At 34.7% G+C, this 121058-nt stretch overlaps 2 protein-coding genes, 1 long non-coding RNA gene and 1 pseudogene across 7 annotated transcripts; all 4 read left to right on the forward strand.

Moving 5' to 3' along the window:
* Window positions 1-8412: 8412 nt before the first annotated feature.
* Window positions 8413-102096, forward strand: LOC103098397 (neurabin-1-like). Of its 5 annotated transcripts, XM_056793269.1 has the most exons (9): window positions 59961-60285; window positions 60381-60507; window positions 71366-71525; window positions 72117-72263; window positions 85009-85129; window positions 87146-87253; window positions 87702-87807; window positions 91245-91327; window positions 98761-102096. In XM_056793269.1, the coding sequence occupies exons 4-9, from the start codon at window positions 72209-72211 to the stop codon at window positions 98849-98851; spliced, it is 564 nt and encodes a 187-aa protein (XP_056649247.1). In that variant the 5' UTR covers window positions 59961-60285; window positions 60381-60507; window positions 71366-71525; window positions 72117-72208; the 3' UTR covers window positions 98852-102096. The 5 variants fall into 5 exon arrangements, with proteins under 5 accessions (XP_056649248.1, XP_056649249.1, XP_056649247.1 ...); XM_056793270.1 differs by lacking the exons at window positions 59961-60285; window positions 60381-60507 and adding an exon at window positions 8413-8480; XM_056793267.1 differs by having other exon boundaries at window positions 59961-60507.
* Window positions 24291-25332, forward strand: LOC100032970 (CBY1-interacting BAR domain-containing protein 1-like; annotated as a pseudogene).
* Window positions 27009-51091, forward strand: LOC103096020 (uncharacterized). The gene is made up of 11 exons (XM_056793263.1): window positions 27009-28875; window positions 30607-30714; window positions 31176-31281; window positions 33078-33160; window positions 36415-36502; window positions 38526-38736; window positions 41929-42018; window positions 42154-42265; window positions 43068-43164; window positions 45954-46133; window positions 50446-51091. The coding sequence occupies exons 2-11, from the start codon at window positions 30695-30697 to the stop codon at window positions 50545-50547; spliced, it is 1089 nt and encodes a 362-aa protein (XP_056649241.1). The 5' UTR covers window positions 27009-28875; window positions 30607-30694; the 3' UTR covers window positions 50548-51091.
* A 10821-nt stretch (window positions 102097-112917) lies between the features above and the next one.
* Window positions 112918-117964, forward strand: LOC103093025 (uncharacterized). The gene is made up of 3 exons (XR_008911063.1): window positions 112918-113752; window positions 113967-114104; window positions 115347-117964. It is a non-coding gene; the product is annotated as an uncharacterized LOC103093025 (long non-coding RNA).
* Window positions 117965-121058: the final 3094 nt, after the last annotated feature.

The following is a 121058-nucleotide window of genomic DNA, read 5'->3' on the forward strand; positions in this document are numbered from 1 at the left end:
TGTTTTGATGACTGCTGCTTTGTAATATAGTTTGAGGTCTGGGACTGCAAGGCCCCCATCATATGTGTTTTTTTTCATTATTTCCCTGGATATCCTTGATCTTTTGTTCTTCCAAATGAACTTTGTTATGGTTTTTTCTAAATCAGTGAAGAAGTATTTTGGTAGTTCAATGGGTATGGCACTAAATAGATAAATAAGTTTGGGTAGGATGGTCATTTTTATTATATTGGCTCGTCCTATCCATGAGCAGTTAATGTTTTTCCAATTGTTCAAGTCTAGTTTTAGTTGTGTGGCGAGTGTTTTGTAGTTGTGTTCATATAGTTCCTGTGTTTGTCTTGGGAGATAGATTCCTAGGTATTTTATTTTGTCTAAGGTGATTTTGAATGGGATTTCTCTTTCTAGTTCTTGCTGCTGAGCTGTGTTGGAGATATATAGAAAAGCTGATGATTTATGTGGGTTTATTTTGTATCCTGCAACTTTGCTAAAGTTGTTGATTATTTCAATTAGCTTTTTGGTTGAATCTCTAGGATTCTTTAAGTAGACCATCATGTCATCCACAAAGAGTGATAACTTGGTCTCCTCCTTGCCTATTCTGATGCCTTCAATTTCTTTATCTTCTCTAATTGCTACTGCTAGTGTTTCTAGTACAATGTCAAATAGTAGAGGTGATAATGGGCATCCTTGTTTCACTCCTGATCTTATTGGGAATGCATCTAGTTTATCCCCATTGCAGATGATATTAGCTGTTGGTTTTAGATATATACTGTTTATTATTTTTAGGAATGACCCTTCTATTCCTATGCTTTCTAGTGTTTTTAATAGGAATGGGTGTTGTATTTTATCAAAGGCTTTTTCTGCATCTATTGAGATAATCATGTGGTTCTTGCTAGTTTGCTTGTTGATGTGGTCAATTATGTGGATGGTTTTCCTAATGTTGAACCAGCCCTGCATCCCTGGTATGAATCCTACTTGATCATGGTGAATGATCCTTCTGATCACTTGCTGGAGTCTTTTTGCTAGTATCCTATTTAAAATTTTTGCATCTATATTCATTAGGGAGATTGGTCTATAGTTTTCTTTCTGTTTTTGACCTGCCTGGTTTTGGAATCAGTACCATGTTTGTGTCGTAAAAGGAGTTTGGTAGAACTCCCTCTTTGCTTATTATGTCAAATAGTTTGTATAGTATTGGGGTTAACTGTTCTCTGAATGTTTGATAGAATTCACAGGTGAATCCATCAGGCCCTGGGGATTTTTTCTTAGGAAGTTCTTTGATGGCTTGATGGATTTCAATTTCTGATATGGGATTATTTAAGAATTCTATTTCCTCTTCTGTTAGTCTAGGCAGTTTGTATTTTTGTAAATATTCATCCATTTCTCCTAAATTGGTGTATTTATTGCCATATAATTGGGCAAAGTAATTTCTAATGATTGCCTTAATTTCCTCCTCATTGGAGGTGCTGTCCCCCTTTTCATCTTTAATGCTGTGAATTTGCTTTTCTTCCTTCCTTTTTTTAATTAGATTGACCAGTACTTTGTCTATTTTGTTTGTTTTTTCAAAGTACCAGCTTCTTGTCTTATTTATTAAATCAATAGTTCTATCACTTTCGATTTTATTAATTTCTCCCATAATTTTTAGGATTTCTAATTTGGTTTTCTGCTGGGGGTTTTTAATTTGATCGCTTTCGAGTTTTTTCAATTGCATTTCCAATTGATTGATCTCTGCTCTCCCTTGTTTGTTAATATGAGCTTTCAGGGATATGAATTTGCCTCTGATTACCGCTTTGGCTGCATCCCAAAAGGTTTGAAAGGATGTTTCGCCATTGTCATTTTCCTTGATGAAATTATTAATTGTTTCTATGATTTCTTCTTTAGCTAAACGGTTTTGGAGTATCATATTGTTTAATTTCCAATTGGTTTTAGATTTGGTTTTCCATGTACCATTACTAATCATTATTTTTATTGCCTTGTGATCTGAGAAGGCTGCATTCATTATTTCTGCTTTTTTGCATTTGTGTGCTATGTTTCTGTGACCTAATGTATGGTCAATTTTTGTGAATGTGCCATGTGGTGCTGAGAAGAAGGTGTATTCCTTTTTATCCCTATTTATTTTTCTCCATATGTCTATTAATTCTAATTTTTCTAAGATTTCATTCACTTCTTTTACCTCTTTCTTATTTATTTTTTGATTTGATTTATCTAAATTTGATAATGGTTGGTTTAAGTCTCCCACTAGTATGGTTTTATTGTCTATTTCTTCCTTCAATTCTCCTAGTTTCTCCATTAGAAATTTGGGTGCTATATTATTTGGTGCATACATGTTGATTAATGATATTTCCTCATTGTCTAGAGTCCCTTTTAACAAAATATAATTACCTTCCCTATCCCTTTTGATCAGGTCTATTTTTGCATTGGCTTTATCAGATATCATGATCACCACTCCTGCCTTCTTTCTATCAGTTGAGGCCCAGAAGGTCTTACTCCATCCTTCAATTCTGACCTTGTGGGTGTCAAACCGCCTCATGTGTGTTGAAGACAACATATGGTAGGGTTTTGGATTCTAATCCATTCTGCTATTCGTCTACGTTTTATGGGTGAGTTCATCCCATTCACGTTCAAAGTTATGATTGTCATTTGTGGACTCCCTGGCATTTTGATTGCCTTCCCTAATTCTAACCTTTTCTTCTTCGGCTCTACCTTTTAGTCCAGTGATTTACTTTGAATCAGTCCCCCTTGTCCCCTCCCTTGATGTTTCCCTTTTTAGTCCCTCCCTTTTTGTTCCCTCCCCCTCCCCCCTCTCTTTCCCTCCCTTTTTGTTCTCCCTCTCCCCCTCCCTTGGGAATTTTTTAAGGTTTTTAAGGTTTTTTAAGGTTTACAATCCTAACCTTATGAAGTAGGTTCTGAGAATTTCTAAGGTTTACAGCACCGAGCGGGCAACCTGGACAGAGCTACAAACACTCCACATATTGCTCTAGCCTTCCAGGAGGTTTTGGCCTCAGGACATATCCAGTAGAACCCAGCTGAATTTAATCCCATCAAAAGTCTTCAGAGGTCAGGGAAGTCCAAACTCCAAGATCCCTTCCTCACAGACTTCGGGACTTTAATATAAAGAGGGAAACAATAAGTAAATTAGGTGAACACAGAATAGTATACCTGGTAGACCTTTTGGAAGGGAAAGATTTTAAAACCAAGCAGGACATAGAAAGAGTCACAAAATATAAAATAAATAATTTTGTCTACATCAAATTAAAAAGTTTTTGTACAAACAAAACCAATGTAACTAAAATCAGAAGGGTAACAACAAATTGGGAAACAATCTTCATAAAAACTCTGACAAAGGTTTAATTACTCAAATTTACAAAGAGCTAAATCAATTGTACAAAAAACCAAGCCATTCTCCAATTGATGAATGGGCAAGGGACATGAACAGGCAGTTCTCAGCCAAAGAAATCAAAACTATTAATAAGCACATGAAAAAGTGTTCTACATCTCTTATAATCAGAGAGATGCAAATCAAAACAACTCTGAGGTATCACCTCACAGCTAGAAGATTGGCTAACATGACAGCTATGGAAAGTAATGAATGCCGGAGGGGATGTGGCAAAGTAGGGACACTAATGCATTGCTGGTGGAGTTGAGAATTAATCCAACCATTCTGGAGGGCAATTTGGAACTATGCCCAAAGGGCAATAAAAGAATGTCTGCCCTTTGATCCAGCCATAGCACTACTGGGCTTGTACCCCAAAGAGATAATAAGGGAAAAGACTTGTACAAGAATATTCATAGCTGCACTCTTTGTGGTGGCCAAAAATTGGAAAATGAAGGGATGCCCTTCAATTGGGGAATGGCTGAACAAATTGTGGTATATGTTGGTGATGGAATACTATTGTGCTAAAAGGAATAATACAGTGGAGGAATTCCATAGAGACTGGAACAACCTCCAGGAAGTGATGCAGAAGGAAAGGAGCAGAACCAGGAAAACATTGTACACAGAGACTGATACATTGTGGTACAATCGAAAGTAATGGACTTCTCCATTAGTGGAGATGCAATGTCCCTGAACAATCTGCAGGGATCTAAAAAACACTATCCACAAGCAGAAGATAAACTGTGGGTGTAAAAATACCGATGAAAAGCAACTGCTTGGCTACAGGGGTGGAGCGGATATGACTGAGGAGAGACTCTAAATGAACACTCTAATGCAAATACCAACCACATGGAAATTGGTTTGAATCAAGAACACATGTGATACCCAGTGGAATTGCGTGTTGGCTGTGGGAGAGGTGGTGGGAGTGGGGGAGGGAAGAAAAGAAAATGATCTTTGTTTCCAATGAATAATGTTTGGAAATGACCAAATAAAAATTAAAAAATAAATAAAAATAAAACCCTTTTCTCTCCCTACTCAAGTTTGGGGGAACTCAAGCTTTGGCATCCTGAGTCCCTTGCTAGTCAAGTTGACTGACCCTGGGTTTGGCCCCTTGGCCACAGTTCAGAAACAGGGCAACAGGAGCTGAGGTAAAGCCTGACAGAATCAAAATGCCTTTTTTCAGGTTTCTCTTCCCTCAGTCCCTTCAATTGAGAAGTGTTGGGGGGAAATTTTCTGTCACAAGCAGGAAAAAGTGGGTAACCCTCAGGATAAAGTCTTATTCCACCTTCTCTCTTCAGCTTCTCCCCACTGAAAGACCAATTGCTCTTCTGAAGATAACCTTCTCTTCCTCAAGATTCCAACCTCCTGCTCCTGGCGCCCCTTCCCCAATGAAGTGATCAGATCCACACACTCTTCAGCCTGGCACTTTTTGTTTAGTGCCTGCCTCTGTCACAAGATCTAATGTTGGGCATTTTAAGTGAAAAATTCAATTATTTAGTTTTTTATTTAAAATTATTCATCTAGTGTGTCATAGAATGATTGAAAATATTTCTTTATTCTGAACTTATGCATTACATAAAGTGAGCATGTCTCAAAGTAGAAAAGTGGTTTGTATATAGAATTAAGAATCTCTACCATATGGAGCTAGAATTATTTTTATTGGTATATAATACATTCAAAATGTTTCTTTCAAATTTATCCTGTTTCTATGGTTTATAAAAAGGTTAATTCTAGGCTTCCTTCTGTTATCTTTTATGGAGATCCTAGGTTTTTTTTTTATAAGAACCCAATATTTGATCAATTACCCCAAATCTATACCACTGAGTCTCCAATGTCTCTTAGACAGTACCATAATGTTTAGATGATCACTGCTTTATAGTACAGTTTAAGATCTCGTACTGGTAGGCTCCCACCATTCACATTTTTCCCCCATTAGTCCCCTTGATATTCCTTTGTACTTCCAGATGAATTTTGTAATTATTTTTTCGAGTTCAATAAAATAGTTTTTTTGGTAGTTTTATTAATATGGTACTGAAAAAGTAAATTAATTTTTACGTAGGAAGTATCATTTTATTATGTTAATTCATCCTAGCCATGAGTCATTGTACTTTCCCAATTATTTAGATCTAGTTTTAATTGTGTGTTTTGTAATTGGGTTCATATAATTCCTGCTTGTCTTGGCAAGTAGATTGCTAAATATTTTATATTGTCTAGGGCAATTAAAATGAAATTTCTTTTTCTAAGTCTTGCTGCTGAATTGTTGTTGGAAATATGGCTGGCAGAGGGTTTCTCCCACTCCCATCTTCTGTGCTAGTTTTGTTGATTTCAGAATCTTAGCAGTAGATAGAAAGCAAACAAGAACAGTTCTAACTTTCAGAAACTGGTTGGGCCTGTGTCTTTGGGCTGAATTGAGAAGAGGCACTAGGAATCAGGACTGGGAAGCCAACACTCCTCCCACCTCCAACACCAGGAAGGAAGTAACAACCAGGCAGGAATAAGGGCTAGTCACAAGACCCAACTGCAACTCCCAGTTGCCCCTTCCCCCACCAACTATCAGTCTTGTTTCCTTTCCAAATAGCCTTCTTACCCTTCCCCCTAACTTTTTGATTTTAGTCAGTCTCTCTCTTTTCCCCTCCCTAATGTTACTCCCTTTCCAATGTCCTCCCCTCTTATTTATTCCCCTCTTACTATAGTGCCTTTTAAATGACCCCCCAACCTCTCCCTCTCTTGTGTAGCTCCCCTCCCCACATGCCCATTTATTATCCTTCTACTTCTCCATAAGAAACAATACAATTCTCTGCCCCAATGGATCTGATTGTTCTCTCTCTGAGTCAATTTCAGTGTGTATAAGATTTAAGTATTACATGTTGCCAAACTCTTCCATTCTTCCATTGAATTGATCTTCTCCCCCTCCCCCATGAGCTTCTTTATGAAAAATATATTTACCCCATTTTATCTCTTTTCCAATTTCTCTTAGTATTAACCTATGTTTACACCTAGTTTTTTAAATACATTTTGACATATCATCCTATACAGTTTGTCACTGTACCCTCTTTCTAGCTAACCTGATGAAAATAACATTTTTTAAGTGTTATCAATATCTTTTCTTATAGAAATACAAATCATTTTTACCTCATTGGGTCCCTTAAAAAGTTTGGTTTTCTTTCTTTTTTCTTTCTTACCTTTTGGTGATTCTCTTGAGTTCTGTTTTGGGGTATGACATTTTCTGTATAAGTCAGGTCTTTCCTTTAGGAATGCTTGGAAGTCTTTTTAAAATTAAATTACCAAAATTTCCAGTGCATGACTATAATCAATATTGCTGGGTAGTTGATTCTTGGTTGTAGACCCAGTTTCTTCATATTCTGTAATATCATATTTTTTGCCTTGCAGTCCATCAGAGTGGATGCAGCCAGTTCCTGTGTTATCCTAACTGTGCATCCATGATATCTGAATGGTTTCTTTGTAGCATCTTTTCCTTAATCTGGAAGTTCTTGAACTTGGCTATAACATTCCTTGGTGTTGTCAATTAGCTATTAAATGCAGCAGGTGGTCTGTGGATTCTTTCAATCTCTACTTTATCCTCTTGTTCAAGAATGCCTGAGCAGTTTTCTTGAATAATTTCCTGTAGAATGATATCCAGACTTTTTTCTTTGGTCATGATTTTCTGGTAGTCCAATGTTTCTTAAATTGTCTCTTCTGGATCTATTTTTTAGGTCTTTTTTTTCCAAGGATCCCTTTTTCTTCTGCAGAGAACTGGAATTAAAAAATGAAGAGATGGAATTGAAAAGAATAATAGAAGAAGAAGGTCAGAAATATAAAAAAGACCTCAAGGAAATTGATGAAAGTGTGAGAGTACAGTTCATATATATATATATATATATATATATATATATATATATATATATATATATATATATGAACTGTATCTATGATTAAAAACCCAGTGTCTGGCTCAAATATTTTCCCTCTTCTTTGTGAATAAAATCTAAATTCTGTGACTTCCAAACTGAAACCAGAGGGGTTCTACAATTAATATCCAGCGTACCTTGAAATAAATCTTATTATATATACATATATGCATATAAATCTCATATACTCACAGCTTAGCAAAGGACCAGACACATAAAAAGCATTTAATGAAGGTCATTTTTTTCTTTCTATATACACATGACAAGATGTATAAATATATACATACACACATTTATATATGTGTCTCTGTGTGTGTAACTTACATCTATATATACACCTCTATCAAAGAACAGGATACATTTTTATCAAAACTCTCCTAACATCATTCTAACTGCAAATGGTCTGGTCACTGTAATTTCCCAGTTCTTATGGCACTTTCACTAATTTTGTCTTTGAACATCTTTACTAGTCCATTCTACAAAATTATAATCTCCCTGGAGACAGAATCTGTCTTTTCCCTTTCATATACAATACTACACACAGAGAGTGGTTTCATTTTATAATATTAAGAAGGAAGACCTACAATGAAGTCCTCCTTCTAATGTCCAACCTGGATGTCTAAACCTCACCAAGTTGGTAACATCTTAGTGCTCTGGGAAACTCTCTGCAACTAGAGAGCAATGGAAGTGACACTTTCCTTCAAAAAGTTAATTCTTCACTGGGAGATCTTTTTGCCTTTGAATTCTATCCCTAACTTCATCTACTATGTCTATTCCTATCCCCTTTCCCTTTCCCATCCCCATTTCGACCTCTATAAGAATGTCTATCCCTATCCCTAACTTCATGTTAATCCTTAAATCTATTTTGATTATTATTCCCTGACAACCTATTCATGGAATTTGTGTATAAGTATTTTTCATGTATAGTATTAAGGGGTTAATTGGAGAGCAGAGAGGCCAGATAAGTGGCTAGCAGGTACAAATGAGTTATTTATGGAATAGTTATGAATGCTGGAGAAAAAAAGGATTGAATAATTTGAAATTAATAGAATTATTATGGTTGCACAAATTTCAGACTAACAACTTGATAGAGAAACTTAAAAAATACGTGAACATATCTGAAGTAAATATCGGAAATCAGCCTGAGGAGACAGTAAAAGAAGATATAACAACAGGGCAATTATTGGCCGCAGAGGATATCAGTTTAGGTAAGAGTTTGATTCTTGATTAGGCTGAAAGGAATCAATTAGTGTCAAGAAAAGAGGCAGCAGAGGTTATAATGTAAATATGGAATTTTAGCTGATAAACATTCTGTAGGTCTATTAACACAAATATTTTTAATTTTTTAATTGTACAATTTTAATTTTAAATTAAAAATTTTTTTTAAATTAAAAATATTTAAATGTTACATGGAGAAACAATTTTTGACAAGTTTTTTTTTTTTTACCGTTTTAAAATTCAGATTTGCTACTTACCCTCCTCCCGCTCCCAGACAAGATGATTAATAGGAGAGAGGAGGATATACCCATACTTTCATGTTATACATACTTCCATATTATTTCTGTCCATAGATGATAGAAGACACCTATCACTCTTACAATATAAATCTCATGAAGTTTATATTATAGGAGCAGATGTCAGGTTTTGATCTGTCCTTAGCTTCTAAAATTCTGTCTTTGGCTACAGACACTATTTTCTTCATGTTTTGTATTCTTATAAGTTTGACTTGGTTCTCTATATATTTGAGAAATGAGGCTTTAGTCAGATACTTTATATAACCCCCCCCATTGGTTGTTTCCTAGATTTGTTGTTTCCTTTCTCATTGGTTTTATTTCAGTAATATCTTTTAAATTTAATTAAATTAAAATACTTTTTAAAATTAAGTAAACCATGATTTATATATTTGATTTTTTTTCACAAAACCAAATTTTTTTCTTATTTGTTAGTTCTATAGTTTTATTTCAATTTATTCATATCTCCCTTGATTTTCAGGATTTCCAAATTGCCGTTTAATTATGGGCTTTTAATTTGTTCTTTTATAGTTTTTTTACTTGCCTAAGCAATTAATTGATGTTCTGTTTCTCTATTTTATTAATATAAGCTATGAGATATGAATTTCCTTCTATGTAGTACTTAGTTACATCCCATAAATTTTGTTTGCATTCCATAAATGTTGTTAATGAAATTGTTATTTGTTTCTATGATTTAATCTTTGATCCATTTGCTCTTTAGGAAAAGATTGTTTCTAATTCTAAAAATTAGTTTCTAATTTATTTTTAGTCTTCTGCATTTTGTGTCACTTTTCTAGCATTCTGGTCTGAAAAGTATGGATTTAATATTTCTGTTTCTATACATTTGGATGTGAGGCTTTTATGACCACTTATGTGGTTGATTTTTGTGAAAGTCACACATATTGCTGAGAAAAAGTGCTTTCCTTTCTATTTCCCTTCAGTTTTCTCCAGAGGTCTATCATGTCTGGGTTTTCTAAAGTTCTCTTTACCTTCTTAACTTCTTTCTTGTTTATTTTCTGATTGGATTTATCTACTTTTGACAGGGGAACGTTGAGATATTCCCCACTAGTAATATTTTTATTTTATTTTTCCTTCTGTAACTTCTTTAATTCTTCCTTTATGAATATGGATGCTATGCCATTTGATGCATAAATGTTTAATAATGATATTGTTTTCATTATCTATCAAACCTTTTATCATTATGTACTTTCTTTCCTTATTTCCTTTGATCAGATCAGTCTTTGCTTTTGATTTGTCTGAAATCAGATTTGCTATCCTGGCTTTTATTACTTTATTTGAGGCATAGTATATGCTACTCGAGCCTCTTTTATTCTGTGTGTGTTGTCTCCATGTTTTAAATGTGTTTCTTGTGGGCAGAATAATGTGGTGTTCTGGTTTTTTTAAACAACTCTGCTATCCTTTTCTGTTTCATGTGTAAATTCAGCCCATTCATAAATCCACATAATCATTACTAATTGTGTTTTCATGCATCTTATTTTCCCCCTTTATTTTTCTCTTTCTCTCTTCTTAGCCTTTCCATGTTCATAGATGTTTTGTTATTGACTATCACCTCCCCCAATTCAACCCTCCTTTTTTGTTCACCCTCAACCCCTTATTCTCTCTAACCTCCTACTTCCCTATAGGGTAAGATAAGTTTCTACAGATGAATATGGCTGTTATTTCCTTTTTGAGCTAGTTCTGATGAGAGTAAGGTCCAATCAGAGTTAAAGCACATCTCCTCCACTGGATTTGCTGTTTATGTGCCTGTTAAGGAGAAATAGTTTGCCTCCTTCTAGATCTCCTTTTCTCTCTTCTCCATTTATTCCTCTTTCCCATTCCCTCCCTTTTAATATCATCCCATCTTATTTAGCTTCCTTTCTTTGATGCATACCCCTTTTATTGCTCCAATATTAAGTATTTTAGATACTTTAATCTTAAGTATTATTTTCAATATTAAGTATTTTAGATTCTTAGCTTTAGCTTGCCTTTGAAATATTATAGATGTCTTAATTATTTCAATGATTATCTTGCCAGGTATGAATGAACTCAATTCAACTTTCGCAAAACTATCAAGTATTCTTCTTCTCTTGAGTTTTGAATTTAGTCATCAAATTTTGTTTTCAACTTTTTTGAATGAGAAAAGTCCAAATTTCTCTATTTCATTAAAGAGCAGTTGTTACCTTTTGGAAGTTTAATCTTGGTTTTACTCGGTGTATAATTCTAGGTTGCAGTCCTTTAAATCTTTGCTTTTCAGAATGTCATATTCTGTGCCTTCCAGTCCTTTCATGTAAAAACTGCTATGTCCTGGAGAATCCTGACTATGGCTCCTCAATATTTAAAATGTTTCCTTCTGGCAGCTTCTACTACTTTTTCTGTGGCCTGGGAGTTCTGGAATTTGGTTATAGTAGTACTGGGGTATTTTATTTTGGGTTCTCTTTCAGGAAGAGATTGGTGGATTCTCTCTATTTCTATTTCCCCCTCTTGTTTGAGGATATCGTAATATTCCCTGAGGACTTCTTAAAATATGGAATTCAGGATTTTCTATTGATCATGGTTTTCAGGTATTCTGATGATCTTCAGATGATTTCTCCTGGGTCTATTTTCTAGGCTGGTCATATTTACAATTCAAGTATTTCAGACTTTCTTCTATTTTTTTTTTAAATTTTGGATTTTGTTTCATTGTTTCTTGCTTGTATTTCAGACTTTCTTCTATTTTTTTTTTAAATTTTGGATTTTGTTTCATTGTTTCTTGCTTATGGTTTCATTAACTTCTATCAGTCCAATTCTAATTTTAAGGAGTTTTCTTTCTTGAGTTTTTGGGTTTCCTTTTCCACTTGACAGTCTTTTCTTTAAAGGGTTGTTTCCTTCAGGTTTTGTTTTGTTTGTTTTGGTTTGGGGTTTGTTTTTTTGTTTTGTTTTGTTTGTTTGTTTGTTGTTGTTGTTGTTTTTTTTTTGGTCTCTATTCCCATTTGATGGATTCAATTAATTAGGAAGTTTTTTTCTTCAATGATTTTTTTCCCCCAGCTGTTGAGTTTTTCAGTTAATTCCCTTATATTTTTTAACTTCTTACAGGGATTCTTTTTAAGATCTAAACTCCTTGCCCACTTTCTTTTCAGGCTTCACATGTTTCCTTTATAGCATTGTTGTCCTCTTCTGAGTCCATATATTGATCTTCCTTGTCACTAAAGTACATTTCCCAGGTCAGTTTTATCTTTTTTTACTTGTTTTTCCATTTTTTTCTTTCCTTTGTAACCATATTTATCTTTTGAGATCCTTCTCTGTTCCTGGAGTAAAAGGGTATATTGTTCTAAGATTACAGAGTACTCTTCTCTGGTATTTGGTGTAGGACTAGCTGCCCTTGTTCCTCGTGGTTTGTCTGTCATGGAGACAGCAGTACTGGCATGTTCTGGGGTGGTTGGCAACTGTTTCATTCAACTATATTTAGCATTATGACTTACCAGTTCCCCCATTGTTTTGTGGGTTAGTCTGGTCCCCACTATGCTGCTTCACTGCCCCTACCAAGTAGCCTGTGTGGAAAAGGCTCCCTGCTTTGATTTCTACTGCCCCAGGCTTTCCCCCACCACATGTAAGTAAGTAAATTACTTCACTGTAGTTCTAGTTCCCCCTTCTTGCATCCCTGTAACCTCAAGATTCTTTTGCCATTTGGAAGTGGATAGTTCATTGTTAATTCTAGTTCCATCTTTACTCCTTTGGAGTCCCAAGGCTCTGATGTCACATGAGAGTTTGAAGGTTCCTTACCTTCTCTACCTGTATAGAGTGACTCCAGCTGGGATCCAAGATCTGCCAGTACTATCAGATTGCTCTCTTCTCGTACCTACAGTGAGATGCTGCTTCCAAGTAAAGGAGAAAATCCTACAAGAAGCCAAGAAGAAGAGCTTCAGATATAAGGGGGCTCCCATAAGGATCACACACGACTTAGCGGCTAACACACTAAGAGACCGCAAAGCATGGAACATGATATTTAGAAAGGCAAGAGAGCTGGGTCTCCAACCAAGAATCAACTACCCAGCAAAACTGACTATATACTTCCAGGGGAAAGTATGGGCATTCAACAAAATAGAAGATTTCCAAGCATTTGCTAAGAAAAGACCAGAGCTCTGTGGGAAAGTTCGATATCCAAGCACAGAAAGCAAGAGAAACATGAAAAGGTAAATAGGAAAGAAAGAGAAAAGGAGATAAATCTTATCTTTTTCTTTAAGTCAAACTCTCTTCTATAAGGACTACATTTACATCAAATTATATATATTAATATGTGGGGAAAATGTTTTGTGTAACTCATGAATTGTATCATCATAAGAGTAGTTAGAAGAAACATGCATAGGGAAAGATTGGGGCATTAAGAAGATTTGGGGAAAGTGGGGGCAAAGAAAGGAAAAGGGAGGGGGGAACCGTCGATAATACTAAGATTAACTTCAAGAAATGGGGGGAGGAATCAATAGAATAATCTTTCCCATATAAAGATACACGTGGGAAGGGGAGGGAAGAACTCTTATATGAGAAGGAGAGGAAGAGAGCATGAAGTGGAATTACTCAAACCTTACTTCTCAGTGAAATCAAACCTGAGAGGGAAGAAAATCTAGATCCAGTGGGATCCTGAATTCCTTCTTATCCATTAGGGCAAGAAAGAAAGGAAAATTAAGGAGGGGGAGGGGAGGGGGAGGGAGAGGGAGTACAAAAAGGGAGGGAAGGAGAGGGGGAAGGGGAAGGGAGCACAAAAAGGGAGGGGCTAGAAAGGGAAGCATCTCAAGGGAGGGGACTAGGGGGACTGACCTAAAGTAAATCACTTGTTCAAAAGGAGAAAGCTAAAGAAGAAAGGTCAGAACTAGGGGAAGATATCAAAATGCCAGCGAATCCACAAATGACAATCATAACTTTGAATGTGAATGGGATGAACTCACCCATAAAACGTAGACAAATAGCAGATTGGATTAGAACCCCAAACCCTACCATTTGTTGTCTTCAAGAAACACATATGAGGTGGGTTGACACTCACAAGGTTAGAATTAAAGGTTGGAGTAAGACCTTTTGGGCTTCAACTGATAGAAAGAAGGCAGGAGTTGTAATCATGATATCTGACAAAGCCAAGGCACAAATAGACCTGGTCCAAAGGGATAGGGAAGGTAAATATATTCTGCTAAAAGGGAGTATAGACAATGAGGAAATATCACTAAACAACATGTATGCACCAAATGGTATCGCATCCAAATTTTTAATAGATAAACTAGGAGAATTGAAGGAGGAAATAGACAGTAAAACCATATTAGTGGGAGACTTGAACCAACCACTATCAAATTTAGTCAAATCAAACCAAAAAATAAACAAGAAAGAGGTAAAAGAGGTGAATGAAATCTTAGAAAAATTAGAGTTAATAGACATATGGAGAAAAATAAATAGGGACAAAAAAGAATACACCTTCTTTTCAGCACCACATGGCACATTCACAAAAATAGATCATACACTAGGTCATAGAAACATGGCACTCAAATGCAGAAAAGCAGAAATAATAACTGCAGCCTTTTCAGATCACAAGGCAATTAAAATATTGATCGGCAAGGGTACATGGAGACCCAAATCAAAAATTAATTGGAAATTAAATAACATGATACTCCAAAATCGGATAGTTAGAGAAGAAATCATAGAAACAATTAACAATTTCGTTGAAGAAAATGAAAACGGCGAAACATCCTTTCAAACCTTATGTGATGCAGCCAAGGCAGTACTTAGAGGAAAATTCATATCACTGAGTGCATATATTAACAAATTAGGGAGGACAGAGACCACGGAATTGGAAATGCAAATCAAAAAACTTGTGAATGAACAAATTAAAAACCCCCAGAAGAAAACCATACTAGAGATCCTAAAAATTAAGGGAGAAATTAATAAAATCGAAAGTGACAGAACTATTAAGCTAATAAACAAGAGTAGAAGCTGGTACTTTGAAAAAACAGACAAAATAGACAAAGTACTGGTTAATCTAATTAAAAAAAGGAAAGAAGAAAGGCAAATTAACAGCATCAAGGATGAAAAGGGGGATCTCACCTCCAATGAAGAGGAAATTAAGGCAATCATTAAAAACTACTTTGCCCAACTATATGGTAATAAATACACCAACGTAGGTGATATGGATGAATATTTACAAAAATATAAATTGCCTAGACTAACAGAAGAAGAAATAGTTTTCTTAAATAATCCCATATCAGAAAAAGAAATCCAACAGGCCATCAAAGAACTTCCTAAGAAAAAATCCCCAGAGCCTGATGGATTCACCAGTGAATTCTATCAAACATTCAGAGAACAGTTAATCCCAATACTATACAAACTATTTGACATAATAAGCAAAGAGGGAGTTCTATGAAACTCCTTTTATGACACAAGCATGGTACTGATTCCAAAACCAGGCAGGCCAAAAACAGAGAAAGAAAATTATAGACCAATCTCCCTAATGAATATAGATGTAAAAATCTTAAATAGAATACTAGCAAAAAGACTCCAGCAAGTGACTAGAAGGGTCATCCACCATGATCAAGTAGGATTTATACCAGGGATGCAGGGCTGGTTCAACATTAGGAAAACTATCCACATAATTGAACACATCAACAAGCAAACCAACAAGAACCACATGATTATCTCAATAGATGCAGAAAAAGCCTTTGATAAAATATAACACCCATTCCTACTAAAAACACTAGTAAGCATAGGAATAGAAGGGTCATTCCTAAAAATAATAAACAGTATATATCTAAAACCATCAGCCAATATCATCTGCAATGGGGATAAACTAAATCCATTCCCATTAAGATCAGGAGTGAAACAAGAATGCCCATTATCACCTCTATTATTTGACATTGTATTAGAAACACTAGCAGTAGCAATTAGAGAAGAAAAAGAAATTGAAGGCATCAAAATAGGCAAGGAGGAGACCAAGTTATCACTTTTTGCAGATGACATGATGGTCTACTTAAAGAATCCTAGAGATTCAACCAAAAAGCTGATTGAAATAATCAACAACTTTAGCAAAGTTGCAGGATACAAAATAAACCCACATAAGTCATCAGCATTTCTATATAATTCCAACACAGCTCAGCAGCAAGAACTAGAAAGAGAAATCCCATTCAAAATTACCCTAGACAAAATAAAATACTTAGGAATCTATCTCCCGAGACAAACACAGGATCTATATGAACACAACTACAAAACACTTTCCACACAACTAAAACTAGACTTGAACAATTGGAAACACATTAACTGCTCATGGGTAGGATGAGCCAATATAATAAAAATGACCACCCTACCCAAACTCATCTATCTATTTAGTGCCATACCCATGGAAATTCCAAAAAAAATTTTTTTACTGATTTAGAAAAAACCATAACAAAGTTCATTTGGAAGAACAAAAGATCAAGGATATCCAGGGAAATAATGAAAAAAAAAACACACATATGATGGGGGCCTTGCAGTCCCTGACCTTAAACTATATTACAAAGCAGCAGTCATCAAAACAATTTGGTACTGGCTAAGAGACAGAAAGGAGGATCAGTGGAATAGAATGGGGGCAAGCAACCTCAGCAAGACAGTATATGACAAACCCAAAGATCCCAGCTTTTGGGACAAAAATCCACTATTTCATAAAAACTGCTGGGAAAATTGGAGGACAGTGTGGGAAAGATTAGGCTTAGATCAACACCTCACACCCTACACCAAGATAAATTCAAAATGGGTGAATGACTTGAACATAAAGAAACTATAAGAAAATTAGGTGAACACAGAATAGTATATATGTCAGACCTTTGGGAAGGGAAATACTTCAAAACCAAGCAAGAATTAGAAAGAGTTACAAAATGCAAAATAAATAATCTGGATTACATCAAATTAAAAAGTTTTTGTACAAACAAAACCAATGTAACCAAAATCAGAAGGGTAGCAACAAATTGGGAAACAATCTTCATAAAAACCTCTGACAAAGGTTTAATTACTCAAATTTATATAGAACTAAATCAATTGTACAAAAAATCAAGCCATTCTCGAATTGACAAATGGGCAAGGGACATGAACAGGCAGTTCGCAGCCAAAGAAATCAAAACTATTAACAAGCACATGAAAAAGTGCTCTACATCTCTTATAATCAGAGAGATGCAAATCAAAACAACTCTGAGGTATCACCTCACACCTAGCAGATTGGCTAACATGACAGCTATGGAAAGTAATGAATGCTGTAGGGGATGTGGCAAAGTGGGGACATTAATTCATAGCTGGTGGAGTTGTGAATTGATCCAACCATTCTGGAGGGCAATTTGGAACTATGCCCAAAGGGCGATAAAAGAATGTCTGCCCTTTGATCCAGCCATAGCACTGCTGGGTCTGTACCCCAAAGAGATAATGGACAAAAAGACTTGTACAAAAATATTCATAGCTGCGCTCTTTGTGGTGGCCAAAAATTGGAAAATGAGGGGATGCCCTTCAATTGGAGAATGGCTGAATAAATTGTGGTATATGTTGGTAATGGAATACTATTGTGCCAAAAGGAATAATAAAGTGGAGGAATTCCATGGAGACTGGAACAACCTCCAGGAAGTGATGCAGAGTGAAAGGAGCAGAACCAGGAAAACATTGTACACAGAGACTGATACATTGTGGTACAATCGAAGGTGATGGACTTCTCCATTAGTATCAATGCAATGTCCCTGAACAATCTGCAGGGATATAAAAAATACTACCCACAAGCAGAGGATAAATTGTGGGAGTAAAAACACCAATTAAAAGCAACTGCTTGACTACAGGGTTGGAGGAGAGAAGACTGAGGAGAGACTCTAAATGAACACTATAATGCAAATTCCAACAACAGGGAAATGGGTTTGAGTCAAGAACACATGTGATTACCAGTGGAATCATTTGTCGGCTATGGGAGAGGGAAAGGTGGGGGGGAGGGGAGGAAAATAAAATGATCTTTGTTTCCAGTGAATAATGTATGAAAACGACAAAATAAAATAATGTTTAAAAATTAAAAAAAAAAAAAGAAAAAGAGTATGATAAGAAATGGACCTCGTCAAGTGAACAAAACTGTTAAGTGAAATAAAAATGAATTGATGTTTCAGAGTTTTATGCTCAAAACAGTGAGAATTGAGCATCACCTCCACTCTGTCATCTGTGACTTAATCTTTAATATTTTAAATGGATTCAGTGAGTTTGAGTAAATATGTTTTTAGTGAATCACTAAACATTTATGAAGTGCCTCTAGTGTCCAAGGCAATTTTATACCTGCTGAGGCCAGGAAGGATGGTCAGAAACAATCTCTCTTCTCAGGAACTGGCGGTCTAGAAGAGGAGTCAACATGCTAACAATGATGCATGAAAAAGCAATCTACAATAGGATAAAAATGGAAATAATAAGAGAGAAAAGAAACCAAAAATGAAGGGATTCAAGAAAGGGTTTTCATCTTAGACTTGGAAGTAGCCAGAGGAGTGTATCACTAGAAACAAGAACAGAATGTTCTCTGAGAAATGGATTGTCTTATTTGGGAAGGATTTCAGATAGCATCGGGGTGGAGTTAGAAGGATCAAAATATCATATCAGAAGCCTAGAAAGGTGCAGCTTTGTGTCTGTGTTTGTGTGTGTGTGTGTGTGTGTGTGTGTGTGTGTGTGTGTTTTGAATCATTTTCAATTGCAAACAATATTTAATACTAAATCTAGGAGGAGATAGGAAATCTTTACAGACTACTGTGTAGAAAGACAGATATAAGGTGACATAGTTATACCTTTCTTTGAAAGCTCAATGCTGGAAGCACTGGATTAGGGAAGGATATGGCAGATTTTGCAGCAATAATGCAGGCTTCAGGGGAGAAAGACCTGCTAAGAAGTTTTGTGTGACAGAAGGGCAGGCCATGTTAGAGAGAAATGTTGGAAACGTCTCCACAGATAAGCTTTGGCAACTGGCTGGATGGAGGAGGAAAGATGGACTGAGCCTGTGAAGAAGACAATAGTTGGTGAGGCAGGGTGATGAAATAGTGAGAGAGAGAAGAGGAAGAGGGGAGATTTTCTGATTAGAAAATAAGAATTTCAGCTTTGGAAATACTGAATATCAGATGTTTATAGGACAATGGTATAATTTAGAGAGGCATCACCTACCAAAAATTCCAGACTGGGATCTGGAAAGCTTACCACAATCTCAACACCCAAAGATTAAAGTCCAAATATTTGGAGAATTAAAAAAAAACCCAGCCCAATATACTTCTTTTTCACTGTCCTCTGATCAGGACTGATCTTCCTTCACCACTCTGCCTACTGCTGCTGTCATAGAGCTAGAGAAAACATGCTTTATGATGTCAGCAATAATTCACATTAGCTGTTGGGAGTGGAGCTATGTGGCAACGTGAGAGTGGTTTGGGTTCCTGAGTTGATTACATTAAAAAATTCATTTAAAAATATTTTTTCTCAACACTTTTCACATTTACATAAAAGTTTTTTTTTTTTTAATTTTACATAGTTACAAGAGCCTTAGTTTAAAAGCCCTGGTTCACTTAAAAAAAAAAAAAAAAACCCTTGCCTTCTCACTTAGAATCAATGCTGTGTATAGTTTCCACAGCAGAAGAGTGGTAAGGGCTAGTCAATGGGGTTTAAGCGACTTGCCCAGGGTCACCAAGCTAGGAAGTGTCTGCGGACACATTTGAACCCAGGACTTGGCTCTCAATTCACCGAGTCACCCAACTGCCTCCAAAATGGTTCATTCTTGAAAGAAAATTGAAAAAAGTTACTTTTCTTTTGATGAGTTACATGAATGATTCAAGTCATCCAAGTATCCCTGAAACTCATAAATTCTTTTAGATGGTTTCTGAGGAACTGAAGCTAACATGAGAAAAATGTTCCCTAGAAACTTACCCAGTCACCTGTGGGGAAACAATAACAGCAGATTCTAAAGAATGCCAGAAAAAGGAGTCCATGAATTTGTAAGAACACATATTTCTATATATATGATATGTCTGAGGAAGCAGAGACAGTTCTGTACTTGCTACCTCTGGACTAAGCCATATTATCCTCCTTGAGGGCTGGTTGTTTCTCTCAAGCTCGGTGCCCACCATAAATACTTGTTGGCTAACTGGATTGATAAATGGAATTGTTTACACACTCGTTGCTAGGGGAGCTTGTTTTGAAACTTAGGAAGTAAAATTATGTAAGTCTCAAGAAAGAAAAAGAAGTCTAAATATTAAATGTTTAAAGGTGGTAAAATGAAAAGATTATAGGCCTAAGCTGAGGTATCTGTTAACTTTTACTGCTGCTTTTTGACTGCTGGCTGACCATTCTGAGTTTCAAGGCAACTGAAGAGTTGATTCAAAAGAAATGACTGGTGGTTCCCTTAAGAGGGCCAAACACTCAACAGCCAATAAGAGATCATAGAACATAGAACAACTGTCAGGTTACCAAGGAATCAGGAGGATTATAAATAAAGGGAGGAGACTGGGGAGGTCATTCCTGCAAAGGAAACCAAGGAGGTAGGATGTGTTAAGGATTGGAAGGGTGGCAGTTTGATAAATTGTGGAATTATTTGTTTTAGAGTAGTTGCTGGGGATTTCTTTTTGTTGTGGAATGTTTTGATATGGAATTGGTGATTTTTGATGTATACATTTTTAAAAAATATTGATAAACAGAATTCTAAAGGGGATCTCAGAGATTTTGTCTATTTTCAAAGGAATTGAAGATTATTGAGGAATCTATAAATATTTTAAAATACTATAGCAGGTTCCAGGGGGAAAATATATAATAACCAATATCTCCTAACGTGTTTTTTTTTTTATTTTAATTCTTTTTCTTTTTAACTTTTAACATCATTTCATGTTTTCTGTCTCATATGATTTTCACAATTTTGGTCAGTCATCTAGTGAACAAATCTATTAATATTGGGGAAAGAAGGAGTGGGATAAATCGTGGAAATTCATCTTTATATAAATATTTTGAAACATAAACCAATCTATATGTATGTACTACATTTAAATAAATATAAATGTCTGAATATAAAGATGAAATTCAATTAATATCAATTAGTAATTAATGATCATCAATTAGTAATTGTCACTAATGAATAATTGATTAATGATCACCAAGGAGTAATTATTATTAATTAATAATTGATTAATATTAGTTATTGATTATCAATCATTAAATTATTAAATTTTATTTTTATTTATATACATTTATTTAATTTATTTATTTTTAAACAATTTTATTTCATATTTATATATTTTTATTTATTAAATTATGTATTTTAATTTAATTTATTTACATTTAAAAGTATTTATTTTATATATTTTATTTAAGTAATTATATTTATTTATAAATTCATTTATAATTAATAGAATTTAAAAATTTATTAAATTATTAAAATATTGATTATTATTAATTATTGAAAATCACTAATTGATGATCAGTAATTGATCACTTATTAATTAGTGATAATTACTAATTGATGATCATTAATTAATAATAGACAATAATTATTATTTTAACCATCATTATTAATTACTATTAAACAATTATTAATTAATCTGCATTGATTAATAATTAATATTAATCAATTAATAATTATTGATCAGTAATGAATAAAGTCATGATAATTTATTAATAATTAAATTAAATTATTTTAATGGATTGTCATTAATTAATAATTGATAATGGTTATTATTTATAATAATTATTAATTAATATTAAGTAATTATTGATTAATGATAATTGACATTAATTATTTTATTCTCATTATTATTAATTACATCAAACAATTATTGATTTATTATCTTGAATTAATATTAACTGATTATTATTTGATGATAATTAATAATTAATATTAACATATAATTGATGAGCATCAAATAATCCTTAATTCAATTTGTTTGATATTAATTAATAATGATGGTTAAAATAATAATTAATGATGATCAATTAGTTATTGTCACTAATTAATAATTCATTATTTAATGAACCTCAATTGGTAATTATCCTTAATTAATAATTGATTAATATTAATTATTGATCATAAAATTATTGTGGTTTTGTTCATGTATATTTAATTAATTAATTTATTTTTAAATGGATTTTGTTGATATATAAATATATTTTATTTATTAAATTATTTATTTTTAAATTTAATTTTATGTATTTATAAATTAATTTAATTTAATTTTAAAATCAATTTAAATAATATTTTATTAAATTCTTAAATAATAAACCATTAGTTATTAAATATTGATTGATAATAATTATTAATTAGTGAAAATTACTAATTGATGATAATTAATCAATAATATTTTGGTATTGATTTTTAAGTAAGTAACAATTAACTGATTATGAATTAATGATAATTAATCAATAATTGCTTCATAATAATTAATGATTATAAGTAATCAATATCAACGATAAATTAATGATCATGAATTAATAGTCGATCAATGCCAATTATTAATACATAGCAATTGTTAATGATAATCAGTTAATAATTGATTATATAATAATTAAATTATTATAATACAATATATAATATAATATAATACAATATAATAATTATTATATTTTAAATACTGATTAAATTTCATTAATTAATATTAATATGTATTTAATATTAAAGGATTGTTTTAGAATATAAAGAAAAGAATGTTAGTCAATATGCCTTGTACCACTTACCATAAACATTTCTTAGGCTATAGCAAAATTGTATATAGCTTTAGAATTCCTCCCCTTCCATTAGATATAATGCTGAATTTTTCCCGTCAAATTTAATGAACATACAGGAGTAAATTTGAACATATGAGATACATTTTGAAATGAAATATTACTCTTGTGTATATTGGGGCTGAACACTTAGATAAAAGGAATTTTTAAGGGGGTATCATTTAATGTCAAGAGACTGATCAAGAAAACTAATTTTTACAAATAAAATTAATACACCACTGTACTTTGAAATTATTTATATTTTGTTGACCATGCACTTTAAAAATTATTTTTATTTTTATTCAAGTAAAGATCAGAATTTTCTTGTTCAAGAACCTTGTTTATAGCTTTTAATCTTCTCTGTGAAAAAATGATGCAAAGAAGAGTCCAGAACCTCGATTTATTTTCTTGTCAAATAGACAAAGGTAAGCTTTAACTATAAAATTGCTTATTTCATACATGTATGCCATTCTTCATCAGTTTTATTTTTATTAAGCTTGTTTTTCATATCAATAAATATCAAATATAGAGAATATTAAAATATTAGGAATAACTCCCAAATGAAGATTAAAGAGTGTAACTGATAAATATTTTTGATATCATATAAATAAATATTTTTGATATCATAACTTTTAAAATAGTGTCAGAAAGGTGAGTCATAGCAATAAGGCAAAAAATTTAAGGAATAATCTGTAAAATCATAGTAAGAATAAAATCGTTACCTTTTATAGACAATATAATAGTTTATTTAGAAAACCCAATCAAGCCAAATAAAATGAATTAAAATAACTCCAGGAAAATGCAGGATAATAAATAAATCTTCATAGAGCATTAGCATTTTTATATATTATTCCCTAAAGCCTTAGCAAGAACAAATAAAGACATTCTATTTAAAAATGATAGAGACTGTGAAATACCTGGAATTCTATTCATCAAAACAAAAGGGGGATGGAGGGAGGGCAGAACTAAGATGGTGGAGAAGCTACACAGACTCACCTGTTCTCTATCTACCAAATTAAAATATGATATAATGCCTAAAAAGAAATATTGGAGCACCATAATCTACAGAAAAATGGAGTGAAATAATTTTTCTATTTAAAACTACTTAGAAAGCCATTAGGAAAGTTCTATTCCACTCTGATGGAAGAGGAGTGCAAAAACAACAGAACGAGGCAGGTTCCGATAATTAAAGAGTCCTTGGACACACCTGAATCAGCAACAGGGGCTGCCAGAGCTCCCAGCTGCAGCCCTTTGCTGCCTTGACGGAGTGCCCATACACAGATCCAGGCAGCAGTTGTGGCGGACCTTATTGGGAGCACTTAGCACATCCCAATGCTTGCAACCTCAGAGGACAAGGGGATCCTGGTCACAGTTACCAGATGGAAAAGAATTCACATGGTTACTCACTGACCTGACCCCAGGCCAGGAGAGTATTAAACACACTTGTCATTACATTATACAATGTTGAAAGAATTTAAAAAAAAAAAAAAGATTGGTCACTAAGAACTCTCAATGAAGCTGCACAAAGAACTTGGAACATACTTCTTTCTACATAGTTACAGAAAATGAGCAAACAACAATACCAAAACACCCTAACCATAGAAAGATATTTTGGTGCCCGGGAAGACTTAAAATCAGAAGAAAATATTGCTGCATCCAAAGCTTAGAAGGAAGAAAAGATATTAGCTATTTCACGTCTCAAAATAGTCTACAAAGCAGAAATTGTCTAAATTATTTAGAGTAGTTTAAGAAACGTGTCTCTGGGGGCTTCCGTCCCGGCTCCTGCCGCGGCGGCTCCACCGCAGGCCCAGTTGCGGGCTCCAACCCAGGGTCCCGGGACGCTCTCGAGGGGACATGCTGAGGCGGACTCTGGAAAACCGGGACGCCCAGACCAAACAGCTGCAGGATGCGGTCTCCAACGTGGAGAAGCACTTTGGGGAGCTGTGCCAGATCTTCGCGGCGTACGTGCGTAAAACGGCCCGGCTTCCAGACAAGCCAACCTCCTGGTGAATGAAATCAATGCTTATGCTGCCACCGAGACGCCCAACCTGAAGCACGGCCTGAAGGACTTTGCTGATGAGTTTACCAAACTTCAGGATTATAGGCAAGCTGAGGTTGAAAGACTTGAAGCCAAAGTAGTTGAACTTTGAAAAGTTATGGAACTATTGTGAAAATGAAACGGGATGATCTCAAAGCAACTTTAACAGCAAAGAGTCGAGAAGCTAAGCAGTTAACTCAACTAGAAAGGACGCATCAACGGACTCCATCAGATCGGCATGTCATAGTATCCTTTCAATTTTGAAGAAAAAATTATTTTGTCATTTAGTTGATAAAAAGGCAGAAACAGAATTACAGAGAGCTACAATGGATGCCACCAGAACAAGTCGGCACCTGGAAGAAACAATTGACAATTTTGAAAAGCAAAAAATAAAGGACATAAAGAATATATTTTCAGAATTTATAACTATTGAAATGCTGTTCCATGGTAAAGCTTTAGAAGTCTACACTGCTGCCTACCAAAATATACAGAAGATTGATGAAGAAGAAGATCTAGAGATTTTTTGGAGCTCTCTCTATCCACCTGACTATTCAACTTGTTTAGATATTGTTCGAGCAAATTCAAAATCTCCTCTTCAGAAATCTATTTCTATCAAGTGTATATCCGGATCAGGACAGCAGATTCCTACCACTCGGATAAGAAAAGATCACCAAGATGACGATGAAGAGGATGATGAATTGGACGTTACAGAAGAAGAAAATTAATTTTATATGTGCTTTTAACAGTTCCCCTCAAAATCATCAACTTCAGCTTATTAAATGTGTCAATTGCCCAAAAAAAGCAATAAGAAATTAACATGTCTATATGTATACATATATGCACTATTAACAGGTATTTCAAAAGAATCTATTGGTTTTTTAAAGTAAATGGTTTTTGAGGAATTAACTTCAGAATGGAATGTGATTAAAGGAAATTTCTGTAGCCCCAAAATTAAGTAGCTAAAATGAAAAACATGCCATTAGCTTTGTTCTGTTACCAAGGTTATGGTATTTGTTTAAATATAAATTTCATTTTTAAAGAATTTCAAAATAATTATCGTGAGAGCTGTCTTTAAGCCATTGTCATATCACACAAATAAATGTGACAGTGGCCAAAAAAGAACTATTATCTTCTCTTGGTTCCCTATGTAAGCTAAGTTTCCATGCCTTCATTTCTTAAAAATCAGTTAAAATTCCTTCAAAATCATTGACAAGCATTGTTCCATAAAGTACTTAAATAAGGTTGTTTTACTTCCTTATCAATTTCAAAAATTGGGGAGTTTTATTTGCCAGGTCACATCTACCTAGTTAACGCCTTTAAATAGTCCAATGGGGCTAAATGAGCAAAAGAAATTAGAAGACCAAGGAAACTGGTCATATTTATATATTCCATTTTTAACAATGGAAGAAGGTAGTTAAAGGGTGAAAAAATGTAGTAGTCCTCATGAACTTAAAATCAAAATGTTGACAATGTGTGATGCAGACTTTGGAAAACCTATTTTGAGATGCTATTTTCCCATAGAGAAATGAGGCACAGGCTGCTAATAAAAGAAATTCTGAAATTGTATTAGAATTTCTAAACACTAAAATTTATTATTATTATTATTATTAATGACACATTCTTGTACCTGGAAATATCAAGTTGGAGACATTTGAATCATAGAATGTTAGCATGTCTGACATTTTTTTCATTTCCAGGATTTCCTTCTGGGAAAACATTTGTAATCTTATTTCATTGATCCAGACAAGCATATTTTACTAACTGTGAAATTTATTTCCTTTGGAATACTAGAAAAATTACTATTCACAACACATAAAAATAAAGACTTTACAGAAAAAAAAAAAGAAACGTGTCTCTGACACTTGCTAGTTGTGAAATGCTGGACAAGTCACTTAACCCTGTTTGCCCCAGTTTCCTCTTCTGTAATGAAGAGATAGCTGGAGAAGAAACTGGAACACTACTACATTAGCTTCACTAGGAAAATTCCAACTCAAGTCATAAAGAGTCAGATACAACTGACTGACAAAACAAGAAGGATCAATGGTCAATTAGAGGAACAGATTAGGTGTAGAAAATGCTGAATAAAAAAGGGCCTTGTAAAATGTACCTTTGATAAACTCAAAGTCCTTAGACTGTGCTAGAATTAGGAATTATTTTTTTAAACTGTTGGGAAAATTAGAAATGCTTTGAGACGACTTTTTATATAAGTTGTCTTTTATTGTGAATATATGAACCCACAAATGATCCATAAATAAACTTTGGGGTTCTGTGATCTTGGAAGAGAGAAAAAATGCATGTTTTTTAATAACATTTCATTCAAATTTAACAAATTCCATTAACAATTTTTATAATACACTTTGATATCTGGTATGGTTAGATCATCTTCCATCATATTATTTTTCATTATTTCCATTGATATTCTTGACCTTGTTTAGTGAAAAATAATATGATGGAAGATGATCTAACCATACCAGATATCAAAGTGTGTATTATTATAACGTACTTATCTTCAAACTAATCTATTATTGATGAAGAAAGAGTAGTGGATCTGTGGAATAGAGTAGGTACACACAATTTGCACAGTAGAAATGACTTTAGTAATGTTGTGTTTCTTACATGCAAAAATCCATATTTTAGGGTCAAGAACTCACTGGGTCAAAAACTGCTGGGAAAACCAGAAAGCATTTTGGCAGAAACTAGATGTAGACCAATGCCACACATCATGTATCAAAATAAGGTCAAAGTGGCATTTGATTTATGCATTCAGGGTAATGCCAGATTTAAATTAGGGGGAAAAGAATTATCAAATAAAGGACAGAGAACATTATAGGAGGTGCAATGGATCATATTCATTACCTTTAAAAGTTTTCCACACAAAACCAGAGAGAAAGAAGAAAAATGGGAAAAAATTTAAAGATCTGATTAAGGCCTCATTTCTCAAAGATATAGAGCACTGGATCAACTTTATAAAGAATACAGGTTGTTCCCCAATTCACAGATACTAAAATTATATGAATAATCAGTTTTCAGATGAAGAAATAAAAACTGTCCCTAGCCACATAAAAAAGCACTAAATCACTATGAAGAATACAAATTTAAACAACTCTTACTTACCTTTTCATGCCTATCAAATTTTCTTAACAAGACAGGAAAGGAAAATGAAAAACGTTGGAGGTGATGGGGGAATATTTGAGACACTAAGGTACAGATGGTGGAATTGTGAACTGATTCATCTATTCTAGAGAACATGGATATATGCTCAAAGAGCTATGCAATTGTGCATATTCTTTGACTTGGCAATATCACAACTAAAACAGTATCCCAAAGAGATTAGAAACTTTTAAAAAATGAAAAGAAAATGTCCCTATATGTACAAAATAATTTATGGCAGTAATTTTTCGTGTTGAAGAACTTAAAATTCCAGGGATAACATTCAATTGTGAAATGGCTGAAAAATTTATGGTATATGATTGTAATAATATTATTGTGCTACATGAAATGATGATTAAGATGCTTTCAAAAAACCTGGAAGACTTATATGAACTGATACATAATGAAGGGAGCAGAAGCAGAACATTGGGTGCATGAACAGCAATGCTATGCAATGATCAACTGTAAATGACTTTGCTATGCCCAGAAATACAAAGATTGAAAGACAGTTCTGAAAAACTGAAAAATGTTATCCACTTGCAGTGGAAAAGGTGATGGAATCTAAATGCAGAGCAAAACATATTTATTTTACTTTATTTTCCTTTCTTTCTGGTATGTTTTATTTCTCAACATGATGAATAAGGAAGGAAATATGTTTTACATGACTGCATATGTATAATCTTTATCAAATTGCTTACCTTTTTAATGAGGTTGGAGACCAGGGTGACTAGGAAAGAATTTGGAACTTAAAATAGATTTTATATGTCCTTAGAAAAAATTTTAATTATTAAAAATGTCTTAATGTGCTTATATGCTGAAAGGTAGAAAGTTCAGCAAAATCATTGATCTAGGGGAGACTGTAACAGAGTCAGATATATATATATATATATATATATATATATTGCTAATTATTAAGGAAAAGATACCGGTAAAGTATAAGTGGATGGCTTATAATTCCAGTGCAAAGCTAGAGTGACCAGGCCAACTGTACTGGGAGGAAATTTTATTCTTACTTTTGCTTCAGATGTTTTAGGCTTTCATTATTATTACTATTATTATTTTTGTATTTATAGGTGACAACGAACTGGGGCTTTGTACTTGTATCTTCTTTGATCCAGCAGATGAGGATGGAAAGGAACCAGGGGTTTTTATAACTGAAATTATTGAAGGAGGTGCAGTTCACAAACTTGGATGGTGAGTTTGGTTTTGTAATTTTATAAGAATTGACTTTGTAGGGAGAATTTAACATCATTCTAAAAAGGGTTAATATTGTAAACATGGAAAGTGACTACACAAATAAAATCTCTGAAAAATACAGAAATATCAACTTTAAAAATATTGTCATGACCAAGCTAGTAAGGAAATGGAATTGGCTTGGAAACAAAGATTCTATAATTCCACTCCAACTAGGTCTGTAAACTATGACTTTATTCTTGATCATTGAGAAGGTCTTTAATAATTGCCATAATGAGCCCATTGTAAACATGTGCCCAGCTATTTCCAAATCAGGTCAAATTAACAAGTATTTATAAATCTATACCATTCCAGAACCTGTGCTCTCCATGAAGGGATATAAAGAAAGTGGGAAAATAGTTCTTGATTTGGAGAAATGAAAAACTGAATTGACTAGGCAACAAACAAATTACTATTGTGTGCAGAAAAGATCTATACTAAATAAATGTGAGAAAATCTGGGTGTGGGGGATACTTTGGTTGTATTAGAAAAAATGGTATCCATGAGACACTGGCAACTATCTTCAGAGATTATTGAAATTTGACTATACAATAAAATAATTCCTGAATTGAGAGAGGGCTTCCTAGATATAGGAATGTAGGAATATACATTTAAAATATTACTATAAACTGCCCAAAGTGAATCCTTGAGAAAGGAAAAAAATAAGAAATGCAAATAGGTTGCCAAATCATAACTTTAACCTTGTAAGAATTTACTATGCAACTGAGGTCAAATGGTACCCTCTATGTCCTTGCTCATGATGTAATTTTGGACTTTAAAATGGAATTCTTCCTGAGATGACACTCTGTTACATAGAACTGAAAGCAAAAAACGCCATCAGGCTTTCTGTTTCTAAGCCTGAGGCTCATTACTTCTTCATCCCCAACTCACATAGCCCAGATGGTTTTAGAATTTTTTCCTGCTTCCTAGATTGTAACAGAATTGATTTCATTAGCTGCCCATCCTGAATATCCCAAATACATGGTGGAAATTTTCTCCTCTTACCCTCCCAAAGTTGTTTTCTTTTCCTCAGTTTCTATGATGACATTTATCTGTTTATTATCACCCAAGGTCTCTACAATAAAAGTATCAACTAGAAGTGTCCTTCTGAATTATCGTCTCCTTACTCAGTCTTCAGTCAGTGGGGCATTGTCTGATACCTCAGAAGAATCATTTGTTTTAGTTTCTGCAGATCCTATTGACTTTCTGAAGAATATTAAAATTGAAATAATACTCTGATAATTGTTTGGAGGAGGGCATCTGTGTTTGTGGATGATTTCTCTTGCATCCTTCTCACTGTGTTTTCCAAGATCTGCCAAAGTCCCTTCCTTTTTCAATCACATTTCATTATTGAGACTTAGCCAGCTGGAAAGGCTTGGAGTACAGACCCAGTTATGAACACTAATCATCCTTGAAGCCCACTTAAAAAAAATCCAGGGAAGAATCCCCAGGCAGGCTGCAGGGTAATGAAATTATTGAGACATACCAGCCCTCTAAGTCTTCTGATTAATTTGTAGAGAAGTGGTGACTGAAAAATTTGTAAGTGGCAGCCATTATACTAATGGTATGATGAGTCATTGAAGTCTATCTCTTAAATTAGTACCATATCTTCTAATCATACACATGCATTGGGCTTTTAGGTCATAAATATCTTCAATGTAATTTTAATTACTATGCAATTCTATTTTTCAGTATCCGTGTATTTGACCAGATTATTAAAATAGGTGACATCAATCTAATTGGATTGGATGAAGCAGAAATCATCTCTACTTTTAAAAAAATGGACGATTCTCCTTTCCAGTAAGTAAATTTTCCCATATTTCTTTTAAGATGCATAGATTGCTAGATCATTGTTTTTGACTTGGAAATTTCCTAAGCAATGTGTTCAAACAGAAAAATTGGGGAGAAAGAAAGCCTAATTAACATTTTTAAATAATTTCTCTTTTTGTCTTCTTTTGCTAGGAAATGACCCTCTTTTTTTCTGTTCAGCAGTTCACAAGACGTTTTAGGATTCATTTGCACCTTCCTTTCTGAATACTCTATCACATCTCAAGCAAACCCTTGATTTTCATTTGCATTCATTTTTAGTTAATGAATTTTTATTTTCTTGCCAAATAATGCTCCTTGAAGCTGAAGAGATTTTTTTGTTTTGTTTTGTTTTTGTAAGAATGAAAGCTTAGCTGAATTTCCCCATTCCATTTTTTGCATGGCTATGTCTTTATCCAAAGTACATAAATTAAATGTGGATGTTTTGTACCTAGGATTGAAATTGGCCGCGAACCACCTGAAGTCAAGTCAGAACTTATAGTACGCCTCAAGTTGTCAGAGGAAAGGAAGAAATATTTTATGAATTCACTCATAGTACAGGTATTATGTGAACCAAATAAAAAAATGCAGAAACTCAAAATTCTTTCTTTTTTATCATAACAATATTAAAATAAAAATTTTGTTCTTTAAAAAGTTTCCTTTCCTACTCTTGAGTAACTTCATCTTAATTTATTACATACTTTTTTATTGTTGCTCTTTTATGCAATTTTATCAATGTCTCTGAGATTTACATTCTAATCTTCTCTGATGCACTCCAACCTTCACCACTGAATTATCATTTGTAGTATAGAGAATGAATTAAGCAAAACTGAACAATAAATACACAACTGAATCTGATAGTTTTTGCTCCTTTCTGAACAAAGGAGATATATATGTGTGCATGTGTATGTATATTTTTATATCTCTAGCTTTTGTCCCAGACTAAGATTTTCCATTACAATTAGTCAGAGGATGGCAATCTTTTAATGCTGCTTTAATTTACCTTAGTTTTAAAGAGCCTTCTGTTTCTGCTTACTTTACATTATTTAATGTGGGGTTTTTTAATGTCTCATAGAATTCTTATTGTTAATTTCAAAAACTTAATAATATCTCATTATATAATATATCACAGCATTTGTTCAGGTCTTCCCAAATTAACAGACACTTTGTATTCAGACAAAGAATATGTGAGTGTATCCATATTCCCTTGATTTCCTGCCTTTGATGACTTTGGGGTTTCTCTTCTATTCTAGTTGCATTGATTTTGTTCATGTTAAATCTTTCTTAGTAGTGCAAAATTTCTATTTTTTCTTTTATTATGATCACTAACCCCCTAGTTTTTTACCATCAATATGCCTCACAAATAGAGGTCTAAGATGTCTCATTCCTGTTGTTTTTCTAATTTTGAATGCTGTATGGATATTGGTTGATATTAAGGTTGTATATGCAACTTGAATTCATGATGGTAAATTATATACTCTTTCATATTCAAACTTTCATCTGTATCACCTGACTTCCAGTTTTTCTCAGGCCTTCCAGAATACAGAATCCTTCCTCTCTCATTTTTGTTTTTGGGTTTTTGAACTCCTGGATTGCTGAGTTAATTATCTTCTGGGACTTACTTATGGTAGAATATTTTATGAACTTTTAATTATTGCCAAGTAATCTTGAATAATTTTATTATTTTTGAAGGTTCAGTTTGAGGACCTGTTAATTTTAGACCTCTTTTATTATTCTTGTTTTTAACATTTCCATTAAGATTCCTTTTCACAACAATCTCTGACCAACAATCTTTTATTTTATGTCTTTCTGTATCCTGTCTCTAAGGCTTTCCCCAAAATGCTGGTCTACCAATTTGTAAGCCCCTGGAGGTGAAGGAATGTTTTATCTTTATATCCCTAGGACAACACACGGGCTTGCAATTTTAAGATGCTTAAGAAGTTATGATTGAATTAGTTGCTCATGTTGTTATGCTGATGCATAAGCAGGCTCTAGCTTTTTATTCTGTACTATTTAGCTAGATGTTTTGGAAAACTCTTTAAAATGTTTTACTATAATTTTGAAATGACCATCTGTCCTCTAATAATGATAATGTCTTTGGAAGAAAGATCAAAGTATATATTTAATCTTTCAAAGTGTGTATATGGGTATATTGGTATATATTTCATTTTGCAAAAAGTATAAAAGTATTTACTACTGCCTCCTTAAAACCTCTTTCCTATCCAATTATGAAATCTTTAAACATTAGCACATTAGGAGAGTGGATTTTGTTTGTTTATTTTAAGCATGTTCTTGAGATTTCTTAGCTTTAGGCCTATATTGTAATTACACTTTCTAAACATTTTCTCCATTTAAAGGAAAAAATTGGAGATATCACTATTGTGAGAGGACAAGCAAGTATTTGTACAACTTCAAGAGAACCATGGTACTGGATGGCCAGGTATATATATATATATTATATATATATATATGTATATATATATAAGCTTTTATTGAGTATGTAAACTACTGGTTTTTTAGACAAAACTTAGTGAAAGATTAATAATAGAATAACAATATGCTTTTGCCTCTAGATTCCATTTACTGGGAAGATTTCCAAATTGGAGACTCAATTTTGAAAAAATATTTATATTCAGTGGGTTTTTTGGATAATATTTTCCTGATGAGGAATGGCCAAATCATTTCTGGCTCATAAATATATAGAATGAAATAATATAATGCATTAAAATAAGTAAATATCAGGAATAGAAGAAATCTGGAAACATCTTGATAAACTTTGATGTAAAGCAAATAGAACAGATTAAAAACAAAAACAAAAAGAATGTTTTTTTTAAACTTTAGCTTCTGTCCTATAATTGAAGCTAAGTGTCAGTTCCAAAGCATAAGAGCAGTAAGAGCTAGGCATTGGGGTCAAATGACCAGCCCAGGGTCACATAGCAAAGAAGTGCCTGAGGACAGATTTGAATGCAAGACCTCTCATCTCCAGGATCTCTCTGTCCACTCAGCCAATTAACTGTTCATGAGAATATATTTTTTGTGAATTAAGACAAAAAAGGTCTAGAGAGAGCAATGGATAAGCAAAAAAATGTTAGGCAGAATAATAGATTTAAAAATGTTATTTTAGAGTGTTTAACTGACTCCCTATTATGTAAATTCATGTTAATCTAATCAATATCTTTCTGATATACTGAATCATTTTAAGCTAATATTTTTGTCTTTTAGATATATTCTATTATATTGATTTTTGTATCTGTACCTTTCCCCTCTGACTGTACTGAAGAACATCATTGTGAAAGCCCATAAACACCTTTTTCAGTGGCAAAATCATAACTCATTAGGGGTGTGTACATTTGTCACATAGATAATGATGGATGGACTTCATCAAAACTGATTACAACTTGTATACAACCTTTAGAGAATTTAATGAGCTAAGAATTTCAATTTCAATTTTAAGAGGTCTTCAGAAATTACTTTAGATATCTAGTAGATTTCTGTAATGATTTTTAAAGTATATATGTATACATACTGTAAACCTTAACATTTCTTAGACTTATAAATGTTGCAAATTCCACCATTGGGAAATTTCATACTTGAAAAATTTCCCACTGATAGTCTATTGGAATGTGAATCCCCCTTGGCATGGGAGGGTCCTTCTCCTACCTACTTAAGATTACTTTAGGATAGAAACCTTTTGCTGAAGAATGGAAAGGGCTTTGACCTATGCTTAAGCATAGAACACAAAGTTCTTTGAGTCATGTTTGATTTTAGAATTGATACAATAGAGATACTTGGAATGACAGAACCAGGTCTTGGAACTTACAATCTCCACCCTACTCAGTCCTAACAGGATTTACAAAGGGCTGCAGCAAAGGATCAAAATTTAATTATTTGAGAATATGACCTTCAACAGATATGTGCAAAGGGGCAGACCTCTGGGTGGTCCTGGGTTAAGCTAGAGCCACCATTGGCACAGGGAAGACATGGACAGTGATTGGTAGATGTGAGAACTGAGGGGAGGGAAGTTGAATGGTTTCCTTAAAGATAGCAAGGTCTGAGGACTGGGAGAGGTTCGAGAAGTTTTGCTCTGAGAGGATGCTCTGAGAGGAGGGCTTGTTCTGAAGGAGGCTGGAGGTGGAGGCCTCTGAGACTGTTTCTCCATTTGGTCACATGAGTGATAGGGACTGATCTCTTTTCTTTGCCTTAGCTATCTAAGGGCTTGGGCCTTTTGGCTCAGCCTAAACAGAGGGGGTATTTAAGCCCTATTCCCTTCTCTCCCCTTTCTCTCTCTCTCTCTCTCTCTCTCTCTCTCTCTCTCTCTCTCTCTCTCTCTCTCTCTCTCTCTCTCTGCATCTCTCTCAATACCTTTCTTCCTCATGTTTGTAATTAAACTCCATAAAAGGTTGACTGCTGACTTGAGTTTTCATTTACGAATTACATAGCTGAATTCCTTGGCGACCTTAAGTTAATATATATCAGTCTTTTAAAGTGATTTCCTTGTCACACATACATATATATTTTTAAAAATGTTGAACTAAAAGGTAGAGAACCAAATATATGTTCCTACTTAAAGTATAAAGCAGGAAGCCAAAAAGAGCTTCTGTGCATGCATAATAAATTATACTCTGCAGTTTAATCTAATTCTACCAAAACAATAGAGATTTCTTGGTGATTTTCATCTGTATTTGTATTGTAATTTGTAGCATTGCTCATTTTATACCCTCTAAAATTGTGATTGATCATTAAATAATTAGAGTTTACTCTGGAATTGTGTCTGATTATCAGAGTTCTTAAATCTTTCAGATTTGTTTTTCTTCATGGTGTGAATATGAAAAAACCCTCATGATAGTGTCAAATTTCTTCATGCAAATATGATAATTTTTTTTCTGGTTCATAATAGTTTGGCTCTGTTCTCTTTGTATCAGTTCATAGAAGTCTGGCCAGGTTACTCTAGTTCCATTCTGGAAATTATTTCTTTTTGTGCATAATTTGTTCAGCCATTTCCCAGTAAAACCAATCCAAACCAAACCAAACCAAAACAAAACAAAACAAAAACAAAAACAAAACAAAACAAAACAAAACATCCTATTAATCCCCAGTTCCTTGCCTCTGCAGAATAAGAAAAGAAGTATCCAATAATTGTTTTGGTACCTTTGGGTCCTATCTTTTCATTTGCATTTTTTAATTTCTTTGGGATATTGCTCAAAGTTTAATGACAGTTTAATGAGGCCTAGGACCAAATTACTTTCTTGAATATCTAGAAAAACCTAAAGTTCCACAACCACGAATACTCTTGTTTCTCATACCCCAATAATTGTCATTTTAGTTGTAATCATCTTTGTCAATCTGGTATGAAGTAACAGCTTAGAACTGTTTAAATTTACATTTCTCGAGTTACTAGTGATTTTGGACCATTTAGGATTGATTTCCCCCCTTGAAAAAGGTGCATTAGTTTCCATAGCCTTTGACTTTTTTTTGACTGTCATTTAATTGGAAGATGCCTCATGGTTCAAGGTTTACATTTGATCAGTATAGTAAATGGAAGGTCAGAAAGGCTAAGTGACTTGCCCAAGTAAATACAACTAATTAGTAGAAACATACAACTAGGTTCTAGAACTAGAACTTGAGTCCAAATCTCTTTAATTCCAAGATGGTTTGATTGCCAGTTGTATGAAACTGCTACCTTTTCTTCCACAGTAACCTGAAATTTGTTATTGGGGCACTGAAAATATTAATAGAAGAAGATCAGGGATGTAGAAAAGACTTCCAAGCTATCTTTGAGCAGGTAAGACAGCACAGTTCCTCCCCATTAATCAAGTTTTATTGAATGTTAGTTGTGTTCACAGTGATAAAAGTGGTGGAAAGCAAAGCAGTCAGTGAGAATGGTGCCCATAATAATGCATGAAATAAATGCTTCCTATTTCATTCATCCATTCTTTTGATCAGTCCAAACAAAACTTTTCAATCTTACTAAAACTACTTGGCCTAAGAGGACTGCTTTATGAAAGGTGAATTGACCAAAACTCCCATATCACTACTCTCTGCCTAGTTCTACTTATCACTCTTTAGAAAATCCAGTATGGAAATCATTTGGGAACCCCAGCCTACTACTACTACTAATCCATGAATTGTGTCTACTTGATCAAGAGAAAGGATCATCGGCTGGGGTATCCTTCTTCCTTGCTTCCCTCACTTCATTGCAGCTATTAACTACTCTTAGGTCTTAAGATGTGAGTCAGTAACTTTCTTCGTCCTGAAGTGAAGAAGGCCCACCAGGCTTTTTTTATTATTATTTTCTCTGTGAATGTGCCTCTGAAGTCTGCTAGAATGTAGGCCTTACAATCGATTTCCCCTACTTTTATGCTATCATTGTAACTACTAATTGAAGTACCTCTGGATGTGTGCAAAATGCTGCTAAGCGCTGGAGACATAAAGAGAAAAAATGAAACATTTCCTGATCTTGAGACACTCTTACTCGATACTCTAAGTGGAAAGTACAACATTTAAAATAAGGTTCAGCTGAAGCACAAGATGGAATGCTTCAGAAGTCCTGGGGTCTCAGTGGTAGAATGGATGGAATGGATAGCAAGAGCCATTTGGCAATGATTTCACAAAGATTAGTTAGACTGGTTCTGCCATCTATCACATCAGTAAATTCTTTTGTATTTGAGGATTAAACCCAGTGTCTCGGTCACATATTATCAAGGCTTTCCTGTTTTTATTGGATAAAGTCTAAACCCAGTACCTTCCATACTCTGACACCAGAGGGTTCCATACTTAATTCCCAGAGTACCATGACATAAATTTTTTATTATATATATATATATATATGCATATATCTATATCTATATCTTTGTAGTCATATAAATCTTATATACCCAGAGCTTAGCTGAGGACCAGAAGACCAGACATGGAAGAAGCTCTTAGTAGTGAATATCATTTTTCCTTTTTTCTATACACATGTAAATCTGTGTGTCAGTATATACATATATATGCACATAAATGCATGCACACATTTATTTATATATGTGTATGTGTGTATGTGTCGATATCTATACCTCTATCTAAGGCCAGGTTACTTACTCATCAGACCTGCCCTAACATTCTTCTAGTTTGCAAAAGGGCTTGTCACTGTAATTTCTCAGCTATTATGGTATTTCCACTGACTGTTTTTGAACATCTCTTGGAGTCCATTTTACTAAATTTCAATCCTCCTAGAAGCAGAAACTGTCTTTCCCCCTGTATATACAGAACTATGCAGGAAGAGAGGCTTCATTTTGTAGTGTTAGGAAGTGATATGTATTGAAGTGGTCCCCCTGATGTCCATCCTGGATGTCTGAAGCTCACCAGGTCAGTAACATCTTACTGCTTTTGGCAGCTTCCTGCACCTAAATGGCAGTGAAGGTGTCACCTTGCCTTGAAAAACACAATTCTTAGCTGGGAGAGCTTTTAAGCTTTGGATTCTATCCCTAACCTCATTCCTATCTACATGCCTATCTCTTTCCCTCTTCCCATTCCCATCATGTCCCCATCTCAGTTCCCAAACCTATCCCTGTCTCTAATCTCATGTAAATCTCTCGTCCTATCCTGATTGGTTTTACACAATAGCTACTAGTCATGGAATTTGTGCATGTTTTTGAATGTAATAGATCTTAAGGGGTTCATTTGAGAATAAAGAAGTCAGATAAGTGGCTAGCAGGAATAAATGAGTTATAGATGAGATGGTTGTGACTCTTGGAGAGGAAAAGGATTGAATAACGTGTACTTAATATTAATAGATTTATTTTGGTTAATTTGGTAAATTTCAGGCTAACTTTTTTCAAGACAAATATAGAGACATGAACACATACAATGTGAATATGGAACAGAAACCTGATGAATCAGATAAAGAAGGCACATTTTTACCATTGGCCCCAGAAGAAGAATTATTACTAGGACAATTTAAAATAAAGCCTAAAGAGATAAAAAATGAAGATTTATCACCAGGGCAATTATTAGCCCAAGGGGATTTCAATTCAGGTAAGACAAATATCCCTGCTCAAAACATTTGACCCTAAAGTTTTCTGATAAGAGAAATTTGGAACAAATGTTTCCATCACTCACTGAATCTCTGGTCCCTATTTCCTTTCTCTTCATATCTCTAATAATGAGAATGCTAGCTGCTTTATAAGGCTTTCTCACCTATTAGTGATCCCTCTCTTGGTGATTGAACTATAAGGGACCTTGGAAATATTCTACTATAACTTTTTAATTGATATAGAAATCTATCCTATATGTATGTCAGAATGTCATTTAGCTTCTGCCTCAAAATATGCAGTGATAGGAAACTCATTTTCTCAACATCCAGGCCACACTATTGCTAAATTACTTAAGCTTTTAGACAAGATTACAGTAAAATTTTATTTTTCTCATGCTTTTTTTTATAATTTATTCGTTTTCCCTTCTTTTGAAATAATACAGAAAAAGATCTTGTTCCTCTTTCCCTATTACTATCCATCTGACATATAAAATCAACTTATTATCCACCTAAGTTTTTTTTTAATATCTATGATCATGTTTAGACTGAAAACAATCTTTATATGATTTCTTATTACATCCTTGGGACATGGTTTTGTTTAGAGTCTATTATCCATCCTACTTTAATTACATCCATTTTGGTTTATCAACATTCTGTTGGTCTCATTGCAACAAAACCTTTTTTTAATTCAATTACTTATAGGAATAATTTTGGCCATTTCTTTCAACATTTTAAAATTCAGATGCTCCCATCTCCCTTTCCCTGAGGTGGTGAAGAATCTGATATAGGTTACACTAATACTATCATGTAATACATATTTCCATATTGTTTCCATCATGATAAAGACATATAACATATATATTCAATCTCATGAAGATTTATAATATAACTTATAATTTATAATATAACTATTATAGTAGAAGATGTCAAGTTTTGATCTACACTCAGATTTTTTTTTGTAGCTTCCTTGACCATTGATAGTATGTTCTTCATGTGTTACCTTGGAAGCTTTATGATAATGGTTTAGTCTTCCACAATTGATCATTGTATAATATTTCTGTTATAGTCTCTAGTTATAGTGGCTCTGCTCACTTTTTCTGAATTCATCCTGTTCATTGTTCCTTATGGCATAATAGTAATCCATTACAACCATATTCCACAGCTTGATCATTCAACCACTAAATAATGGACAACCCCTCAGTTTCCAATTCTTTGCCTCTATAAAAAGAGCTGATAATAATATTTTGGCACAGTTAATTCCTTTTATTCTATCTTTGATCCATTTGGGATCCTGAACCTTTAGTGAGATTGTTATATAGACCTTTGGGTATTGTTTCATATAAGTCTGCAGAATGGTTGTATTGATTCACACTATTACGAATGAAGTTTATTAGTGTTACAATTTTCACACCTCCCCTTCAACATTTATCATTTTCCATTTTGGTCATGTTAGCTAATATGAAGGGTATGAGATCATTTTTCAGAGTTGTCTTAATTTTCATTTCTCTCATCAATAGTGATTTGGAATTTTTTAAAATATAGCTATGTATAATTTTAATCTCTTCTGAGAAATGCCTATTCAAATCCTTTGACCATTTCTCAATTGAGGAATGTTGTGTATTATAAATTTGACTCAGTTCTCTCTATATAAAGAAATGAGACTTTTGTCAAATACTTGTTATAAATTTTTCCTCAGAATTTGTTTTTTCATTTCTAATCTTAAGTACATTTGTTTTATTTGTGCAAAACCTTTTTAATTTAATGAAATCAAAATTCCCTTTTAATCAAGTATGCCGATGGTTTATTTATTTTATTTTTTCATAAAACAAACTATTTGTCTTATTTTATTAGTTCTATGGTTTTCTTACTTTCAATCTATTCATCCCTTGCTTGATTTTCATGATTTCCAATTTGGTGTTTAATTGAGGATTTTTAAATTTGTCCTTTTCTAGGATTTTTAGTTGTATAACCAATTCGCTTATGACCTGCTCTTTCTCTACTTTACCTGATATGAGCAATAAGAGATGTGAATTTTCCTCTAAGTACTGCTTTGGCTACATCCTATGAATTTTGATATGTTGTCTCCTTATAATCATTCTCTTTAATGAAATTATTGATTGTTTCTATGATTCATTCTTTGACCCATTTATTCTTTAGGCAAAAATTTGTTTATGTCTATCATCTATGTATATGCCATATACATATAAATTTATTTATTGGCAAATAGAGAAGGTTTCCTATTTTGGCTATAAATATCACTTGTATAAATGGTTCATTAGAAAACACCTTTTTCCTGGGTACCATCAATTACTTGCATTCCCCTTGCATTGTGAAACTGTGAACACTGGAGTATCACTGTCATTGCTAACAGAAGGAAATCTGGTTCAGCCTTATGAATCTGAGATCTGGAAGAATGAATACTGGTGAATTGAGCAACAGTTGGAAAATGAATGCTGTACTTCAGGGGCTGACTTTTTTTTGGCTGCCAAGTAGCAACAATTAATATGATTGTTGTTCAGAGAATATTAGAACCTCTAGTGTGAGGGGTTGCTGAACACTTTTCAGGGCTGCTTATCTGCCTTTGGTGTCTACTTGTCACTCAGCTCTCATCTGTGGTTCCATGAAGCTGTAGCATGTGGATCAGCCTGTTAAAACTGAACAGATGGGTTAAGTTAGGTTGATATCTACTCCAGGCTTGTGAAGACCTCCTCCTGGAATAGGTGGATGAGAAAATTTGCTTCAGTAGCCATGAATGTAGCTGAAGGTAAGCACTGTGGAGTGCGTAGAGTTTGGTTGGACATCTAAGACACTAAGGTCATTTAGGTTCAGTGTCAATCATCTAGGTTCAGTGTCAGTCATCCAGACTTTAGTCTTGCCACAGGATTTAGATGACTCTGGAAGAAAGAGTGAGGCTGACAATTTTTTGCAACTCACTTAAATCCAATTCATACACAAGTTAAAATATTACTCTGTGATGTCACTGGTACTTTTCAGACATAAGGATCACCACCACCGCTGCCAACTGATTAATCAACATTTTTGACTGTCTCATCCTTTTAAGTCTTCTTAAATCTAGCTTTATTTGTTTTTAACTGCCCTTGCAGCGGGACTAGTATTTTCTTGGTAGTTATCCTAGATCATCAGTCTTAGAAGGAACCTCAAAGACCACCCACTTTAATCCCTTCATTTTGTAGGTGTGAAAAATGAGGCACAGAGAAGATATTCAGATAGTTACCTTCCCAGCGGTGACTTCATGGCTTCTGGCTCTAAAAGCAATACTAAAGGTAGGTTCTTCACTTTATAAGATGTCAAAGCCTTGGTCAGCAATAGTAACCAATGAAAGATTGCTGTTGTCCCTTGCTAATCCTAGTAAAATATTTGTGTACTGTTGTACTCATTGAATTATTTATTTTTCTTAGAGACCCCAATAAAAAAAGAAAAAGAAGAAGATGAAATAGTAGTGGAGGAAGAGATTATTAGCACTGGAAAACCTACAGAGGGAAAGGCTAAAAAGGGATTTTCCTGGTTCCGGTAAGAGATGTACTTTTTATATATGGATAACAATATTATTAATAAACAAAACATTTTATTTCTCCTGTAATTTACCTCTTTGGCTACTGTTTGCTATGTTTTTTGCCCCTTTCTACAAAAGAACTTCATTATTTATATGAATTTTCTCAGTTGTTCACATCTTCCTCAAATGGGTGCTGGCATAGAGTAAAGGTGTCAAATTCACAGTTTATGGATGTGACCCAGAGAGATCCATTTCTTTTTGAGTCTGATAATAACAACTTAGTGGGAAAAGTATAGGACATGGAATCTGAGTTATCTGCATTCAGACTGGAGTTTTATCACCTAGTCATGTGTTCAAATTCAAGTATTTTCTGATCAATAGGTTACAGACTTCCCATCTATAAAATATTACAAGTTGACATCTAGAGTTACTTCAGATCTAAATCAGTGACCCCCTCGCTCCTTACAAGACAAATCATGTATTAGTTTTGGTTAATGTGGAGGAGGAAGAAGTAGAGAAATGATATTGTGCCATATGCACACATATTTAACTTAACTGGCTTCCATATCTAGTTTTATATTTTTACCTATAGCGCCAAATTTGATCTTGCCCCTTCTCTAATACATATGCTGACATAGCACGTATCCTACAAAAAGTGTAACTCCAAACTATTTTAACATGTAGCTTTGTCTTTTTTTCAGAATTGAAATTCATGAAATTTTTATAGTGTGCATCTATTTAAGATCCTTTTTTGTGTCATAGTAGAATGTATTTTGTGTTTTAATAATTATTTCCCTCTCAAATGTTGTATGATTCTAGCAATATCAAAGAACGCAAGCTGTGGAACTTCTTTCATTTTAAAAAACATGAGAAACAAGTAAAGAATGTGCACAAGTGGGAAGAAATTGATCAAGTGGTAAATTTTCATTATGTTAAATTTATCAAAGATTTAAGTTTGTTTCCCCATTTAAATTACTAGAGAGTGAGCTTTCTCTTGAATTAGAAAACTATAATTTACCTTGGATTGAGGAGTTAACATTCTGTCATAATTATTAATCAGTATGCATAGGAATAAAATTACCTGAGTAAGGATCAAAAGTACCATAGCGGCAACTGTTTGGCCTTGAAGTCTCTTTTTTGTTCCCAGAGATCATTCAAGAACCTCTCTCAAGAAAAGGGAATGATTAAGAACTCTAAAAACATTTGAATTCTCTGTATTTGGATGTTTTAAGGACAAAGGATAATTGATTCAACTTTTGGCCTCAGAATATTGTTGGCTGAAAATTTTCTAAAATGATGGCACAGAGTATTGAAATACACTTAACCTAGAGAAAAGTGCAAGTTGAATTGTTATGGGCTGATGCATGTAGGAAGTGATAACATATTACGATAATTTTCCCTCCATGCCAGAAGGGGTCTCTGAAGGGGCTGTACAATATTTAAAAAATAACAGGTAGGTAAAATGGTAAAAGTTTACCAAGAAATACCACTGTCGGTTGTTGCCAAAATAAGAGGAGAGATTGCATGTGTATGTCTTGATTGACTGTGCCTGTGTTACTGAGCAAAAAAAAGAACATGAGAGCCACAGATGGGCCAATATGACAATGAAGGAAAATAATAAATGTTGAAGGGGATATGGCAGAATTGGGACACTAATGCATTGCTAGTGGAGTTGTGAATTAATACAAGCATTCTGGAGGGAAATTTGGAATTATGAGCAAAGGGCTCTAAAAGAACACATTTGATCCTTTGATCCAGCAATACCATTGCTGCGTTTGTACTCCAAAGAGATAATAAGGAAAAATGCGTATACAAAATATTCATAGCTGAGTTCTTTGTGGTGGCAAAAATTGGAAAATGAGGGGATATTCCTCAGTTAGGGAATGACTAAACAAATTGTGGTATATATTGGTGATGGAATACTATTGTGTTATATGGAATGATGACCTACTTGATTTCTATATGAACTGGAAAGACCTCCATGAACTGAAGCAGAGTGAAATGAGCAGAACCAATCGAATGATATACACTGAAAGTGAAACATTGTAGAACTATCCAACATAATGAACTTTCCTACTCGCAGCATACAATAGTCCAGGAAATTCCTGAAGGACTTATGAGAAAGAATGCTATCTATATTGAGAGAGAGAACTATGGGAATAGAAATGAAAAAGAAAAACTTAAGACTTAACACCTAGAACTTGTTTATATGAATATATGATTTGGGGTTTGAGCTCTATGGTAAAAATGAATAATATAAAATTAGATATCAAGGGATAACATTTGTACAATCCAGTAGAATTGCTTATTGCTTCTGGGAGGGGAAAAGGGAAAGAAAATGAATCATATAAACTTGAAAAAATATTAAAAATAAAAAAAGAATATGAGGTATGAGGTCAATTGAGAAAATATCTATTGATCTTCACACACATATTTTTACACATACATAAATAAATAGATACACATGTACACATGAGTAAGTCCAACTAAAGATTTCATCACCCACCAGGCATTAGGAAGTATTTCTGACCCGCCCAATTTTGTTTGTGCTCTAGCTAGCAAGAATAAAATTCTGAATTGCCTCACATTAGGAATTCTTTTGAATCCTCCAAGGATGGTCCCATCTCTTAATAGATACTGAAAAAGGACCCCCACAACACTGTCTAATGGAGATGGGCATTTTTTTTCAATTTTCTTTTACTTATAAAATAATGAATGGCAATAAAATACAAGCTTTCCTCCAAACCTAAAGGTGACAACATCTAATATATTTAACATTTGTAATCATGATGGTCAACTTGGCAAAATCTTGTAAAAAAAAAGTAAGATTTGTTTCCATTTACTTTCTAGAAATATTACCCATCAGTAGAAATAGACAAAAAACTAGGATGCACTTTAATAGTTCCTGACCAGTTTCTCAACTGATATGGTAACCTCAATTGGAAAGTTATGGATATCAGACACTGGAAGATGGAATTGGGGACTTGAGGGTTCTTTGCCTTTATAAGAACCATCACTAGATTCTAAAGTTGGCTAACACCTAGCTAATCTAACTTCTAGTCTTAGAACCTGATGATGACCCTTCCTCTGCCTCCCATGACCCAGAAACCCCAGCAGCTCCCACCAGGCCAAGTTGCCTCAACTTCCTTCCTGGGTGGATATTGGGTAAAGTGGCCTGTGTTCCTGGCCAAAGAAGAGACAAAACTACCTGGGTAAAGGTAGATTTTAGTTCAATTTATTTTGGCCATGGAGAATAACTGAATACACTTTGGATGTAGATAATTTTCCTCTCATTTTGTCTTAACTTGGAGTAGGTGGAAACATTTTAGTATTAATACATTCCCTTACAAAGTCATCACTCCTTAAGGACAAATATATCAAGTATTTTGCCTGTTTTAGAATACTGCTATTTTTAAAAAGGCTCCAAAGTATTTTCATTGCAAAAAATAAAGTTTTTTCCTGGTTTACAAAACTCACTTCAGATCTCTTGTTGTTCTGTGAATTTTTGACATACAGATGAAAGAAAAGGGTGGTAGGGATAAGAAATACAGCAGCCTTGAAAAGAAAAATTTATAAAAAAACTGTGAAATGAGGGATGATTTTGGAACAAATGGTCTCTAAGGCTCCTTTGAGGTTTTGCTGTCTATGGTTATATTAACATATAGCCATGGAAGCTTTTTAAATATTGTGTCTCTTGACCTTCAGGTATTGGAAGATTACTGTCCTTATTCTACTGAAGCCCCTAAAACATTGCCAACAGAGTGGACAAATATTGAAGTTGGTAATTGGTTATGGAGCATTGGAATGGAGGAGTATGTTGTAAAATTTTATTGTAAAGGAATAACTGGTGAAAAACTCCTTACACTGGACAATCACTCGCTAAAAGTAAGTTCAAGAATTGACTTTTTTTTTTACAATACATTAGACAACATATATATATATATATATATATATATATATATATATATATAATCACTAATGTTATGGAGAGAGTATATAAAACATAATACAAAAATGGGAAATCCTATGTATGATCTATTTGCCAATCTTATGGTTTTAAGGAAATCATGTTAACCTCCTTTTGAATGTAGTATCAAGGGAGATTTCTTTTTGATTGTGATTTGTTAAATTCCCCCCTCCCCTTTTTAGTATTCCTAACATGTGGTCATTTCCTTTTATTTATATTTATTTATTTATTTTTAAAAACCTACCATTCCTTTTTGGAATCAATCCCCATGTATTAATTCCAAGGAAGAAGAGGAGTAGGATCTGGGCAAGGAGTGGGTAGTGAGTGACTTGCCGAGGGTCACACTGTTAGCAAGAGTATCAAGAGTATGTGAGGGGGGCACTGGGTAGCTCAGTGGATTGAAAGCCAGGCCTGTAGATGGGAGATCCTGGGTTCAAATTTGACATCAGACATTTCCCAGCTGTGTGTGACAAGGAAATCACTTTAAAAGACTGATATATATTAACTTAAGGTCGCCAAGGAATTCAGCTATGTAATTCCTAAATGAAAACTCAAGTCAGCAGTCAACCTTTTATGGAGTTTAATTACAAACAGGAGGAAGAAAGATATTAGAGATAGAGAGAGAGAGGGAGAGAGAAAGGGGAGAGAAGGGAATAGGGCTTAAATCCCTCTTCTGTTTAGGCTGGGCTAAAAGGCCCAAGCCCTTAGATAGCTGAGGCAAAGAAAAGAGATCAGTCCCTAACACTCACGTGACCAAAATGGAGAAACAGTCTCAGGGGCCTCCACCTCCAGCTTCCTTCAGAGCAAGCTTCTCAGAGCACCACCTCTCAGAGCAAAACCTCTCCAACCAACCCCGCCTAGTCCTCAGACCCCACTGTCTTTAAGGAAACCATCCAAGTTCCCTCCCCTCAGTTCTCACATCTACCAATCACTGTCCATGTCTTCCCTGTGCCAATGGTGGCTCTAGCTTAACCCAGGACCTCCCAAAGGTCTGTGGCTTTGCACATGTCTGTCTGTTGAAGGTCATATTCTCAAATAATTAAATCTTGATCCTTTGCTGCAGCCCTTCCTAAATCCTGTTACCCTGAGTAGAGTGGAGTTTGGAATAATTAAATTTTGATCTATGCTGCAGCCCTTCGTAAATCCTGTTAGGACTGAGTAGGGTGGAGATTGTAAGTTCCAAGACCTGGTTCTGTCATTCCAAGTATCTCTATTGTATCAATTCTAAAATCAAACATGACTCAAAGAACTTTGTGTTCTATGCTTAAGCATAGGTCAAAGCCCTTTCCATTGTTCAGCAAAAGGTTTCTATTCTAAAGTAATCTTAAGTAGGTAGGAGAAGGACCCTCCAATGCCAAGGGGGATTCACATTCCAATAGACTATCAGTGGGAAATTTCACTGAAACAGATTAAAAAACATTAATCATGGAAAATGGCAAAATTTCATTTCATTTATAGTAAATAGAATCTCATATTTTATAAGGCCTAAATTGCAAATCCTCGTTAGTATGATACCTTTGTCTTTGACTGGAGATACTTGATCCATGAAATATGATAACTTACTAGACAAAAAATAAATTCTACTTCGATTCATTTATTTCCTAAGAGAATAGAATTTTGAGGGTTTTTAAAGTATACTTTCTCTCATAACATGTTTCTAGGATTTTCCTAAAATATAGTATTTAATTTAAGTTCCTTTAAGCTGTAAATGTCTGATATTCTGACCCTTCAATTTTAATTTAATTTTTAATTTTAAAAATAAATTATTAATACATTTAAGTATTGATTGATTTTATTATTCATTCTTTTACTTAAGTAAACAGGAATGTTTTAATTAATTTAATTTTCCATTTAATTTTTTTTCAATTTGGGATTGTTTCAATAACACAAGTATCATTGGACTCCCATCTAGATAAATAACAATTAATGCATGAAGTCCCAAAATGTTTCACAATGGCAAACTATTACGGTAGTTCCTTAATGTATTTTAGGATTGTACGATGTAATTTTTTACTTCATCCAGACCTAGGGAATATTTTTCTATTGTTGGAAAATCTGTGTTCTTTAGAAATGATCCTATAGCAGCTTCATTTTCAGGTTCATTATGTAAAGAATTAGAAAATCTATTCATCTGAATAAGTAGATGGAAAATCAAATCAAAACAACTCACCTCATACCTAGAAGATTGGCTAACATGACAGCAAAAGAAAGTAATGAATGATGGGGAGAGGGGGTGTGGAAAAGTTGGGATATTTGCATTGCTGGTAGACTTGTGAATTGATCCAACCATTCTGGAGGGCCATTTGGAACTATGCCCAAAAGGGGCTAAAAGACTGTCTGCCCTTTGATCCAGCCATAACACTGCTGGGTTTTTACCTAAAAGAGATAATAAGGAAAAAGACATGTACACGAATATTCGTAGCTTCACTCTTTTTGGTGGCAAAAAAATTGGAAAATGAGGGGATGCCCTTCAGTTGGGGAATGGCTGAACAAATTATGGTATATGTTGGTGATGGACTTACTATTCTGCTCAAAGGAATAATAAAATAGAGGAATTCCATGGGAACTGGAAGAGCCTCCAAGAAGTAATGCAGAGTGAAAGGAGCAGAACCAGGAGAACATTGTACACAGAGACTGATACACTGTGGTACAATTGAATGTAATGGATTTTTCCATTAGTGGCAATGCAGTGATCCTGAAGAACCCAGAGGGATCTATGAGAAAGAACACTATTCGCATTCAGAAGAAAAACTGTGGGAGTAGAAACACCGAAGAAAAACAACTGCTTGATTACATGGGTCTAGGGGGATATGTTTGGGGATGTAGACCATAAAGGAACATCCTAGTGCAAACAACAGCAGCATGGAAACAGGTTATGATCAAGAACACATGTAATACCCAGTGGAATTGCGCATCAGCAATGGGAAAGGTGGGCAGGGTGAGGGGAGGGAGGGATAGTATATGATTTTTGTAACCAAGGATTAATGTTTGAAATTGACCAAATTAAAAAATAAATGAAATGAAATGAAATGAAAAAAAGAAAAAAGAGTATGTGAGGCCACATTTGAATTAAGGACTTTTTAAAAAATTTAATTTATTTAGTCAATTTTTAGAACATTATTCCTTGGTTACAAGAATTATATTCTTTCCCTCCCTGCCCTCTCCCTACCCTTCCTGAATCTGTTGCTCAATTTCATTGGGTATTACATGTATCCTTGATCAGAACCAATTTCTATGTTGTTGGTGTTTGCATTATGATGATCATTTAGAGTCTACCTCCCCAGCCATATCTGAGTTAAGGACCTCTTGTTTCTAGGCCTAGCTCTCAATTTGCTAAGCCACCTGTCATTCTTTTTTAGAACTCTGTGCATTAAAAAAAAAAAAAAAAAAACCCACTGGTAACCAGGAAAGCAGGTTTGTAGTTTTTGAACAATCAGATTAATTTCACTGAAACAGATTAAAAAACATTAATCATGGAAAATGGCAAAATTTCATTTCATTTATAGTAAATAGAATCTCATATTTTATAAGGCCTAAATTGCAAATCCTCGTTAGTATGATACCTTTGTCTTTGACTAGAGATACTTGATCCATGAAATATGATAACTTACTAGACAAAAAAAAATTCTACTTAGATTCATTTATTTCCAAAGAGAATAGAATTTTGAGGGTTTTTAAAGTCTACTTTCTCTCATAACATGTTTCTAGGATTTTCCTAAAATATAGTATTTGATTTAAGTTCCTTTAAGCTGTAAATGTCTGATATTCTAACCTTTCAATTTTTATTTAATTTTTAATTTTAAAAATAAATTAATAATACATTTAAGTATTGATTGATTTTATTATTCATTCTTTTACTTAAGTAAACAGGTATGTTTTAATTAATTTAATTTAGTTTTCCATTTAATTTTTTTTCAATTTGGGAATGTTTCAATAGCACAAGCATCATTGGACTCCCATCTAGATAAATAACAATTAATGCATGAAGTCCCAAAATGTTTCACAATGGCAAACTATTACGGTAGTTCCTTAATGTATTTTAGGATTGTACGATGTAATTTTTTACTTCATCCAGACCTAGGGAATATTTTTCTATTGTTGGAAAATCTGTGTTCTTTAGAAATGATCCTATAGCAGCATCATTTTCAGGTTCATTATGTAAAGAATTAGAAAATCTATTCATCTGAATAAGTAGATGCAAAATTACACTTTTAATTTTTCTTTCCAAAGGAAATCGAAGTCAACAAGAAGAAAGACCGCCGGAAAATACTTAAGGCTATTAAGAAAGTCAGAGATTTTTGGGAAAAAAATCATCATTTCGTCTTATTATAGAAATTGATGGAAAGAAGACACAGAACCAGAAAGATGGCAAAAATGGAAAATGCAATTACTTTTGTTATATTGAATTTTCATCATTTTACTTCTGTTACTTTTGCTATATGAACTTTTAAGGGATTTTACTTCCATGTTACTTTTGTTATATGAACTTTTAAGGGATTTTACTTCCATGTTACTTTTGTTATTATTAACTTTTAATCATTTCACTTCTATGTTACTTTTGTTATATGAACTTTTAAGAAATTTACTTCTATGTTACTTTTGTTATATGAACTTTTAAGGAATTTACTTCCATGTTACTTTTGTTATATGGACTTTTAATCATTTTATTACTGTTACTTTTGTTATTATTAACTTTTAATCATTTCACTTTCATGTTACATTTGTTATATGAACCTTTAAGGGATTTTACTTCCATGTTACTTTTGTTATATGAACTTTTAAGGGATTTTACTTCCATGTTATTTTTGTTATTGTTAACTTTTAATCATTTCAGTTCTATGTTACTTTTGTTATATGAACTTTTAAGGGATTTTACATCCATGTTACTTTTGTTATATGAACTTTTAAGGGATTTTACTTCCATGTTACTTTTGTTATATGAACTTTTAATCATTTTATTACTGTTACTTTTTTTTATTAATTTTTAATCATTTCACTTTCGTGTTACATTTGTTATATGAACCTTTAAGGGATTTTACTTCCATGTTACCTTTGTTATATGAACTTTTAAAGGATTTTACTTCCATGTTACTTTTGTTATATGAACTTTTAAGGGATTTTACTTCCATGTTACTTTTGTTATATGAACTTTTAATCATTTTATTACTGTTACTTTTGCTATAATTAACTTTTAATCATTTCATTTTCATGTTACTTTTGTTATATGAACCTTTAGGGATTTTACTTCCATTTTACTTTTGTTATGTGCACGTTACTTTTGTTATTATTAACTTTTAATCATTTCACTTCTATGCTACTTTTTTATATGAACTTTTAAGCATTTTATTACTGTTACTTTTGTTATTATTAACTTTTAATCATTTCACTTCTATGTTACTTTTGTTATATGAACTTTTAAGGGATTTTACATCCATGTTACTTTTGTTATATGAAGTTTTAAGGATTTTACGTCCATGTTACTTTTGTTATATGAACTTGTAAGGGATTTTACTTCCTTGTTACTTTTGTTACATGAACCTTTAGGGATTTTACTTCCATGTTACTTTTGTTATATGAACTTTTAAGGAATTTACTTCCATGTTTCTTTTGTTATATGAACTTTTAAGGGATTTTACTTCCATGTTACTTTTGTTATATGAACTTTTAAGGGATTTTACTTCCATGTTTCTTTTGTTATATGAACTTTTAAGGGATTTTTTATACATGTTACTTTTATTATATGATCTTTTAAGGAATTTACTTCTATGTTACTTTTGTTATATGAACTTTTAATCATTTTATTACTGTTACTTTTGCTATTATTAACTTTTAATCATTTCACTTTCATTTTACTTTTGTTATATGAACCTTTAGGGATTTTACTTCCATGTTACTTTTGTTATATGCACGTTACTTTTTTTGTTATTAACTTTTAATTGTTTCACTTCTATGTTACTTTTGTTATATGAACTTTTAAGGGATTTTACATCCATGTTACTTTTGTTATATGAACTTTTAAGGAATTTACTTCCATGTAACTTTTGTTATATGAACGTTTAAGGGATTTTACTTCCATATTACTTTTGTTATATGAACTTTTAAGGGATTTACTTCCATGTTTCTTTTGTTATATGAACTTTTAATCATTTTATTACTGTTGCTTTTGTTATTATTAACTTTTAATCATTTCACTTCTATGTTTCTTTTGTTTTATTATTAACTTTTAATTATTTCATTTTTAAGTAAGTATTATTTTGATAGAGGATAATTTTTGCACAGGTTAATAATTGTTAATATCATACATATAACATATGAAAAAATGGTTATAATATGCACGTATACTTTTTTATAAGAACCAATATGGAATTTCCTCCATATGACCATAATGTAAAAAGCAATCATTCTAATCTAACAAAATATTTAGTTATTTTTCCTTTTCAACTTTTCATTGCCACTGCCACCAGCTTTAAGTCTCAAGTACTCTTTATTGGTTCATAATCCCAGAGAACTCAATAGGCTTTAGTCAAGCCCTCATGATGCTCTCTTACTTTTGTTTCAGAATCTATTTAAACAAAAGAAATGCATATAAAAATCTGTACATATTATAGATTTCCTGTAAGTGTACATATTGTTCATGAGATCTCCTTATTTACCTTACTTTTTTTTGTCATAATCCTCTCCAAATCATATTTTAAGAGCTACAAAGTATAGTTTTATATTCATCACTCTCTTATAGAATTTAGTTTAAATTTCTATCAAAGTATTTTAAATAACAATGAAAATAACTTCATAAAACCTCCCCCTTAAAATTTCAGTTCATTCTCTCATAAAGGTATAAAAGCTCAGTGGAATAAGGATACCTCTTTAGGATTCATTCATAGGCACAGGCAGCACTTATGCTTTGGGACATGGGTGAACAGAACACGTTGGAGGGCAATGAAATTAGAGCTAAGAGATATCCCAAAACTATCCTCATTAAGGACATTGTAACATGTAAGGCATCCATTGATGTTAAGTGAGCAGCCTAGATGTAATCATAAAACTGACTGGACAGGACCCTTCCTCCTGATAGGGAATATTTTAATATAGATACTTGCACATACACATGTATTTCCATTTAAATGTGTATACACATATCTAAAATAATCTATACTAAAAAATAAGCATCATATGAAACTGAGAAACACTAGCAGCTATCCCAATAAATATAAGAGTAATGAAAAAATAACAACTCTCCCCAATACTATTTGAAAATTTTCCGGAAATACAATAGTAATAAGAAAGACAAATCCAGGACCTAAAGAGAGGAAAACAGGAGTATATTTGTTATTCTTATTTGCTTATAACTGACAGATGTCTTAGAAAATCCTAAAAAATCAGGAGATATTGTAACAGAGATGAGAATTTATAGCAAATTTACATTCTACTAAGTAAACCCTCAAAAATCAATACTATTTCTATATAATAGCCACAAAGATTCAATGGGTAGTAATTAGAGATAAAAATCACATTGTAAATAACTATAAGTAGCTGCAAATAACATATTAGGCTCAAACTACTGAAATATACAAACTAATTGTATAAACAACATTATAAATTGATCCTTGAGGAAGAAAACTATAAATAGCTGGAGGGAATATTCATTATTCATGACTGGTGATCATAATTTAGGGCAAGTGTCAGTGCTACTCTACTTAACCAATTTCTAGTGCTATGGCAATCAGATTTTTAAAGGTTACATTCTGAAATTCAATAGAATTATAACAACTCAATTAAAAAAACATATTTAAAGGGAAATAATGAATGAAGACTGGGAAATATAAAGTCTGTAAATTAAATACTGAGTCCAGACTTCATACTGTTATAAGCAAGCAATCACCAAAGCCATACTCTAATGATTAAAAAATTGAAAATTAATTTTGTATATATAGTCAGTGAAGGGTGGTTTAGCATAAATGTTTGTTGTATTGTGACAAAGACTTTTTTCTATATCAAAAAATTATGTGGTTTAGGTTGTTTTTCTTTTCTATATGATTGTCTTTACTCTTTTCCTTATGTTAAACTATCTTTTGTATTCCCCCCATAAATCTAATTTTTTTAATCACAGATTGGTTTTTGGCTTAATCACTGTATTTTGTTGACAGAATTTTACTAAAAATTGTTAAATTAAGTTTCATTAAAAGTCTGGACTTCTGTAATTTTTCCTTCCCTTGTTTAGGTGTTAGGATTATAATTATTCAGTGAAATTTAATAGTGCTTTCTCAATGTTTTGAAAATATTTTATGTGTATAGTAATACTATAATTATTCTTTGAAAGTTTGACTCAATTCAGGACTAGGAATTTTTCACCAATATCCCCTGAATTCCCACTTTGGCATGGCATTTCATTTATACTTTGATTTCTTTCTCTCAATTGGATTATTAAAGAACTTTATATGGGATTCTGTTAGTTTGGATATTTAACATGCTCGAAGATTTTTCTCTATTTTGTATTTTCAGTTTTATCATCATAAAATCATATAAAGTTGGAAATTATTTGATTCCAGTTTTGTGTTTTATTATATTTTCTAGATTCTTAATTGGATTTTCTTCCATCTTTCTAATCATGTTGATGATTTGTCAAATTTGTTCATCTTTTTCAAAAAATCAACTTGTAGTTTTATGCATTATTTTCATCATTTGCAAAGTGGATTTTTTACTTAGTTTTCTCTAATTTTTCATAGTTCATTTTTCTATATTTTCTATTTATTAGCTGCGTTTCAGATATTTTAGTATGTTATTTCATCCTTATAATTTCCAATTGCATTTCCTGTTTTACCTAAAAGTTTATCAATTAAAAAGTCATGTTGGTTTTCCAAGTTATTTCTCTTAAAATTGTTTTATATTATTTCGAATTTTTTAAATTGTCTTTTCTTTTTCCTATAAAATGTGGGAAATGAATAATAAACTCTTTTATGAATTTATATTGTCAATCAAATTTCTATATCGGCCATGTTGAAAAAATACGAATGTCTTATTCTGTACTCTTGAGTCTTTGATTTATCAGGAGACAAATAGTATACTTTTTCATTAAGTGTCTTGCATCATGGTTTGTCATTACACTGATTAGAATTCCTAATTTGTTCAATGTTTTTGTCATTACCATATTGTTCTCCTTGGCTCTGTTTACTTGTCTCTCCTTCACACTTTACAAGTCTTCCCATTATTTTCTCAAACCTTCTTCCATTATTTATTGAAATACAATACCATTCTATCATATTTCCATCACATAACTTTCAGCCATTCCCCAATTTGTGGGCTTGCCTTCAAATTTCTATCCCTAGCCACATTAAAAAGGTATATAATATATTTTAAAATATGTATGCAAATACATATATGTGATATATAAATATATTTATGTATATGACTATCACTCCCTTCCACTGGCCTCCCTCTAATTACCCCATTTTCCCACAGTAAGGCCAGCTACATCTCTCACTATGAGTGCTAAGGGGGTAGTATCCTTTTTTATACTTTTTAAACTTTTACTTTATGTCTTAGTACCAATACTAAGTAAAAAGTTCCAAGACAGAAGAACAGTAAGGGCTAGGCAAAGTTGCCAAATTTGAATGCAGGACCTGTCTGTAGGTCTGGCTCTCTAACCATTGAAAAACCCAGCTGTCCTGGTATGATCCCTTAATAATGAAGTCTTCAGCCATCATATCAGTGTGTTATGTTTACCCTATTAGGTGATTAGGAGCTGGTTACTTTAACACTATGAACATCAATTAGACTTTGGTAAGAGATATTTGCTTCAACAATATAGTAAGAAAAGAATTCCAAATATTATCCCAACACCTTTTCTCCTATTTCAACACAATCACAGGCAAGGATGAGATCATACTTAACTTGGATTTGATCCACCAAATTTACTTACAAATCTCTCACTGAACAATGGAAGACTCTCTCTCTCTCACTTTTTTTTTTTTTTTGCTTTTAAGCATAGCCCAGGCTGGACCCCAGGCCCCAGACTTCCTGTAAGTGGCTAGAGATTCTGAACTTTTAAAATGCACAAGGCCTGGCCATCTGCATTCTCTTTCACCTAAAAGAAGGCAAAAAAGACACAAAATGACAAAAGTCACAGCATGGCATGTACTCCCAACTTTAGCTCAAATCCAGGTAAGACATGATCTGAGAGCCCTATGGCAACTGGCCATCCTCACACACTCTACAGGAAGGAAAGGGCCTTGACCATGTTTCCCATTGGATACTTTTGAGTATACCCCAGTTCTACAGCCCATCAAAAAGGCTCCTCTTCACCACATTGTCAGAGGACCCAAAACAAATACCTTGCAAATACTCCACAGCCTGCAGGGAGATCAACCTATGCCAGTTCATAGATGGGTCTGTTTGGTTGGCTTTCCATTATGATCACAATAAATGTTTCTGAAATAAGAAAAGTACCCCAAATGCCTAAGATTAACCACTATTTCATGATGGAAAATCCTTCATCAAAAGATTGAAACTACAGTTCTCAAAAGAAAAATTGTAAGTTATCATCAACTTTATTAAACATGATTGCAAGTCATTAATAAAATTGCATGCAATAACAGAATGGGGGCTCTACCTCAGGAGGTAGCATTACAAAAGTTCAGAACTGCCAATTTTGGAGAGGATATATAAAAATTAGCACAATGAGTTGTTCTACCTTTGACATGGCATATCCATTTGGGAAAACAATTTGGAATTATAATTTTGAAAAAGTGACTTAAAATGTCTATCCCCTTTGAATATTTTACTCTCAAGCATACATTCCCAAGAAACAAAAAAACTAAAAAGTTCCCCCTGACATCTAAATATTCATTATACCCTTTATGTTGTTGGAGGCAATTAGGGGAAGAAGTGGTTAGCATGCCGGGCATGGTGTCAGAAGACACAAGTTCAGATCTAGTTTTAGTTACTCATATCCTGGGCAAATCACTTAACCTCTGCCTACTTTACTTCCCTTAATTGGAAAATAGGGATAACAGGAGCCACCCTGTAGCTAGGATCAAATAAAATACTTGTAAAGTGCTTTGCACAGTGCCTGGCAAATAATGGACATTGTACAAATTCTCAGTGTTTCCAAGTCATGTTCTGGAAATAAATTCAAGTAGTTTATGATTATAGTTGCCCTTGGGAATCCACTATTCTTGTGCTCTATGGCAGTGATTGTGAACCTTTTAGAGCTGGAGTGCCAGTCCCTGCCCCCACACACCCCCAGAACAAGTGCTATGCCCACCACCAAGAGACAGCATATCATACCCCTCTCTCCCATGGAATCCCAGGTTTTCCCCTCCTTTACAAAGGTTTGAGGGATACCTTAGGGATACCCACATATCATTAAAATTCTTGTCTCCAATTCTTTTTTCCAGTATACATGAGCAATGACAATTGTTCCTGTGGTAGCCTAGTTTGCTCAAAATGCTAAAAATCTGCATGAGGAGATAAAGTCTTTATCTGCTAATGCCACAGGAATCTGATATTATTCCCATTGTAATTCTACTACTAGCTGGCAACCAGCAAGGGCATCTTGACTTTTTGAAATTATAGTCTAATATAATACCCTTTGGATTTGTTGCGCAAAATTTCAGGATCTGCGCCCACAAGTATTTTTGCAGTCTTCTTTCTGTACCACCTCTGTATATGATGATGCCACTGATAAGCAATTTTTGGATGGCTTTTGACTAATTTATTCTCAGATGAAGTAATTTTATCAGATTATTCTTGGCAGTGGACAGTGAATTGTATGTTATGTAATGACAACACACTTTTGCTCCTGCTGAGATTCTGCCTCGAAGCCTCCATTCTTCTAGTCATAAGGAATAACAAACATAGTAATGTTTGAGAATGAATGGAGAGTGCTTTTTTTAAATAAACCCTTCTGTCTTAGATGAGATGAGTATCATAGAAGAGGAACCAAGTGCAAGATTGTAAAGCTTTACTAGAAGGAGAAATCGTAGCTGGCTGCATCAGGGAATGTTTCTTGGAGGCAATTGAGTGTCAGCTGAGTCTGGAAATATGAGGAAGATTACATATATAAGCAGATTATATGTATATAATACATAATATATAGAATATATAAAATCTTTATATAATATATAATTTTATATATCTTATTATATATAAGATGATAAATATAAGCAGATAGCTGAGAGGGATAAGGAAGTTTCCAAATAGAGACCTGCACAGTCTATATGACTCACAATAGGAGATCAATTCTTATTGGAAGGAGGTAAGGCCTTTTGAAAGACTTGATTGTTTCTGTTTCTGATAGAAGGATATGTAGATAGATAGATAGATAGATAGATAGATAGATAGATAGATAGATAGATAGATAGAGATAGAGATAGAGATATAATATAGTTGGGGAGCATGATGAAAGCACTGTAGCCAGAAAGAAGAACATGAACAAAATTGGTCCCAGGAGGTTCAAAAAAGGAACTTTTGCAGTAAAAAGTAGGTAAATTAGTTACAGTATTGGGAGGATTTTGTAGTCAAATAAAAACTGAAAATATGAATGAAGTCATATTGTGGAGGGCTATAACTTAGGATTTTACTCCTACAAGGCAACATTTTTCACATTGCCAGTCATAGTTGGTTATGATCTGAAACTGCATAAAGACACAGAGCAATTGCTGATGTAATGATAGAACCATCATCCCCAAATGGGAGAAATTATGTAAAATATACCAGGAAAACTAAGTCAATGTTCCTATCTTTCCAAAAGGACAGAACTTTTCTAACTCCAAAGGAATTCTAGAAACTGCAGCCTGTGTAAGTTTGACATCAATCTAAAACAAAACTGGCTGTCTAAATAAAAAACAATCTAAAACAAAATAGATGGCTTGTGTCTCCTTAGTAAAGGAAAGCCGTGGTCACGAAAACCATGGTCACGAAAAGCCAATATGAATTCACTAAAATTACAGTATATATATACACATACATGCAAACATATAAGTCTATATTAGATAACTACAAAAAAGTGTGTTTCCTTTTTCATTCATTTGTTATATTGGGAAAACAGGAATAAGTAGCAAATCTAAGATTTCATTATGAATTGGGTCCAGCTCTTCCCTGGACAGGAAATTCCTTTACAGAGTCACCAAGAACATGTCATCCAGCTTGTCCTTAAGAAAAACCAGTGAATGGGAACCCACTATTCCTGAGGCTGCTCATTCCACTTTGAAAGTAAATTGGGCCAGTGCAGCCAAGATGGAGGAAACACAGCAGGGAGTTTCCCCATGAAATTCATCCAAATAGAACTAGAACATTATCTAAAATCCAGATAAGGAAATTTTTTTAAGTCACATTTTTCTATCCCTTTTCAGTAGCAGGAGACAAAGAGGACTCTCTTCATTGAGAACAGAAACTTCTACCCTTAATTTACTCCCCTCCCCACCACTCCCTTTCTTATTCACCTTCTACTTCTCATTAAAGCAAGATAGATTCTATACCCCAATGAATCAGGCTGTTCTTCCCTCTCTGACCAATTCCAATTAGAGTAAGGTTCAAGTAATACTTGTCACCACCCTCATCCTTCCCTCCATAGTAATAGTATTACTTACCTCCTGTGCCATGTTAGATGATATAATTTACCCCATTTCCACTTCTCTTGGGACACTAATATATTGCTGGGGGGGTTGCAAACTGATCCAACCATTCTGCAGGCAATTTGGAATTATGCCCAGTAATACCACTACTAGGTCAGAAATCCAAAGAGACTTAAAAAAATGGGAAAGGACATGGTTGTACAAAAATAGTTAAAGCTGCCCTTTTTGTGGTGGCAAAGAAATGGAAACTAAAGGGACAGCCCTCAATTTGGGAATGGCTGAACAAATTGTGGCATAAGATGGTGACAGAATACTATTGTGCTCTGACATTAACAGGATGATCTCAGAAAGAGTTGTAAAGACCTACATTAATTGATGCACTGAAATGAACAGAACCAGGAAAACATTATAAACAGTAACAGCAATAGTGTGGAATGATCAAATTTGATAGACTTAGCTGCTCTCAGTGATACAATGATTCAGACAGCATTTTAGATAGGTAGCCACAAACACAGAAAAGATGTAGGATGACAGGGGATGGAAGAAATAAGTCAGGGGGTTTTGAGGATAAGCCTGAAATATGTTTCTTTGCAGGCAGTAGGGAAGGAGTCAGCAGACAGAGACTGAGAATAAGTCAGAGTGTGGGGACAGATTCCAGTTCCATTGCCATGTGGACCATTTCAACTATTTCAGGTCCTGAGCTCTGTGGCTCTCAGGCTCAGTAAGAATTCCATTATCTGCTTGTTTTCTTATTGGTGGTTTGGAGAGTGAAGCCTGACTTCAGATCTATCCTCAAATGCATTTTCTCTCTTTTCTTTCCTGTCCAATTTGGATTTCTTTTTTTTAAATTTAATTTAATTTAATTTAAATTTTTTGGTTACAATACTCACTTTATTTCCCTCCCTCCTCTCCACCCACACTTCCCACAGCCAAGGCGCAATTTCATTGGGTATTACTTGTGTCCTTGATCAGAACCTATTTCAATAATGTTGTTTGCACTGGGATGTTCATTTAGAGTCTACATCCCCAACCATATCCCTTTGACCCATGGATTCAAGCAGTTGATTTTCTCCTGGGTTTTTACTCCCACAGTATTTCCTCTGGATGTGGATAGTGCTTTTTCTCATCCAAATTGGATTTCTGAATCTAAAACAAGGCTTACTTTGTGCATATTTCCCCCATACTTTTGTCACTTCTGTCATCCATGGTTGTGAATCTATTTTTTTAATGTCCCCAGGATATGGTCAGGAGTTGAATCAAAGGGATGTTAATAGTAGAAATTTCTGGGGCAACAAGGAAGGTGTTGGGTTCTTATGACTTCAACAGGAGCTCCTATTACAATTTTCCAAGTCAAAGAAATCCAGGGTACACCTGCACATCCCTGCTCAACCTAAGTAACTTCCTTTTCAATTGCAAAGATTTTTATAGGTCTTTGACTCCTCCTCATTTGCTAACATCTGGCAAATGTACAATATGTAGGCAGAAACTGATGTTGAATACAAATATTCCATAACCTTGGGAAAGGGTTCAAGCCTCTTATTCCTCATCACTTATTTTATTGTCCTTTCAGGATTCATCAGGAATCCAGATTCTTTCTAGGCTAACTGTCTTTCTACTGTGAGCCATGATCCCACTTAGTATGGGAATAGAGCATATTGTTCCATCAGGCAAAGTGTTGCCGTCAAATAAAAGAAAATAATAGCTAAGAGTGCCTGGTAATTCTCACTTAGATTCCTTGGTTCTTTAATGGCTCAGCTTAAGCACCAAGAGCACACTACCAAATGTTTCTTCATTCCTCAACTTCTTCCCTAGTAACTTCTTTCCTAGAATTACCCTGTATTTATTTTTTAGTTCATCTTAGCATATATACGTTTTTTGTTTAGTGGTTTGAAATGCAAATGGAAATGGAAACCATGAAACAGTACATTAGAATCTGTAGACATCATGTTGACTTAGAGAATCCTCTAGCCATATTACCTATATTTCATTTTTTATATTCTGTTAACTAGTTACCAATTACGTTTTAATCTTGTCTACCATGCCGCTCTTTGGTGTGTGACACTGTTTCACACCTCTGGACTAAGCCATATTATTCCTCTTGAGGGCAGGAACTGTTTGCACTAATACATATTTGTTGGTTGACTAGATTGATAGGTACAATTGGGTACATCCTTGTTGTTGCTAGGGAAGCTTGTTATGAAACGCAGGGAATGAAATTACATAAGTCTCAAATGAAAGAAAAAAGAAGTCTGCATATCAAATGTAACAAAGGTAGGAAAATGGAAAGACTAGGTAGATCTGGGCTGAGGTATCTGTCAATTTTTGCTGCTGCTTTTTGAGTGCTGGCTAACGATTATAAGTTTTAAAGCAAATGAAAAGTTTATTCAGGATAAAGAATCTGTTGTTTCCTCATAGGGCCAAGCACTCAGCCAATAAAAGATAATTACATAACAGAGCACTTATGATATGTCACATCACCAAGGTAACAGGAGGAATGGAGATAAACAAAGAGCGGAGCCTGGGGAGATCATTTCTGAAAAGAAAAAGATGAGGTAGGATGTGTTATGATTTAGAGGATGACAGTTGATAAATTGTGGAATTTTGTATTATATAGAAGTTTGCCATGGATTTTTTTTTTTTGTGTGGTGGAATGGTTTACTATGAAATTGCATTAGAAATTTTTCTTAAAACTCTTTTTTTTTAAAATATATTTTATTTGGTCATTTCCAAGCATTATTCGTTAAAGACATAGATCATTTTCTTTTCCTCCCCCCACCCCCCATAGCCGACGCGTAAATCCACTGGGCATTAGATGTTTTCTTGATTTGAACCCATTGCTTTGTTGAGAATCTTTGCATTAGAGTGTTCATTTAGAGTCTCCTCTGTCATGTCCCCTCAACCGCTGTATTCAGGCAGTAGCTTTTCCTCAGTGTTTCCACTCCCATAGTTTATCCTTTGCTTATGAATAGTGTTTTTTTCTCTTGGATCCCTGCAAATTGTTCAGGGACATTACACCGCCATTAATGGAGACGTCGATTACGTTCGATTATACCACAGTGTATTAGTCTCTGTGTACAATGTTCTCCTGGTTCTGCTCCTCTTGCTCTGCATCACTTCCTGGAGGTTGTTCCAGTCTCCATGGAACTCCTCCACTTTATTATTCCTTTTAGCACAATAGTATTCCATCACCAACATATACCACAGTTTGTTCAGCCATTCCCCAATTGATGGGCATCCCCTCGTTTTCCAGTTTGGGGCCACCACAAAGAGCGCAGCTATGAATATTTTTGTACAAGTCTTTTTGTCCATTATCTCTTTGGGGTACAGACCCAGCAGTGCTATGGCTGGGTCAAAGGGTAGATATTCTTTTGTCGCCCTTTGGGCATAGTTCCAAATTGCCCTCCAGAATGGTTGGATCAGTTCACAACTCCACCAACAATGAATTAATGTCCCTACTTTGCCACATCCCCTCCAGCATTCATTACTTTCCTTTGCTGTAATGTTAGCCAATCTGCTAGGTGTGAGGTGATACCTCAGAGTTGTTTTAATTTGCATCTCTCTGATTATAAGAGATTTAGAACACTTCTTCATGTGCTTGTTAATAGTTTTGATTTCTTTATCTGAGAACTGCCTATCCATGACCCTTGCCCATTAATCAATTGGAGAATGTCTTGATTTTTTTGTACAATTGATTTAGCTCTTTATAAATATGAGTAATTAAACCTTTGTCACAGGTTTCTATGAAGATTTTTTCCCAATTTGTTGTTTCCCTTCTGATTTTAGTTACATTGGTTTTGTTTGTACAAAAGCTTTTTAGTTTGATGTAGTCATAATTATTTATTTTACATTTTGTGATTCTTTCTATGTCTTACTTGGTTTTAAAGCCTTTCCCCTCCCAAAGGTCTGACATGTATACTATTCTGTGTTTACCCAATTTACTTATGGTTTCCTTCTTTATGTTTAAGTCACTCACCCATTTTGAATTTATCTTGGTGTAGGGTGTGAGGTGTTGATCTATTCCTAGTCTCTCCCACACTGTCTCCCAATTTTCCCAGCAGTTTTTGTCGAATAGTGGATTTTTGTCCCAAAAGCTGGGATCTTTGGGTTTATCGTATACTGTCTTGCTGAGGTCGCTTTCCCCCAGTCTATTCCACTGTTCTTCCTTTCTGTTTCTTAGCCAGTACCAAATTAAAAAAACTCATGATAATTTGCAATGGTGGCTCAAGATTATAAAATTCTAAAGGGGATCACTGAGGATTTGTCCAGTTTCAAGAGATTTAACTTTATTGAGGAATTTAAAAATATTATAAAATGCTATAGTAGGTTCTAGGGAAAGAAAATATGTCATGACCAATATCTTCTAATGTGTTTTCAGTTTCATACGATTTTCACTACGTTAGCAATTTATCTAATGAACAAATATAATAATGTCATTGGGGAATGAAGGGTTTGGATACATAATGGAAATTTCTCTTTTTTCTGTATAAATAGTTATAAACATAAATGCATCTATATTTACGTAATTAATATACTACATGTAAATGCAGGTCACATAGCTAATGTCTGAAGCTCTATCCATTATATCATCTAGCCATCCTACATTTATGCATACATTCATATTTCTTTCTACATCCCTATCTATGCTGATGTCTATGTCTATACACACATAACGCGCGCACACACAGAAACTGTTCCCAGGGAATTTTGTTAGAGATGATTTTAATGTCACCAACAAGTGCCTTTTTATTTACTAAATTTCTGGATCATTAATTTTTTCACTTAACTATTCTGTTCCTTAATTTGTTCCTAAGTCTAATGAATAAGTCAGACCAGAAAAGTGTTTATTAATACCTGTGGTCAGTGAGTTTGCTTCCTTTTTAAATTTCTATGCCTGTATTTCAATATAATTAATTCCTTTGTAATTCTTTCTTTTTTTTAAAATATATTTTATTTGATCATTTCCAAGCATTATTCGTTAAAGACATAGATCATTTTCTTTTCCTCCCCCCCACCCCCCATAGCCGATGCGTAAGTCCACTGGGCATTAGATGTTTTCTTGATTTGAACCCATTGCTTTGTTGATAGTATTTGCATTAGAGTGTTCATTTAGAGTCTATCCTCTGTCATGTCCCCTCAACCTCTGTATTCAGGCAGTTGCTTTTTCTCGGTGTTTCCACTCCCATAGTTTATCCTTTGCTTATGAATGGTGTTTTTTCTCCTGGATCCCTGCAAGTTGTTCAGGGACATTACACCGTCACTAATGGAGAAGTCCATTACGTTCGATTATACCACAGTGTATTAGTCTCTGTGTACAATGTTCTCCTGGTTCTGCTCCTCTCGCTCTGCATCACTTCCTGGAGGTTGTTCCAGTTTCCATGGAACTTCTCCACTTTATTATTCCTTTTAGCACAATAGTACTCCATCACCAACATATACCACAGTTTGTTCAGCCATTCCCCAATTGATGGGCATCCCCTCGTTTTCCAGTTTGGGGCCACCACAAAGAGCGCAGCTATGAATATTTTTGTACAAGTCTTTTTGTCCATTATCTCTTTGGGGTACAGACCCAGCAGTGCTATGGCTGGGTCAAAGGGTAGATATTCTTTTGTCGCCCTTTGGGCATAGTTCCAAATTGCCCTCCAGAATGGTTGGATCAATTCACAACTCCACCAGCAATGAATTAATGTCCCTACTTTGCCACATCCCCTCCAGCATTCATTACTTTCCTTTGCTGTAATGTTAGCCAATCTGCTAGGTGTGAGGTGATACCTCAGAGTTGTTTTGATTTGCATCTCTCTGATTATAAGAGATGTAGAGCACTTCTTCATGTGCTTGTTGATAGTTTTGATTTCTTTATCTGAGAACTGCCTATCCATGTCCCTTGCCCATTTATCAATTGGAGAATGGCTTGATTTTTTGTACAATTGATTTAGCTCATTATAAATATGAGTAATTAAACCTTTGTCACAGGTTTCTATGAAGATTTTTTCCCAATTTGTTGTTTCCCTTCTGATTTTAGTTACATTGGTTTTGTTTGTACAAAAGCTTTTTAGTTTGATGTAGTCAAAATTGTTTATTTTACATTTTGTGATTCTTTCTATATCTTGCTTGGTTTTGAAGCCTTTCCCCTCCCAAAGGTCTGACATGTATACTATTCTGTGTTTACCCAATTTACTTATGGTTTCCTTCTTTATGTTTAAGTCACTCACCCATTTTGAATTTATCTTGGTGTAGGGTGTGAGGTGTTGATCTATTCCTAGTCTCTCCCACACTGTCTTCCAATTTTCCCAGCAGTTTTTGTCGAATAGTGGATTTTTGTCCCAAAAGCTGGGATCTTTGGGTTTGTCGTATACTGTCTTGCTGAGGTCGCTTTCCCCCAGTCTATTCCACTGATCTTCCTTTCTGTTTCTTAGCCAGTACCAAATTGTTTTGATGACTGCTGCTTTGTAATATAGTTTTAGGTCAGGGACTGCAAGGCCCCCATCATATGTGTTTTTTTTCATTATTTCCCTGGATATCCTTGATCTTTTGTTCTTCCAAATGAACTTTGTTATGGTTTTTTCTAAATCAGTGAAGAAGTATTTTGGTAGTTCAATGGGTATGGCACTAAATAGATAAATAAGTTTGGGTAGGATGGTCATTTTTATTATATTGGCTCGTCCTATCCATGAGCAGTTAATGATTTTCCATTTGTTCAAGTCTAGTTTTAGTTGTGTGGCGAGTGTTTTGTAGTTGTGTTCATATAGTTCCTGTGTTTGTCTTGGGAGGTAGATTCCTAGGTATTTTATTTTGTCTAAGGTGATTTTGAATGGGATTTCTCTTTCTAGTTCTTGCTGCTGAGCTGTGTTGGAGATATATAGAAAAGCTGATGATTTATGTGGGTTTATTTTGTATCCTGCAACTTTGCTAAAGTTGTTGATTATTTCAATTAGCTTTTTGGTTGAATCTCTAGGATTCTTTAAGTAGACCATCATGTCATCCGCAAAGAGTGATAACTTAGTCTCCTCCTTGCCTATTTTGATGCCTTCAATTCCTTTATCTTCTCTAATTGCTACTGCTAGTGTTTCTAGTACAATGTCAAATAGTAGAGGTGATAATGGGCATCCTTGTTTCACTCCTGATCTTATTGGGAATGCATCTAGTTTATCCCCATTGCAGATGATATTAGCTGTTGGTTTTAGATATATACTGTTTATTATTTTTAGGAATGACCCTTCTATTCCTATGCTTTCTAGTGTTTTTAATAGGAATGGGTGTTGTATTTTATCAAAGGCTTTTTCTGCATCTATTGAGATAATTATGTGGTTCTTGTTAGTTTGCTTGTTGATGTGGTCAATTATGTGGATGGTTTTCCTAATGTTGAACCAGCCCTGCATCCCTGGTATAAATCCCACTTCATCATGGTGAATGATCCTTCTGATCACTTGCTGGAGTCTTTTTGCTAGTATCCTATTTAAGATTTTTGCATCTATATTCATTAGGGAGATTGGCCTATAGTTTTCTTTCTCTGTTTTTGACCTGCCTGGTTTTGGAATCAGTACCATGTTTGTGTCGTAAAAGGAGTTTGGTAGAACTCCTTCTTTGCTTATTATGTCAAATAGTTTGTATAGTATTGGGATTAACTGTTCTCTGAATGTTTGATAGAATTCATAGGTGAATCCATCAGGCCCTGGGGATTTTTTCTTAGGAAGTTCGTTGATGGCTTGATGGATTTCAATTTCTGATATGGGATTATTTAAGAATTCTATTTCCTCTTCTGTTAGTCTAGGCAGTTTGTATTTTTGTATATATTCATCCATTTCTCCTAAATTGGTGTATTTATTGCCATATAATTGGGCAAAGTAATTTCTAATGATTGCCTTAATTTCCTCCTCATTGGAGGTGCTGTCCCCCTTTTCATCTTTAATGCTGTGAATTTGCTTTTCTTCCTTCCTTTTTTTAATTAGATTGACCAGTACTTTGTCTATTTTGTTTGTTTTTTCAAAGTACCAGCTTCTTGTCTTATTTATTAAATCAATAGTTCTATCACTTTCGATTTTATTAATTTCTCCCTTAATTTTTAGGATTTCTAATTTGGTTTTCTGCTGGGGGTTTTTAATTTGATCGCTTTCGAGTTTTTTCAATTGCATTTCCAATTGATTGATCTCTGCTCTCCCTTGTTTGTTAATATAAGCTTTCAGGGATATGAATTTGCCTCTGATTACCGCTTTGGCTGCATCCCAAAAGGTTTGAAAGGATGTTTTGCCATTGTCATTTTCCTCGATGAAATTATTAATTGTTTCTATGATTTCTTCTTTAACTAAAGGGTTTTGGAGTATCATATTGTTTAATTTCCAATTGGTTTTAGATTTGGTTTTCCATGTACCATTACTAATCATTATTTTTATTGCCTTGTGATCTGAGAAGGCTGCATTCATTATTTCTGCTTTTTTGCATTTGTGTGCTATGTTTCTGTGACCTAATGTATGGTCAATTTTTGTGAATGTGCCATGTGGTGCTGAGAAGAAGGTGTATTCCTTTTTATCCCTATTTATTTTTCTCCATATGTCTATTAATTCTAATTTTTCTAAGATTTCATTCACTTCTTTTACCTCTTTCTTATTTATTTTTGGATTTGATTTATCTAAATTTGATAATGGTTGGTTTAAGTCTCCCACTAGTATGGTTTTATTGTCTATTTCTTCCTTCAATTCTCCTAGTTTCTCCATTAGAAATTTGGGTGCTATATTATTTGGTGCATACATGTTGATTAATGATATTTCCTCGTTGTCTAGAGTCCCTTTTAACAAAATATAATTACCTTCCCTATCCCTTTTGATCAGGTCTATTTTTGCATTGGCTTTATCAGATATCATGATTACCACTCCTGCCTTCTTTCTATCAGTTGAGGCCCAGAAGGTCTTACTCCATCCTTTAATTCTGACCTTGTGGGTGTCAACCCGCCTCATGTGTGTTTCTTGAAGACAACATATGGTAGGGTTTTGGATTCTAATCCATTCTTCTATTCGTCTACGTTTTATGGGTGAGTTCATCCCATTCACGTTCAAAGTTATGATTGTCATTTGTGGACTCCCTGGCATTTTGATTGCCTTCCCTAATTCTAACCTTTTCTTCTTCAGCTCTACCTTTTAGTCCAGTGATTTACTTTGAATCAGTGCCCCTTGTCCCCTCCCTTGATGTTTCCCTTTTTAGTCCCTACCTTTTTGTTCCCTTCCCTCCCCCCTCTCTTTCCCTCCCTTTTTGTTCTCCCTCTCCTCCTCCCCACCTTGGTTTTCCCTTCTCCTTACCCTTGTTGGGTAAGATAGAATTCAAGATCCCAATGGATCTGGATGTTTTTCCCTCTCAGAGTTGATTTCCCTGAGATTGAGGTTTAAGTAAACCCCCCCTTCTCTCTTCCTCTCCTTCTTATAGGAGTTTTCTTCCCCTCCCCTTCCCATGTGAATCTTTGTGTGAGAACGATTATTCTATTTGGTCTTTCTTTACCCCCTATTTATACATTACATTTTCCCCACATGTTAGTATACATAGATTGATATAAATGTAGTCCTTATAGAAGAGAGTTTGAGTAAAAGAAGAAGATGACATTTTTCCCCTTTCCTTAATATTTACCTTTTCAGGTATTCCTTGCTCTTTGATTTTCGGTATCAAACTTTCCACAGAGCTCTGGTCTTTTCTTTGCAAAAAGTTGGAAGTCTTCTATTTTGTTGAATGCCCATACTTTCCCTTGGAAGTATATAGTCAGTTTTGCTGGGTAGCTGATTCTTGGTTGGAGACCCAGTTCTCTTGCCTTTCTGAAGATCATGTTCCATGTCTTACGATCATTCAGAGTAGAACTTGCAAGGTCTTGTGTGACCCTGATTGGTATTCCTTTATATCTAAATTGTCTTTATCTGGCTTCCTGTAGGATTTTTTCTTTTGTTTGATAGCTTTGGAATTTGGCAATTACATTCCTGGGAGTTGTCTTTTGGGGGTTTAGTGTAGAAGGTGTTCTGTGAGCTCTGTCAGTGGCTGTATTGCCCCCTTGTTCTAGAATCTCTGGGCAATTTTCTTTGATTATATCTTGTATCACCATGTCCAGTTTGGTGTTTATTTCTGGCTTTTCTGGGAGTCCAATTATTCTTAAATTTTCTCTTCTCCCTCTATTTTCCAGATCTATCACCTTGTCGGTGAGATATTTTATGTTCTCTTCTAATTTCTTGGTGTTTTGGCTTTGCTTTATTAGTTCTTGCTTTAAAGCCTGGTTTTCTTTTACAGTTTGGTTAAACTGGTTTTGTAGATGCATGAATTTCTTTTGCATTATTTCCCACTTTTCCTCCCAGAGGGCTTCCATCTTTTTGGTCGTTTCTGATTCAAATTCTTCATGGGTTTGTGGAGAGTTTCTATTTCCTTTGGAAGATTTTGGAGAATTTTCTTGTATATCTTCTTCTATCTGCTCTGTATTTTGTATTTTGGCTCCATAGAATGTGTCCAAAGTCGCCCCTTTCTTCTTATTTTTCTTGGTATTTTGGGGCTTCTGTGCTTCTGTGGAGTTTGTCATCTCTGAATGTGGAGGATTAGCTTTTCTTGTCTCTGTCTGGTGATCAGAGGCTTTAGTCCTGGGCAGATGTTGGTTCTATGAGCTTTCCCTGGGTTAAACTGAATATGCCTCACTGGAACTGGAATGGAAGGGTCGGACCACGAGGCCACACTCTCCCCCTGGCTCACTTTCCGGAAGTTGCCTTCAGAATCGCTGGCCGTGAGGCTGTTTCGTCGGCCTGCGGGGGGATGGGCTGCAGCTTCCCCAAGCTCCGAGGGCATGGACTTTCACTGAGACTTGGATAGCAGGATCCAGCCGGTGAGGCTGTCTTGCCCGCCCTGAGGGTTGCTGTTGTTTCGACCAGCTCTCTGCAGCGGAAGCCCCAGGCAGTAACTTTCACTGGGACTCGGATAGAAGGCCCTGAGGGTTGTTGTTCCGAGGACCCTGCTCTCTGAGCCCAGCTGGGCTGCGGCTTCCGGGAGCCTTGGACTCTGCTCTCCTACCCCTGAGGTCCGAGTGATCTCGGGTTCTGGCTTTTGAGGGGGGCCATACCTTTTGATCCGGGTTCAGGTCCAGGAGGAGGGTTCCCAGGGTCTGTGCTGTTGATCGTTTTGAATTTCGGCACCTTAGGAGTTTATAGTTTGAGATCGGTTGGGAAGGGTTTTCCGGAGATCTGAACTTTAGCTTTCTCTAAGCTGCCATCTTAACCAGAAGTCATCCTGTAATCCTTTCTATTTTGTTTTATGCATCTAATTTTTTTTTTCTTGGAAAAGGTCTTCACCACATTACTAAAGGAGTTAATGACACAAAATAGGTTAAGAGTTTCTGGAATAAAAGATCACTAAGGTTCTTCCAAACTATAAATTTCTTGATCTATGCTGCTATAATTTTTTTCTGATTTCATAGGCACATTAACGGAATATATTTTCCATGTCTACCTTTTTCTTTACATATTACATACTTACTATTGTTACTCTATAATATTACATATTATAATAAATACTTTATACTACATTATTATATCTGAAAAGTTGGCCAACTTCAGCCTTTACTCTTTCTATAGTGATAAAGTAGAGAACAAGGAATACAAGATGAAAGCATGTGATAGATCTATTGTGAATTGACTGTATGTTCATCAAATGAGAGAACAAATGGAGCACTTTCAAAATCAGAAGAAGCAAAGCAATAAAGAAGTACTGAATTTTCTGGTGATAAACTAAGAAGTAAGAAATTTTTTGAAATGAATAAAACTTATGGCTTCAGATGTCTAAGTGCCTAGAGTATGAATACTTTCAGTAGAGTAAGGACCCTGGTATTCCTGTGAGAAGTACATAGGACATGTGGCATTGCTACAGCAATTTCCTCTGGCTCCCATAGGGCAGTTGAAGCAAAATGATAAAAAGGCAACAAGGTTTTTTGTTTTTTGTCAGGTTGTGTGTGAAAAATTAGAATATAGTTAATATTTTTAGTTGGTTTTGATCTCTAATATAACAGAGAAGGATAAAGGACAATAAGATTCTACCACACTGGAATTCTCTTGCCTTGCAGAAATTGGAAAAGGAAAAAAAGATGTTGAGGATGATAAAAGAACATAGCTAGGTTGAGGAAGACTGTCAGATGATATCCAGGTCTGAAAATGATTTTATTTTTGGACAATACAAAGGATAGACTTAACGCTGGAAAAACTGCATCCATTGTGCCTCATACCTCCTAGCATAAACATTACTTGGGGTATATCTACATAGGATATTCCTTTAGAATTCCTCCCCCTTACATTAGACACACTACTGATTTTTTCATCTCAAATTTAACAGGAAGGAGCAAATATGAACACATGTGATACTTGAAGAAGAGAAAATTATTCTTGTGCAAGGAGCTTGATATATTTTAATCTTCTCTGAAAAAAATGATGCAAAGAAGAGTCCAACAATTAGATTTATTTTCTTGTCAAATAGACAAAGGTAAGCATTAACTTTATGATTGCTTATTTCATATGTATAGTATTCTTTAAGCATTTTTCTATTTTTGTAAAGAATCTTTTATTATAACAATAAAGGTTGAATATGGAGAATATTTTTCAAAATAAAATATTAGGAATAACCCAAATGAAGATAAAGGTATACAATTATAACTAGTAAAGATTTTGTTATCATCACAACTATTTGCGAATGGTGTCAGAAATTTGTGAGTTATAGCAATAAGGAAAGAAAAAAATTGAGAGAATAATAAAAGCACAGTGAGAATAAAATTATTAGCTATTATAGATATGAGTCTATTTATAAAACCCCAGAGAGCCAACTCCAAAAACATTCAGGATAATAAATAAATCCATAAAAGTATTGGCATTTCTATATATTATCCACAAACCGCATAGCAGAAACAAATGGAGAAATTAAAATTTAATATGACAGAGACTGTAAAATAGTTGTAAGACTATCTATCAAGAGAAAGCAATAATGGGGGTGAGGGTGGGGGTTGAGCCAAGACAGTGGTGAAGTTGCTACAGAGACCAATTTGATTTCTACCAAATTAAATTATGATATAATGCCTTAAAACAAATATTATAGGAGGAGCATAATACAAAGATGGGGTGAAAACATTTTCATCCTAAAAATACTTAGGCCAAGAGGAAAGATCTGCAACAATGTAGTGGAAGTAGTGCAAAAACAGTAGAACAAGGCAGGCCCCAATGAGGAAAGAGACCTTGGATACACCTGAATCCACAACAAGGGCTTCCAGAGCTCTCAAATACAAATTGTAAAAAGAGTCAGAAAATTGATCATAAGGAGGTTACCTGGGTCCCTTTGCTGACTTGAGGGCAAGATTTTAATTTGAAAATTTTATTTAATTAGTCAATTTAGAATATTTTTCCTTGGTTACAAGAATCATGTTCCTTCCCTCCCCCCACCCCCAGTAGCCCACACGCAATTCCACTGGGTTTTTCATGTGTCCTTGATCAAATCCAATTTCCAAATTGTTGATGTTTGCACGAGGGTGATTAATTAGAGTCTACTTCCCCAATCACTTCCCCATCAACCCATATAACCAAGTAATTGTTTTTCTTTTGTGTTTCTGCTCCCAGAGTTTTTCCTTTGGATGTGGATAGTGTTCTTTCTCATGGATCCATCTTAATTGCCCCGGATCATTGCATTTCTGCTAGTAGAGAAGTCTATTACATTCAATTGTACCACAGTGTATCAGTATCTGTATACAGTGTTCTCCTGGTTCTACTCCTCTCACTCTGCATCAATTCCTGGAGGTCCTTCCAGTTCACATGGAATTCCTCAAGTTCATTGTTTCTTTGAGCAAATAGTATTCCATCACCAACAGATACCACAATGTGTTCAGCCATTCACCAATTGAAGGGCATCCCCTCATATTCCAATTGTTTGCCACCTCAAAGATTGGGCTATAAATAATTTTGTATTAGTATTTTTTTTTCTTCTTATCTCTTTGGGGTATAAACCCAGAAGTGCTACAGCTGGATAAAAGGGCAGACAGACTTTTAGTGCCCTTTGGGCATAGTTCCAAATTTGAGGGCAAGATTTTTGATGCATTGCCCGTACATAGATCCAGGTAGGTAGAGAGGTAGAAGAAAAATTGAGGGGGAAAATGAGAATGGTACAGGAAAATCATGAAAAAAAATAAATGCCTTGGTGTAAAGGAGGCACAAAAAGCATTGAAGAAATTAATATTTTATAGGCCAATTCGAAAAGGGGCACAGAAATCCAATGTAGAGAAAAACTATTTAAAAAGCAGAATTGACCAAATGGAAAAAAGATATGGAAAAATGCATTGAAGAAAAGAACTTCTCAAAAGATAGCATTGGCCTTTGGAAATATATAAAAATTCACTGAGGAAAAGAACTTTATACAAAAACAGAATTAGAGAAATTGAAAAGCAATTACAAAAGCTTACTCAAGAAAATCATGCCTTAAAGATAAGCAAGTGGAAACCAATAACTCCATGGGACTCTGATAATTCATAATAAGAATTCATCAATCGTCTAAAAGAGATTCTAAAATAATAACTCCCAGGAAAATTATAGCCAAATTCCAGAAAAGAGGGCAAATCAGAGGAAGAAGTGGTCTGAAACTAGCTAGAAATAAGATGAAGAGTAATATAGTAATCATAATGGTGCAAAATTTTTGGCAATTCTCTCATAAAGGCCATATTTCTAAAATATATAGAGAAATGAGATAACTATATAAGAATATAAGTGATTCCGAAATTAATAAATGATCAAAGGATATGAACAGGAAATTCTCAGTCAAGACTAATTAAAGCTATGGTTTTGCAAAAACTGCTCTAAATCACTGCAATTTAATGCAAATTAATGCATTTTATGCATTATTGTGAATGCAATTTATGCACAAAATGCACAAAATGCAAATTAAATTAAATGAGATACCATCCTACATCTATCAGATTAGCAGTTATGACTGAAAAGGAAAATAACAAAACTGTAGAGGATGTGGAAAGATTGAGACGCTAAAGCATTATTGTTGGAGTTGTGAAGTGATTGAATCATTCTGGAATGCAATTTGAATCCTATGCCCAAAGAGGTATAAAGCTATACCTACCCTTTGATGTAACAATATCAGTACTAGACTATGTATTCCAAAGAGATAAAAAACCAAATGGGTAAGGAATACACATTAAAAATATTTGAAGCAGCTTTTTGGGGAGGGACAAAGAATTTGAAAGTAAAGTGACATCCATCAATTTAGGAATGAGTGAGTAAGCTGTGGTATATGATCATAATGGAATACTATTTTGTTGACAGAGTGTTTTATTGGCTGAGGGATGGGGTGAGGGATGGGGTGAGGGAAGGAGAGAATTCAAGATTCAAAATTATTTTTTAAATGTTGTAAATATTTTAAATGTAATTGGAGAAAAATGCATACACATTGGGACTATACATAATCATTCTCAAAATTCTCTTTACATAAAGACCTAATTAATTAGAAATAAATGTTAAATAAATCCTCTGAAGCCTGAATCACTATCATGAAATATAAATAGTATCTAAGTTAATATACTTTGCTGCCATACTTAATTAAACTATGAAAAGATTGCCTTACAATAGAGGTTAAGAAAGTAAGAAAACAATACAGTAATAAAAAGGTTAAGTATCTCATGAGACATAATGAAAAAAAATAATAAAATGAAGTAAAGGTAGGATGTATTCCACATCTCAAAGTCCTCTACAAAGCAGACATTGTCTAATTTTTTTTATGTAGTTTAAGAAATAGATCTCTATCTCTTAATAGTTGTGTGATTCTGGCAACATCACATAACCCTGTTTGTCTCTGTTTCTTCTGTAAAATAAGAGAGAAGGAAATGGAAAACTACTCTTATTTTTGCTAAGAAAATCTGAAATCAGATCATAGAGTCAGATACAACTAATCAACAAAAAATAAAAATAAAGATCAATGATTAACTATGGAACAGTTTAGGTGTACAACATGCCTAATCAAATGGATCTTGTATGCAACTGTTTGATAAATTCAAAGTCCTAAGAATACCAGAATCAGGAATTACTATTTATTTAAATGCTTGAAAATTGAGAATGGATGGAGATGAGTTTTTGTACAAGTTGTCTTTAACTAGGCATACATGAACAGAGAAACTATCTATGGAGAGACTTTAGGAGTTCTTTAACCTTGGGAGGAAAAAAAAAGTGCATGTTCATTTTCAATAACAATAACCTTTCAATGAAATTTAACATTTCAATAACAATTTAAAAAAATTCAGTAAAATAGCACATAGGTTAGTTTAAAGAAATCTATCATACAAAAATGGTTAAGAATAGATATAAGAGAAGATTGGAGCTTAGAAGCAGCAGAAGTTCAGACCTCTAGAAAACCCTTCCTTACCCATCACAAACTGACTGCTCTAGGAGACTGAAAATCAAACCTAACAACAAGACAGAGCCAAGGAACCCTTCCACTGGGCTCAATCCAAAAGATACACCCACCCAAAAAAAAAAACAGAATCCAAGAACACTTGGGTTTAAGGGGAAGGCAGAAGGAAGGCCCCAGGACTCCTCCCACACACACACCTTGAGTGCTAAGCCTCCAGTGGCAGTGGGAACCTCTGGGCAGGCAAAGGCACTGGTCTGAAGGGTGTACCTTGAGGGCAGGGCTGTGCCAGGCTCAGAGCATCGAACACAGGAGGCAGGGAAGGAGCTGGAGAGGCAGCATTGTTATAATTAAAATGCCATAAACTGTAAGAAGTTAAAATAGTGGAAGATATAAATTGTAGTAGATATAAGAGTGGATGAGTAAATTGTGACCGTAGGAAATATGTTTTCACTACAGTGTTATGTTTTTAAATCAAATATAAGTATGTCGCCAGGGAAATATTCCCAATTATTCAAATATACCCAAGTCAGCTGGGTTTTATAGATATTTTAATTAATACAAATGAGGAATTAAAGAAAAGGAGAGAAAGAGAGAAAAAGGGGAATAATGAGAAAAAGAATAGGCCAGCCCAGGGCAGCCCTGGCCAACCCAGGCCTAAGCCCTTAAGAGAAAGATCAGTCAGTCCTTAATCACTCACCACAAGATCTGTCCAAGCAAGGATTCTAGTGACACCAGGCTAGCATCATCTCAGCTACCTCCACCAGCTTAATCCTCCATCTGAAAATGACCGTCTGAATGAATCTGAGCTCCTATTTAAAGGGTATTTTCTCCTATGTCACCTCTCCTAAGTCCGTATATCTACCAATCACAGTAGACATTTTTCAAAGGACAGTCCATTCTTAGTTCACACCTAAGAAGGCTTTAAATTTTTGATTAAGTTCACACCAGAAAACCTCTAAGTAAGTTTCTCACCTCTTTGCTCCTTGTAAGTTCACACCCTTTGTATTATATCCAAAAATACGCATAGCTTAAGAATTTCTGTCCTACTATAAGTATGGGTTTATGTATCTTTCATTGTTCAGCAAGGAGTTTCTCCCCCTAAAGCAGGCTTAAGTATGGGTGGAGTAGAGGTCTTCACATTCCTGATCTAACTAGAGTTCTCACATTCCTGATCTAAGTTCTTTCATTGCTTAAATGGGGAATGGTCCCAATGGGGAATGGTCTTAAACCCAGCTTTATGAAGTAGGGTCTGGGAATTTTTTAAGGTTTACAATCCTAACCTTATGATGTAGGGTCTGAGAATTTCTAAGGTTCGTTGGAGTAGTTAACAATATTTGGAATGGTCCTTCCCATGAAGGCTGAGTTGCTCCAGTACGCTTAAAATTTTTAATATACACTTTGTCTCTTGGGTTCAGGTCATGAAGAGAAAAATCTAGTGGTCCAGCTTGTACTGCAGCTTCAGATTCATAAAGTTCACATAGTTTGTGCTGTAACTCCTGTATATAGGAAGCAATACTAGTATCTCCCCCTAATAGTGAGGTATATGCAGGGGAAGAAGGTTCAGCCTGTATACGTGGATGTCCAAAAAGCATCTCAAATGGTGAGATGTGTAGGTCTCCTCTAGGCCTGCTTCTGAGATAAAATAGGGCCAGGGGGATAATTTCAGGCCATTTTAAATGTGTCTCAGTACATAGTTTTCCAATCATAGTTTTAAGTTCTTTGTTCATCCTCTCAACTTGTCTTGAGCTCTGGGGATGATATGGAACATGGAATTTGGGAGTTATCCCCAAGCAAGAATATATCTGATTTAGGACAGAATCAGTAAAATGGCTTCCTCTATCTGAATCAATACGTGCTGGTGGTCCAAAGCAAGGAATAATTTCTTTTAAAAATATCTTAGCGACAAAATACGCTGTGGCTCTGGTCGCAGGAAATGTTTCTGGCCATCTGGTTAGTTGATCTACAATTACTAGACAAAATTTATAAAGTCCAGCCTTTGGCATTGTTATGAAATCTATCTATAGATGTTCAAAAGGTGTGTAAGCCAAAGGACGTCCACGAAAGGCTTTTACATGATATGCATGTTGGTTATATGCCTGGTAGGTAAAGCAGGCTGAACATCCTTTAGAGGCTATAGTAGTTATGCCAGGGGCTATTCATACTCTCTTGACAGAGTCCACGATGCCCTGGGTGCCAAAGTGACCATTTTTTATGAATAGATTGGCAAATTTGGTGATAGAAACTTCTAGGGAGCAGGGGTTTTCCTTCAAATGACACCCATACTCCATTAATATGTTATGCTTTAAATTTTTGTTTCCACTTTTCCACTTCCTTTTCATTATACAAAAGTGATAAATTTAAATCATCAGTGGTTGTTAATGTTAAAATTAATTCAGGTCCTTCTATGGCTGTTAGCTTTGTAGTGGCATCTGCTCGATCATTTCCTCTAGAGACAGGGTCAGTGCCACTTGTATGGGAAGAACAATGAACTATTGCTAGGGCTTCAGGAAGCTGTAGAGCAGAAAGAACATCATTAATAATTTCTGCATTAGCTATGGATTTTCCAGCTGAGGTTAAAAATCCTTTCTGGAGCCATAACATTCTGATTGAATGACAAATGACAAAAGCATATCGAGAATCCATATAAATTGTTGCCTTTTTATCCTTGGCAATTATAGAAGCGTGCTTCAGAGCTATGAATTCTGCTCCTTGAGTGCTAATGTTAGAAGGTAGTGAAACTGACCATTCAGTGGCAAATTCTGAGACTACGGCAGCTCCAGTGTAGCGTATGCCATCCCTCATAAAAGAGGAACAATTGGTAAATGAAATCAGATCTGCATTGTCTAAGGGAGTGTCCAAGAGATTATCTCGAGGCTTTTCTGCCATGGACACTAATGTTTCATAATTGTGTAATGGTTCTCCTGAAGTTTGTAAATCTGGAAGGTAGGTGGCAGGGTTAAGAGTAGAACAATATTTTAAGGTAATGTTTTTGCTATTTAATAAGTTATTTCATACCTTGTAATTCTCTGATCCGAGAAAGTCTGTGTTCTACAATGCTTCTACCTCATGTGGGCACATAATTGTTAATGGACATCCCAATACTAGATCAACAGTTTTTGTCACTATTAAGGCTGTAGCAGCTACTCCTCTAAGACATGGTGGTGCTCCTGCTGCTACTGGGTCCAATTGAGCAGAATAATAAGTGTCATAAATTGAGCAGAATAATAATGTGTCATAAAAGGAGTTTGGTAGAACTCCCTGTTTGCTTATTATGTTGAATAGTTGTATAGTATTGGGATTAACTGTTCTCTGAATGTTTGATAGAATTCACTGGTGAATCCATCTGGCCCTGGGAATTTTTTCTTAGGAAGTTCTTTGATGGCCTGTTGGATTTCATTTTCAAATATGGGATTATTTAAGAATTCTATTTCTTCTTCTGTTAGTCTAGGCAGTTTGTATTTTTGTATGTATTCATCCATGTCACCTAGATTGGTGTATTTATTGCCATATAATTGGGCAAAGTAATTTTTAATGATTGCTTTAATTTCCTCCTCTTTGGAGATGATGTCCCCTTTTTCATCTTTGATGCTATTAATTTGCTTTTCTTCTTTCCTTTTTTTATTAGAGCCTCCCCCCCCCCCCCCCGCACCATCTCTCTCTGTTTCTCTGCTGTCTGGGTGCCCCCACAACTGGGTCAGGTTGTTTTCAGGATGCAGCCTTCAGTACAGCCGGCCCTGAGGTCCTTTTGCTGGCCCTGAGGGTTACTGTTGTCTCAGAAGAGCCTGCACTCTGAGAGGGGCTGGGCCGTGGCTTCCCGGAGCTCTGAGGGCTCCTGATAGGATTAACCTCAGCTGGTTGGACTGAGTATGCCCTGAAGCAGGCACCTTCCATGAGACTCAGATGGAAGGATCCAGCCAGTGGGCTACAGGATTCCCCCGTCTCTCTCTGTTTCCCTGCTGTCTGTGTTGGGTGCTCCAGCGACTGAGTCAGGTTGTTTCAGGATGCAGCCTTCAGAATAGCCGACCCTGAGGTCCTTTTGCAAGCTCTTAGGTTCCCGCTACTGCTTTGGACTCAGCTCTCTGGTTTGGGGGGGATGGGTCCTGGGACCTTCCTTCTGCCTACCCCTTAGGTCCATATGATCTTGGGTTCTGGCTTTTGGGGGGCCATACCTTTTGATCCAGGTCCAGGAGGAGGGTTCCTGGGGTCTATGCTGTTGTTTGTTTTGAATTTGGGTGCCCTAGAAGCATATAGTTTGAGATTGGTAAGGAAGGGTTTCCAGAGATCTGAACTTTAGCTTTCTCTAAGCCGCCATCTTGATCGGAAGTCCCGGAACTTTCTTTTAAAATAATAAGTGGCATTTACTCAAATGAATAGCAAATATTATGTGTACTGAGGATGTTAAGAAGCCTTTGCAATAAGATCATGGATGAATCAAGGATACCCATTCATAATACTGTTATTTCTTCTAGAAATGTTAGATACAAATAGAATAAAAGGAAAAGAAATTGAAGGAATTAGATTTTGCAATGAGGAAGAAAGCTATCACTGGTTGCAGATATAATGATATGTATAGAGAGCCTCAGAGAATCAACTAAACAAGTAGAAATTAACAACTTTAGCCAAGTTGTAGGATATGAATCTTAAATAAACACAAATAAAGCATTGAGAGTGAAATCTCATTTAAAATAAATGAAGGCTAATATAAAACACTTGGAAGTCTACCTGCCAAGGCAAATCCAGGTTGGATAGATGGATGGATCCTGGATGGATGGATGAATATATAGATAGATAAACAAAATTACAAAACACTTGGCACAAATAAAGGAAGAAATAAACAACTGGATAAATATTAATTGCTCATGAGTAGGTTGAGACAATATCCTAAAAATGACAATTTTATCCCAATTAAATACTTATTCATTTTTATAACCATCAAACTGCTAACAAAAATATTTTATATAGCCAGAAATAGTAAATATATATATATATATATATTTATATATATATATATATATATTTATACACACACACACACACACACACACGCATATAATTAACATCCATCTAGAAGAACTAAAAGCCAAAAATACCAAGGAAATTTTTTTAAAAAATGGAAGATGACCTGATCTCAGTTGTATAATAAAATACTGATCATCTATATTCTACTGTTGAAGAAAGAGTAGGGGAGTGCCACAGGCAAGGTCCAGCCTCACTTGAGACTCCAGGGGTTCTTGACAGGTGGTAAAGATCATTCAAGAAAATGACAAACAGAAGACAGCTGTATATTTATGGCCATGGGTATGCTTTGCATCTGATAGCTGCTCTGCCATCCCCAGGCTTGGTGTTTATTTTTATGTCCATTTTCTTGGAACGCAGATACATTACCTATCACATATGTCTAAATAGAGATAATTGAAAAAGTAATACATCAACTTTTAACAAATCACTTGATTAGCATTCTCTATTCTTATATTGTGTTACAGATTCTTGACAGCATAAGGGTTTCACACAAGATAGATGATTTTGTCACAGGTGGCTTAATTTTCTCATTACCCTGTGAGGAGTTTTGAGCTCACAATCAAGAAAATTACTTATTATTTTTAGTAAAAGGGAATAATTAATCAGAAATTCCTAAAGACAATTCAACAATCATACTATTGAGGTTGAGAGGTACTGGGAACACAATTCATACTTAATATTAGATTGATCATTTTTCAGGATTTACTAGGGAGTTTCTCAAGGGGAAGAATCAAGTCACTGAGGCATGATGAAATTTGGTGTACCTATACGTTTTGTATGGGCCTTTATGATTGATTTGAATGCTGGTTTCATGAGAATATGTTTCTGTAAATGGGAAAGTTCTGGGCTTGACTTGTAGCTATGGTTTTGCTGGGAATTATGTACCTAAGTAAAAGTTAACCCATGATAGTCTTTTGGGATCGGGTTTGAGGGTCTGATTTTTTGGTGATGTTTTAGAGAATTAGGATACTAGTATTTTTTGCTCTTGCATTATTCCTTCTGAGACTAGGGGGAATAATAATCATGTCAATTCCTTAGGTAAGGGATGTTAATGAGAGAGGTTATGCAAAGGGGATAGAGTGGGCAGTCACATCTTGCCAAGGGCCACTTTGTAGCCTCCTTAGCTACTACAAGTGACTTTGTCACGATATCATGGCCTGATGGTTCCCAGCAGTGGAACAGTGGAATAGATTAGGTATGCCATACACAGAGTAGGAAATGACTTTATTAATCTCATGTTTCACAAAAGCAAAAACCCAAGCATTGGGGACAAGAACTCATTGGAACAAAAACTGTTGGAAGCAATGGAAAGCATTTTGGCAGAAACTAGATGTAGATCAATACCTTATATCCATATACCAAGATAAAGTCAAAATGGGCACATGCTTTTATACATAAAGATTTATGCCATAATCAAATTAGGGGAGCTGGAATCGAATATCTGTCAAATCTATGGATTAATGAATAAATTATTACCAAACATTACAGGAAATAAAATGGATCCTTTTGATTACCTTTAAAAGTTTTCACACAAACAAGATGGAGATAGCCAAGATTAGAAGGAAAGCAAAAAACTGGGAAAAACTTTTTTATAACTTTCTCTGATAAAGGCCTCATTTCTCAAAAATTAAGAAAACTTAATCAACAGTATAAGATTAAGTCTTATAAGTATACTTATAAGTATGTCATTCTCAAGTTACTAGTTTTCAAGAATAACTAGTTTTCAGAAAAATAAATCAAAACTGTCTATAGCCACATAAAAATTCACTAAATTCTTATGAAGAATATAAATTTAAACATCTCTGACTTACCCCCGCACACCTTTCATATTGTCTAATGTGACAGGAAAATAAAATAAGAACTGTTGTAGGTGATGTGGGAAAATTGGGACACTAATGTATTGGTGGTGGTGTGAACCAATCCAACCATTGAACTCATTCAATTGTGGAATGGTTGAACAAGTTGTGGAATAGATTGTCACAATGTCATGTTATTGTGCTACATGTAACAAATGACAATCAGGATGCTTTCAGAAAAACCTGAAATGGGGGCAGCTGGGTGGCTCAGTGGATTGAGAGTTAGGCTCAGAGATGGGAGATCCTGGGTTCAGATTTGGTCTCAGATACTTCCTAACTGTGTGACCCTGGACAAGTCACTTAACTCCCATTGCCTAGCCCTTACCACTCTTCTGCCTTAGAACCAATACCCAATATTAATTTCAAGATGGAAGGTGAGAGTTTAGTAAAAAAAAAAATGGAAAAGAAAAGAAAAAAAAACTCAAAGGAGGAAGAACTTGGAAGTAATTGTCCTTGGATGGAAAGGAATCATACTGTTAAAAAATAAAGGTTAAAAAATCCCAACCTAAATATTTCTTAAGAATCCATCATGATACTTCCAACCCTGGGGCATATTCATCTGCCTTTGGTAACGCTGTTATTCTTACCAGGGATATACCCATTATTTTCTCTGCCTTATTAAATTCTGTCATGGGTCATGTAGTATCATAGATAGAGTATTTGTGATGAAGGTTCAAATCTATCCACCAACACTCAGAGGACTCATGGCTTTAGAGCTGGCAGGAACCTTAGAAGTCCTCTTGTTCAATACTCTTCGCAGATGAGGGTAGACTAGAGGACAGATGAAGCCTAGAGAGATTAAGTAACTTGGCTAATGTAAGAAAGGTAGCATGTAAAAAGCTGGGATTTGAACCCAGGTACTCAGCTCTATTCAGGAGCATTTTGCATTATAACATATTGTCTCATTTTTTACCTGCTATTTCACTCCAGGCAGTTAACAACCACTCAATAAGAATTTAATAAATGTTTATTATGTACTAAGTGCAAGAGAAATCATTTAATCTTTATGATCCTGATTCTTAATTGGTCAAATAACGATAACATTAAAAAATTCTCTACTTCATTGGCTTGTAACAAGTGACATTCTTGGAAATATTTTTATTGTTTTCTTTGTTAATGGTATACATTCTCATTTGATATAACTTGCATTTCCATAATGGTGGACTTCTTGCAACCATAGAGATGACCAGATACAGTCCATGGCACCCTTCTGTTTTTTTGTTTTGTTTTGTTTTGTTTTAACCTCCTTTGGTTTCTTTACTTCTCATATGGCTGTAATAAAGGTTTTATAAATGCTTTAAAAAAAGAAAAAAAAAACATGACAGACTTAAATGAACTGATTCAAAGTGAAGCGAGAAGAAGTGGGAGAACGCTGGGCACAGGAACAGCAAAAATGAGCAATTTTGAATGGCTTAGCTATTTCCCAAAATACAAAGTTCAAAAGACAGTTCTGAAGTACTAAAAAATCCTATCTACTTCCAGAGGAAAAAGTTATTGAAACTGAATATAGAGGGAAACATTTTTCACTTTTTCTTGTTTTTTCTCTTTTCTTTCTCATCATTACTAGTATGGAAAAATGCTTTGCATGACTGCATATGTATAATCTTTATCAAATTGTTTGTCTATTCAGTGGGGGGATGAGGGAGAGTGGGAAATAATTTGGAACTTAATATTGCTTTAACATGTAATTAGAAAAGAATAAAATACTTAAAACATTTTAAATGGGCTTAAATGCTGGAAGGTGGCAAGTTCAGCAAAATCATTGGTCTAAAGACATTATAAGGGAATCAGATATAACTAATTATTAAGGAAAAGTTGCAGGGAGAGTATCAGTGGGTGGCTTATAATTCCAGTGCAAAACTACAGACCAGTCTGGACAACTAACTGTACAGGGAGGACATTTTATTCTTACTGTTGCTTTAGATGCTTTATTATTATTATTATTATTATTGTTGTATTTGTAGGTGAAAATGAATTAGGGCTTTGTACTCGTATCTTCTTTGATCCAGCAGATGAGGATGAAAAGGATCCAGGTGTTTTTATTACTGAAATTGCTGAAGGGGGTGCAGCCCACAAACTTGGATGGTGAGTTTGAATTTATAATTTTATAAGAATTAACTTTGTAGGGGGCAGCTGAGTAGCACAGTGGATTGAGAGTCAGGCCTAGAGATGGGAGGTCCTAGGTTCAAATCTGGCCTCAGACACTTCCCAGCTGTGTGACTTTGGGCAAGTCACTTGACCCCCATTGCCTAGCCCTTACCACTCTTCTGCCTTGGAGCCAATACACAGTATTGACTCCAAGATGGAAGGTAAGGGTTTAAAAAAAAAGAATTAACTTTGTAGAGAGGATTTAATATCATTCTAAATGGTATTAATATTGTAAGCATGACAAATAATTTACAAAATAAAAATCTCTGAAAAACACAGAAATATATCACCTTTAAAAATATGTCCATGACCAAATTAGCAATAAAATGGAATTGACCCTGCCACACATTCTATAATCCCAATTATGCCAATCAAAAGTAGTCTGTACAATACATGGGCAACAGTCCCTGACCTTATCATTGATCATTAATAATTGCCATAATAAGTGTGTTCTAAACAGGGGTTCAGCTATTTCCAAGTCAACAAGAATTTATCAGCCTACACAGTTCCCAGCCCTGTGTGCTATCACATGAAAGGATATAAAGATAGGGAGAAATAATCCTTAATCTGGAGAAATGAATAAACAAATTGGCTAGGAAACAAACAAATTACTATTGTGTATAGAAATTACTTATACAAGTTCAATGAAAAATAATCTCAGTGGGGGTATATGGTCCACTTTGATTTCCTTACAAACAAATGGGAGCCATGAGTCCCTAGAAACTATCTTCAAAGATCACTGAAATTTGTCAATATTATAAACCAGCTCCTGAATCAAGATAGGGCTTCCTAGATATAGGAATGTACATTAAAAATGTTTTTACAAATTGCTGTAATAAAGGGCCCTGAGAAAGAAAAAAATAAGAAATGACAACAGATTGTCAATTCGTAAGCTTAAAAATGTGAGAATTTGATAAACAACAGCAATGAAATATGTTCGAAGTCCTTGCTCATGATACAATTTTGAACTCTATAGTACAATTCTTCCTGAGATTTACACTTTTATTTAGAACTGAAAGCAAAAGCAAAAGCAAAAACCTTAAGCAGAATCTAACCTTCAGTTTACTTCTTCTTAAGGAAGGAAAACTTAAGTATTTTGTTTCTAAGCCTGATGTCATTGCTTCTTGATGTCAATTCTTCCAGCCCCCACTTTTTAGAACCTTTCCTGCTTCCTAGACTGTAAGAAAATCTATTTCTTTAGCTGCCCACCCTGAATATCCCAAATAAATGGTAGAAATTTTCTCCTCCCAACCTCTCAACATTGTTGTCTTTTCCTCAGTTTATGTGATGGCATTTATCTGTTAATTGTCACCCAAAGTATCTATAATTAATGTATCAACTGGAAGTCTGTTTTTGAATGATTTTGTCTCCTGACCCAATCCCCAAATTCTCAAAGGCACACTGTCTGACACTTCAGTGGAATCATTAACTCTAATTGCCCATTTCCAAAGAATTTTAAATTTGGAACAACACACTGATTCTGTGTTTGTGGACAATTTCTCCTGGATCTGTCTCACCCTGTTTTCCAATCTCTACCAATATCCTTTCCTTTTCCAATCTCATTTCCTTATTGCCTTACTGGAGAATGGAGGTGGTCTTTAGTTGGATAAGTCCTAAACCAGAAAGTCTTGGAGTATGGAGTAAGTGATGAATACTTTGTCTACCATCTTTGAAATCTGCTTTAAAAGTCCAGGGAAGAGCAAGATCTCCAAACAGGCTGCAGGATGATGAATTTATTTAGACACACCAGTCCTCTAAATCATATCAATTTGTAAAGAGGTAACAGTTGGAATATTTGTAAGGGGTAGAAGTTATACTTATGGTATAATGAGTCATTGAAGTCTGTCTCTTAAATACCATCCTTTGGTCTTCTAATCACATACATGCATTGGTCTGTTTGGTCATAACATTTTTTACTTGTAGTTTTAATTACCCTGCAATTCTCTTTTTCAGTATCCATTTATTTGACCAGATTATTAAAATAGGTGAAACCAATCTAATTGGATTAGATGAAGAAGAAATCTTCTCTACTTTTAAAAAAATGGAAAATTGTGTTTTCCGGTGAGTAAATTGTATATTTCTTTAAGATACAGTGATTTCTAGATCTCCATTTTTTTATTTGGAAATTTCTAGAGCAATGGTGTTCACACAGAAAAATTGGGGAGAAAACAAGACAAATTTTAAACAAAACATTAATTTCTTTTTTCACCTTCATTTCCTAAATAGAAATAATCCTCTTTTTTCTGTACAGCGGTTCAGAGAATGTTTTATGATCCAGTTGCACTTTCCCTTCTGAATGGATTGCCCTATCAAATCTCAAACTCCTGACTTCCATTTGGATTTATTTCTAGTTAATGAATTAGTATTTCTGTGGCAAATAATGCTACTTGAACCTAAAGAGTTTTTTTGGAAGAGAGAATGCTTAGGTGCATTTGCCCACTCAGTTTATTTGCATGAACTATGTCTTATTTCAAAATACATAAATTAAATGTGGATATTTTGAACCTAGGATTGAAATTGGACGAGAGCCACCTGAAGTCAAGACAGAACTCATCATACTCCTTGAATTGTCAGAGGAAAGGAAGAAATTTTTTACAGATTCAGTCATAGTTCAGGTATGATATCAACCAAATACAAAGATGTAAAGACTCAAAATTCTTACTTATTCCATCACAAGATAGCAAAATTTTTAAAAAATATACATTTAAATATAGTTTCCTTTCTCAGAGGGAACAAATAAAACTCAAATACTATATTGCACATGCAAAGAAAAACAATAATAAAAAAGTTTTAAAAATAAAAAATATATAGCAATAAGTGACACAGTCCGCCAGCCAAAGAGAGGTAGAACACAAAGGTTACTCACTAAAAAATGAGAACCATGTCCCTTTTTAACTTGGACATGAACCACTGTGTGAGTGTGAATGATTTTCAGAATAAAACAGTAGTAGAGTAGATAATGCATAATCAAAGAAAGTACCAGAGTCCCCTAAATTCACAATGGTCCAGTTAATTTCAATAGGAAACAAATCCACTATCATATTTTACATGAGTTGCTATGTGACATTTTTAAAAACCTATGAACTGATGGATTCTAGGCCTCTAGGTCACAATTTTTGCAGATGTAGATATTCTTTCAATGTTGGCAAAGATATTTTTAAACAAAGTCATTTTGTTTAATAACTGCCATTATTTCAAAATTTGGCAGAAGAGTCCAGAAAAAAAAAACCAAACCTCTTATATTGATGAGGAAAATCTATTTGGGGTCTATAACATAACCAAGAAATCTAGATTGTTCTGATTCAAGTAAAGTTAACTGCTGAAGAGTTATGCAGAATCTCTTTTTTGGCTTTCTGCTTTATATAAACACTTTTTTCTCTGGCAGGAACTTCTATTTGGTTCTCTACCTTTAATAAAACATTCTATATTTTAGATAGATAGATAGATATAAACCTTCCATTCAGAAACCATTAGTTATCTAAAATCATTTCTGAAGACCCATTAAAATTAAAAGTTAGATTCTCTAAAGGTTGTGTATACAAGATGTAACCAGTTTTGTTGAAGTTGATCCATCATCATCTATGTGATAATTAACAAAGGCAAAAAGGCAGAAAAGGCTTTTAAGGCAACGTGATCTTAGGCAACATGATCTTTGATGGATCTAGTGACAAGGTTTGGGGCAAGATGTTCATAGGCTTTTACAATGATATTTTGTTCTTCAGCAAAGGTACAAAATAAAGAATGATATAACAAAACAGTATTGATTAGATTAATAATATATGAACTTAAAAGGAAATTAGATCTTACAACAATCAGGAAATATAAAGATTCATGACATTGAATAGGCAGTGCAGTCAAAATATCCTTTATTCTAATCCAAACATACATGTTTACTATCTTGAGGGGGAATAAAACTCAAAAGGTTAACATCACTAAATGTCCTGATCTCTTTTTTCCCCTCCCCCAGGATTTATCATCCATTTGCATTTCTTTTGTCAGAGATTTGAAGTTTCTGATAGAAGCACTGGGAAGAATCTCCACTCTGCATGTTTTAGAACTTTGTCAAAATATTTCAGTTTGGTTTATAGTTTAAGCAGCCCCCAGCCTATTGCATATTTATGAGGAGAAATAAACAAGAGGAGAAATAGCCAATGAAAATTCAAACTGCTAGTAAGAAAATCAAGCAGAGCTAATATGCACTTTGTTAGCTCAAGCGATTCAAACTGTTCTCTGAGAGTTTGAAGCATGGTTTGGAATAGCATTTTTCCTCCAAAAAAAAAAAAGTGGAATGGAAAGGAATTAGTTAAGAGGCTTGGAAGAGTATTGTTCTTTCACCTCCTCATTAGGGGCAAAACTTTGAGGGAAAACAATAGTGTATTTACATATGAGAGAAAGAGTACTCCTCCTTGGTGTTTTCGGCAATAGAAAGAAGGAAAAAGCAGGTCTATTCCCCCAAACTGACTTTAAATCCACTGATTTGGACTAACTACCTTCCCTGTGAAAAACCTTGAATAACAACCTTCTAAACCAGGAGCCCAGAATTAGCTTTTAAAAATCAGCCTAAATAACGCGGTTTCTTTTTTGGGGTGTGAGGAAAGGGATTTGGGTGGAAAGATTTTTATATGTCACCCTCTGCACAGAGACTCGACTCAGAGTGAGAGGTGGCAGCAGAGTAGCTCCTTAGGATTCCCAGCACACTTCAGTGAGGAGTTAAGGCAAAAGAAACCACAGTCGCTTGGGAACAGCAGTAGCAGCAACAGTGACCATAATGGTTAAAGCAGGAGGGTGGGCAGGAGTGCAGGCTTGAAAAAATGCATCTATTCTATCTTAAAAAATATTTGAGAATTCTATCTCTTTTTGGTAAGCCAGAATGTGGGTTTTTTAAATTAATATACAATAACTATTATATTTTAAAAGTTTTATTAATAATAACTTGAAATAAAAAGCTAGAGTAAAACCTGCCTAACGCAGCTCAGGTTGCAAGAGAAGAGAGAGAGTGTGTGGCTTCCAGCAAACTATATACAAGCATGACATTGCAAATGTGGTGGAGAGAGGAGAGTAATTATGGGAAATACTGAAGGACTTCTAGGGAATGAAGTCCAAGGGTACAAGATTCTAATTAATATACTGTTGAAAACCTCATTTCTGTCACACTGATTATCTGTTTTCTTTGAAGTTCTTCTAAAATAAAGAATCCTTTCTTCATTTTTGTTTTTGGGTTTATTGCTTGCTGATTTCAGTTTCTTCTGGGACTTCCTTATATAGTCTATTCCATGAACTTAGTTTTCTTTTAAACCACTACTAAGTAATCTTGAATAATTATCAATTTTTGAAGGTTCAGTTTCAGACCTGCTAATGCTAGACCTCTTTTATTCTTATTTTTATTTAATGGAAATTTAAGGTATTATTTACCTTTTCACAATAATCTCTTACTAACAATCATTTTTTTGTGTCTTTCTCTACCCTAACCCTAATGTTATCCCCAACAGACCTCTCTACATTGTAAGCTCCTGGAGTCAGGAAGTGTTTTAATTTCATCTCAAGTATAACACACAGGACTAACATTTAATAGATGCTTTAAAAAATTCTGATAGAACTAGCTGCATTGAGCTATATACTTATGTAGATGCATAATAGGCTCTTGTTTTCAATTGTTTTAACTGCTATTTAGCTTTGTGTTTTGGTGAATTCTTTAATATATATACACTCATTTTGAACTGACTATTCTTTATCTCATATACTATAATAAAAATCTTTGGAAGCAAGATCAATGTATATATTCTCCAAAAAAAATACATATATATATATATATATGTATATATATATATATATACATACATATATATGCTTGCATATAGTTCATCTTGGGGAAAAATGTAAAAGAATTTCAGTATGGCACCCTTAAAACATCATTTGTGTTCAATTATATAATCATAAATATGAGCAAACAACAGGAGTGGATTTTGTTTCTTTATTTTAAGCATGTTCTTATAATTGATTAGCTTTGGGTCCACATTGTAATTACATTTCTAAACATTTTCTCCCCTTAAAGGAAAAAGTTGGAGATATCAAAATTGTGAAAGGAAAAGCAAGAAATTCTAAAACTCCGAAAATATCATGGCTCTGGATCACCAGGTATATCAATAAGTTTCTACTGGGAAAGTAAAGTAGTGGATTTTTTAGACAAAATGTAAAATTCCAGGTATGAACAAATCATGAAAGTATTAAAGATGCATTCAATAGCTGACTCTTATGAGCAATGTGCTCATGTACCAGACTTCTGGATCCTTGAATTGAATTGGGACTCATATTTTGTAGTATTCTGACTATTTCCCACACTTGAAGACCAAAGGTAAAACGAACTTCTGCGCTAAGCGCTGGCTATGACATTGTCTTAGCCTTCACCTCTTTGATTTTGTTGTTGTTTACTAAGCTAATGTTAAGTTCTCTACCATGTCACATGTTTGACTAACTATCTCCCATTCCCCATTCCTTGGAACTTCAATAAAAACTGTATTCACCTGTAATTGGCTCTCTCATACCATCAGAAGAGCACAGACAGACTGAATGCCATGCTCAAATATCCCGCATCTCTCTGTTTCTTTACCTGCTCTATGTCTTCTCCATTCTTAATCTTTAAACACTTCAACCCAAATTCCCTCAGTCCTCGACTTCCCTTTTCAGGTGGTCAACCCATGTTAGAATATTTTGTAGCTGCTGGACAGCTACACAAAATGAAAGTTTAATAATAAAATAATGGTAGGTTTTAATCCTATAATCCACTTACCGAGAATGTTTTGTAATCAGAAAATTTTAAAAATATATGTTCTGGGGCATTTATTGTATAATATTTTTTCTTATTTATCCAGGGCAAGCCTCAACTCCTGTTTTTCTTAGTTTCCTCATTTGTAAAATAGGGATCTGAATAGAAGTCCCAGCAATATGAGGAACAAATGAGATAATAATAGTCAAGCACTTCACTCAATTCCTGGCATGTATTAAAAGGATATAAATGATTCTTATTATTGTCATTACTATAATAGTGTGACAAATGAGGAATGGCTGAACCGTTTCTGGCTTATAAATACAATGAAATAATGTAATGCCCTAAAATCAGTAAATATCAGGAATTGGAAACAATTTAATGAACTTTGATGTAAAGCAAATACTGCCCCCAAAATAACTCTACAAGAGGGAATTCAAAATTTTTTATCATCTGTCCTAGAATTGGGGCTAAGTATCAGTTCTAAGGTAGAAGAGCAGTAAGAGCTAAGTGACTTACTTTAGATCACATAGGAAGGAAGTGTCTAAAGCCAGATATGAAACCAAGTCCTCCCGTCTCCAGACTTAGCTCATTATCCACTGAACCACCTAGGTGCCCCTGAGAATATATTTTCAAGAATTAAAAGGAAAACTCTATAAAGATAAATGGATGAGTAAAAAACAATAGGCAAGAAGAGAATATTAAAATGTAAGTCATTTTGGAGAATGTTTATCTGACTTTGGTAATATATAAATGAATGTTCAAAATAAACAGGATAAAAAGACTAGAATCTCTAAGTATGATGCTTAATCTTTAGGTTACTAAGAGTGTTGAACCAAATTTTTTCAAATGGCCAATACAAGGGGGCAGCTGGGTAGCTCAGTGGATTGAGAACCAGGCCTAGAGAAGGGAGGTCCTGGGTTCAAATCTGGCCTCAGATACTTCCTAGTAGTGTGATCCTGGGCAAGTCACTTGACCCCCATTGCCTAGCCCTTACCACTCTTCTGTCTTGGAGCCAATACACAGTATTGACTCCAAGAAGGAAGGTAACGGTTTAAAAAAAGTGGCCAATATATTTTATACTCTTCACATGTATTTATGGTGTCCAGCTCTGATTTTATGTACAAAGATACTGGAGTGGTTTGCCATTTCCTTCAACTCATTTGACAAGAATAGAACTGAGGTAAATAGGGCTGACTGACTTGCCTAGGGTCACACAGCTAGTTTTTGATTTTACTGCATTTGAACTTACAAAGATGAGACCTCCCTGACTCTGGGCTTGGTACTCTATCCACTGGGCCACCTAACTACCCCTAACTGCCATTAGTATTTGCAATGTAAGGAGGAACAATAAAATATACCTCAGCCATTTACCTATGGTATAGTGATAGGAATTTCCAAAATAGGATAACAATGACAAGGGATGTTCCAATCAAGAGGATTGGGATGATGCTGTTTGTGCCCTCTCCCTTTCCACTAAGGAGTCTCTCTGGTTTTGATCTAAGCACATAATGACCAGCTTTAGCCTTGGAGAGACCTGAAAGGTCAAGCATCTATCTCACAGCCTTTGACTCTTTATTCCTCTACCCTGTGTCTCAAGAGAAAACTAAACAGGAAAATTTGGCTAAATAAGGAACTAGAAAGGTACTCAGTCTACTCTGTGAGACAGCTACTTATTTCCTCTTTACAAAAGATGGGCTTAATAAATACAAGATCTGATTTCAATTCAGGATCTCTGGACCTCTGAAATTCATAATGTTGATTTTATGCAGAACACAACTTTAAGACTGATGTTTGATCATGTCTGCAGGGACAGGCAGTCAGAGGATTAGGTTCAAGTTTGCCTAATTGATCCCTAAAACCACAACCTCATGGAAGAAACTGCCAAACCCTTAGGATGGTGAGGGCAGCCCATCCTCCTACTGCTCAAAAGAGAATTATTTGCCACATGCCATAGAAAACCAAAGAGAACAAGCCAGAAGGAGCCTCTCCTTTTTAACAGATACAACACCCCACCACCACCTTCCTCTCTGACAGGTTGGGGAAAAGACCAAGGTTCCATGCGCTGGTTCTCTGTGGGACTGAGCCACATATGTGGTCCAGAGGAAGTAGACAGGGCAGCTCTAAGAATGTTCCATCCCCATTACCGTCCCCATTGACATGAAAAGAGAGTCTGACAGGTAGACATAAATACATAAAAGCCTTTTAAGTGAAATTCATTGATCACATTTCTTTTAAATGCAAGCTTAGGTCTTTATTGAACTTACAATTTAAAGTACTGTCATGCCTTACATTATAATGCTCAATATTGCTAGGAGAATCACATGGCATAAATTTGGAATTGTGTGTTTTTATTTTATCTTTAGGGTTCATTAAATCATATTTGGGTAAGTACAGATATGGGAAGGATTCATGATTTCATTGATATATAGGAAATGCTCATAGGTAATGAAACTTCCCCTACCAATGCTGGCTGACACCTCTGCAACTTAATTGATTAAAAGTATTGATAAACAAACTTGAACTCAGATTTTCTTGACTTGCTCTTTATATGCTATGTAAAGCTGACTCTCTAGGTATGATTTCATACATATACACACATACACACACTAGGTTGTCTCTATGCATGAAATATAGAATTCATTCAGGTATTTAGGAAATATTCTCCATAATGAATTATTCTATAGGCAGGACTAAGATTGTAATTACCGAAAGGTTTGGTCTTTCAGTATATATAGAGAAGAGTGGAGACCTCTCTGTTTCAGCTTTTGGAGCTGAGGCCAGGCCTCACAGGCTGGCAGAGGGTTTCTCCCACTCCCATCCTCTGTGCTACTTTTGTTGATTTCAGAATCTTAGCAGTTGATAGAAAGCAAACAAGAACAGTTCTAACTTTCAGAAACTGGTTGGGCCTGTGTCTTTGGGCTGAATTGAGAAGAGGCACTCGGAATCAGGACTGGGAAGCCAACACTCCTCCCACCTCCAACACCAGGAAGGAAGTAACAACCAGGCAGGAAGGAAGTGCAAGTCACAAGACCCAGTTGCCCCTTCCCCCACCAACTATCAGTCTTGTTTCCTTTCCAAATAGCCTTCTTACTCTTCCCCCTAACTTTTCAATTTTAGTCAGTCTCTCTCTTTTCCCCTCCCTAATGTTACTCCTTTTCCAATGTCCTCCCCTCTTATTTATTCCCCTCTTACTATAGTGCCTTTTAAATGACCCCCCAACCTCTCCCTCTCTTGTGTAGCTCCCCTCCCCACATGCCCATTTATTATCCTTCTACTTCTCCATAGGAAACAATACAATTCTCTGCCCCCAATGGATCTGATTGTTCTCTCTCTGAGTCAATTTTAGTGTGTGTAAGATTTAAGTATTATATGTTGCCAAACTCTTCCATTCTTCCATTGAATTGATCTTCTCCCCCTCCCCCATGAGCTTCTTTATGAAAAATATATTTACCCCATTTTATCTCTTTTCCAATTTCTCTTAGTATTAACCTATGTTTACACCTAGTGTTTTAAATACATTTTGATATATTATCCTATACAGTTTGTCACTGTACCTTCTAAGTACCATTTTTCTAGCTAACCTGATGAAAATAACAATTTTTAAGAGTTATCAATATGTTTCCTTATAGAAATACAAATCATTTTTACCTCATTGGGTCCCTTAAAAAAGTTTTGTTTTCTTTTTTTTCCTTTCTTACCTTTTGGTGATTCCCTTGAGTTGTTTTGGGGTATGAAATTTTCTGTATAAGTCAGGTCTTTTCTTTAGGAATGCTTGGAAGTCTTTTTAAAATTAAATTACAAAACTTTCCAGTGCATGACTATAATCAATTTTGCTGGGTAGTTGATTCTTGGTTGTAGACCCAGTTTCCTCATATTCTGTAATATCATATTTTTTGCCTTGCAGTCCTTCAGAGTGGATGCAGTCAGTTCCTGTGTTATCCTAACTGTGCATCCATGATATCTGAATGGTTTCTTTGTAGCATCTTTTCATTAATCTGGAAGTTCTTGAACTTGGCTATAACATTCCTTGGTGTTGTCAATTAGCTATTAAATGCAGCAGGTGGTCTGTGGATTCTTTCAATCTCTACTTTATCCTCTTGTTCAAGAATGCCTGAGCAGTTTTCTTGAATAATTTCCTGTAGAATGATATCCAGACTTTTTTCTTTGGTCATGATTTTCTGGTAGTCCAATGTTTCTTAAATTATCTCTTCTGGATCTATTTTCTTGGTCTTTTTTTTCCAACATGTTGTTTCATATTTTCCTCAAATTTTTCATTCTTTTGACTTTGTTTTATAGACTCTTATTGCCTTGTGAACTCATTTGCTTCTAGTTGTTGGATTTTTGGTTATCCTTTTCCTTTTGGTCTTTTTTTCTTTGTAGTTCATCTTTCATTTTCCTTGCTTCATTTTCAAGCTGGTAAATTCTGCCTTTTAAAACACTATTTTTTTGTTTTAGTTCATGTGCCTCTGTTTCCAAATGACCTATTTTGCTTTTTAAGATCTTTTCCCAATTGTCTTCAGCCTCTCTTAATTGTTTTTGGAATTGTGTTTTGAGTTCTTCCAAAGCCTATGTCCAGTTCTCTGGAGTTCCTAAGTTTTTGCTTGGTGTTTCTTGGTCCTCCTCCATTCCATTTTTCTTTGTTCAGTACCCATATAGAAACTGTTGATTGTAATTTCTTTTTTCTTTTTCTGTTGTTTACTTATATTCCTTCTCCTCTCCCCCCTCCCCATTGTTGGCTGTAATCATACACTTTTGTTTATTTGTTGGATCTGTGGAGTTTGGGCTATTCTGTCTTGAAGAGGCTTCTTCTCTGCTCTGCTGATTAACTAGATTAGACTGATGGAGTATTAAATGAGCCCTGAGACCAGATCTTCTTCAGTTTCCAACAGAAGCTGAAGGTGAAGATGAAGGTAGTTACCCTCATCCTCCTTTCTACTCCTGTCTGCCAGCAGCCTCCCTGTCAGCTGCCCAGTCAGAGTTCTGAGCTTCCCATGGTGGTACCAAAGTACTCTATCACAGTTATAGCCTTCACCCTGGGATCCCAGTCAGCTGGATTCTTACTGTGGGTCTCAGCATGTAAGTGGGAGGAAGAGTGTTGGAGATTGAGATTCCCTGCCCTTTGAAGGCTTCTTATTTGCACTACTGGTAGATGGGATAAAGCCTGGCCAAGCTGATCTGCAAAGCTGGATGTGGATGTGCCTTAAGGCCAAAAGCTCCAGAGGCAGAGGACCAAGATATGGAGAGTGGTGGCTGAAGGCAGTGACCCAGCTGCCCTCCTCTCTGCCCCTCTCCTTCAGCTATGTCCCTTCCAGTTGTCAGAGTCCTGGATCTCAAGTAACTGTGGTGGCAAGCACTTTCTCCAGGCCAGAGCTCTCACCCCAAGATCCCAGCAATCACCCAAATCTCAGCGCAGTAGGTAGGGGAGGAATCCGGGGATCTTCCTTATTTCTTTTCCTTAAACTAGAGAATTCAGGCTTCTCTGTTGTGTACTTTTTACATTGAATTGAGCAGGAGGGTCCCCTGGCTCTGTCTTGTTTGATTTGTTTTTCTATCGCCCTTGAAGCACTTTGTTTTTTATTATGTGGAAGAGTTTACACAGAGGACTCAAATTTTGCTACTTCTAAGTGGCCATCTTGACTCTGCCTCTGAACACTAAATCTTGAAACACTATACCTAACAACCCCTTTCCCTTATATCCTCACTTCTTGCCTTTCACCCCTACCCCAAAAATAAAGAGGAAAACATTAAAAGGGTGAAAAATATCAAATATATTTAGCCCAACAAAGATGTATACCTCATTCTGCTTTATCAGTCTATCACTTCCCCTTTTATGTGGTGGGTATCATTGTTTAATCTTTACCCTCTAGAATTGTGGCTGATTGTTAAATATTGTGGTTAAATAGAGTCTATTAAATAAATGTCCATTAAATAGAGTTCTTAAATCTTTCAAATTTCTTTTTCATGATGTTATTATGGTAAAACCCTCATGATATTGTGAAATTTCTTCATGTGATCATGACAAATGCTTTTTCTGGTTCTATTCACTTTGTGTCAGTTCACAGAAATCTGCCCAGGTTTCTCTAAGACCATTCTGGTAATAATTTCTTATTATGCATAATTTGTTCAGCCATTTCCCAGTGATGAACATCCTTAGTCTCCAATTTCTTACCTTTGAAAAAAATTTTTAAAAGTCTACTATAATTATAAAAGTCTACTACTATCTATGGGTCCTTTTTATTTTTATTGTTGAACTTCTATGGGATTATAGGTCTAGAAATGCAATTGCTAAATCAAAGAGTTAGTTCAATGACAGTTTAATGTGGCCTAGGACCAAAGTATTTACTGAATGCCTAGAAAAACCCACATTTCTACCAATATTAATACTATTACTTTCCAATACCCCTCTAATAATTGTCATTTTTATTTGTCAATTGTCATTCTTTGTCAATCAGAATAATATGAAGTAGAAGCTCAGAGTTGCTTAAATTTATACTTCTCTACTTATTTAGTGATTTTGGACTATTTAAAATGGACTACTCTCTTGAAAACTGCCTTTTTCATATCTTGGACTTTTTGATGGCCATTTAATTGAAAGAAACCTCATGGTTCAAGTCCAAGGCTTTCATTTGATCAGTGTAGTAAATTGAAGGTCAGAAATGCTATAAATGACTTGCCTAAATTAATACAAATAGTTAGTGGAAACTACAACTAGATTCTAGAACTAGAAATAGAGGTCATGTCTCCTTAATTCCAAGATGATTTCATTGTCCATTGTATCAAACTATCCCTTTTTCTTCCGCAGAGAACTGGAATTAAAAAATGAAGAGATGGAATTGAAAAGAATAATAGAAGAAGAAGGTCAGAAATATAAAAAAAGACCTCAAGGAAATTGATGAAAGGGTGAGAGTACAGTTCATTTATATATATATATATATATATATATGTATATATATATATATATATATATATATATATATAAACTATATCTATGATTAAAAACCCAGTGTCTGGCTCACATATTTTCCCTCTTCTTTGTGAATAAAATCTAAATCCTGTGACTTCCAAACTGAAACCAGAGAGTTTAACAATTAATATCCAGCATACCTTGAAATAAATCTTATTATATATACATATATGCATATAAGTCTCATATACTCACAGCTTAGCAAAGGACCAGACACATAAAAAGCATTTAATAAAGGTCATTTTTTTCTTTCTATATACACATGACAAGATGTATAAATATATACATACACACATTTATATATGTGTGTGTGTGTGTAACTTACATCTATATATACACCTCTATCAAAGACCAGGATACTTTTTTATCAAACCTCTCCTAACATCATTCTAACTGCAAATGGCCTGGTCACTGTAATTTCCCAGTTCTTATGGCACTTTCACTAATTTTGTCTTTGAACATCTTTACTAGTCCATGCTACAAAATTATAACCTCCCTGGAGACAGAATCTGTCTTTTCCCTTTCATATACAATACTACACACAGAGAAAGGTTTCATTTTATAATATTAAGAATGAAGACCTACAATGAAGTCCTCCTTCTAATGTCCATCCTGGATGTCTAAACCTCACCAAGTCGGTAACATCTTAGTGCTCTGGGAAACTCTCTGCAACTAGAGAGCAATGGAAGTGACACTTTCCTTGAAAAAGTTAATTCTTCACTGGGAGATCTTTTCACCTTGAATTCTATCCCTAACCTCATCTACTATGACTATTCCTATCCCCTTTCCCTTTCCTATTCCCATTTTGATCTCTATACCAATATCTATCCCTATCCCTAACTTCATGTTAATCCTTAAATCTATTTTGATTATTATTCCCTGACAACCTATTCATGGAATTTGTGTATAAGTATTTTTCATGTATAGTATTAAGGGGTTAATTGGAGAGCAGAGAGGCCAGATAAGTGGCTAGCAGGTACAAATGAGTTATTTATAGAATAGTTATGAATGCTGGAGAAAAAAAGGATTGAATAAATTGAAATTAATAGAATTATTATGGTTGCACAAATTTCAGACTAACAACTTGATAGAGAAACTTAAAAAATACGTGAACATATCTGAAGTGAATATTGGAAATCAGCCTGAGGAGACAGTAAAAGAAGATATAACAATAGGGCAATTATTGGCCGCAGAGGATATCAGTTTAGGTAAGAGATTGATTCTTGATTAGGCTAAAAGGAATCAATTAGTGTCAAGAAAAGAGGCAGCAGAGGTTATAATGTAAATATGGAATTTTAGCTGGTAAACATTCTGTTGGTCTATTACCACAAATATTTTTAATTTTTAATTGTAAAATTTTAATTTTAAATTTAAAAAATTTTAAAAATTAAAAAAAATGTAAATGTTACATGGAGGAACAATTTTTGACAACTTTTTTTTTTACTGTTTTAAAATTCAGATTTGCTACTTACCCTCCTCCAACTCCCAGACAAGGTGTTATACATGTTACATGTATGTATGTTATACATACTTCCATATTATTTCTGTCCATAGATGATAGAAGACATATCACTCTTACAATAAAAATCTCATGAAGGTTATATTATAGGAGCAGATGTCAGGTTTTGATCTGTCCTTAGCTTCTAATAGTTCTGTCTTTGGCTACAGACACTATTTTCTTCATGAATCCCTTGCAGTTATCTTGGAGACTTACTTTACTGATAATGGTTTTAGTCCTTCACAGTTGATCATGGCAAAATACTTCTGTTACTATATACGTTGTTCTTCTGGTTCTGTTCACTTTTTTCTGAACTCACTCTTTCACTGTTTTTTTATGGTACAATAGTATTTCATTATAACTATATAGAAGAACTTGTTCATTCTTCTCCCATGTGATGAATAACCCCATAGTTTCCAATTCATTGCCACTATAAAAAAAGGTGCTAATAATATTTTGGTACAGTTAATTCCTTTTATTCTATCTTTGATCCATTTGGGATACTAAGCCTGTAATGAGACTACCGGCTCAAAGGGTATGCATAGTTGTCTTTGGGTATGGTTCCCTATAGCTCTCAAGAATGGTTGTATCAGTTCACAGTTCCACCTATAGCATATCAGTGTTTCAATTTTGCCATGTCTCCCCCAACATTTATCATTTTCTATTTAGGTCAGTTTAGCTAATATAAAAGTTAAGAAGGCATTTCTCAGAATTGTTTTAATTTAACTTTCTCTCATCAGTAGTGATTTGGACCATTTGTTCTGTAAACCTTAAAATTCCTTAGACTTATAAATGTTGGAAATTTCACCATTGGGAAATTTCATACTTGAAAAATTTCCTATTGATAGTGGAAACTCTATTGGAATGTGAACCCCATTGGCATGGGAGGTTCCTCCTCCTCCCTTCTTAAGATTACTTTAGGACAGAAACCTTTTGCTGAACAATGGAAAGGGCTTTGACCTATGCTTAAGCACAGAAGAGGAATTTCTTTGACTCATGATTGATTTTAGAATTGATACAATAGAGATAATTGGAATGACAGAACCAGGTCTTGGAAAATACAATTTCCACCCCACTCAGTCCTAACAGGATTTAGGAAGGGCTGCAGCATAGATCAAAATTTAATTATTCCAATCTCTACCCTACTCAGGGTAACAGGATTTAGGAAGGGATGTAGCAAAGGGTCAAGATTTAATTATTTGAGAATATGACCTTCAACAGACATGTGCAAAGCCACAGACCTCTGGGCGGTCCTGGGTTAAGCTAGAGCCACCATTGGCACAGGGAAGACATGGACAGTGATTGGTAGATGTGAGAACTGAGGGGAGGGAACTTGGATGGTTTCCGTAAAAAGAGAGGGGTCTGAGGACTGAGGTGGTGGTTGGTTGGAGAGGTTTTGGCTCTGAGAGGTTGTACTGGCTCTGAAGGAAGCTGCTCTGAAGGAAGCTGGAGGTGGAGGCCCCTGAGACTGTTTCTCCATTTTGGTCACGTGAGTGATAAGGACTGATCTCCTTTCTTTGCCTCAGCTATCTAAGGGCTTGGGCCTTTTGGCCCAGCCTAAACAGAAGGGGTATTTAAGCCCTATTCCCTTCTCTCCCCTTTCTCTCTCCCTCTCTCTCTCTATCTCTAATTCCTTTCTTCCTCCTGTTTGTAATTAAACTCTATAAAAGGTTGAAGGCTGACTTGTGTTTTCATTTAGGAATTACATAGCTGAATTCCTTGGCTACCTTAAATTAATATATATCAGTCTTTTAAAGTGATTTCCTTGTCACAGTTCATATAACTGGATAATTTTAATCTCTTCCTCTGAGAACTGCCTGTTAATATCTATTTCTTGATTGGGGAATGTTTTGTATTCTTATAAATTTGACTTGGTTCTCTATATATTTGAGAAATGAGGCTTTAGTCAGATACTTGATATAAAGCCCCCCCCATATTTGTTGTTTCCCAGATTTGTTGTTTCCTTTCTCATTGGTTTTATTTCAGTAAAATCTTTTAAATTTAATTAAATTAAAATACTTTTTAAATTAAGTAAGCAACGATTTATAATATTTGATTTATTTTTTCACAAAACCAACTTTTTTTTCTTATTTGTTAGTTTTATAATTTTATTTCAATTTATTCATATCTCCCTTGATTTTCAGGATTTCCAAATTGCTGTTTAATTATGGGTTTTTAATTTGTTCTTTCATAGTTTTTTACTTGCATAACCACTTGATGTTCTGTTTCTCTATTTTATTAATATGAGCAATGAGATATGAATTTCCTTCTGAGTACTGCTTGGCTGCATCCCATAAATTTTGTTTACATTCCATAAATGTTGTTAATGATATTGTTATTTATTTCTATGATTTAATCTTTGATCCATTTGCTCTTAGGAAAAGATTGTTTCTAATTCTAAATATTAGTTTCTAATTTATTTTTAGACTTCTGCATTTTGTGTCACTTTTCTAGCATTCTGGTCTGAAAAGTATGGATTTAATATTTCTGTTTCTATACATTTGGATGTGAGGCTTTTATGACCACTTATGTGGTTGATTTTTGTGAAAGTCACACATATTGCTGAGAAAAAGTGCATTCCTTTCTATTTCCCTTCAGTTTTCTCCAGAGGTCTATCATGTCTGGGTTTTCTAAAGATCTCTTTACCTTCTTAACTTCTTTCTTGTTTATTTTCTGGTTGGATTTATCTACTTTTGAGAGGGGAATGTTGAGATATTCCCCACTAGTAATATTTTTATTTTATTTTTCCTTCTGTAACTTCTTTAATTCTTCCTTTATGAATATGGATGCTATGCCATTTGATGCATAAATGTTTAATAATGATATTGTTTTCATTATCTATCATACCTTTTATCGTTATGTACTTTCTTTCCTTATTTCCTTTGATCAGATCAGTCTGCTTTTGATTTGTCTGAAATCAGATTTGCTATCCTGGCTTTTATTACTTTATTTGAGGCATAGTATATGCTACTCGAGCCTCTTTTATTCTGTGTGTGTTGTCTCCATGTTTTAAATGTGTTTCTTGTGGGCAGAATAATGTGGTGTTCTGGTTTTTTTAAACAACTCTGCTATCCTTTTCTGTTTCATGTGTAAATTCAGCCCATTCATGAATCCACATACATCATTACTAATTGTGTTTTCATGCATCTTATTTTCCCCGTTTATTTTTCTCTTTCTCTCTTCTTAGCTTTTCCATGTTCACAGATGTTTTGTTATTGACTATCACCTCCCCCAATTCAACCCTCCTTTTTTGTTCACCCTCAATCCCTTATTCTCTCTAACCTCCTACTTCCCTATAGGGTAAGATAAGTTTCTACAGATGAATATGGCTGTTATTTCCTTTTTGAGCTAGTTCTGATGAGAGTAAGGTCCAATCAGAGTTAAAGCACATCTCCTCCACTGGATTTGCTGTTTATGTGCCTGTTAAGGAGAAATAGTTTGCCTCCTTCTGTAAAAAATAGACTCGAATACAGGACTACAATCCCCATGAGCCTTTGCTCCACTTCCCCAGAATGCCTTGTAATCTCACCTGGGCCGAGATCGAGAAGATATTTAAGCAAAGGCTTTTGAAGGGCTCGGCTTTTTGGACTTCCGTTTTTGGAGCAGAGGCGTCTCTTCCATGATGTGAGGTTATTTTGTCTAGGCCTCTGGCCTAGGCACATGTTTCTTACTTGTATATTCTTAATCTTTAACCTTTAATAAACCTCTAAAAATATATATTCCTTGCAGAGAGAAACTAATTTCTACCTGCCTTAGTCTCCCCATCTCCCCTAAATTTTAACTGTTACAGTTGGCGACCACTAGATTGGATGAGAACTTCTCAAAAAAAATTTTTAGCCTAGAGAATTTTTTTTAAAGCCAAGGTTCTCCGAGATGCTCTTTAGAAAACCATCTTGATCAGCTCCTGCCTGCGGCCCTCTCCGGCTCCTGCATCTGCTCCTGGCCTCTCACCTGGTGCCTGAGCTGTGCTCCAGCTCCCAGCCCGACCCACCCCGGCAGTCTGTCTCTCACCCATCTGGCTTCCGACCCAGCCGGCTCATCACCCAGATCCTTGGAGCAGATTGCTGAGGACTCATTGCAACCAGCTGGTAACAGTATTGGCCACGTGGGCGGAGGGGAGAGACCAGAGGGAAAGGAGAACGGGCAATTTTCCCTTAGGCTAAGCCTCCACGTGGCTGGGGGTATTGGCTGCAGGGGTATCAGAGAGGGGAAAGAGAGAAAAGACTAGAGAGAAGAAACAGACTTTTCAAACAGAAACCTAAAAAGCAATGGGCTGTTTAAAAGGATTTTTGACTCTTCTGGCAATTTCATTGATTTTGCCTGCCTGTCTGGGAGCAGACTCAGCCAAAAGATTCAACTTTAACTTTGGGGAGGAAAATGGGTGGCCCAGCGAACTGGAAGCCAGGCCCAGAGACGGGAGGTCTCTAGTTAAAATCTGGCCTCCGATGCTTCCCAGCTATGGGGCCCTGGACGGATCCCTTGAACCCCGTAGCCTAGCCTTTACTACTCTACCTTCGGACAATAGACATTTAAATGGATAATTAAAATCAAACAAACAAGAAAAAACAACCCAAGGAACTTTGAAGAGACTAAAGGCTCTAAGGCATTTCAGACTCTAATGGTTTATTAAAAAATCTCTGTATTCTATTGCATTTTTTGTTTAAGGTTTAACTTTGTGATTTTAAGTTCATATATTACTGGATTGAATATTATTCTGTGAACTGAAGGTTGATTGAATTTATTTTGAATGTACTGAGTTTTGAAATTCTGTTGGTTTTTCCCCTATAACTGTGTTGAACAAATATTGTTGTGAATAAGCCCATATATGAAAAAACAGCTTTTTTCTATTTTGCTGAGGATAGATGGACTTCAGAACTGGTTATAATTGTATTAACAACCTTTGGAATTTTAATGTGCTAAATACCTCAAATGATTTGATTTTAAGGGTTTTTTAAATATGATTTTGGAATTTTTTTAACAGTCTGGTTATTTTTGCCTGCCCCTACCACGAGGTAAGGCCCATTCTAGTAGCTGAAGTGAAATGTATTTTATAACCCCCAACCTTCCCACATGCGAATGGAAGTTGGGCAGTTAATTTCAGGGCAATTGTACCCTTGGGAAAAGCCTCCAAAAGGAGCACCCCTTTATTTATGCTCTTTAGCTCACTATTTTACTTCTACCAGAATGATATATAGATTTCTTGATTATGTTCTTAACCCAAGATGAGTTTTACTTTGTTTAAAAAATATGTTTAAATACCAAGGTTGAAGGATTGCTATGTTTGTAAAAATTGTGACAAATGTCCATAAATTCATAAGTTTTAAAAATGTCATACAGCAACTTATGTGAAATATGAAAGTGTGTTTGTTTGCTATTGTAATTAATTGGGCTATTGAGAATTTTGGGGATTTTGATATCTACATATTTGTACTACTGTATTTTTAAAGATGAAAAATTGTTAACCTTGTTCAATTCATTTGCCCTCTACTCACAGTGATCATGGCCAGATACAAAGAGGAAATGGATCTCATTTTTTGGTGAGAAAGCCTTGCATTTTATATTTTCTTAACTGACACAGAGTGTCAATGGTTATAAGCTATATTTTTGAATTTTTTAAAGCTCTTTTATTGTTATATTTTTCTTGCATGTGCAATATACTTTTTCAGTTTTTTAATTATTTTTTCTTTCCTTTTTATATTTGAAGCACATGTCACCAGTATTAAGATTTTCTTTAACCTTTTGATTTTCAGTGCTACAAGTTTAAGATACATTTGCTAATGCATGCCCTAAAAAGCTTGTGACTATGAAAATGATTCCACTAATTATTTAAATAAATTATGGGACTTTGCTTAATGATTCTGTCTGATTCCAGGACAAGAGCTACACACAAGAGCCATTTCATGGGGCCAAAGAAAGGCCAATCTAGGATGAATTGATGCACTTCTAAGCCAATACAAAGGTCTTGAACCTAGTGTGAAGACTCGAGGTTACTATGTTTAACATGTGTTAAGACATAGGCTTTCCTTGTATCTACACTCACTCTGAAGATACTCAAAGATGAGTATCCCCAAAAACCTTGGCTCCTACTTAGCTTCTATAATATGGTCCCCTTTTCTGCCTCTCATAGTGTGGTACCTTTCTGTAGTCCTGGCACTGATTGGGTAAATGCAACATTACTTAGATCATTTTGATTGGGCCCTGATTGAAGGACCTGTTATAGATTTATTTTTCTTCTACTTGGAATTTTTACACATAAGACTTTGATAGTCTATATTTTCATCCAGAAATTTTTCTTTTCTTTTGGATTTTCTGATGTCTTTTTTAATATCTCTTGCCAATTGATTCATATACCTCATACCTCAGCCATGCATCCCTAACCGATTCTGAATCTTTCAATCACCCACAACACGGGGGAATGTAAAAAATATCATTATTTAAATTGCAAAGTTTAAATTCCTTTTGAGAAGAATTTTAGGTGAAGAAGATGCTACCTCTCTGAATCCAGAACTGAACTGTTGGAGAAGCCACCATGAAGAAGCCTCCAGACCACAAGTTGCACAAAATTGAACTTTGGGTGTGGTTGATTGAACATTTATTTGTATGTATACTTTTATGCCAAAGGGGACTGCCCCCTAACGGCTTTTTGTCAATGTGTTCAGAAATTATTGGTTTTATTCTTTTTTCTCTTATCCTCACACTATTGTAATCTTTTAAGTTTATTATGTTTTTATGATCCTTTTGGGGAAAAATTAATTTTTCCACAAATGATCACACGGGGGGATGTAAAAAATAGACTCGAATACAGGACTACAATCCCCATGAGCCTTTGCTCCACTTCCCCAGAATGCCTTGTAATCTCACCTGGGCCAAGATCGAGAAGATATTTAAGCAAAGGCTTTTGAAGGGCTCGGCTTTTTGGACTTCCATTTTTGGAGCAGAGGCGTCTCTTCCATGATGTGAAGTTATTTTGTCTAGGCCTCTGGCCTAGGCACATGTTTCTTACTTGTATATTCTTAATCTTTAACCTTTAATAAACCTCTAAAATATATATATTCCTTGCAGAGAGAAACTAATTTCTACCTGCCTCAGTCTCCCCATCTCCCCTAAATTTTAACTGTTACACTTCTAGATCTCCTTTTCTCTCTTCTCCATTTATTCCTCTTTCCCATTCCCTCCCTTTTAATATCATCCCATCTTATTTAGCTTCCTTTCTTTGATGCATACCCCTTTTATTGCTCCAATATTAAGTATTTTAGATACTTTAATCTTAAGTATTATTTTCAATATTAAGTATTTTAGATTCTTTAGCTTTAGCTTGCCTTTGAAATATTATAGATGTCTTAATTATTTCAATGATCATCTTGCCAGGTATGAATGAACTCAATTCAACTTTTGCAAAACTATCAAGTATTCTTCTTCTCTTGAGTATTGAACTTAGTATCAAATTTTGCTTTCCACTTTTTTGCGTGAGAAAAGTCCGAAATTTCTCTATTTCATTAAAGAGCAATTGTTACCTTTTGGAAGATTAATCTTGGTTTTACTCAGTGTATAATTCTAGGTTTCAGTCCTAGAATCTACTTTTCAGAATGTCATATTCTGTGCCTTCCAGTCCTTTAATGTAAAAACTGCTATGTCCTGGAGAATCCTGACTATGGCTCCTCAATATTTAAAATGTTTCCTTCTGGCAGCTTCTACCACTTTTTCTGTGGCCTGGGAGTTCTAGAATTTGGTTATAGTAGTACTGGGGTATTTTATTTTGGGTTCTCTTTCAGGAAGAGATAGGTGGATTCTCTCTATTTCTATTTCCCCCTCTTGTTTGAGGATATCGTAATATTCCCTGATGACTTCTTTTACTATGGAATTCAGGATTTTCTTTTGATCGTGGTTTTCAGGTATTCTGATGATCCTTAGATGACTTCTCCTGGGTCTATTTTCTAGGCTGGTCATATTTACAATTGAAGTATTTCAGACTTTCTTCTTTTTTTTTTAAAATTTTGGATTTCGTTTTATTGTTTCTTGCTTATAGTTTCATTAACTTCCATCAGTCCAATTCTAATTTTAAGGAGTTTTCTTCTTTGAGTTCTTGGGTTTCCTTTTCTACTTGGCTGTCTTTTCTTTAAAGGGTTGTTTTCTTCATGTTTTGTTTCGTTTTGATTTTTATTGTTTTGGTTTTGGGTTGTTGTTTTTTTTTGGCCTCTATTCCCATTTGGTGGATTCAATTAATTAGGAAGTTTTTTTCTTCAATGATTTTTTCCCCCAGATGTTGAGTTTTTCAATTAGTTCCCTTATATTTTTTAACTTCTTCCAGGGATTCTTTTTAAGATCTAAACTCCTTGCCCACTTTCTTTTGAGGCTTGACATGTCTCCTTTATGGCATTGTTGTCCTCTTCTGGGTCCATATATTGATCTTCCTTGTCACTAAAGTACCTTTCCCAGGTCAGTTTTTTCTTATTTTACTTGTTTTTCAATTTTTTCTTTCCTTTGTAACCATATTTATCTTTTGAGATCCTTCTCTGTTCCTGGAGTAAAAGGGTATATTGCTCTAAGATTACAGAGTACTCTTCTCTGGTATTTGGTGTAGGACTAGCTGCCCTTGTTCCTCGTGGTTTGTCTGTCACGGAGACAGCAGTACTGGCATGTTCTGGGGTGGTTGGCAACTGTTTCATTCAACTATATTTAGCATAATGACTTACCAGTTCCCCCATTGTTTTGTGGGTTAGTCTGGTCCCCACTATGCTACTTCAGTGCCCCTACCAAGTAGCCTGGGTGGAGAAGGCTCCCTGCTTTGATTTCTACTGCCCCAGGCTTTACCCCACCACATGTAAGTAAGCAAATTACTTCACTGTAGTTCTAGTTCCCCCTTCTTGCATCCCTGTAACCTCAAGATTCTTTTGCTATTTGGAAGTGGATAGTTCATTGTTAATTCTAGTTCCATCTTTACTCCTTTGGAGTCCCAAGGCTCTGATGTCACATGAGAGTTTGAAGGTTCCTTACCTTCTCTACCTGTATAGAGAGACTCAAGCTGGGTTCTAAGATCTGCCAGTACTATCAGATTGCTCTCTTCTCTTACCTAAAGTGAGATGTTGCTCCAGCTTTTCTTTGTTTTGAGGCAATTTGTTTTCTTTAGTTTTTGCATTGAGGAAATGGAGTGCCTTTTCTTCCTACATCTTATCTTTCAGCATGCAACTTTTGTCTTCATGCAAAATCTGAATAAAACTGAAGAGGGCAGTTCTAAAGAGAGGAAGCTGCTGAGGTATCTATACACATAAATGCACATATACACATATGTACACATATATACATCCATATATACATATCTATATGTCTGTACATGTATGCATGTGTGAACATAGAATGGCTTCCGCATTTTAAAGATTTTTTTCATAGACATTGAAAATGTTTTTTTTTTTACCAAGAATTCCTTGAGAGCAGAGATTGACTTTTTTGTCTTTTTCTGTATCCTTGGTGCTGTACCTGGAACACTTGAGGCACTTACTAATGATTGTTGACTTATTCAAAACCTAGAATTTATTTTTTTAAGATATATTATCTATATAAAGAAGAATGTGCATTTTTCAAAGACTTTCAAGTTTTTGAACTATAACACTAAAGGATGAGATAGGACACTTTATTATCCCTATTACTACAAGAGGAACCTAAGAATCAGAGATGATGATTACCTTTGGCTTATATGTTTCTGTGCCAAGAATAATCCCATGTGCCTTACCACCAAGTTTATACTCTGCCCGATTATAAGTAAATTTTCTAGGAAAAAGAAACATATAGACATACACACACACATACAGACAAAACACAAATACACATAGAAATGGTATCTAGGCTGCTGCAAGAACTGAAGCTAGTGAGGGGGGAAAAGATTGCAAAAACAGAAAATTACTCATAAATTTATAAATTACCTATCGTTAAGATCAACGCTGCCATACTCTTAAGAGATGTGCATTATACAATGTCACATGTATCTGATATCTTTTAATGTAAAATACTCTCTGTAAGGCATATTATCTTGTGTTATCTTCATGACAACTCTGTGGTGAAGGTTACATAAATAATACTTTCCAGATTTTACAGAAAACAAAAAAAAAGGAAGATTCTGGGAAAAAGACAGTACTTGTTCAAGTACACCCAGCTAGTAAATGGACAAGCCAAGATTCTGTAGAAAGAATGCATTGTCACTTTAAAGATATATTACAGAATCCAAATTGTAAGAAGGAATGGAATACATTCTCTCCCTAGTTAATCTGTGTCACCCTAAGATTTTATTAAGAGTGGGACTCACTCTAATTCCCTACTTAAACTGAATGTGTAAATTCTAGCTTGAGCCTCTAGCTGCCTTTCTAATGAGATTCACCATCACCTTTGTCAGAGTTATGCAGAAAGTGAGGCAGGTCAAGATTCTTTTGAGAAAAGTGAGGTGGGGGAGGATTCAGTCTATTTCACCTTCTGCAGATTTGACTATACCATTTACTAGCTGTTTGGAACTTTGAACAACTTACTTAACTACTCATGTTCTTTAAATCTCATATGAAAAGTATTACTGTGAGAACACCAATCTGACCTTTTGGTGTACATAGTTTCAAAGGAGAAATGCTTGGAAAAAATATTGGACAAATAAAATAATGAAATATTATATATACATTTACATATACATATACATATATACATATTTGGAAAAGAACGAGTTCTACATACCAACTAGTGAAGTTTCCAAAGAATACAGTTCTTTCAGAACAAAAATGACACAATAGAGAAAAGAGAAATGGATCCTATTTTGACTCTGGCAAAGGCTTAAAAGTACAGGTGAATTTGGAACAACGAATGCCCAGGTGCCAAGAAGAGGAAAAGATCATGAAAAAGTGGTTGTAATGGAACAGAGAGGATATTATGGAACAGTGATGATGTTATAAGCATCAGTGTTTGATATTAATAAACATTTTAATCACTGACATAGATGAAATAATAGATTCCATATGAAATTTGCAAATAATTTGTTTTAGCTATAATTTTCCCAAACCTAGTACTATGGAAAATATATTTTTGAATGTTTTAAATGAATATTATTTTAGATATATCTGTATCTATCTCTTTCGATCTATATGACTGTCGATCTAAATTTAACTGTTGGCAAATAAGTTAGAGATGGCTTCCTTTCTTAGCTATAGATGTTAGACAACCTATTTAGATGTTAGACAACCTATCTATATAGAAGGTTCATTAGAAATCACTTTCTTGGGTGTCATCATTTACCTGAATTTGTCTGGTATTGTGAATATGACAACTTTTGGAGCATCATTGCCATTGCTAACAGTAGGCAATCTGGTTCAGCCTTTTGAGTCTGGGGTGAATGAGTCACAGTGGGAAAGTGGATGATGCACATCAGGGGCTGTTATTTTTTTGGCTGCTGAGTACCATTATTATGGTGATATGTTCAGTTGGTGTTCAGGGAGGGTTAGAACCTCTACTGTGAGAGCTTGCTGAATGCTTTTCAGGGCTGCTTATCCCCGTTTGGTGTCTACCTCTTTCCCAGCTCTTACTTGTGGCTCCAAGCTATAGTTTTCAGCAGCAGGCTGTTAAAACTGTCCAGGCAGATGCGTTAAGCTTGGGTTTATGTCTAACCCTAGCCTTGTGAAGACCTCTCCTGCGAGAACAGATGGATGAGGCAATTTGTTTCAGTAGCCATGAAGGTGGCTGAAGCAAACACTTTCGAGTGCTTAAAACTTGGATGGCTATTAGAGACACTGACATCATTTAGGTGCATTTTCAGTCATCCTGACTTTTGTCTTGCCACAGGATTTAGATGACTCTGGAAGAAAGAGTGAGGCTGACAACTCTGGGCAACTCACTTAAATCCAATTCACACATAAGTTAAGATATTACCCTGTGATGTCACTGGTATTCTTTGAAATGAAGGGTCACCACCACCACCACCAATTGATGGAACATATTTTTTATTGACTGAATCATCCTTTTATCTTCTTAAATCTAGCTTTGTTTTAAACTGCCCTTGCAGCTGGCTAATATTTTCTTGTAGATTCCAAATGATCAGTTTTTCAGGAGGAAGCTCAAAAATTATCTATTTAATCCACTCATTTTGTAGGTGAGGAAAATGAAGCCCAGAGAATACATATAGATGACTAGCTCCCCTGCTAAGACTTCAAGTGTCTTGCCTCTAAATCCAATGCTCTATGTTCTTACCTCTGCATGATAATATAGAGGGTCATTAGCAATAGGAAGCAATTAAAGGTTGCTGTTGCCTCTGGTTAAACCTAGGAAGAAACTTATACTGTTCTACTCATTGAATTATTCATATTCTTAGATATCACAATTAAAAAAGAACAAGTAGAAGAATTACTAGAACAGGAGATCAGCAGTGGCAAACCTGCAATGGGAAAAGCTATAAATGCAGTTTTCCTGGTTTTGGTAAGAGATGTGCTTTTTATAAATGGATAACAAAATTCTTAACAGACAAAAGAATTTATTTCTGCTGGATTTTACCCCATTGGCTACCATTTTGCAGTGTTTTTCCTTTATATAAAAGAACCTCATTATTTCTATATGGTTTCTCAGTTGTTCACATCTTCCTCAAATGGACTCTGGCATAGAGGTATCCAACTCACAACCTATGGATGTGGCCCCAAGAGATCCATTTCTTTTTGAGTTTGATAACACCAACATAGAGGAAAAAATATAGGACATAGAGTGTATCTAGGGTCAAATTGGAGCTTTGTCACTTCAACTTGTGTGATTGAGGTTATGTGATTTCTGATCAATACGTTTGAGATTTCTCATCTATATAAAATGAGGGGATGGCACAAGTTGACATCCAGTGTTACTTCCAAATCTACATCAGGGAAACTTCAACTCCTTACAAGACAAATCATGTATTAGTTGTGTTTAATGTAGAGGAGGAAGCGGTAGAGAGATGATACCATGCCACATGCACAAAACTTTTAACTTAATTGACTTCCATTTCTTGTTTGTTTCTTTTTTTTAACATAAAAGTCAGGTTAGGTTATACCTATTCTCTTCGATATATTCCAACATAGACATGTGCCCTATAAAAAACCAAAGTTCCTTTAACATATGGCTTTATCTTTCTTATGGAATTGAAATTTATGAATTGTTATAGTGTGTTTCTCTTTAGGTAACTTTTTGCATCATAATAGAATGTATTTTGTGCTTTAATTATTTCCCTCTCAAATCTTGGATGATTCTAGCAATGTCCAAGGATACAATTGGAGGAACTTCTTTTGTTTTAAAAAACATGATAAACAAGTACAGAATGTGCGCAAGCAGGAAGAAACTGACCTAAAGGTAAATTTTCTTTATGTGAAATTTGTCATAAAGATTTATGTGCGTATCTCCATTTTAATTACTAGGGAATGAGCTTGTAAAACAATCTCTAAGACCCTTTCGCAGTTTTCACTGTCAAGGGTTATATTAACATAGGCCAATCTAAGCTTTTAAATATTGTCTCTCTTGATCTCTAGCTATTTGATGACGCCTCTGCTTCTTTTATACCCCAAAGCTGCTGGTGTCTGACTGGACAGAAACTCAAGTTGGCCATTGGTTAAAGAGTATTGGAATGAAAAAATATATCCTGAAATTTGATTATAAAAGAATAAGAGGTCAAGAACTTCTTGAATTAGACAATGATGCATTAAAAGTAAGCTTCAGAATTGGCTCTTTATATATGCTACATACAATTATATATTAACTTCTTTTATGGTGGGCATTGGATGAAAAACAGTACAAATAATGGGATTCCTATATATGGCCCATTTGACAACCTTATGGTTTTAAGGAAAACATGTTAACTACCTTTTTGAATGTAGTTTCAAGAAATGTTTTTTAATGTGATTTGCTCCCCCTTTTTTTAGTATTCAGGCCATATTCCTTTTCATTTCTATTTATTTATTGAAACCTTATACCTTCCATCTTAGAATATATAACATGTAAGTTTCCAAAGAAAAAGAATTTTAAGGGGTGGGCAATGTGAGGCAAGTGACTGTCTCAGCATCATACTTCTAGGGGGTCACATTTGAAACCAGGTCCTCTTTTCTCTAGGTCTGGTTCTCAATCTATTGAGCCACCATTCTTTTTTTTCTTTTTTTAGAATTCTATCTATTAACAAACACTGGAAAGCAGAAAAGCAATATTTTAATTTTGTACCAGGCAGATTAACTTCACTGAAACAGATTAAAAAACAGTAATCATGGGAAATGGCAAGCTTTCATTTCATTTATAGTAAATAAAATATCAATATTTTAAGCTTTAAATAGCAAATATTGGTTAGAATAACATCTTTGTCATTGACTAGAGGTACTAGAGGAATATGATAATTGACTACACAAAACCCTGAAATATATTCTACTTGGATTCATTTGCCACATAAGAAAATATTAGGAGGATTTTTTAAAATGTAGCTTCTTTCACAATTATTTCTAAAATGTTCCTAATGTATTCTATTTAAGTACCTCTAAGCTTTAAATTTCTGATATTCTGGGTTCTTCAATTTGAAGACAAATGAAAATTATGCAATTAAAAATAATAAAAAAATGTATAGTGTTTCAAATGCTACCATCTCTGGGCTCCCAACCAGTTAAGCAAATAAAAATTAATAGATGAGAAATGTAGCTTCAAGTATAATTATGATACCAATAAGAAGTACCAACACTCTTCTTAGAAAAGATAGTTTTTATGTGAATTCCTTAATGCCTTTTAGAGTTCTACAATGTAATTTTTTTACTTCATTCAGAGATATGGAATATTTTCCTAATGTTGTAAAATCTGAGTTCTTCAGAAATGATACTTAATTTAATGTTCAGGTTCATTATGTAAAGAGTTATAAAATATATTCATTTGAATGCATGCATGTAAAGTAACAGCTTTAATTTTTTTTCCAAAGTGCATTGGCATCACTAAGAAGAGAGATCGCAAGAAAATCCTTAAGGGAATTAAGAAAATTCAACAGACAGAAAAAAATTAATACAATCTAACAATCAAATATATCAAAAAGATAATTCTGGAAGATACAGCAAAAATGAGAAAAATATAATTACATGATATTTACCTTTAATCTACTACTTCAACATATTATTGAAACCTTCTGATTCTTCTGCCATGAATCTAGCACACATTTACTGAGGAGCAGTGATGGATGGAATGACCATATAAGCCAAGAGATTTTGGTGGACCACTGATCAAGGTGTTCCAAAGATGATCATTCATTCACTCATTTCTGCCTTAGCCTGAAAAAGAGCATCCTGTTTGTTGCACTCTGGATTCCTTTTTTATCTTTGGTCCTAGGCTTTTCAGCCTTTGTCTACCAATTCTTATGTTGTGTATACCTTAGAGAATAATTACCATGATGTATATCCCCAATTAATTCACTATGCAATTTTGAAAATAAAAACTCTGTCTGCTCTTTGATGCCTACCTTCCATTAGGAGAGAAAGTTGATTTACCCCAATCCACATAGAATTGGGTCAGAAAAAAGAATATCAACGTTTGTTGCCCAAATAACAAAAATCAATCAGTAGAATTATAATCATAGAAAAAGAAAAAAAGAGCTGCAATCTCATAAAACTTTCATGACTCATTGACATTATATCTTGTTTTTTTTTTCAGAAAAATGGTTCAAATTATAAGAAATTTTCAGGAACTACAACTAAATTGTTAAATATACATAGAGGACAGTAACCTTATAGAATAATTCTTTGACAAGTAATTAAGAGGTCTGCAATTTGTTTTAAGTATATGCAATTTTAAACATTTTAGTGAATACCTCTGAGAGTCAGTAAAGTCATCTCTAAAATGAAAGCAACTACATTAGTTGATTGTTTCTAGCTCTATGGTTGTTTCTAGCTCTCATCTTATCAAGAATGTCTCCATGCCTCTCTCAGTATCTATTTTTACTTCTGCCTTTCTCTGTTTCTTAGAATAATTCAATAATGAAAACAACAAAGGAACAGGACATATTGAAAACAATGATTGTTCTATGTACTGTATGCCTGGGTCCAAATGTTGTATCTGAAGCTTGTTTACTATCTGTTACAATGAACTATCTCCTTGGTTTTTAGTTTCTTCATATGTGAATTGAAAGCATTGTTTTTGTAGTTGGGATTCAGCAATTTCTAACATAACTTCCTTTATGACACCATAACACAATCAAAATAATAATTAAAGGACTATAAGCAAAGTACACAATAAAGGGAGGCCCCTCAAACAACAAATTATATGATTTAAGTATAGGGTGATGGATAATGATGATAATAAAATAGCATAGCAAAATTTCTGCATTGATGATGCTTGGATGATTCTCACTGAAAAAATTATGTCCTAAAATTGACAGAGAGTTAAGATGAAGTAAGTGGACAGCACATTAAAAATAGAAAATCAATACACATGTTAGCTAAACCTAACATGTACAAAAACTTTTAATTAGAAAAGACACAGAGAAACAAAATGTTCCACAAAGTGGTAAACAAAATGAAAAACTGATTCTTCAAAAGTGCCAGAAAAAAGGTTAGATCTTGAGCCCTAACAAACCAAAAGTGATGTGGAATAAAATGTGAAATTGAATAAGAAACAAGAACAGGAATGTCAGAAGCCATAAAAATCATCCCTATATCTCCTTGATATTACTTGGTTGTATCCCAGATTACCTTTGTTTCCTGCCAAAACAAATGAAAACCCAAGAGACACATTACCTACCAGTAACCACATAAATGATCCAAATGTATGTAATACTCTTTACAAATCTGAAACAAACTAACTCAGAAAAGAGAACTGATCTCTGGAGAAAGTAACAAAAAATTATTATTTCAAAAAGAGATCATTTTTTTCCATATGAATTTTTTTCAGAAAATATAGTTTTTCCAGGTAACTTTAGGAATTATGAAGCAAGTAAGTTATAGACTAATTAATGCTATTCATACATACTGATTTTTTAAAAATAATATTTTATTTGATCCTTTCCAAGCATTATTCATTAAAGACAAAGATCATTTTCTTTTCCTCCCCGCACCCCCCATAGCCGACACGTGATTCCAGTGGGTGTCACATGTGTTCTTGATTCGAACCCATTTCCATATTGTCAATATTTCCATTAGAGTTTCGTTTAGAGTCTGTCCTCTGTCATGTCCCCTCAACTGCTGTAGTCAGGAATTTGCTTTTCCTCGGTGTTTCCACTCCCATAGTTTATCCTTTGCTTATGAATAGTGTTTTTTCTCCTAGATCCCTGCAGATTGTTTCGGGCCATTACACCACCAGCAATGGAGACCTCCATTACATTCAATTATACCACAGTGTATTAGTCTCTGTGTACAATGTTCTCCTGGTTCTGCTCCTCTCGCTCTGCATCACTTCCTGGAGGTTGTTCCAGTCTCCATGGAATTCCTCCACTTTATTATTCCTTTTTGCACAATAGTATTCCATCACCAACATATACCACAATTTGTTCAGCCATTCCCCAATTGAAGGGCATCCCCTCATTTTCCAATTTTTTTTTTCAGAAAATATAGTTTTTCCAGATAACTTTATAGGAATGATGAAGCAAGTAAGTTATAGACTAATTAATACTATTCATACATACTGATTTTTAAAAATTTCAATTAAATTCGTGGGGGGAAAGCTATATCAATTTAACCCCCAAAAGCATTGAAAATGATTTGATTTGGATATGTACCTGAGATGTAAAAATTTGACATTTGGAAAACAATTTATATGATTAAAATATTTAAAATGAGACACCCAAATCACATTTATCTCAACCAATATTTTAAGTCTTTGGCAAAGTAAAAAAACTCTATGGAGCAAAAGTTTACAATTTTTGGAAAAAAACGGTTAAACAGTATCTTAATAGGAGTTGGCGGGTTTGACATAAGAAAATACTAGAAAATTAGTTGTTCAGTATGAGGAATGGAAAGGTGAAGTTGATCTAGTATATTTTATCTTACATAATTCCATATGAGTTATTAATGCCTTAAGGAGAGATAAAAAGATTTAAGGATATTAAATAAATTGTAGAGGAGAAAATATTAGATCCATTTCTTGATGATACTTACTTTAAAAAGTACAGGCAAATCAACCAAGCAACTGAGGCAGTATTTCCAGTAAGATTTCAAGCTACGAAATAGATTTAATAGTTCTATTTGTCAATCAGTCAGCCAGCCAATAAACCTTTATTAAGTCACTAACTTGACAGGAACAGTGATAAACACTGTGGCCAGGAAGGAAGGTCAAAGACAGTTCCTAGAGGTGAAGTGCTCAAAGATTATCGGGGGACACAATATGTAAAAATTTCACATAAACAAGCTGCTGAGAGCATGAGTTTGAAGTCAATCAACAGATAGAAAGAAGGGATCCTGCAGAAGGTGCATTTCAAAGTGGGTTTGTGAAGCTGCATGCTGAAGTTGGGGAGATCTGCAGCAGAGATGAGGGGGAAATCATTCTAGGCATGAGGAGACAGCCAAGAAAAATGCTTAGTCAGTTGATGAATCATCTTTTAAGGACAAGAAATGGACCAGAATCACTAGAAGACAAAAACATTTGAGTGATAAGAGCTTTTGGGTAGGACTGGAGAGTTAGGATCTAAGAAAAGTAAGTCTGTAAAGGTACACATGGGTAGGATGCTACAAGTCTTTTCTACATCCAATAATATTTCACAGATAACCTTGGAGGAATTAGGGAATCTCTGGGGCTTATGAAGAAAGGCAGACATGAGGAGAAGGGTACTCTGCAGGATTACTAAGATGCACTGGAGGGGAAGAGAGGCTTGTGGCAGGTAGAACAACCAGCAGCCTACTGGAGCAGTAGAAGACTTGCTCCAGGGTTTGGGCAGTGTGTCAGAAAAGGAAAAGGCATGAAGGAGATATGTTACAAAGGACAAATCAACTGGCATGCTTGGCAACTGATTGGATATGAGGAGTGCAGGCTGGGTTAGGTTGTGATTCTGGGGCACTGGGAGCATGGCAGTGCCCTCAACAATGAGAGAATTTAGAAAGAGGGAATAATTTAGATTATTTATTGAGAGGGAGGACTGAAAGGAGAGGAAGACATGTTCTGTTTTTATAAATATTGAGTTTCTGATATATATGGGACCAACCAAAAATTCCCAAATGGAAACAAGAAAAAAAGGTAAAAACTATCCCACTTTCACTGGAGCCACTTTGAAAACCAATGGCCAACGAGGTCCTTTTGTTGTCCTCTCCCAGGACAATACTCTTTAACAACTCTGCCCACTTCTGCTCCCAAAGAGATAAAAGAAAACCGTGCTTTAGGACATCGACAACATGAAGCAATAGTTGTAAAGAGTGAAGAACTATAGAAACATGCATGGACTATACGCTATAGCACCCTTGAGCTATTTAGCTTTAGAATCTTTTTGTTTTTTAATTCTTACTATAAGCTTTTAATAGACACAAGGATCATTTGTTTTAGTTTTGTTTTTAGACCTGTGGCCTGAAGGAGCCATGTGCACTAGGAAAGAAAATAGGAAAAGTTACTTGGTTTAGAGGATCATATGTATCATCTAAGTTTCCCTAGTGCATATGGAAATATAAATGATCCAAGATAATTTCTTGGGATCTGAGAATGTCCATGAGAATAATAATCCACGGGAAGATCTCCATTGACTGCTGCTGCTGAAAGTAAGGACAAACCTGAGAACCCAATGACAGTTTTATTCTAAAGGCTAATGCCAGAGATAGGGACTTGTGTATTTCTAAAGGGACCGACTTCTGTAGGCATGATGTGGCCTAGGAAGAAGAATCAAATTTCAGTTCAACAGGACTAAAACAATAGGAGATTCAAGAATGCCTGATTCCCTTTTACATGTGAATAAATTCTGTCACAAAGGTAAGTTTAATAAGAAGTTAAGGTGGCAGCTTTGTGTGTGTGTGTGTGTGTGTGTGTGTGTGTGTGCGCGTGTGTGTGTGTGTGTGTGTGTTTTGAATCATTTTCAATTGCAAACAATATTTAATACTAAATCTAGGAGGAGATAGGAAATCTTTACAGACTACTGTGTAGAAAGACAGACATAAGGTGACATAGTTATACCTTTCTTTGAAAGCTCAATGCTGGAAGCACTGGATTAGGGAAGGATATGGCAGATTTTGCAGCAATAATGCAGGCTTCTGGGGAGAAAGACCTGCTAAGAAGTTTTGTGTGACAGAAGGGCAGGCCATGTCAGAGAGAAATGTTGGAAACGTCTCCACAGAGAAGCTTTGGCAACTGGCTGGATGGAGGAGGAATGATGGACTGAGCCTGTGAAGAAGACAATAGTTGGTGAGGCAGGATGATGAAATAGTGAGAGAGAGAAGAGGAAGAGGGGAGATTTTCTGATTAGAAAATAAGAATTTCAGCTTTGGAAATACTGAATATCAGATGTTTATAGGACAATGGTATAATTTAGAGAGGCATTACCTACCAAAAATTCCAGACTGGGATCTGGAAAGCTTACCACAATCTCAACACCCAAAGATTAAAGCCCAAATATTTGGAGAACCAAAAAAAAAAAAAAAAACAACCCACCCCAATATACTTCTTTTTCACTGTCCTCTGATCAGGACTGATCTTCCTTCACCACTCTGCCTACTGCTGCTGTCATAGAGCTAGA

Source organism: Monodelphis domestica, chromosome 4, assembly GCF_027887165.1.
Source record: "Monodelphis domestica isolate mMonDom1 chromosome 4, mMonDom1.pri, whole genome shotgun sequence".
NCBI classification, from domain to species: Eukaryota; Metazoa; Chordata; class Mammalia; order Didelphimorphia; family Didelphidae; genus Monodelphis; species Monodelphis domestica.

What these genes read in the sequence shown, in the direction of transcription:
- LOC103098397 (XM_056793270.1), top strand. Translation starts at nt 72,209, where the DNA reads ATGATGCAAAGAAGAGTCCAACAATTAGATTTATTTTCTTGTCAAATA. An exon ending in TTCTTGTCAAATAGACAAAG is followed by an intron (nt 72,264 to 85,008) that starts GTAAGCATTAAC and finishes TTGTATTTGTAG; the next exon opens with GTGAAAATGAATTAGGGCTT. An exon ending in GCAGCCCACAAACTTGGATG is followed by an intron (nt 85,130 to 87,145) that starts GTGAGTTTGAAT and finishes TCTCTTTTTCAG; the next exon opens with TATCCATTTATTTGACCAGA.
- LOC103096020 (XM_056793263.1), top strand. Translation starts at nt 30,695, where the DNA reads ATGGACGATTCTCCTTTCCA. An exon ending in CTCTAAAAGCAATACTAAAG is followed by an intron (nt 42,019 to 42,153) that starts GTAGGTTCTTCA and finishes TATTTTTCTTAG; the next exon opens with AGACCCCAATAAAAAAAGAA. An exon ending in GGGAAGAAATTGATCAAGTG is followed by an intron (nt 43,165 to 45,953) that starts GTAAATTTTCAT and finishes CTTGACCTTCAG; the next exon opens with GTATTGGAAGATTACTGTCC.